This window comes from Lepisma saccharinum, unplaced genomic scaffold, assembly GCF_977018435.1.
Source record: "Lepisma saccharinum unplaced genomic scaffold, izLepSacc3.1 HAP1_SCAFFOLD_173, whole genome shotgun sequence".
NCBI classification, from domain to species: domain Eukaryota; kingdom Metazoa; phylum Arthropoda; class Insecta; order Zygentoma; family Lepismatidae; genus Lepisma; species Lepisma saccharinum.
In genome coordinates this window covers 40,828-185,006 of record NW_028142974.1, presented here as the reverse complement: position 1 = coordinate 185,006, position 144,179 = coordinate 40,828, and the positions used below count along the sequence as shown (strand labels likewise).

The following is a 144,179-nucleotide window of genomic DNA, read 5'->3' as shown; positions in this document are numbered from 1 at the left end:
ACACCGACTCGTCGGTTTGATGTCTGAACCGCTTGCACTACGATCTAGAGCGGTGTAGTATGTGGTGTATGATCACGTGGTGCGTGCTGACTAATCAAATGAACGTTTGAAGCAGCAGACACGCATTTGTTGAATCTTCTGAACTTGAACACCGCTATTCGCCTACTTGGTCGAACGTTATTTTCTTGCATCAGCCTGACACCGGCGTACACCTGCACCGAGTGTCAAAAAGTGTAGCGAACTAGATGCACCCTCCAACGGCATGACTCCCGACAAAAAGAATCCACCAATGCAACGTGCAATAGTATCACACGGTCACGTCGAATCGTCCATCAATATTTGGGTCTTAAAGGTAGACACAAAAGCCAAGTGAAAGTCTTAACACCAACGCTCATCGTACAACAGAGAGTAACATCCAAACATCTGTATGAGCGGGTGCCTAATGGCGTTATGTTATCACCAGGGAAAGGATTTTAAGGTGCAAAATTATGGTTGCGAAAGGGAAGAAAAGATTTTGAAAATGCAAAGATGCAAAGAAGGTTCTAATAAAATGCGCCTTTCTTCTGCGCCTTATGTATATACAATGCGGGCTGACAGCACAGAGAACTGTGGTTCTGCCGAATAAATTTTTTTGACGTTTTTCTTTTTTTCTCTCGCGCGAGTTTTGCTACATAATCTTGGAAACTATTTGGGCTGCAATGATTATATTATACCACATTATAGCTCTCCTTATGCTCTACAAAATAAGACTATAGACTTTATGTAGCTGCTCAAGAAGAGTGAAAACCATTTATTTTTCTGTCAAATTTTTTAACAGAATATGAAAGGAAAAAATGTAAAGTGCTCCCCTGTGCATAGCACCACGCCATGAAGCCGAATAGGGGGTGTGGGGGTAACGCCCCACACTTTCTTGATCCGGTCGTGAGTGGAGGTGATGTGATCAGCATCACGCCCCTGACTGCCTTTACCCCCCAAAGTACCCATGTTATTCGACGGTGGGTGGGCGCCGGGGCCTCTTCCATCGTTAGAAAAGTTCCCGGATTTGAACCGGCCGGGGATCGAACCCGGGACCTTTAGCATGGTAGTCAGACACGTTACCGACTGAGCCACCGCGGCTCAGTAAAGGGAAAAGGTGCTGAAGCATCAAAGAGGGGGTAAAATTTGCTAATCTCAAGAAAATGTGCAACAAAGTGTGTTCATTTTACTTGATTTCATGTCCTAAAATACATATCTCAAACTATCGGTATAAACACAGCTATATGTTCCCTGTTTATTACCAAGGATTATGCGTGCGCCTATTTCACCCGGACCAAGCAGGCTCGTGCAATTTACTACCGCCCTAACAATGCTAACAATGAAAAAGTATCACATAAAGTGGATTTACACGTGCAAGGAAAGTTTCAAAAAGGGTTTATGGTAGTGGCAGGTTTCTGTTCCAAAGGGAAGCTTCATTCTCGTAGGGTGTCATCTAGTGTGAAGGTTAATGCCGCCTACTACACACACTTTGTGTTACACCCCAACGTGCCTCTGCTTTGTATGGCAATGAGACTGTCAAAATTCGCATCCAGCAAGATAAGTTCTGCAATCAAGGGCGCCCGCTGGCAGCGGCCGGAGGGGGGGCACTTGCCTCCTGAGATTTCAGGAAAGAATTAATGTAATTAGAATGGTGAGATTGTAGAGATATTTTTCACAAAATATATTGTTTTCACTAATTTACAGGTCGTAAGTCGGAACAATTATTATGACTATTATTTTACAGTACCCTTCGGCACGTAAACACTTGGATCAGAAGTACAATGAACGATAGTAGATTAAGTGCTCTCTGACTATGTGCATTGTGACAAGTACTCAAAGACAAAGAACTGTTCATCAACAAAGTAATAGACGTTTATGGAAAGGAAGGAAGGCGAATCCTGTTTCTATCTAAATAGTAGACTCGAGTCTAAACTTGTATACAACGCCAAAGTATTTTCAATTCAATTTGAATTTTATGATTTTCAATGTAGTAGTTTGCAGCAGAAAGTAGTATTTCGGTCAGTTTGCAGCAAAACACATGGAAGTTCCGTACGCATATGAATGATGCTTCGGAAAAAGTAATCGCAGCAGAATACGAGAGTATGTCAAAAATATTGGCCATAACTTCCTTTTGGTTGGCCACACTGCCTTCAGAGCTCACGTGCTAAAAGGCTGTACTCTTGCGGATGCATGAACGAGGTTTGGTATTAATCGCTCCAATTTTCTTTCATTTGTTACATAGTACACATGTCTGCTCCGCGGGTAGTTTGCACCGAAAAAGAACTGAGATCTGTTCTTTTGGATTCTGGCTCAAAGTGATGGACTCAGGTCTAATATCCAGTGATTATTCTCACCAAAGAAGCTTCACATTCATCGTTGTAGCAGTCGAGTTGACAGTAAGCTCTCTTGACACCAATCTCGCACTGACTTTATGAAAGAGAAGCTTGTCGTAGATGATTTAGAGTGCAAAAACATGAACGATTTAATAATTATATTAAATATTTATTTCATTTTATTATAATATTTTTGAATGGAAGTCAAATGCAAAGAGTATGCCACCTCATCGATGGTCACTCGTCGATTCGCCAGAATCATCTCTCGAGCTTGTGAAATCTTTCCGTCAGTAGTGGAGGTGGGTGGGTATCCTGCTCCCGTTTCGTGCTTCACGTTTGTCCGGTCATTTTTAAACCTCTGTATCCAATCATACCCACTTCTGCACGGTAGAGTACTGTTCCCGCAATGTACTAAAAACCTGCGATGAATTTCAGCCCCTGTCACCTTCGGACCAGAGAAATAGGATCATTCTTCCCTGGTGCACACTGCCAACGGAGCAGCCATGTTTACTCTGTAACAAAAGAAAGAAAATGGAGCGATTTAGATCAACCCTTTGCCACGCAACAACAAGAGTAACCACCTTTCAGCACGAGAGAGCTGAAGCCAGTGTGGCCAACCTGAAGAAAGTTATGGCGATAATTTTTGACTTACCCTCGTACATTCTTTCATAGTAAAGGATTTTGCTTTACTTTTCGGTATATATCTTATTTCCATCGCATTTCTGTTCGTAGCGTCCTTCACACCACGTAACTTTTAATTATGAACTCTAAAATTACAATAAAATATTGATGTCATTAATTTCCTTAATTCTCTATTTCTTCCAGGAAAATAACCAAAGGATCAAGTTACTGCATCCATAAACCAGCACTAACAGATCCATTTAATATCTGTAACTGTATTGCATTGCACGCTTACACTCATTAGATGTACCAATTAACGCTGAAATATAAGTTCTGAGCATGAATAGATTCTGTTTCATTTGGGCATAACTATTACAGTACATAATATAAAGCACATAAACATTGTGTTCGTTGAATTGGCAAGGTGTGGTTAACGAGAATTGGAATCACCCACTACAGGCGTTAGGTTTGGACAGATTCTTACAATTAGATACTGAAATATTAAGAGGGTTCCCACATGAACTCCAAATGTATTTTCCTTAGATTTTCCACAATTTTCCAGAATCATCAATTTCTTCTAGAGTACTCAATACAGAGTATATTGCCATTTTAGATTTATATTATTGGTTTTTATCACGGTGGCAAATATTTTTTTTTAATATTTCATACTCGCTTGAGATGAACAAAAGACAGAAATTAGTTCATTGTTTATGACTGTCTACCAACGCGGGGACATTGTTTCGATTCCACGCCAGAAGAACTCAACTGATTTGTAGTTACGAATGTCGTCAAGTAAAGTTTGAATATAATTTTCGTTACCAAAGGAGTTTCCGTGAAAGTTGGTGGATTGAGAGCTGAAAATATGGAAATCAGAGGGCGCAAGATCGGGGATGTAAGGAGGATGTGGAATAACCTCCTAAACAGCTCTTGGATAGCAGCTTTGGCCACGTTAGCGGAGTGAGGGTGTCCATTATCGTGTTGGAGAAGCACTCGATGCAGCCTTCCTAACCTACTGGCTGATTTCAGTTGTCTTCACTTAAAGCATGCGGTATGCTGAACCTTACTCATGGAATGCAAATGTCGTACGATGATTGAATGGTCACATTTGCTAATTCCCGGGTCCGCTGAAGTGGATTGTCTTGGATTAAAGCATTTAAACGGTCTTCCTTAAATCCCGACGGTGTTCCTGAACGTTTAGAATCACTCCAGTCAAAATGGTTTCTTCTCTTTGAAATGACAGAACCATGTTCTTCCCCTGCTTTAACCTTTACCTGTTGACATTATCCGCGTACACGGTATTTCTGTTATCGACAGCCTCCGCTGCCTTTGCTCCTCAGACAGAAGAAGATATGTCGGAAGTGTTAGTTTTTATTGTTCTTTAGCCCAAAAATAACTCTGTCGTCCTTCAAACCTGCAAAATTCAGTTCGTATTCACAAGCATAACAATGCCACTCTAATTGCTGAACGTTAAACGATAAACAAACTCCAGAAACACCGATAAGAACTTATGCATCAACCCAATACAATGAAAGCCTCAACATTGTTTCATACCATACCACTTCACTTCAGGGAGTTGTAACGTAACGAAATGAAGCGGTATTTGCAATTACGGTTTCCGTTACGTTACAACCTGAAACAGAATAACTTTTTTCGTGAACAGAAACGTTACCTCAGGTATATAAACATTACGTTACAGGTGTGCATAACGGTACGGAACCATAACTGATTTGTAAAGCAGTAGGTCGTTATGTGACGCTTTAACGTTACATCCATTGCCGGCAACCAGTTACGTTACAGGGTAAGAAAGAGGTTCGTCACGTATTGACTAGTAACTTTAGTGTATGTGGAAAGTGATAGTAACATTACAATTAACCAGTAACTTAATTGAGGTCACGACTGTAAAAACGTTACACTCCTTTTTTCAAAGCAACAACGTTATTTATATCTGGTATCATACAGACGTTCCGATGTGCAATACCGTGTCCGATGCCGTGTTCCGGAGAGAATAACATAGGTCTCTCGTATAATTGTGCTCGTTGCTTTTGTAACGTTACAGTTATTTTCCTCCACAAAAGTCTGTTTCGAAAAAGTGATACACATATCCGTTACGAATAGCAAATACCGTTATCGAAGTCGTTTTCGAAGAAGCCTCATAATTATGATCGGCAGCATACTAACATTACAGTACTTTGACCCCTTGAAAGTCACTAAGTTATAATACGTATTTTCGTTTTGGATGTCAGTGAAAAAATTAAATTGCAAAACAAAACGTTTCAAAACATCCGTAAACAAGATTCGGCGTGACAAAAGTTCTTGTTATTGGAATTTACTTATTAACTATGTATTTATCACAAATATATTCTTTTCTGCATACTTAATCGCTTTATGTGAATTTGTTCTAATTTGATTATTTATGCAAGATGAATTTTAACATGTACGTTCACTTTATACGATAGCAAAGCAAACGTTTGTTGAGGGAAAACGTTTATATCTATCTATCTATCTATCTATCTATCTATCTATCTATCTATCTACCTCTCCCTCTCTCTCTCTCTCTCTGTTTACAAGTGTTATATCATTTGTTTTAAAAAAATACAGTTGTTTGGCGATGAGAATGATTCGTGCTTAGATTAAGTTGATGAAGGACGAAACATAAAGGACCAACCATGGTCGAGCCAAAAAATCATCCGTGCCACGCGTTCGTCCACCTAAGCGAGAGGCAAGCTTTCTCCTATCGGAAGACGAAAAATGATTGCTTGTTGCGCGACCTTGAGAAGGCGAACCGAACTGATAGCAGCAGCACCATGCAAAATCTGAATCCTGAAACTTGGTACACGTGACCGTCGATCACGAAGCATCCGAGTAGACAACGCCTTGGGGCGATATGAAAGGCACTTTTGGCAAGTAGAAAATACGTAGAAACGAAATGTTAGATGGAATTGTTGTACGAAACAAAGGAAACCGTGTTTGTGCAACTGGTCTGTAGCTAGACAGGGCCATTGGACTCTCAAGAAGGCAAGAATTGTATGGAAAGTGATTCTCAAAACTAAGCGAATAAAAGGACAATATATTTTATCATTTACAAGGGCCCTCATCCGCTTACAATTTTGAAAATTACTTTCAGTGATTCTTGTCTTCTTGGACAGGAGATGCATTAAACTTTTTGGTGTAGACACAGACAGAACGATCGCCTACCTACCACGATTGAAAGAAAGGCATAGACAGACAAGAAAGTAATTTTCAAGAACGCAAGAACGGCAGTCGATATGGACATTGAGCAACGTGTGACTGAGAAATACAATCGGAACAAAGGACAAGATTATTCAAGAAACAGTAATTTTATAAAACTTCCTATCATTAACTCAATCCCAGTTCATCCCTTTATCCTCTTTTGTTTGTAATACTTTTGTATTATTCATGTTTTATATCGCTTTTCTGCCACTTGTAGATAATCGCGACGATGAAGATGAATGATGATCATATTAAATCTATGAAGGGATGCTTACAAAAAAAAACAGCCATGCCCAGATGTCTACTCGAACTTGAAATGTTTCGTACCGAGTGTATGAGTGGATCACTAAACGACTTCGGCCTTCGAGGCTACGATTTCAGTTGCAACATGCAGTATAATTACGTTTCTACTACTCTGAATTGACCAAAGCATGTGGTATCTATCCTTCATTTTACTTAAAGAGCATCCTTGATACATGAGAAAGATGAAGAATATAACTATGGCGGGTTTTGTGGTTATGGCAGGCGCGTACCATGAACTTGTAAAAAAAAGAGGCGAAACGACCAAGATGAAGGATTAGAAGTTTTCTAGCGAAAATAAATTCGGAAGGAGCGTATAGCTCGTTGATGAGAGACTTACGTCTTCAAAGTGGATACGAAAACTTTGTAAGAATGACTGTAAGTGATTTTGCATTGTCATTAAATCTTGTTGGACCACAGATTATAGTCGCGTCGTTTGTTTCTACTCTAGTGCGCATGCCCAAGGAACTTGCTGCAGGCTGTTTCCATTGTCCGCGGCGCATGTTGTGCGTCTTGATCGTTTGGGGCAATTTTGTCCCCGGCACTTGCGCCGCGGCATGTTGCAGACAGTTTCCATATCAACAAATGCTTGGCACATGCAGCGTCGCATGCCGCGCGTCATGTTGCGCGGCAAATTTGTGGTAATAGAAACGAGGCTTTACATAGTTTTTTTTTACTGGTCAACTACAGTGCGGGGAAGGAACAATTGATGCTACTTCCTGGCTACATTTGTTACCAGTAGCTGCATTGCTCCCTGACTGAAGTACGAGAAAAATTGGTAACAAAAACAAAAATACAACATTTGACGAACGGCAGCTATTTATTTTCACCGTACCTAACCAAAGGGTACAGGGAAATTCAAAATGTTAAGTACATGTAAGCGTACCGTGGGTGACGCAATAAAACGTAATGAAAAGCAAAATGAGGTAGATTCCGTATCTCAGAAAATTCAACCAAGAGAAATAGGAGAACGAAATGAACGAGCTTCAGTATAAAAAATCAAGACCCTTTCCTCATCCCCACCCCCTTCCCAAACCAATGGCTCCGAAAGCAGCTGTGCAACTTGGAACTGGGATTGGGACTGCTGTACGGTTCAGTAGCGTTTCGTCCGAAAGCGAAATTTCTAGAAAAATGCTACAGTTCGTCTGCGACGGTTTAATGAGTTGCGTTTCGTCCGAGCCTGGCTGATGATGAGTCACACCTTGACTAACCACTGGCAGCGATGGAATTGGTGACTAGTATACCTCGGTTTACAACTTTTAAAACTACATTGCATAGACAGCGGAGTGCAGCACAGGGAGTGCAGACTCAGACAAATTGTCGAGAGAGAGGTCCCGGGTTCGATACCCGGTGGAGGCACAAGTGGTTCGGATCCTACTTTAAACTGTAGGTCCAATCCCGATTAGTCTTAATGTGCATAAAGTGTACTTAAAACAACAAATCAAATCAAAACAAATCGTCGAGAGGAAGTGAACTTGGATCTAGAAATTTTAGTCATGGCAGATGGCAACACTTTCTTACTATCTGACAACTATGAAGATTTGCAATTTCCAGAGGGAAAGAAATATTAATACAAGAAAAATATATTTTCTTGGATGGAGCATTTAAGAGTGTTAGCAAGAGTTTGCTTCATTAAACACTATTAGGATGGTAGCACTCGGACGAAACGCTACTTGGTCAGGTAACCGTAAGTTGCCTGTTTCTGGAATTCGGACGCGAAACGCTACGCCACGTGCTGTACACCTGGCGGTTCAGAAAGCGAAGATGAGCATGAGCGACGAATGCTGAAACTGATGAAGGGACACTCACAGAGAACACTCATGCGCAGGTCGGGATTCGAAACCGGGACCCCTGGCGTCGTAGGGCGCTGTGCTAACCACTCTGCCACGTAATATATTTTTATTTACTCATTTTTAGCTACTTCCTTTTAAACTAACTAACTAACTAACTCTCTAGCTTTCTTAAAACCGAAGGTTCATGGCTGCAGCAACACAGGCCTTCAATCTGTCCCTATCTTGAGCAAGATCTATATACTCTTTTCCATCCCTACCGATTTCCTTTAGGTCCATCTCAACGTTGTCCCTCCATCTTGGTCTTGGTCTTCCTATAGGTCTCTTACCATCAGGTTTCCAAACAAGAATCCTAAAAACTTCTCTTTCCTCTCCCATTCGTGTCATATGGCCTGCCCACCTAAGTCTTCTTGATTTAATTAGTCTAATAACATCTGGTCATGAATACAAATTATGTAGTTCTAAATTATGTAAGCTTCTCCACTTACCTGTCTCCTCATCCCTTTTAGGTTCAAATATTTTCCTAAGAACCTTATATTCAAATATTCTCAATTTATGTTCCTCTTTCAATGTAAGGGACCAAGTTTCACACCCATATAATACGAGCACTACATACAAAATTACTGTTTTGTATATTTTAACTTTTAGTTTCTTAGTTATTAAACTAGAAGATAAAAGTTTATGAAGAGAGAAGTAACATGTATTTCCTGAATTAAGCCTACTTTTTATTTCCTCTTTAATATAATTTTCATTTGTTAATATTACTCCTAAGTATTTGAATTTGGAAACTGGTTCAAACGAGTTGTTATCAATATTAGATTTTGATTATTACGTAACCCTTGGTTTCGACCTGTAAGCATATATTTAGTTTTCTCTTTGTTAACTTCCAAACCTATGTCTTTAGCAGTTTTGAAAAATATTTTAGCATTATTCTTAATTGTATTTATATCATCCCCTAATAAGTCTACATCATCTGCATATGCTAACAACTGAGTCACACCATTTAATTTTAGTCCTTCGTTAGTTTCTTTTACCTTCCTAACAGCATATTCTAAGGCAAAAGTAAAGAGCAATGGATATAATGCATCTCCTTGTTTTAACCCATCATGAATTGTAAATTTGTCAGACACATTAATACCTACACGAATTTTACTTTCTGTTTAACTGGTGCATAATTTTATCATATTAACAAGCTTCTTAGGTATTCCAAACTCGACTAATATATTATATAATTTATCTCTTTTGACCGAATCATATGCTTTTTTGAAATCAATGAATAGCTGATAGAGATTTTGATTATATTCCCACTTTTTCAAGTGACTTCCTTTTATCTATGCTAAAAAAAGAAATTTAAAAATTGAATATTAGTCTTTTTTTCAACATGTCCATTGAGAATGTAAATGATCTATCCATTTTTCATTTTGTCAGGAAACCTTTAAAGTTTGACATTATAGTTATTGGAACTTTGTCGCCATTGCACTGAAAGTTTACATCATTGCAAAGGTTGATATATCTATCTACCAGATAGAACACTGGAATTGAATGAGATTAGGTAGTTGTTCTGTAATGGAGATAACACAATTCCATTACAACTTTGTCATTCGTTAAAATAATCGATTACTTTGATTTCACTATTATTCAAAATGTATCTATCTGTTAAAAGCCAAAGTAAGAACCGAAGTGCACCATGCCAGCAATAGTACTACTTCTAAGCAGCTCCCACAAGTGACTGAGGTTAGAATGAAAGATTGGTTTGTTTTAAGTTCACTTGTATGCACAGATATGCTAATTGGGAGTGGACCTACAGATTAAAGTGGGAAATGAACCACTGTGCCTCCACCAGGAATCGAACCCGGCTAGAATGCAAGTGGTTTCTCATACTCAAATGACAATTGTAGTTGATTAAGGGAAATTGTAGGCTGCAATTGTTTCATCTCTTATCGTCTGATGTCTACATACAAGCAATTTTGGTATATTGAGTGTGTTTTTCGTTCATCTACGCAATAGGGCAGCAGCCACGAGAATGCAAACTCAAGACAGGCGCACAAATTTGGAAGTAGTAAATACTGTATAGATGAATGAACAGGGCAAAATTTAAATGAAGGCACAAGTATTGCTTTCGAAAATCTTAGCATGCTGTGGAGCAAATTGTGGTTTTGCATTAAAGGGAAGACACGCGAATACCACTACTCACTCGTGCATGCAGTGATCGAAGTGGTAGTTTTGTAGGTAGGGTGAAACGAGCCTTGGAAATCGGTCGGGAAGTTGTTTGTTATTGTTTCACATAATTTGTAGGTAGTCACACGTAGTCTGAGAAACAGAAAAGTCACATATACAAGAACCTTGCTTTCAGGCCACGGATAATAATCCTCATGGGTAAAAAAGTGTAGCTTTCCTGGCGAAGTGTTCTCGGCTTGCGAGCCAGCTTAAATCGGCGTTAGCGTCCAATGTTTCGAGCGCATACATTGCTCCCATCATAAGGTAGAGAGCATCCTGCTTAGAGCAATCAATGTATGTGCTCCAAACGTTGGACGCTGACGCCGATATAACCTGGCTCGCAAACCGAGAACACTGTTCGAATCTCCACAGGCATATAATAAAAATGTATCATACCCAAATGACACATCTCGTGTAATACCTAACGTGCCAAAATTTTGGGAAATAGGAGCTGATAGCGTGTGTGAGAACCAGAGGGACATATCTCCAATTTATCAAATTTATAGGAGAGGAAATAATGTATTCTTAGGAATATGACTCTTAAACGTGACTCCGCCTTACAGATAAGAATTAGAAGTGGAAAAATGTCGACTTACTCCAAATACTCTTTAGAGGATCTTTTCTAACAAAACTGAAAACAGCATTATTGTAGTTACGTTCCTCTGATTCCCGTAGGACGATAGGTGAAATATATTTCATGAGCGATGTTTGAAAGAAGTTGTGTTAAGATGTCAAACATGTAGCCCACAGTCATGCTGTATGAAGAAAGCATAGAGGATAAGCTCCAATCACACTTATTCTAGGCTCACAAGAAAGATAGCGGCTGAGTGACCATGCGTAATGAAAGGCAAAGAAAACAGTTAATCATTGGAAGAAACAATGAGTTTCATGTTTAAGATCATTCTATCATATGTGTAATTAATGCAGTTGCTTATAGAAATAATAGTGGTCCAAAATGCTTCAAAGTAATTTAAAATATGAGGCGTTGCGGATACGCAGGACGAACTCAAAAAAGTTCATTGTGAGGGAAATGCGTTTCAAGTTGCCAGACACAGTGCGAACTCCATAAAAAACTTTGAAAATCACGCATGAAACATTCCGATCTACTGTTACCAAGTTTTTGTGGAGCTAGAACTGTGCCTGACAACTTGAAACCCATTTCGCTCACAATATACGTTTGTTGAGTTTGCCCTTCGTATCCGCAATACCTCATATCGTCTCTAGGAAAAAACATTCAAACTAAAAACCACGATTTTCATACTAAATAGAAGGCATTTTCACCACATACTTGAAATTAGTTTGAGAAAATCTAAAATAAGAGGAATTCCTATCCCTGTTCTCGTGTTGATATTTCATGGCAAATAAGAGAATGTCGCGGTCTATTGACGCGCTATACATTGAAGAAACAATGCTTTCTAACGACCGCCATGTTAGGCAGATTTCAGTTGTATATTGGCATTTATCTTATTCGTATATTTTCAAGTTAAGAACTTGGATTAAAATTATTTATAGTTAATTGTTTTTATAATTCATGCATATATTACGTTTTTTTATATTTTATAATATTATTCGCGTATTTTTGCAACATTTATTCAGAATTTATAGGCTAATGATTATCCCAAATAATATATACAACGTTTTCATTGTCTTTGAAGCACAAGTTAAATACATTTCTTTTTAATATCGATTTTTGTTCAACAATGTACAAGATTGAAGTAATTTGTCTTCGTTATAAACTAAATCTTTATTTTATCATTCTTTTATGTACAAGGGCAACTATGATTTATTTGATAAAATCAGTTTAGTTATTTTTATATAGTTTAATATTGTAATATTATAGCAAAGTATTTCTCCCTCGTTTGCAATAAAATATCGTATTCCTATTGGCTGTTTATGTTAGGAGTGGGGGAACCACGCTTCGTGTTCTTGGCGATGTAAAAACTTCCACGTTGGCATTTTTAATTGTTGCCAACCTGAACTTTAGCTTACTATCGCTAATTAACATTGATGTGTTAGTAGTGGAAGTGTATCGGTTATAAGTACTCCTTGTAGGTATGCCTAGTATTTAGCCTCAGTTGTGACATATTTTGATGATTTTGATGATTTTTTTTTATGGATTTTACTACCTTCTACGATGTTCTAGCCCTATTTTTTGCTCAATCTTGTTTTGGGACTTTTTTTGTAAGGTGGTGGAGCTCTTCTTTGTAGGTATGCCATGATCTTACGTGATATAACTTAACCTATTCACTTTTTTTACAGCCTTTTACGGGTTAAAATAACCTACAAAGTGTAAAATGATTGTTTTAGCAAACCTTGTAGGTGGACTTAGTATTTAACCTCAGTTGTGACATATTTTGATGATTGTGATGATTTTTTTATGGATTTTATAGCATTTGACGATGTTCTAGCCCTATTTTTTGCTCAATCTTATTTTGGGACCTTTTTTGTAAGGTGGTGGGGGCCCTCAACGTAAACGCCTACGGGCCCTTAGCGTAAAGGCTACGCCCCTTTTTTCACGATGTATGTCGTGGCAATAGGTTCAATGCCCCCACTACTACTTTTGGAGGGTGGGAGGGGCTCCCAGTGGGAGGCAGGGCTCTTGTAACGCCACGGGTAATCCACATGTATGTATGTATGTAATGCGATTTGTGGGAAGGGGGGGGGGGGGAATTTTGAACTTACAGCTTAATTAATCTGCATGCATGCTTAATGTTTGACTTCTTTATTTCTAGTTCGACATGAGATACACATAATTTTACTTTTTGAAGTACAGTTAATATTTCTGATTAATTTTACTGTCTAAAAGTGTGATCTATCGTAAACTAAATTAACCTCACTCGCGTGACAGGTGAACTAAACTAACCTCACCCACACACACACAAATGCCTTGCAGAGTAAGGCAGCTATATCACTTGTAAGGGCCAACACACAAGATGTATTGCAATCTAAATTAACCTACGACATAAACCATGGACGCATATACCAAGCCTTCCAGATAGGGAATAAACAACTCACCTCTTGCAATTGTATAACGGGGAAAATTAACCTACAGCTAGCAACACTGTTTGAGCTGCTTTCGACGAACAGTGTTACCAAACTTACACTTTGCAAATAGGCTCTACAGCTAGAAGCTTGAAACACATACCCTAGCAGAGTATGCCAACTTACCTCATGTAAAAATATTACCTAGTACGGTTAAACTGTGACATACAACTAGCGATCGAAACGACCACCTGACACACATACGGAGAGAGTGAGACAGCTTATACGCAGTTTTTCCTACACATGCAATGGGTTTAAAATGTAACTTGCAACAACTATTTCACTCACCCCCTATCATATAATAAAATAACCACAGGTTTTTGATACTTGCTGCCAGAACATGGTGGTTTTAGACTGTAAATTCAGCCCGATTATTCTATTTGCGCAAGATGCCTGAATTTTGGAATATATAACTCTTGGCATACGGTATTTTGCGTGCTCCAGTAACCTTGCGTTCGATTCACGGAAGCTATGACGTGAATTTCCTGTTTCGAGAACATACGGGAACCTTTCACAATAGATAATATATTGCAAGAGCGAGTTGGTTGTGTATATAAATCTAGTCTTGGAAATGGACATGAATATAATGTCAAAAATTATTGCATAACTTTAAACATTGACATTTATTGCACTGCGCTTTCTAGCAACAGTAAATTTGGAATGCAAAAAGTTCAGTCCCCACATTCGAATATTGTTAGGTTAAACATCATAAAAAATTTCATGACGGACAAGAAGCGTTGTCATATGGACTGACGATTATTATTATTTTCTTAAAACAGACCTAGTAATAAGTTATAACCTGAGCTGTCTTGCAAGTCTCTCGAGTGAAGGAATATGATTCCACTATAAACTGTACACAAGATATGCAGTCCCTGGCATGAGATGGACGAGGCTTATGAACCTCGACCTATACAGTTGTACAATGGATGTTTTTTTTAAGCATAGCGGTGTGTTTCCGCTTATTTCAATGTCATCGAGCGTGCATGTAAAGAGGGGGGGGGGGTTATAACGGATAATTCATATGTCGATTTCAATACTTTTGCTAGTCACGATTCACCTGCTATCTAGAAGGACACTGGACGATGGCTAAAAGCGAGGGAAGGAGAGAAATGTTACCTTTTACACCTTTGATTGTGTGTGATGAAATAGTTTTAGATTATAATAGTAATAGAATTTTAGAAAACGGCTGTATCGTGATGCGAGACTGAAAGCAATTTCGAAAGCAGTCCCGAGCATCTTCGCGTTCAGCCAACAAGGAAAATGCACATGGAGGGCGCAACGGTATTGTCCATGGATGGTTTTTCTGAATAAACATACATATCAGTTTTTGCAGTCTCCAGATGAGACCGGAGCTTTTGATTTGGTTGGACAAGGGGGTTCAGATTAATGCATGGACATCAAAATAAAAGAAAGAATTTTACTCCACTGCTCACTTGTATTGAGGCGCCGTGTCTTCCAATAGCACACCTCGCGGGGGGCGTACCTGCATGTATGCAAAATATAGTTAATGTCTTGTTTCTCGAACCTGTGGTCTGTAGATTTACTTTTGTTGGCAACAGAAACAGAAAAAATGGCACCATGTTATTGTATACTGATATGGGTGTACTGTAATCATAACAATTTTCTAGTTAAAAATCTATGTCGAAAAGCAATGTTGGGGGACTTGTCTTTGTTGGGTCTTATTAACAACTTCACAGCTGTACCTGCACAACTCATCGACTACAAGGCAACAATGTTGGGAAATGTGTGCATGGCTCCGAGAATACAATTTAAAATCACTAATGTGACATGAACCCCCTTCACCTGTGTGTATTTGAATATGCGAAAATTAGACACTTTGAATAATCGAGGAGAACAATCACAAAAACAGCTTGCACCGGTATGGCGTGTTCAAACTTCAGACGATTTTTGTTAATGTACAAAAGCCAAGGGGCGAACGGAGATCACTACAAAAATTGTAAAAAAAAAAAAAAAGCGAAGCTATTTTGGCTAACGGCAACGATGAGGATGAATAATGGTTGTTTTTGATGAAATTGACGAAGTGGGGCACGTCTGCTTCGAAGTGCATTACACCAAAAACTACAATTGTCCCTTCCCCCCTTCCCTACACTATGCGGTTAATTTATACATGTGGTTGCTTGGATGCTTACAGAGGATGACAAGGCACATAAGGATGCCATAGCTCGTGCGATTTAGATATTTTCTTAAGCACAAGAGACTGAGGCATGGTTCGAATCTCTCGGTCTAGGTATGGATGCAGACAGACATGAAGTTCTGTGTGTGGACGTAAAAAAGTGTAAATATTTCATTATAATGTTTTGAGAATTGCTTTTCGATAATGTTCGATACTTAATTTAATCAATTGTTAGACAAAACACAAAATTTTGAAATAAGAATTACGGTTTTTCTCTTTTTTTTTAGGTACTTGAGAAACTATTGTAACACTCTTCGTAAAGCTGTATATACTATTTCCAACTTTTTGAGCCTGAAATTGTGGTGAAATCTCTTTTCTGTTCCTACAATAGTTAGCCTAGTTTTTAACAGTACATCTACAAATTCCATGCAAATGTACCAGTTATCAGTAGTTACATTTCCGTTCTATGTAGAGAAAGATTTTTCTTGTTTTTACATAACTCTAGCCCATCTGTTCTTTTATCGCTATAGAGATAAGTATTGTAAATGTAATGTGTTCTGATTATTAGTTCTAGTTATATTAGCACCAAGCGAATAGCAAGCTTGAGAATTGACATTAAATTCACTCAGAACTTGCAAAAATTGCTTTCAGGGTTGACAAATCTCATACAACTCAGAAGTACTGGAAATCTAGCTGATGACATGGTTACTCGAAATATGTCCTGTTCCGTCTGTGGCAAAAAGAGAACGAAAGTTTTTGTTGTTCTATTTAAAATTACACTGTAAATGAGGAGGCCAAGGAAGCTTTTCAGTATATATGTTAAATGTTCCTAGAGAGGGGTTGTACTTGACACAAGAATATAATTACCAGAGAATGATTGATTGAATTGCACCTTTAAGTTCGCTTTATACACGGAAAGACAAATCGGGATTGGACCTGTAAATCGAACCACCATGCGCCTCCAACAGGTATCAATCAAAACCTGGCACTTTTTTTATTACAAGATGACAACGCCATCGGCAAGACATAATTATCAGGTAATAACTGTAACCGACACAGTGAGAGGGGTCTTCATATTGTAAATCCGGGTCATCTGCTTGCTATTAAAAAAATATAAATGCCGAACCTTGCAGGACACCCGGGAAGCCTTGAACTTTTCTTGTTGAAACTAAGTGACACTGCTGTGAAGTAAGTCGCTCGGTGGTTTTTTAGTGTTCAGTCACCAAGCCCGTGGTAGCCATTCTAGGTAGTTGAGTCGATATTTCATTGGAAATAATGTGTTTTCAATTGTTGGAGGGAAAGCAAGCATCCAGTTTGTATGAAAAAGCTATTTCGTTCTCTCCTGTTGGGCCACCCAGCGAAAGAAAAACATACTTTTTCTTGTCACCAAGCGTACGTACATGAAGAATATACATGAGTTCATATATTTATTTCTTCTTCTCTTTTTTCTGAGGGCATATGCGAGTCTTATTCAAGAACTGGAATGATTGTGTCTTTCGAATCGAATTTAAGGAGGGGCAGAGAGAGGGAGTACCATGACAAATATCTACTGAAGTTTTAAGATGAGCCCCGCCATATTACTGCAGAGTTTTGTATGTCGTCTCCTACGTTAGTGTCTCGTACTTGTGTTTTCGGTTTCCAATGTGGACAGGTTAGAAACAAGTGATGTTATGATGATAGTCGTCGCCATTTCAGAGTGGCAAATGTTTAACATTAAGTGTTGAATTTTATTTTAGGCTAGGCATATTCAACGAATTCATTTGATTAAAATGCAACAATATTTTACATTTCAACGTTTTCGTTGTCGTCTAAACGTTTGAGAAAATCATTTTTGGTTAGAGAAGAGAGAGAGAGTGATTAAATAAATTCGAGGAGAACATCTTAATAGCGGGCAGTGTAACCACTATGTTATCGACGGGAACAAGGCAAGAACAACATTACCACTATGCTATCGGGATGAAGGACATTTTTTTACGTCCACACACAGAACTTCGTGTCTGTCTGCATCCATACCTAGACCGAGAGATTCGAACCATGCCTCAGTCTCTTGTGACTTACTTACTTAATTCTTTACACTCATCAAAATATGTGCTTAAGAAAATACCTAAATCGCACGAGCTATGGCATCCTTGGGTACCTTGTCATCCTCTGTAAGCATCCAAGCAACCACATGTGGTTCCTCGTGTGGGGAAGGGGGGAGCAATTGTAGTTTTTGGTGTAATGCACTTCGAAACAGACGTGCCCCATTTCGTCAATTTCATCAAAAACAACCATTATTCATCTTCATCGTTGCCATTAGCCAAAATAGCTTTTTTTTTACAAATTTCGTAGTGATCTCCGTTCGCCCCTTGGCTTTGGTAGATTAACAAAAATCGTCTGAAGTTTGAACACGCCATACCGGTGCAAGCTGTTTTTGTGATTGTTCTCCTCGATTATTCAAAGTGTCTAATTTTCGCATATTCAAATACATACAAGTGAAGGGGGTTCATGTCACATTAGTGATTTTAAATTGTATTCTCGGAGCCATGCACACATTTCCCAATATTGTTGCCTTGTAGTCGATGAGTTGTGCAGGTACAGCTGTGAAGTTGTTAATAAGACCCAACACAGACAAGTCCCCCAACATTGCTTTTCGACATAGATTTTAACTAGAAAATTGTTATGATTACAGTACACCCATATCAGTATACAATAACATGGTGCCATTTTTTCTGTTTCTGTTGCCAACAAAAGTAAATCTACAGACCACAGGTTCGAGAAACAAGACATTAACTATATTTTGCATACATGCAGGTACGCCCCCCGCGAGGTGTGCTATTGGAAGACACGGCGCCTCAATACAAGTGAGCAGTGGAGTAAAATTCTTTCTTTTATTTTGATGTCCATGCATTAATCTCAACCCCCTTGTCCAACCAAATTAAAAGCTCCGGTCTCATCTGGAGACAACAAAAACTGATATGTATGTTTATTCAGAAAAACCATCCATGGTCAATACCGTTGCGCCCTCCATGTGCATTTTCCTTGTTGGCTGAACGCGAAGATGCTCGGGACTGCTTTCGAAATTGCTTTCAGCCTCTCATCACGATACAGCCGTTTTCTAAAATTCTATTACTATTATAATCTAAAACTATTTCATCACACACAATCAAAGGGGTAAAAGGTAACATTTCTCTCCTTCCCTCGCTTTTAGCCATCGTCCAGTGTCCTTCTAGATAGCAGGTGAATCGTGACTAGCAAAAGTATTGAAATCGACATATGAATTATCCGTTATGACCCCCCACCCCCCTTCTTTACATGCACGCTCGATGACATTGAAATAAGCGTAAACACACCGCTATGCTTAAAAAAACACCCGTTGTACAACTGTATAGGTCGAGGTTCATAAGCCTCGTCCATCTCATGCCAGGGACTGCATATCTTGTGTACAGTTTATAGTGGCATCATATTCCTTCACTCGAGAGACTTGCAAGACAGCTCAGGTTATAACTTATTACTAGGTCTGTTTTAAGAAAATAATAATATTCGTCAGTCCATATGACAACGCTTCTTGTCCGTCATGAAATTTTTTATGCTGTTTAACCTAACAATATTCGAATGTGGGGACTGAACTTTTTGCATTCCAAATTTACCGTTGCTAGAAAGCGCAGTGCAATAAATGTCAATGTTTTAAGTTATGCAATAATTTTTGACATTATATTCATGTCCATTTCCAAGACTAGATTTATATACACAACCAACTCGCTCTTGCAATATATTATCTATTGTGAAAGGTTCCCGTATGTTCTTGAAACAGGAAATACACGTCATAGCTTCCGTGAATCGAACGCAAGGTTACTGTAGCACGCAAAATACCGTATGCCAAGAGTTATATATTCCAAAATGCAGGCATCTTGCGCAAATAGAATAATCGGGCTGAATTTACAGTCTAAAACCACCATGTTCTGGCAGCAAGTATCAAAAACCTGTGGTTATTTTATTATATGATAGGGGGTGAGTGAAATAGTTGTTGCAAGTTACATTTTAAACCCATTGCATGTGTAGGAAAAACTGCGTATAAGCTGTCTCACTCTCTCCGTATGTGTGTCAGGTGGTCCCCATACAGCACAACATGGTTTCAGATATGTTACGGATACGTAACTCTTGAAACATTGTAACATTGCAGCAACATTGCGAAACATTACTGTGATGTCTCAGGTATGTTTCAGCAATGTAAAAATGTCCGCGAATCTAACATAACATTCGTAATGTTACAGAAACATGTCAGTGCAACATTACAGAAACGTGTCAATGTAACATTGCAGAAACATGTCAGTGTAACATTACAGATACATTTCCGTACAGTTTTGTGATATTTCAGTTACATTACAGTGATATTATTTCACATTATTGTTATATTGAATGGAATCAGTACTGTATTCATAAATGGCATATTTGAGGGGGGTTTGGGGTTAAACCCCCTTCAAAAATTATTACAATATTTTCTTGTAAATAATTTCCTGAAAATAGAATTCACAGTATTTCTTTTAAAATCAAGTATTGTGATGCTGTGAAAGTGCCAGAGGTCTTGGGTTTGAAACCTCATTAGGCATGATGCTTAATATTTATTTTATCTCCCATCAATTGACCACATATCTCAATTAATCTAGTCAGGAGAAAAAGTGCATAAAATTGCCGATTATGCATTCGTTCATGTCAAAGCTAGAGTTAAAAAAAAAAACAACTGCAGACACCTCAAAAGAAAATATGAAACATTAAACTGGTAATTATCATTAATACCTTCAATTGTTTACAAAGGAATAGAGTTTTACATGCAATAACAAATCTCTTTGTGGTTTGCTGTGCCACGTCACAAGGAAGGTTGGATTGAGGGTGATGTTATCAGCATCATGCTCCAGTCACTTTTCGCCCACTTTACCAATTGATGATAGACTGGAAGCATGTAAACATTTTACTAAATACTAAAATTTACTTTGTGCATTGTGTCACTTTACGATGAAAAATCTGGTACAATAAGGTATATTCTATATATTAATTACAAAAGAATGAACAGATAATTTGAGCATATCATCCCAAGTAAAAATTCAAAATTAATGTAACAGTTAAACTGCAAACTTGCATGTTTGTAATTTATCACCACCTTGTACATAGCTATTGTGAATTATTTACACCATTTAGATTCTAATAATATTGGTTCTGTCACATTATGCATTATTCTGGAAACATCTGAGATACCTTATTGGATACTTTCTGGAGATCATGCAGAGTGACCTACCTGAATTGGCAGTCTATACATTTGATAAGAATATCCTACATACTTACATAATTGGAGAAATTGACAACAAAGTTGGCAACCGTTAAGTATGCTGTGCCACCCCAAGGTCTGCGGAGCCATGGATTATTATTATTAAAAGAATCAGTAAAAAATAAAAACTTGGAAAACTATCAGTTCACAAGAAAAAATAGCAAAATGGACACAAACTAAACTTGGGCAATTTTTGGGAACTAACAATATAAATAAGAATTGAACAATAACAGCAAATCAAAGTTTAAAAATTGATGAAATGTGTTTTGACATTCTCTATAATCTTGAAAATATGCAGTATCAGAGGTTGTGCTTGCCAGTCAGAATTACCAATGCTATTACTGTTTCTTGTGAGAAATTTCCATTGTCTTGTTGCTTCAAAGATGTTCTACGATTTCCTACATTACCATTTCTTCATGAAAACAATTTTACATAGATTTCCTAACTTATACCAAAACATTTCAAAATGAGAATGTGCAAGACATGATTTTTGAATGATTTATATTATATCTTTTATTGATTTTCAAAATGGTTGTGCTAGGCTAGGTTCGTCAGTTTCAGAATACACTGTGAGAAATATAAATAAGAACCTTGCAGTGAAGGGATCCCAAGTTCAATACCATGTGAAGGCACATTGCACAGTGGTTGGAATCCCACTTTAAATTGCACGTCTACTCCCGATTAGCCTATCTGCACATTAAGTGGACTTCAAACAACAATTCACACATGAAACAAATATAAAAGGATAAGTATTATCAAAGGAATATATATTTTTTTCACGAAAGAGTCTTTATTTTTTTGTCTAAATACATTTTTTTGTTCAGTTGAAATTTCTGCAGACCACAAGTTCTCACTCAGACAGCCTCAGTGGAACAACATTCAGTTTTACCTGTAAAGAGAATAATGTCATGTAACATCAATTCTGAATTAGCATTCTGTGGGCAGAAATATCATTTAAAGAAACAAAATTTTGCATAAGGTCATTCCACATCAGACATCAGTTCAACCAGACCACGGTACCCATAATCTCAAATTTTCATGAAACTCGGCACATTTAATAATACTTTCATGGTGGTGAGAAACCATAGTTTTTCTCTCTCTCTAAGTTGTTCAGTAATTCCTCTTTCTTCCATTCATAAAGCCTCCAAGTGTGAGCTGCACTGTCCTGGAAGAAAAATTCTAGCTCCCTTACAAATTATTCAAACTTCTTTGAAATTTCACAACATTACCAAAATAATAGAAAGAAAATATGACAACGTATCACATTCACATTTTAGTACACCAATAAATTAGTAAAATATTACCAGATTTTAGGCCAAAAACAATGTTTACTACAATTTCGATTTTTCTTAGGTTTGATATATCATCTAACTAGCCCAGAAATAAAATAGATGGTGATTCATTCCTCCTCTGCTTTTTTTTAATGACTACCAGATTTTATACTTTTCACGTTAACTCTTAAGAATCTAGATATCATTGAAGCACATTTTTTGGAGTATAAAATTTTAAATAGCGTTTTCATGGATGCCAGGAACGCAGGGCATGGAAGGAAAAGCCAAACTGGTGCCTTACTACTGGACCACCAGAACCACTTGGCAATTGGACAATATCTTCACTACTTGAGAAGCGGTTGGAAAACTATGAAGTGCTTTTTCTTCAAAATGGCTGGCTAGTGCATGCTAGTACCTTGGTATATCAGTAGCTATAATGTGCTCAAACACTACACAAAGTCTCATCCTAAACCGAGGGATCAAATCTACAAATTGTACTACAAGTTACATTCTTCGTTAATTTTATTCCATGTATTAAAAAGTTATAGTAGTATTCAACTACTTTTTAAGATGTGTCTTTGTCATAGTAAATGTAAATAAACTAATATTAGTAATTATAAAGGTAAGAACAAAACATTCATTTTTGACCACAGGATGTTTTCAGGTAGGGCCAAGCACTGATTCTTTTTTCAAAAGGGAGGGGGGAGGCATATTTTCTCCATAATAGTGTCACTCCCTGAAAGAAACACCGTCAATTCAAAGTTATCATATTTCTGCAATATCCTTTTAATAATTCTCTCAAATGACTGTGACTGAAATAAAATTATATGGGTGAAGTATGAAATTTTAAGGTGACACCTTCCTGGCATCCATGAAAACCTTATTTAAAATTGTATACTCCAAAAATTGATTCTGTGATATCTAGATTCTTAGAGATAATTTGAAAACTATAAAATGTGATATACATTTTTTTAAAAAATCAGAGAAGGAATGAAAACACCATCAATTTTATTTCTGTGTAAGTTAGATTATATATATGAAACTTTAATTTAAAAATATTTGAGTTGGTGTTGCAACTTTCCCTTTAAAAAAATCGAAATTCTAGTAAACCTTGTTTTTGGGCCAAAACCAGGTAATATTTTACTAATATAATGGAATATGAATGTCACATTTTTCTCTGAAATCTATATTGTTCGGTTAACGTTGTGAAATCTCAAAACACATTATATAATTTGAAGAGCAACAGAATTTTTTTCTTCTAGGACACTGCAGCTCACACTGGAAAGTTTGGGAACGGAATAAAAGAAAAGGAATAACTAAAAGTTGTATGACCATTTTAGAAAAAAAAACTTATTTGTACATGTTTCTAGATATCAGAAACAATGTTCAAAAATATTTATTGTCTTTAGTTCTCCTGGAACATCCTTTTTCCAACATTACAAAGGTGTTTTCTTTTCTCATGTAGCAAATTACGGAAACCTTAATATCTCAAAAATCAGTAAAGCTAGAGACCTGAAACAAAATTCATTCTGTAGTTAATGAATCATACTTTCTATGATATTCAAGTATGTTTTGCTCAAAATTGCATCCTAAGAACAAAAATTAAGGTGGTAATTTTGGTAACAAGACAGTGGCCATGGTGGCTCAGTTGGTAACGCTTCTGACTACCATGCTAAAGGTCCCGGGTTCGATCCCCGACCGGTTCAAATCCGGGAACTTTTCTAACGGTGGAAGCGACCCCGGCGCCCACCCAGAGTCGAATAACATGGGTACCGGGGGGAAACCCCGGGGGTAAAGGTGGTCAGGGGCGTGATGCTGATCACATCACCCCCACTCACGAGCGGGTCAAGAAACATGGCCGTTTATGGAATTTTGACAGTTTCGGTTTTAAATATCTCAGATGGGTACTTTTGAAAAATTCTGAAATTTGGCATGGAGGAAGCCCTGCATGAACCTAACTCACAGTAAAAATCTCAACTTTTAGACAACTTGTTTGGTAAATATGACATAACATATGCGATCTAATTTGTGACATTGGTGTGTAATGTTAAGCTACATGTATACCTAGAATAATGAATGAAGCATTTCCTTTTTCTTTTTTAAAGTTGGGCTTAAAAAATCAGAAAATATAGTAACATAGGATTTTAATAGTTGACTTACCAGAAATTAAAATTACAAGGTATGACAATTGAAGATCTGTGAAATCCGTCAACTTCTACATGAGGAAAAAAGTTACGGGCAATTGTTGGAAAAATGGCTGGCCCAGGAGAACTAAATACAATATTTTTTTGGGATATTGTTTTTAATATCTACAAACATGTACCAACATTTGTACTAAAAATGATTTTTTTTTTAAAAATGGTCATGCAACCAATTACTTGGTTGGTTTGACATGGAATGACCCATAATTGACATGAAACTATCCTTGAGTAAAATAAAAGCAAGCCATATATTTGAACTTCTGCAACCCATATCTGTTCTACAGGGCTACGAAGTATTTTTACATTTCAGTCTTAATAAATACATTGTGTGTTTGTTTGTTGCAGCCAACTGATAAGAGGACTTGATAGAAATATGAGCAAAAGCATACTTATGCCTCGCTAGGGCTTCTAACCAAAGGCCACTTTTTATTAACCAAAAAGACCATTGTTCATCACAGTTTAAGACAGAATATCGCACAAATTTCCATGGAGTGGTTAGCACATTGCACTGCAATGATAGGGGTTCCAGGTTAGAATCCCAGCCTGGCCATGGCTGAACTGCATCCATGAATAAAGAATTTCTAATAATAATAATAATCTTTACAATTAGCAAAAATGTGGCAGAAAAGTAAAGTAATATAAACCAAATCAATCAATCATCACCGGCGGTCGGTAGATAGGCCTTGGTCCTCACGGGCTGTTGCGCCACGGGTTATTACTATTTGGAAAAGAAGTTTGCATTTCATTGTCACTGGATGAAAAGAAAGAAAATAAGGTATAACTGAAGACGACCGGACCCATCTCAGATTTTCTTCATATTTGGCATACTTACTAATTGAGGCCTGCTAATGATGAATCTGAAGTTAAAATTTGTCGGAAACGTCCAGAAATTGCAAAATAATTGTGAATTATTGACGCTAGCCCCACAAACCATTGACGTGTGGTTAGGTTAGGCAAACATAGTTAAAATTTCATGTCGTGGTAGTATCAGGATCTAGAAATTGCAAAATAATTGCGATCCATTGACGTGTGGTTAGGTTAGTTTCGGTTAGGTTAGGCAAACATAGTTAAAATTTGGTGTCGTGGTAGTATCAGGAATATATATATTTTGCTTGTGAAACAAAAAATTTTGTAAAAATCGATGGTTACCAGCCCGAAAACTAATGCTTTATTTTAGCTTATTTTGCAATTTCTAGACGTTTCCGACAACTTTTAACTTTAGATTCGTGATTTGGAGGCCTCAATTAGAGAGTATGCCAAATATGAAGAAAATCTGAGAGTGGCCAGGTCATCTTCAATCGTTCCGAAAATAACTACTGTGTTTACACTTGGCAAATATGGGTGGGGGGAGAGTTTTGCTAAGATTTCTTGCTATCTTTGACTTTACATGAATATTGTGGCTAGTGGCAGATATAAAAAAGGTGCTGATGCCATCACTGTACATTATGGAGTATATAATGGGAGATTACACTTTGAAACAAGCACAATAATGAATCCAGCACATGTGTAATTTCTACATGTTAATTTGGATCATCAACATAATGTTTTTTATTACTCCTTGAGCTAAAAAAATACAAATTAGCCCATCACAGAACGTTATTACTTACTTGTTTTCTCTGTCTAGCCAAGTTTGTCCTGCACAAGCCACAACATCAGACACCTCTTGCTCTTTAGTATTTGGCTGGTGTTGGCAAACAGTGCCTAGAAGAAAAAAATCATAAATTGTATAAGGAATAATTCATTTGTATGCAAACTGAAATGCAAAATTTTCCATAATTTGAACCCGTTGACTAAGCAAGTAGAAAATATTGCATTTCACATAAACTACTTATAAAATTACAGAACAATAAAATAAAACATTCTAGAAGTCTGACAATACTTCCAGTGCCTGCATAAGATACCATACTGCTACACCAACACAAAATATAAAATGAGTGAAACATGCTGCTTATCCATTGCTGATTAACATGTATCTCTCATAACTAATAAAGAAGTAATAAAAAAGGTTCTAGCTGAATCACCTGGCAAAGCTAGTCACTCTATTATAATATACACTGTGTCCAGCCATGGCATGTGTCACTTTCAGAGGATTGCAGTCATTTAAACCAGTACCACATCTACTTTGTTTACAATTGCACTTCAATGTACATGGGCTATTTATTATTGAAGGGTTTAGCCACCAAATGAACGCTGAACTAGTAAGAATTGAGTTTCAGAAGTAATATAAAATTTGGCTGTAACTACTTTCACCAGGTTGTGAGAATAGCAGGAAGTACTGAAGACCAGAAATCACATGATAAGGTGTTGGAAGGGTAATGGTTCCGAATGTTTAATGATTTTTTTCAGTTTCATAGGAAGATTAAGTATTGCAAAATTGTAGAATTTATTGTTACAATAAATTTGAACCCTGGTGAAAGTAATTACCACTGTTTGGAATTCCAAAGTGCAACTCATTAGCAAATAAATAAAAACACGAAAAAAGTACCTTACGCAAGCATTTGTCGACAAGGCATTTTTCATTTGGAACACTTAGAGCTATAAATGGCCCACCCAACCTAACCACAAAAGCATTTAGAGGCATTTTTTGAAAACTAAAGAGCCCTAAACCTTACTTGCCTAACTTTATTAAGAAATCCCTTTGCATCATGCACACATGGCAGTAGTAGTCCGTAATCAAGATGGTAGTAAACAAATGGCTGATTGCAATTGAGAAGTACATGTAAATGAAACATTAATCTCAAAGCAAAAACACAGATAGTGATTGCTATCGTGTCATTCTATAGAATAAAGGGATCTGAACCAGTTAACTGATGGGGTGATGTAAACTACTCATCATTCATCCTCTTGATGAGACCACTCGTCATTGACATGACGAGTTATTGCTTGGCATGCGAAAGGTACAAATTACACTAAGGAATTAAACTACTGAAAAGACAATGGTAACTCGTTGGATTTTGTGAACCGTTGAACCTGTATCATGGCTGGGTGTAGGATAATTACCTGTCTAACTGAAGTCTCTGAGCTGAATGAAAATAGCGAAGTCCTCTGTAAGCTTCTCTCTAACTTGTTGACCAAAGCGTGCTTCCACTATCGACCTCCTGTCTTGCTGACCTCCTCTCTCTACCAACTCAATTCCCAAAGTCCAGTCCCTTCCCAGCTTGTCTCACCTCTATATCCCTGGCCATCGAGCTCTTCCTCGATGCCGAATCGCCGAATCGTGTTTTTTATAATTGCTACCATGCAAACCGCTGACACCATAACCAGAAGTGTTACCTGTTCCTGAATGCTCAGGAGGTTTGCATGGCACAACACAATGCATTGTAAACATGCCTAAGAGAGTAGTGTATTTGGTGGTAGGGAGAGGACAAGAAAGGAAGAGCTTGCTTCAGCAGATTTGTTTACACTTAAACCTAGCTCAACATGAGCATATGAGCTGTTTGCTCTAGTGTGGAACTCTGCCTAATCCAAGATTTTTGTAAAAATGCCTTCTCAGAAAGGAAGAGCTCCTCAGATTGATTTGCCTATACTTACAAAAGGCACTTCTGTGAGATTGTTATCCATAATCCTGTCAAAAATATGCCCCTCTTGATATTTTTTTTTTTACCCACACCTAAAACTAGGCCATCCTCACCTATATACACACCCACACCCACACCTACACATATTTACTTCCAATTTAAGTTCAATTGGACCTCATCCTCAATCCAATATTAAAACAATGCAATATGCAGAGCTCCTCTAGAATTGCTCTGTGACTCTCTCATTTCTTACATCATAAACATATGATTTTTCTCCTATGAGAATAACACTACATATGGTGTCATCAGGTAAAGCCTCATGGAATTCACAGATAATTTTAATATTTGTTCTGTTATTCACCACAACCTGTTTTCTTTTTGAAGAGTTAATTACAAACATGGGTCTCTGTGCTTTGAATTCATCTGGTGTGTAGTACATGTCAGTATTGCCTGTAGTGACTCTTTTGAAGGATGAAAATGCTTCATATAATTTAAGGAAATCGTCCTTGGACATGTCTAAATTATAATTTTCTCTAGGAAAAACCTCATTTCTGCCATTTTTAAGATATATGTTTTTGATGTTGCAGTTATCAAATTTACTTGAATTTTTTCCTGATTGTTGTGTCTTCCAGTCTGAAACAATACTACCACAAAATCAGGCATGTCAAATTGAATACTGGAGAATGAATTTGTAGCATCAAACTCATAATATGTACCAGATGCGGGCTTCTGTACGCATTGATATGTATAAAATTGCAGAGGAATCTGTGGATTTTTTATTATATCTGCTTTGTATTTAAGACCATAGCTGGCCTCATACTCAACAACAGGGATTCTTAGCTCCATAGTCTGAATAATGCATTTGCCTGCATCTGGTAGGGTATTAGGCAGAGCTTCCCCTGTAGAGTTTATTGTGCTGTACCTCATCAAGGCATTGTTATCATTTGCAGCTCTTCTAAATGTGATTCTTAACCCACCCTTCCACATAATATCTTTGAAATCTGAGAAAAATCCTGGCAACAGGCGCATGGGGAACAGCACTGTGTGGTTTTTAGATAATATCTTATCACCAGCCTCGAATCCTCCTATTTTGTAGTAAGAAGCCTCGGTTTTGGATAATTTTAATGTGGCCAAAGCTGTGGAGGTAATGCCGGGATAATCTATTCTGTTTATAACAACACCATGTTTTCTGACCTCAATTTCAGAGAATAGATGCGGCACAAAATTGTCTACAAGTCTTATATTTGAATTTGCCTGATAATTGGTACCATCGAGCTTTACAACATCAAATTTGATGTATAGATCTGCTCTGTGGGGGTGTATAAATCCATCCCCTACATCAAGATCAACCTCTATCTCTGTGTTGGGTTGATTTAAATTTGCAAATGTCCTCCTGTTTGGAGGGAATGATTGAAGCTCATAACTCTCAATATTTTCCATTGTATGTATTTTTATTTAAATGTTAATCTCTATGATTGCAGTTGTTGTGGCTCCAGCAAAATCAACTAATTCTTCTTTTTCATTAGTGACCATCAATTCAATATAATCTATTCTATTATGACACACAGGAAAATATAATGTTGGGGATGGATTGTAGATGATAGGCTCCATGAATTCAGAATTAGGTTTGAATGTTGCAATGATGCCTGTTTGTTTGTGAGTGCCTATGCCATTTGATTTGGTGATCATACCCTCAGCCACATTACAGTGAATATTTAGAGTCTCTATGGCTAAGAATTTAGGTATATTCATAGCAGTGTGTTTGATGCCTGCTTCAAGTTTTGTGTTGTTCTCAAAGCCTAACAGCTCTCCTATAGTAGCCAGATCCACTGTTTCTGCAGCAGATACAATTTCTACTCTGTGAGTGACAGAATTTTGACTTAACACTACACCTCTGGGTAATTGAGCATTTAGAGTGGATAGATTATATTGCCCTGGAGTGATGACAATTTTTTCATCCCCTACTGCAATTGTATTGTTGTGGTGTGTAATATTAGGGATCAAGTACATGCCATAAAATGCCCTGAGAGCTATTGTTTTGGGATACACTATGTCATCATGCAATTTGAGTTTCAATATTGAATTTTGGCTGGTGAGATGGAATACCCCCATGATGTTTCAGATACCACAAGGCTTTTTGAAAATCTTCAATTGATGGTTTATTTATTTGAGACATATATCTAAGAACATACAAACACAAATGTCCCCAATTAACATCTTGGAAGTTTTGAACACGGGCATTATTGTAATAAAGATTAGCTGAATTTAGATATTTTACTAAATTTTCAGGTGGAACACCTCCAAATGAATCAAACACAAATGCCTTATTTTTTACATATTTAAGATAACAAATCCAGTGAGTGCCCTGATTTTTGTACTTATCCAAATTAACAATGCCGCACTCTTTGTTGAGTGGTTGTTCTGGTAAAGAATCAGACATATACACACCTCTAAAATGTTTGATGCCCAATGGCTTGATTAAAGCTTCAATATCTTGGTTTGTAAGCGGCTCTTGTTTTTTTTAAACTTATTCATGGCTCTCTTAACACCTTTCCCTTGTTTCTCCATGGCCAGGTTATGGCGCCTCTGCTCATCTAATTCTGCCCTATTCTTCTTGGCATCTATTACTGTTTTTGCTATGGCGGCTGAACCCCCAGCCAAGCTCCCAACAGCCCCGAGAGCAGCTAAGATGGCAGGGATGGTAAATATGAATCCCCCCACATGTGATTTTTTTCTTGATTGCTGTAATTTTTTTAATTGGGGGGTACTAAGCAACAATTTCATACCATGCCCCTTTGCAATACAAGAATTTTTTTTCTTGCGCTGCTTTTTGGTCAAGAGACTGTCAATAGTTTTAAGAGATTTGAGACCTGCATAAGGTATTTGATACATAACACCCTTGGCCTTCATTGTAGGTTTATTATATACATATTCACAACCCCCACCCCAGTTTTTGTTTGGTGCTCATAGCTATGGTGGTTCCCAATGCTGCTATTTTTTCACTCAAAGAAGCATCTTTGCTTACAAATCTGCCAAATGCAGCCTCTTCTAATTTCTTGTCTGCAACATGTCGCCTATCAAGATCAGAATGTGTGTTGTATGCTATGTCATGGTCTCTACAAGCAGCATCTAGGGGATTAACACCAGGATCCCCTCTGTTTAATCTATGATCCAATTTTGTACCGGGACCACAATATTGATAGCCTGGAATATGTAGTTCAAATGGCAGCTTGTTTATAATGTCATTAACCAAGCCCCGACCCTCAGAAATATTCCAAAATTTAGGTGGTAGAGTATTAATTATTTTTATGAGATATCCAATCCCCTTAGTATCATTCACTATAAAATTAGACAATTTGGTGCTTATCATGTCCATAATTCCAACCTTTTCATTGTAAAAATTGTTGTTCCCAGCATTTTCCTCCCCAGCTATCACCAATAGCCTATCTACAAGTTTCCTGACATCATCAACCCACACAAATTCTTTGGGCAGGGTGTTGTATTGTTTGATTCCACTGCCAGTCTTGATCTGTGACCATATGGGCTTGATTAAATTATTGTATTTTGCTCCACTGCTCGACTTGACTCTTTTTTGTGTGGGATCATTGTTCTGGTATAGAGCATCTGATTTTATTAATATTTCCTTGTAATCCTCATAATCCTGTTCTGTATAGCTGCCAGGTCTCTTCCTAGTCATCAGTTCCCATAATCCAGGTGTTCCGGTGTACTTAACAAAAGCACCTTTTTCTCCAAGACGAGATTCTGAATATACAATTATATCATCTCCCATAAATGTTACTCTGAAATTGCCAATTCTATGAATAATGCTGCCATCAAGCTCTGTGTCAGCATATAAGCCAAACACCTCATCTTTGTTGTCTTTAGGTGTTGTTAAATATTTTTGAGCAAGAAGACCCAATTCAATAGGATCCTGACTAGCCTCAATTCTTCTAGGAGCAATAGGACTAGGTGTATGAATACTGGAAAGTGGGGTGAATGGATAATCTAATATGTTCCTAGCAGCTACAGGTACAAGCTCTGTGAGCAAATTTTGATTTTGCTCTGTAACAGTTTTGATATTCTTACCTAAATTATTAATAGCATCAATTACAGGCTGTTCTGTTTGTTTGTGTTTTTCATAAATTCCACGGTTCTCTGATTTCCATCCCTTAAATCTTTTTACAAGATAATCTCTTAACTTAAGATCATCAATGATTGGCCTTTTCATGTTTATTTATATACGTCTCTACGTCTAGAAAATTGTTGATTTTATTTCTGTATTTACCACTATTGGGTGTTCTTGTCATATCAATTGTGACAAACCCATAACTGTCCTGGTTCCAGCACCTGCTGCAAAACTTGGAAAAATCATTGTAGCTCAGGTCCCCACCTACATATTCATCATGTATGTGTTTGAGGTTGGTATGATCTTGATGAAACACACATATAAAATTGCTATTGTCCCGGATCAGCTGCTTGGGTATTTTAGAAAAAGTCTGTGCCAGGTAGAAGCAATCAATGTTTTTGTGCCGGCCCTGTGTAAAAAAGTTTCTAACCTTGTTTTGATTATCCAATATAATGTCATCAAACACAACAACAGAATTATCGAGACACTCATCAAGTGGCTTAACATCTGGTTCAAAAGTGGCAATATCCAGTCCATCATATAGCTTCATCAGCTGCTGATATTTTAATTGTTCCAAGCTCTTAGAGAAGATATACAAGTGCCTGTTTTTCCAGTCTAACCAGTTGGGTGCCAATAAAAAATTATCAACTAATAGTGTAGTTTTACCACAAGCCGATGGCCCAACAATAAGACATCTAATATTATCAGGCAGCAACTTGCCATTTCTCTTATTCTGCTGTTCAGGTTCTGGGAGCCTTTTTATAACATCCCAGGTGTTCATATTATTATTTTGTTTGCATCGATCCAGCTGTTTTCCGGATGACCCAGCCATTTGACAAGTAATTTGTTGCCTTTTCTGCGGATAATTTTTTCTATGAGATATGTGTCAGGCTGTTTAGTTTTGCTGAGCTCTTGTTCATAGAACCTGCCTTTGAGAATTTCTCCTCGGTGATCCTTTATTATATATGTGTTAAGGGTCCCGGGTTTAACTTGAACCACTGTAAATAATTCAGTACTCCAGTTTCTTGTAAAGCCTCTCTTGAATAAGTGCTTATATTTGCTGATTCTTACTTGATCCCCTACCCTGTATCTGGCCTTTCTTGTTGTTGGCCGGTATCTAGGATAATAAACAGTGCTGATCAATTTTTGCTCATCAGATGAGCTTATTACTTCAGAGGGTTTCATGTTGATTGTGGAATGGACAGAATTGTTATATTTATGTAGAAGTTCTGGAAGAATATTAATCCATTTATAATTACCCTGCAGTGTAAATTGTTTATACATAAGATTTTTTAAGGTTCTGTTGAATCTCTCTACAATTGAGGCTTTGAGATCACTGTAACTCGAATAATGTTTTATTGCCTGGCTTTTAATAAATTGTTGAAACACAGAATTATAGAATTCTTTGCCATTATCTGTTTGCAAATAGCGCGGTGATCTTCCACTCTGATTGATGATTGTTCTAAAAGCTTCTGTAACACATTTTCCAGTCTTGGATTTGAGTGGCACAGCCCAGGCAAATTTTGAAAATGTGTCTATTACAGTGAGTAGATACTTGTAGCCCTTGTTGATTTTGTCTAAGTTTTTCAACTGCCCACTTGACAACTCAATCAAGTCGCTTTGCCATAAATCATCTATGCCCTTTGTGACTACTGGGAGTCTCTTAAAATTATGTCTGGCCTGTCTGTGTAATTCATCAACAATAATTTGTCTAGACATAATATGTAAACAAGAATATTGCAACTATAGGGTGTTCAGCAGCTGAGACTGCAGGATTTTCTAAATATAATTTGTCCCCTATTTGTATTTTAAATTCCAGAGTGCCATCATCTTCAGTATAGGCTGTTTCTAATGTATTGGGGTCTGTAAAATCCTCCAATTCTACACTGGTGATTTTCACTTTGTTGTTAGCATTTGTTATTGATAAGGTGGGGTAGTGGTGTGCCTGTGGTTGAAGCCAATATTTGATCTTGATTGGTCTCAATGTCCCCCCAACAAAAAACTGATAATAAAATTGTGCAGGGGACAGCATATATATTTTGCCTCCTGGTGTAAATGGAGAATCATATTCTTTGTTGGGGATGCTGTACAATTCAAGAATTACTGAATGTTTTGGATTCTCGATTATGCCTGTTATTTCCTTTTCTGCTGTGAGCAATCTGCTTGTTACAGATTCAAGGTGCTCATTGATGGTCCTAACAATCTCATCGTGCCCAGGCTTGATTCTTATGTCAATAGCAAGTTTCTTGTATTGTTGTACAATTTCTTGTAGCTGCGTGGCAAAAACAGACAGAGCATTTGCTTGATTGGATTCCATGGTTCCTAGCTGTTGCTTGATATTAGCTACAATTTGCTGTAAATTTTCAACAATTGCCAATTTTGAATTCTGAGCAGTAAGATCATGGACCTGTCTTCTGATATCCTCAAACAGGGCATGCAGTTCATTAATATGTTGATTTGTTGGAAGAGTGGCCACTGCCTGAGTGAGATGTTTGATCTCTGCCTGGATATTCTTGATATCTTCTGATTTCAATATTCTATTCACTGCCCTCTTAATATTTTTAAGTTCCTGTGATGTAGGCAGATTTGATACTGTATTTTGCAAAGATTCAAGTGCCAATTTCACAGTGTTTAATTCAGAAGCATCGGCCACATTTTGCATTGCATTTTGGAGCAGGGTTATATCTGCCTGAGAGGGTGTGGATTGTTGTAAAATTTCAAGTTTTGTTTGGATATCATCTATCAAGTGATGAAAATGAGATAGCTCAGATTCAGTGTTGAGGTTTTCAAGCTTTGTGATTTGTTGCTGGACACTGACAAGTGTATCTACAATCCCAGGCAATCTGGATTCTAGTACATTTGCCAAATCACTTTGCACTGCTGCTATTGTACCTTCAAGATGGGTTATGGAACTTTGAATTTTTCCAAAATCTTCATATGTTTCAAGTTGCAGCTTAATATTTGCAACACTCCGAGTTATTGCATTCAAAGCATCAGAAGATGGCAAGTTGTTCATAAAATTTTCAAGTGTCTCAATTTTTTCTTTAACCTCGGCTATGGCATTGTTCAGAGGGTCCAGATTAGGTATTTGGAGTGACTGAATCTGTTCCTTTAGAGTGGAAATCACTAGATCAAAATCTTCTTGTGATTTTATGCTTTTGACAATTGTTTGGAGCTGTGTCTGGACATTATTTATCTGTTCTTCCAATTGTTGTTTCAATTGCTCAGAGTTGTTAGCTTGGGTCTTAAATTTGGCTTGAAGAGCTGCAACAGCTTCTTCCAAACTTTGAAAATTATCTAATGTCGCCAGATCAGTATATTTCTGAAGCAATAATTTGAGTTCAGAATCAATTTTAAGAAGAGGGTCCATGCATTGTGATTGTAAATTTGTAATTTCTAATTGAAGACTGGCATTGAGTGTTGTTTGTAAAGCTTGTAAATCACTTCTTAATTTCTTGACTCTGACATCAAGCATCAGAATCTCATCACTGTGATCTTCATGTCTTGTATGGCCAAAAATATCATTAGGCATTTTGTTTAGTAGTTATTTATTATAGAGTATCTGATTCTTAATTCTATAAAAAAGGGTATAAGCTTGTCATAAGATCCAGGGACCTCAATATATAAGCAGTCACCAGCAGAAACAGTATAAACAGTGCCAGAAACCATGTTTGAGTGCTTAATTCTGTAAATATTTCTCCCTACTGAAATTTTAACATCACCCTCAGGGGTTGTAATAAATTGCAATTGCCCACCTACAGGTAATTGGTAATGATTTAGATTGTTGTTAAATATGTACAATGTTTTGCCTGTTTCATCATCAATATCTGTAAGTATGCTGTTCAGATGAATAATTAACAAGCCACTCAGTTTAGACAGCATATCAGAAGAGGGTTGTGGTGTCGGCAGGTCCATAATACCCTGTTTTTTGAACCCAAATAAGTTCATAGGCATGTTTATTTATTTCAAATCATGCTCTGTGCTTGTGCATTGATTCCCATTTTTCAAATCACAATGCCCCCATGGTAAAGTATGTATTCCACATGATAAAATACTTCTCTTATCGTCATGTGGGTCCAGAGCCACTTTTCTTACAACATTTGAGGTCAATAAGTGATCCACACTCTGAATTCTGGATTCTGATGTTCTTATTAAATTCTGGGATTTGATGCAATTTTTATAATCTTCAAATTTAAGCTCTTTTTCCACAGCTACTTTGCCAATACCCTTGGCTTTTTTGACAACAGCATTACATGTTTTAAAACTGTACATCTTGGCACTTAACCCAGCAAATTCCACAATAACATCACCAAGTGTCTCATCTTTTAACTTGCCGGGCACCTTTTTGTTGTGGGGTTGAATATTCAAATGGCCTGGCAATTCACTGGTATCAAAGTATTGAAACAATTCAGGCTGTGACATATCTTGATAAACATCTTCTGTTTGAATATCAAGAATAAAACTATCCGTGTCCATGTACATCAGTTTTACATTATCACCATAAAAAGGTTTCAGCACATCATAATACAATGTTAACATATGTAATTTAGACAATTCCAATATTGCAGCCCCTACATAAATAGGTTTATCAAACTTAATTCTTGTTTTTTTCATGTTGAAAAGTGCCATATCTTCATCATAAATTCTTCTGTAATTGAAGTTGGGCTTTGCAACCAATTTTTTGCTCAGGCTGGGGTCAGTAATTATTTTAACATCTGTATGTTTTCTGACATTTTCAATAGTTTTGCCATATACAGAATTTACCATCAATTTAAACAAGGTCTTATCAAATTCGCTCTTTGCAGATGTTCGAAGCTCCGTGTTTGTATTAATGTATGGTTTCAACCATTCTGAGTGCCTGAACCTCAAAACTTTGCCAAGTTTGGTCACTTGAACACCATGTTTCATCAGGAACTGGAGGTTCTTGTAATATGTGACATAGCCCTGTTTTGACTCCAGTGTCATCATGAGCTTCTTCTGTTTAGAGCCAGGTGAGCACTGAACCTCGGGAATTGGGGGCAGATCAGAAAATTTGTTGTGCAAATAATCTGGAATTATCAGATCAACCTCTAAGAACAGGCCATGTTCTCTGTCATCATAGTTCTGAAGATCCTCAATATTGAAATCTTCGACCCATTCAAGCCCTGCATATGGCAGTTTTTGCATCATTGCGTGACCATAGAGGCTGTTTGCATCCACATACAATATATAATTTGATGGCCGTGCTGGATTATAATCAGGCATATATTTGTTATTTGCTCTGGCATATCTCTGAGAGCATTGCACCATGCCTCCTCTTATACCTTGCTCCACAAACAGATACATATCTTGATCTTAGATAAGATCCAATTGCATTTTAGTGTTCAAAAACATTGCAGACCATGCTAGGCCCGGGGCACTGTAAAAATACACTGGGTCCAATCCATAATTTTGCATGGAGGATTTTCTGAATGTCTGCATTATATCTGCTGAGATGGTCACATCAAGTTTCAAATAAGCCATGTGATAATCACCAAATGTCTTGCATTTGAAATTGTTCCACGCCAATTGGGCACGGTGATAATCTTCATCAGTGATTCCAGATCCTCTGATTTTGCTGTAAAACTCATGTTGTGGAGGCAGGGAACACTCATTAAATTTAGAAAAATCTGTAACATAATCATATGGGTATACACCCTTCCGCCTAATTGATTTCGGGTCCAGATTTGGAAACACTGCACGTGTGATTTTGAATCCATCATCAGGTAATTGAGAGGCCAGTGTATCCACGCTAGCAGGTAAAAATCTGTAAGAATCAAGAAATCTTATTTGAATAGAAAATCCATTAACTTTAATTATTTTGCTAATAGATATATATTTCTCATCATTTTCAGCTAAAATATTTAAATTCTGCTTCTCAAACCCCTCGTACCTGATCAGATGATGGAAATCATAATTGGATGCTCCATGGCAAAATATGGGGACAAATCTTGGTCTCTTGATCTGAATATTACAGCTATTACACAGGGCCTGTTTATATCGACCATCTGTATGAGAATGGTGATGTACCTTGATATTTGTATCTGAAAATTCAGAATCACATAGTGGGCATTTTTCTATATTGTTGAAATCTTCAATCTGTTTCTCTGTCAAGGGCAACATGGGCTTTGATTTTAATAAGATGTTAAATGCTATGTCACGGCACTCATTTTCTATTCTATGTGCAAATTTTTTAATGGCATCTGCTCCCATGTATGAATATTCTTTACTAACAACACCATCCTGTACAACCACATAACAAAAGCTGGAAGGTTCATGTAGCTGGTATGGTGTAATAGATGATTCTTCAGGATCTGGGCTACAAAATGCAAGAGATTTGAGATTTGATTAAAAATCACAGACAATATATGCTGGGTGTTCCAACAAGGCTTCAAACATTTTGAATTTGCAATTTTCACTTGGATTGGGCATCACCATATGAACAGGTTTATGATTGCCACAATATTTCAGATGCTCAATTAACTTGTTTTTGGCAATTTCTGCACTCTCTTTACGAACCCCATTCACTGTTTTTCTACCATCAAATACCCTTAAACATCTTCTGCATATTCTGAATATTCTATTGGATTTATCTAGTTGTGTTCTCACTAAAGCTAGAAGATTATGTATCAGAGTGTAATGATTTGTGCCATTCTCTTCAATTAAGAGCAGATCAATCGGAACAGTAGAATCATCATCAAGTATACTGATTCTGAGAGGTGCTATCAAGCAATTATCACGGCCAGTGGAACAAATATATACGTTAATAGATAATTGTTTGCCATTGATATGCCTGGCCCTTTTTTCAAATTTATCAATATTCTGAACAGACATTGGATATTCCAAACCCTCCATTGCATCGTCAAAATCATGTTCATGTTGTTTGTAATAAGTTATTCTCTCAGGATGCCTTGAAACTGGATACAAAGCAGCTAAAATACACCACAAAAAGCATTTCTGGTCGGTATTTTGTATATTAACCACGGCTCTTCTGTTTTTAATATTGATAGGTAATAGCAAATATGTAGAACCTTGTAATGGTCTGAATTCAGAAATATTAACATATAACTTGTGCGGAAAGCCGCATAGGCTCCATCCAGACTCTCTTGCCTCAAATTCAGAGTGTTTAATGTTCAATTGATCTATCAACCTGCTTATTATTCTGTCCGAATTTGCATTTGAATATACGGGTACAGTTTCTGTTATGTGGGGCTGTGTAAATTTTGTGCCATTTGACTTCTTATATTGTGTATACAATTTGAGGGACAGCTTATAAGAGCCATTTTGTGCATTTAGAATTGCCTGCAGATCAGGTTTTACACTGTTCAAGAAATTCTGAATACCACATCTTGGCTCTGATACGAACCGATAATCCCTAAGTTGGGCATTAAAACTGCTATGGATGGGTTCATAGCGTGGCTGCTTTGCAGGTCCGGCATTAAGAAGTGCTTCATGCTTCCTTTTGAGACCAGATGTGGATGGTTGTGGGGGCAATGTTGATGGCTGTGCAGAGCAAGTATTTTTATGTGTATATGTGAAGTATTGCATGTTATATTTTCTATTGCATTTGGGGCATATTTTTGTGGGAGCTCTGCATTTGTCTGGGTCACAAATCTTTTGGTGTCTGGCCCAATTAGAGCTAAATATATTTTTATTGCACTGATTGCAATATTTTTGATTCGGCATTTTTGTTGTTTGTTTATTATATACAATTTCCCGGGTTTCAATTCAAAACTTTATACTGGATCAGTTGGGTTCAGCACTGTGCTGTGTGTATGTGTGTATGTGTATATGTGTGTTAATATTTCTCGCTTTGGTATTTATATAAAATTTCCTGGGTTTTTAAATCAAATTTTTATGCCTATTATGACAGGTTGTAAGGCCAATAGCCCACAAGTGGAAAAAGAGAATAAATATTGATCTAAACTGACCTAGCGCAAATACCTGCACGAACATGCATATCTTGAATGGCAATGACCCAGCACTGAGTGTTATGTATTGATTTTTGTATAACAAGCTGTAACAGATATAGGCCTAACCCTAAATAACAACAAACAAGCTAGATGTAACAAATATCAGGCAACAATATATATTTAATTAAATCAAACAAGCCTGTAAGTATGAGGAGCAATATAAAAACACATCTGTTCTTCTCAACCACTCTCACAATACTGGCTAATGCAATACAAAATCTCTTTATATACCCTAAATTCACGGGAATTTCCCGGCTGATGTAATTTTGTTTGCACGCAAAGCTTCAATACTCAGAAATTGCATCAGCCGGGAAATTTCCGTGAATTTTGTTTTTTACAAGAATTTCCCGAGGGTTTTTTCACAGATAATTCCGAGGAGGCATATTTTTCACAGAAATTTCCCGGCTGATGCAATTTTGTTTGCAGGCAAAGCTTCAATACTCAGAAATTACATCAGCCGGGAAATTCCGAGGGGGCATATTTTTCTGCAATTTTGTTTGCACGCAAAGCTTTAATACTCAGAAATTTCACACATTAATCAATATGAAACATGTAAACATATGATGTAAAAAATAAGAGAGCCATGGAGCAATTCTAGAAGAATTGCATTGTTTTAATATACAATTTGAACCCAGTATCCAATTGAACTTAAATTGGAAGTAAATATGTGTAGGTGTGGGTGTGGGTGTGTATATAGGTGAGGATGGCCTAGTTTTAGGTGTGGGTAAAAAAAAAAATATCAAGAGGGGCATATTTTTGACAGGATTATGGACAACAATCTCACAGAAGTGCCTTTTGTAAGTATAGGCAAATCAATCTAAGAAGCTCTTCCTTTCTGAGAAGGCATTTTTACAAAAATCTTGGATTAGGCAGAGTTCCACACTAGAGCAAACAGCTCATATGCTCATGTTGAGCTAGGTTTAAGTGTAAACAAATCTGCTGAAGCAAGCTCTTCCTTTCTTGTCCTCTCCCTACCACCAAATACACTACTTAAGAGGCTTGAGACAGCTGAGAAAAACAAGTGAATGCCCTGGTCAACATGAAGCGTTCAGAGAGACTTAATAAAATAAACATACAATCCTAGGGATTGATACGCTATAACTCTGAAGTACATGTGTAAACAGACATTGAACCATGAAAAAAATGCCTGTGTACCATAATGAAATTGTAATTAAACAATTGGAACTAGGACCAAACCATTTATGAATGTAATATTATCTTCATCACGTGATACACTAGTCCATACATGATACATTTTTCCAACTGCATGGTGTGGAGGTAAAAAAGTAATGATCGCCTGCATGTAAACAGACACCAATGTAATATTTATACCCACCAATAACTAAAGAATGTGTGTGACAGTGTAACAGGCCAGGTCGGTCAGAGATTATTCGCATGCACAGATTAAAACCTGGTGAAACAACTCTAAGCTAGCTTCACTAGTCACTCTGTCAAAATTTTACTTTGGTGGATGCTGTATATTCCATATTTAGATCAAATTCTGATTACATAAGTTTGCAATAATGCGACAATTATATTTTGAAGCAATGTAATCACAGAGTTGGGAAAAGTATTTCTTGTGTGCATCGCTGATTTAAGGTAAATTATCGCAATCCAAACACAAAAATTAGTTAGCAAATAAATTTAAAAAAAAATATTGTTTCTGTTACTTGTTCTTTCACCCACTTCAAGCTGTGGTAATTGTAATGCAGCAACATTTCATTGCGTCCTGTAAAATTAGAATCTGAATTATAGGAGCACCATGTAAATCATGCTGTGATCTTCAGTAGTAGCCTGTTCGCTAAGACTCGAGCTACAATCCACACAGCTAAAAAAAAATTGCACGTGACAATGCTGCAGCCTTCGATTTACGTATCGAAATCGCAGAATGAATTTGTAGAAACGTATTTCTTATTAGATAAAAACTACTAACGTAACAACTTGTGTAGTTCAAAATATTCTACGCTTCTTCACTATGCACAGGGAGGTGAGAAACTTTTTTTAAGAGGGCAAGTTTTGTACAAAATTAGGAAGGTGGTAATTATAATGTAACCGAAAAATTATATATTTTCAGCAACAAGTACTTTCCGTCTCTTCCATTCAATCTATTTTCGGTATACTATAAATGTGCACTGCTTATAGGTAAGCACTTTATTCCCTGTTATTTTAGTTTCATGAGGTGCGAGAAGTTCCATGCTTCTTCACATCATGTATTTTCAATTAAACAAACAAGACGAAATACTTCTTTAAACACTGGTTTGATAACGCCTGCCTTGTTTCCATTCACGTTCTCACACACGTTACACAAGACAGATTAAATATATATCGTGCATAAGTATAACACAATTAAACACACTTTGGTATTAATAATATTCAACTTACCACTCAATAAACAACATTATTCTTCATAAGATGTGCACGACTCCCGATCAGGATTGAACGTAAACACAACATGGCCAACTCGGAAAATTTCCCGGATGGCCGATGATAACTGAATCCAACGTTGCAATGTCTCCGAGACGTTCCAGAAACTAGACAATGAAACTATAACATTGCAATGTTTCAGAAACAAAACTGGGACTTCATGTGATGCTTTCTGTAACGTCAACGCGAAACCAGAATGTTAGAAACGTATATGAAAGATTGCAATATTTCTGAAATATGTCTGAAACTTGGTGTGCTGTATGGGTCGTGTCGATCGCTAGTTGTATGTCACAGCTTAACCGTACTAGGTAATATTTTTACATGAGGTAAGTTGGCATACTCTGCCAGGGTATATGTTTCAAGCTTCTAGATGTAGAGCCTATTTGCAAAGTGTAGGTTTGGTAACACTGTTCGTCGAAAGCAGCTCAAACAGTGTTGGTAGCTGTAGTTTAATTTTCCCCGTTATACAATTGCAAGAGGTGAGTTGCTTATTCCCTATCTGGAAGGCTTGGTATATGCGTCCATGGTTTATGTCGAAGGTTAATTTAGTTTGCAATACATCTTGTGTGTTGGCCCTTACAAGTGATATAGCGGCCTTACTCTGTAAGGCATAGTGTTTGTGTGTGGGTGAGGTTAGTTTAGTTCACCTGTCACGCTATGCATCACTTTCTGCCTTTGAGTCACCTGTAAGGCTATATGCGGGTGGGCGAGTGAGGTTAATTTAGTTTACGATAGATCACACTTTTAGACAGTAAAATTAATCAGAAATATTAACTGTACTTCAAAAAGTAAAATTATGTGTATCTCATGTCGAACTAGAAATAAAGAAGTCAAACATTAAGCATGCATGCAGATTAATTAAGCTGTAAGTTCAAAATTGCCCCCCCCCCTCTTCCCACAAATCGCATTACATACATACATACATGTGGATTACCCGTGGCGTTACAAGAGCCCTGCCTCCCACTGCGAGCCCCTCCCACCCTACAAAAGTAGTAGTGGGTGCATTGAACCTATTGCCACGACATACATCGTGAAAAAAGGGGCGTAGCCGTTTACGCTGAGGGCCCGTAGGCGTTTACGTTGAGGGCCCCCACCACCTTACAAAAAAGGTCCCAAAATAAGATTGAGCAAAAAATAGGGCTAGAACATCGTCAAATGCTACATAATCCATAAAAAAATCATCAAAATCATCAAAATATGTCACAACTGAGCAGTGGCGTATGCTGGTTTTAACTAGTGGGTAATCTCAGACACTTGATTCATCCACCCACTCCTGAAGTCTCCCTGCAAAATTTACCTCAACATTCATACAGGATTTACGAATGTATGTGTGAAAAATGTTACCTTATTGTTGCGACCACTGTCGAATAATTGTTGTGATTGCACTTGCAGTTAATCTACGTTTAGAATTTCAAACAATAAAACAAGATAATATAATAAATCTATAAGAAATAAACCTGTAACAAAGAATATGAAAGGAATTCGGTAGTGAAATAAAAACCCTCAATATTAATTGAAGTGTAAAATTCAAGTTACCCCAGTACCCAGTTACTCGTGCATTCCTGATTTTTGTTTTTATACACGGAAGTTTGAGTTCAAGACTTGTGGTACAAGAGATTCTACTGGCCTACCTACATTAACTATTTGCAATTTCTCCGGAAAAGATCCCGTTCCAAATATTTTCACACGAAAATATTATATTATATCCATCGCCTTTAACTTTAAACACAGCACTAGCACGAATACTAAACCACTAACAGCTAAACAAATATTAAATTCTCGAATCGCTACAACACGCATTCAATTCCCTGCGCCAATCTTCTATTGTGGTTCCTTTACTGCTTTACACAGACTTCATATTCCCTGCGATGCGCGAGGTTCTATAAGTTGGAATCATTGCGTTTTTTGTTTATATATTTTACATTCAAACATCTTTTATCATTATGATCATTATTAATCTAGAGAGGGGGGAGAAGCAACTTAAATTACCTAATATATGTGTACGTATATATATAATTTATTTCTGATAGCTTTCCCTTTTAAAAATTATTCATTTCTGTGAAAGAAATACTCACTGGTTTTGAAGGCTACAAAGAAAGTAATCACGCATTTAAAAATACAAAAATGAATAAAAGTAAGCATATAAATAGTTTAATTACTTCATTAATCGATTTATTAAATTGTTATTTGACGTCGCTTTTCTGCCACTTTTGGCTAATCACTACGAGTGATGATATGAAATTGATGAAGGGAAATTTACAAAGAGCACCCATGCCCAGCCCGGTATTCGAACCCTGGAGCTCTGACGTCGTAGGGAGCTGTGGCAACCACTCCGCCACAGAGGTCGGTGTAATTTCTTGAATTTCTAGTTAAAATTTTAATTTATTTAATTACCGTCATCTTCAATATTAAAGCTTTTTTTTTCCTATGACAATATCTGTTGAAATAGCAGATATCAGGAAGACAGAAGCAAATGTAAAATGAGAATTAACATAGAATTGGTTCGCAAATGTTGTTCACATTTCTCTGTTTCTCGCGCACTTTCAGATGTATTTTCTCTACTTTCCTTTTCAGTACGTAATTTGCGAACCCAGAATTCTGTTTCCTGAGAAATTTCCCTTTCGTAAACAACACAGCTCCTACGATACAAAGGCCACCGGGGAAGAATGGCAGAAGAGGGAACGGCAAAGGCTCTGGGGTGGAGAGTGCGACCGATGGACTCTCTCCAGAAGCAGCTTACCCTTGCCACGGAATAACCGCGCCTGAGAAGCAGTGTTTCCTTCCCCTCCCGTCAAGGGATTTAAAGGGAGCCGGTGGAATCTCACCCTGACGTCACCAGATTCCACCAGCTGGAGAAAGTGGCTGAAAGCCTCTCGGACATTCAGCGGCAAACGTTTGAAAAACATTCGCGCGCTGGAAGTAAAGAAATATGCGAATCAAAGATTGGTTCGGAAGAATATTGCGAAGAAATAAAAAACAACTTTTTTAAAAAATTATAGTCGGGTCATCTCCGATTACCTAGGTGACCCAGAGTATACTCCGCTGCAACTGAGGTTAAATACTAAGTCCACCTACAAGGGTTGCGTAGAAACAATCATTTTACACTTTGTAGGTTATTTTAACCCGTAAAAGGCTGTAAAAAAAGTGAATAGGTTAAGTTATATCACGTAAGATCATGGCATACCTACAAAGAAGAGCTCCACCACCTTACAAAAAAAGTCCCAAAACAAGATTGAGCAAAAAATAGGGCTAGAACATCGTCGAAGGCAGTAAAATCCATTAAAAAAATCATCAAAATCATCAAAATATGTCACAACTGAGGCTAAATACTAGGCATACCTACAAGGAGTACTTAGAACCATACACTTCCACTACTTGTGTTATATAAATTATCAGTTTTTGTTGTGTTATTTTACGTTATGAGTTTGTATTGTAAGTTAGAACAATCTGTTATGCTGCGCCTCGCGCTTGAGGTCGCAGTTGAGGTCTTGCTATTAACTGTGAAGACGGTGCGCGGACCCTCGTGTTAAATAAATTGCTTATACTGCCTGCGATCGTGCATGACCCAATAAATTATAACTTTTAACTTGTGCGAATCAGTATGTACGCGCGCGATTTTCGACATTTTAATTATAAATTATTTGGAATTTTATTTACTGTCACATGTCGCAATTCGGTGGTTTCCTTCCTGGAGGAAGGGTGGATCGTCTTAATCCCGATCTCTGGGTGAGAACTGGTGCTCCCAACTGACCAGCCGGAGCAAGGAGCGGTGTGTTGATAATTCGAATCTCCGTACCCTGGAGTTACGAGTGGTGGCACGTTGCAGCTTTATACTCCGAAGTCGATACCAAAGGTTGATGGACGTCTGCAGGATTTTCTTCCAGGGAGGGGCAAGCAAGGTAGTTTTTTTTTCCAGGGGGGTGGGGGGCAAACAAGGTGCATGTTCCCCCATAACAGTGTTGTCTCCTCAAAAACCATTGCTTTAATTTGAAGTTATCATGTTCATGCAATAATTAACATATATTATTATAGCTAAAATGCAATTGCGCGATATATATAATTTTTGGTTGACTTTCCTTTTCCAGGTGGGTCGTGCCCTTGCCTCTCTTTCGGACATTCATGCAAAGGTTCTATTTTTATTTCGCGTCTACCACTTTCGGTTAATCGCGATGATAAAGGATGTAATAGGTTATGGAAGTGGTATAAAGACAATGACCCATCCATATTTCCTAGTCCAGGCTCTAATCCGACATTAGATTTCGCAGTGTATTACGCTAACCAATTTGCCACGGGACCGGCTTCTTCGTGTTTGTCTTCTCATCAAATTATTAGTTAGTTATTAAAACGATATAGGTAGCATAGCTATATAAAATAATAAACAGAAAAAAAATCCACTTGACGTCTTGTAGTACTATCATCAACCTACAATTTCATGCTCACAAATCCACACAGGAAACATCTCGTGGCATTAGTTTTACGGAATGGCCTTGGGGGAATAAATATCGCCCACTTCCTGCTTCAGCTCGAAACAATTCAGGTGCCTTATCGAAGCTGCTTTTGAGCATGCAGGGTTTCTAACATACTTCGCCGTAATTAAGTTGTTGTATCTTGTTTAATATGATGTATTGTAGAGCCAACCGCAGATTAAATAGGAGGAAAAAGATTTTTTCCGACGGAAAATAACTTGGCAATGCTGCGAACACCGAGGCATTCTTGATAAGACGCTTGAGGAAGGTCGAGAAAACTTTCCTGAAAAAGCGCAACCCCAGTATCGAAGGTCATGCTACACGTGGATTGGCAACTTTCGGGAGCATGCTGTCTGTCTACACAATTCTACCCAAATACCTGTTTGAAATGAATCTTCTGCTCGCATTTTATTTTTCAAATGTAGTTCTGACATTGTAGTCATTTTGCAATTATTTTTATTTGTTCTTATTTACTTTGCTTTTATGTCACTTTTATAATTAATCGAAACTATGAAGATGGATGATAAATAGATGAAATTGACGAAGAGACACCTAAAAGAGATATTTACAGACCAGGACTCGAACCCGGAACCTAAAGCGGATAGGTTGGGGGGAGGGGAAGAACGTCAATAACTCCCGGCCACGAACTGGCTTATAATTTTTGTAATTTCTCAGGAGTATTTTTTGTTCTGTTCATGCATAATGCCTGCTTTCGGAAACTTAATTTATAAGTGACACACTTCGTTCGTTGGGAACAAGCCACGTATTGTTTGAGAGGAGGGACACATCTCGTTCATATACTAGATACACTCATGGACTATACTTGAAATGGCCTCCCCGATGGCGCAGTGGTTGCGTCGTCGCATAGTAATCAAGGGGTCCCGGGTTCGATACGCGGTGGAGGCACAAGTGGTTCGGATTCCACTTCAAACTGTAGATCCAGTCCCGATTAGCCTTACTGTGCATAAAGTGGACTCAAAACAACAAATCAATCAATCATATACTTGAAATGTGACGTGCTAAACACTACTTTCGGAGATCAGATGGACATGGCAATTTTGATATACAGGGTGCCTCAATAAGTCACTTAACACCCCCGGTAAAATGCCACTTCGGCATGGAACGTGAAAATGGCGATAACCAATCGTTGAATGGCCAAGGGGGAACCACATTGACGTCACCCGCATGGTCGGCAGCCATCTTGATGTCCGCCATCTTGAATTCAACTTCAGAAATTTAAAAGGGAAGGGGGTCGCGCGACATATCAAAATGGGCTAGCATTTCACCAGGAAAACAACTGTGACATTTGTTTTCACCTAACTTTAATTGTTGCAGAGTTAACAATACCACAAAGTTATGGCTCAATAAGTCACTTAACACCCCCAGTACAAGGCCACTGCAGCATGGAACGTGAACATGGCGATGACCAATCGTTATCAGGCCAAGGGGGAACCACATTGACGTCACCCGCATGGTCAGCAGCCATCTTGATGTCCGCCATCTTGAAATCAATGTCAGAAATTTAAATGGGAAGGGGGTCGTGCGACATATCAAAATGGGCTAGAATTTCACCAGGAAAACAACTGTGACATTTATTTTCACCTAACGTTAAATGTTGCAGAGTTAACAATACCACAAAGTTATGGCTCAATAAGTCACTTAACACCCCCAGTACAAGGCCACTGCAGCATGGAACGTGAACATGGCGATGACCAATCGTTATCAGGCCAAGGGGGAACCACATTGACGTCACCCGCATGGTCGGCAGCCATCTTGATGTCCGCCATCTTGAATTCAACTTCAGAAATTTAAATGGGAAGCGGGTCGTGCGACATATCAAAATGGGCTAGAATTTCACAAGGAAAACAACTGTGACATTTGTTTTCACCTAACGTTAAATTTAAGGGCGATTTACGCATGGGAGAGTGACACGTCCTTTCCTTTTTGCTTAAATGTTTATTGTTCAAATAATCGTTAGTATGTGATTATGGGGTATTTATTGTTAGACCAATCACTGAAAATGTCCGGATATTGACTTACCGGTATGTACATATCTTGTAGTATTGGTTGACATGGGAATTACGATTGTGTTTTGTCTTTACATAAAAGTTTAAAAGAGTGATGATATGAATTGATCGTGTCAAGAGTAGCACATTTCCTTTTTCCCTGATCTGAACGAAAATGCCACTAACACGTGAGGAACGGATTGCCATCATATTGATGTCAGGGGAGAGAAGTACGCGTGACATTGCCGCAGACTTCAATAACCGCAATCCTGCAAGACAACCGGTGTCACATGTGGCCGTCAGCCAGTTTCTGGCAAAGTTCCAAGATACTGGATCTGTGGATGACAAGCCGCGACATGGACGTCCGAAAACAGCCACGGATGAGGGTACTGCTGTAGCGGTGTTGGCATCATTTGCAAAGTCCCCAACCCGTAGCACACGGAGACTGGCGCTTTAAAGCGGTGTCAGCAGGGGTTCAATTCAAAGGATTGTACGTGACCACCACTGGCATCCGTATAAGATACAGCTGCAGCAGCACCTTAGTGAGGACGATCCAGACAGGCGTTTGCAGTTTTGTGAGTTGGCTATAGCACAACTGCAACGTGACCCTGCCGTCGGTAGCAAGATTCTGTTCAGTGATGAGCCTAATTTTTATGTGTCGGGAGAGGTGAATAAGCAAAATCTGCTGTACTGGTCACCCGAAAATCCACATTGGACAGATCCCAGCAAGGTGACGGGAGGCGGGAAGCTAATGGTGTGGTGTGGTACTTGGGGTTCCCGACTTGTTGGTCCATTTTTCATAGAGGGCAACTTAAATGCAGAGGAATACTTGCTTCTGCTACGGAAGCAGATCTTACCATCCTTACTGTCCGAGGATGGGAGCTATCCTGAATGGTTCCAGCAAGATGGTGCTCCACCGCACTATGGGATGATAGTCCGTCAGTACCTGGATCAACAATTCCCTCACCACTGGATTGGTCGCCGAGGGACTATGGAATGGCCTGCACGCTCACCTGACCTGACACCATTAGACTTTTACCTCTGGGGACACCTGAAAGCCATGGTGTATGCTACGAAAATCAGGGATCTGGCCCACTTGCGCACACGCATTGTGGATGCCTGTACTGCAATAACTCCTGAGCTTCTTCAGAATGTGGTAAGGTCATGGGAGAGACGATTACACGTGTGTGTTGCGCAAGAGGGACGTCATATTGAGCATGTGTTATAACTTTGTGGTATTGTTAACTCTGCAACAATTAAAGTTAGGTGAAAACAAATGTCACAGTTGTTTTCCTGGTGAAATGCTAGCCCATTTTGATATGTCGCACGACCCGCTTCCCATTTAAATTTCTGAAGTTGAATTCAAGATGGCGGACATCAAGATGGCTGCCGACCATGCGGGTGACGTCAATGTGGTTCCCCCTTGGCCAGGCAACGATTGGTTGGTCATCGCCATTTTCACGTTCCATGCTGCAGTGGCCTTGTACTGGGGGTGTTAAGTGACTTATTGAGCCATAACTTTGTGGTATTGTTAACTCTGCAACAATTAAAGTTAGGTGAAAACAAATGTCACAGTTGTTTTCCTGGTGAAATGCTAGCCCATTTTGATATGTCGCACGACTCCCTTCCCATTTAAATTTCTGAAGTTGAATTCAAGATGGCGGACATCAAGATGGCTGCCGACCATGCGGGTGACGTCAATGTGGTTCCCCCTTGGCCAGGCAACGATTGGTTATCGCTATTTTCACGTCCCATGCCGCAGTGGCCTTGTACTGGGGGTGTTAAATGACCTATTGAGCCACCCTGTACAAGTTGCATTTTTTCTACTTAGATTGTTTATGTCCAAATTTTATCCTAATAGATAATCTCGTAACAACGCAAAATGTTTAAATTGACTCGAATTCACAATGACTCATATACAGTGTGTTTAAAAATGAACGGTGCGGCTTCAAAAATTAATAATAAATCTATTTATTACCTTACACGGGCAAAACTTACACCGTAATCAGCAGCAACTGTCCAAGTTTATATAACTTTATTTAAATTGGTATAAAGATAGAAATCGAGAGGGGGCAATTGTCCCTCTGTGCCCCCTTGCAGGTGCTCCTGGCCGTCTGGAAGAAATAGTGCACGAAAGACGTGAAAACTAAATCCATATTGAGTATCCTTTTGTCTTGCTACTCTTAGATTCTGCAACCTTTCTTTCTATAGTCCAATGTTTGCCTTCCTTACCTTCTAGAATTGATTTCTGTACAAGTTTAAGGGCTAATCTCCCCTACCCCCTGTGGTTGTGCCACTGAACCTTCTTCCGCCGTTGTTCCTTTGTGAACTTTCATCGGCTTCAAAATACTTCATTTACTTCAAGAGCACAATATCGTTTAATAACCGGCGATATGATTCCTCTACCCTAAATTTCTGGATTAAAGTATAATAATATAGGGGCATGGGAAATCTGGAAGAAGGGCGAGGATGGCCACCTCTCCCCTTTAGAAAACGAATGTCAGCTAAAAGTATATATTTCACACGTATAATTTGATGTCATAGTAATTTAAATTAATTATTATAATGGAGATGCATGAATGCGATAATTTAGAATCCAAGTGGTGTTTCTTGAGGGGCAACACTATTATCGGGTTAATATGCATATGCATATGGCATATTTCCCTGCGTTTAAAATATCGACAGATGTCCATGATTAGGGGGGGGGCATTCCCCCTCCCCTTTGCACCCCGTACGCAAGCCTATTGCTACTCATTTCTACACTAGTTGAAAGCTTTATTCAATTTCGAGCCAAAAATGTAATTTAATATCAAATCAGGGTTGTTAAACGTCCACGAACCCATAAATTCTAGTGGGTTCTATTGGGTTCCGCAACAAGACCGGAACCTTTTTTATCGCACAGTTTAAATTCGGTCCAAGTTGCGTATTCTTTCATTTCAATATGGAACTTATACCGTCTTTAAATTGATCCGGAAAGAAGGTCCCTGTGCCGTATTTCAATTGATCAGGAGAAAAGGTCCCTGGAACGAATTGAAATACTTAAAAAGGCTCTTTAAAGTCCAGAACCATTTATGCTTGCTAATATTCCCTGCTGAACTGGAATTGAATTGATTTAAAATTCCTGACCCTTTAACAACCCTGGTTGAAATTCATTTTTTTACAAACAACCATATTTTTAACGGCTATTTCACATTAATCCCATACGATATACTGAGTTATTTTTCGCAATGTTCCAATGAAAGGTAAGAGATTTTGGCTATCCCTTTTTCTTCCTTGATGTTAAATAGATTATATTCGTCACGCGCCTATAACGTTACTAGCTAACATTTGTGAATTGTTCTTTCCTTGTAACGTTAACATCTACCATACTGAATTTATTTACGTTCCTTATGCAGATGGTATGTACCCAATTGCATTTTGTTCCGTTCCTCTACAGTGGTTTACATTTTGCTACATTCCTATGTAACGTTAAATAACCATATTGCCTTTCACTTCATTCCGTTACGGAGGATTGCATTCATTACGTTCCTATGTACCGTTATTTACTACCATGTTGCATTTCGTTACGTTTTTGTAACGCTAGTATATACCATATTGCATTTCGTTACTACGTGCCTTGTAACGGTAGTATATACCATATTGCATATTACGTTATGTTCCAATGTGCTCATTTCGTTACGTTCCTTTATAACGTTAATATCTACCATAATACATTTTGTTCCTTGTAACGTCAATCTATAACATATTGCATTTCGTTACGTTACATGGGTACCAGCAGTTGAACCATACTCTTCCTCCTACAAAATGGAACGTACCGTGTAACGCAAATTGGGTACGTTACGACTCCCTGCTTCACTTCTGTATTATACACTATCGGTTTTGCAATGTACGTTCTATGATATATTTATAAATTGAGACTAATTTAGCGGTATTTCCGAAATCTTGTTGTTATTTTTGTGAAAAACCTTTATACTAAACATAAACTAAATACGTATGTCCACAGTTCCCTTTCAAAGGCAAAGCAAAGGTTCATACATTTCTGAAGCTTTTATGGCGACGAATGATAAGAAAATTTTCTCTGGCTATCGACCAGGTGAGTTCTGAAAAGGTTTCCAAGCTTTCCAGAGCTGACGTCACTCTCATCTTCAGGGTAGAAGTGAAGTGGTGAAAGTGACGTTAGCTCTTGAAAGCTTGGAATCCTTCCCAGAATTGGTTTAAAACTTCTACAAGCAGGAAGAACCAAGTTCTAAGTTTGTGCTGTGAGGTGGGCAGGGACAGAGACAGGCTATATTCTATCCTGGTAATCAGGGATGCTCATCCCCCCAAGGCCCATGACGCACCCCCCCCCCCCCAAATGTAGAACATCCCCAGCGTTTATGCCGAATTAATCACTCAAATTATTTTTGTTACACAAAATTTGCGGAAAATATAATACTAGAGCAGCAACAAAAAAAAATGTCTGGGGGGGCAAGTACCAGGATAAACGTACCAATAATAATAATAATAATAAAAATAATAATGGCTTTATTATTATTATTATTACTATTACCAATAGTAAATTATGCAAACAGGGGGTAGAAGTCTGTTCTAAAGCATTTGTTTGGAACAAACTATTTGAAATATTTTTTTCAAAACCGTCAATTTCACATTAGTTAATAATGGAAATCAAGCACACAAATTGTATTTTTGAATGGCAGATAATGAATGATAAATGCATTCCGAAGATACATATGTAACTTTAATGTACAACATATGTTTTACACATATGGAACATGGAGCGACATAAAATTGAAAATACATATGCAACAAGCTAACACTAAATTGTGTATGTATTCAAAGTTTATTCAATACAAATATACAACACATATTGATTAAATACATTACACTACAGAAAACAAGGAAAATGCGAGTGAAGCGAGCAAGAAAATTTTTAGACCCAATTTTGGCAATTGAAAACAATATTGATTTAATACGGCGCAAAAAATTTCACTGGACGCCATGGCATTTTCTCTTTTACAACTTTTTTTTAGATCATTTGGTGCCCATGGCCGACTCCCGCCGTCCTTAGCTACAACTCTGTACTTGACGAAAACGAGAAAAGCAGATAATGCGAGCGAAGCATGCAAGAAAAGTTTACAAAATTTATTTTTATTTGCATAAAATTTGAAATCGAAGGGGGTAATTGCTCCTCTGTGCCCCTGCAGGTGTCCTAGGCCGTCAATGTTTGCCCCCCCTTGTTACCCTAGAATTGACTTCCGCTGAAAGTTTGGGGGGGGCAATGACCCTCTGTCCCTGTTTTTGCGCCAATGTATACTACAGACATATTTAATCAATATATGTTTACTTTAGATACTTTAGGCTGACTGCCTTTGTTAGTCTACCTTATTCTGCACAGTTTGTCTGCTCGTCGAACCTTGTATTAATGCCAATTAAACGCCCCCTCCATGCAAACCAATTCTAGAGACATAAGAGGTGGTGTTTTATTTTAACCCTATCGCCGCGATCACCCACAGGTAGGTAGAAAAACTGTACATAATAATCAAAACTCAAAATCAATAACAAGTCAATCAAACGATACGATCCCCCCCAGTTTTGTGAATTGGTATAAAATTGTGTCCCCCAAAAAATTTCCCTAACGCAGGCGCGTCATGAACACTCCCTCCCCCCTTTGGGCACCCCTGCAGGGAATATGTGGAGCAAATCCGCGCATAACGGCAGAGAAGGGGATAATTCCAGTGGGCGGAGCGAACCAGTACAAAGGCTGTTAACTGCAGTCGCCTTTTCCTCACACCTGTTCATTGGTCAAATCCTGTACTACTTGCGCAGTTACTTGCTTTCGTTCGCTCGCTCCAGAGATTATCGGGACAGAGTATGCATATAAGGTTGACCCGTCAGGAATATTAATTGTAGATCATTGCCTGACGTCACGTACAAACCATTGGTTTTGTGTAGAGTATTTAGGATATAATTGTAATAGTTTGTTGCAGTCATTTTCTCACATACGTGTTAACTGACATTGCACTATCTGCGAAAATTATTAATTACAGAAAGAGTCAGCTTGTAAAATGAATTTGTGCAAATTAATGAGATTTTGCAACCGACATGCCACGAAAATTCCTGAACATAAAATGTGCTTTCATTCATAATGTACTGAAAACTCACATATGCTCATATTTTGACGAGAATGTTTGGTTTTCTTTTCAAAACATTTCCACATAAATGATATTGGTGAACGCAGTTTCCCATATTTCAGCCACATTTGGTATATATACTTAATACTTGACATGCAATAATTAAAGTTTTTACATGAATTGCAGATCAAAATCTTTGGATGAGAATCGTTGATCATCGAGAATTATTTTCAGACACGTAAATACAGTTCAATCTAAAAAATAACTCTCAATTTGCTATTTCTCTGAGGATGTGACACAATAATTTTGATTATTCCCCATGCGAATATTTAATTGCTTACTTTCGAAAGCAGTGGACTAGGCAAGAAGAACACAGTTTCTAGAGGTGATAAAATTATTACAAGCGAACAAAAATCAGCACGACTAAATGTAAAATAATTTCCTAAACTCTGAACTCCTAGATACTATTCTCACCTACATTGTACGTGCCAGTGATGACACTATCTCAAGCGGAGGAATATGCCAGTGGTTTAGACTTAGTACAAAACCTGGATGAAGATTATAGTTCTATTTCAAAAATCATAATCCCTTACATACAAATGTTGAAAGTTTTGGACTGATTATTGTGAGACTTTTGGGAGTATCAGATGTAAGACTCTTAACTGGTAGAAATACGTATACGAGAATTGGCTAATGGATAATTAAAAGGGAGTTACTGTTCCCTGTTGTTACTTTTGTGTAATACGTACATCTGGAATTACAATCAAATTCTTAGCTTTCGCAATTTTAATTTCATTAATTATATAATTTGCAGCATAATGGAAAGCAAGCAAGATACCTCACGACACCAGGGAAACAAGAAACAACGGAGAACAAATAAACAAAACATATACTTTTCCGAAATTGGTAACTTCGTGTGTGACACATGTGTTGGCATCTCAGATCACCTTCACCTTCCACATATGTCACTTTGCTCTCCTCCACAGTGAATATACACTTTGCTTGCGGCACTGTAAAGGACATAGAAGGGAGGGAACACCTTCTGACCAATAATACAGAAGCATAACACACACGAGTACATTATAATTGAACTCTATGCCTTACGTCTTCCTAGTAAATAAATGTTGATTTTGTCGTAATATATAGCTTTATTTTCGAGTTATCTTATGTTTGAAACTTAACACAACATATCAGTACTCACCGTCTGCCTCGTACAGAGAAGGCACGGCGATGGTATGATCCGCAACCTACAAACAGAATGAAAATAAGTTGCCATATTATATTATGTATCTAGGCATGAAATATTGAATATATAAGTGATGATCACATAACATATTGCGAAATTAAGACGACATTATATATATATATATATATATATATAATTTTTAGTTTTAGCCGATCTCGATTAGTCATTACATCCTACCCGATTGCGACGTTATATATAGAGTTATTGACTGAAAAATATACTAAATAATTAATACAATACTAGTCAATGAAAAACAAATTAAATAAAGTTAGCCCCGAAATGTCATCAGCAAACATCCAATTCCTTCCTTCCCGGTCCACTTTCAACACTTTTTTTAAAGCAAATAATAATATTATTAATAAGAAAAAAGGATGCAATAAAGCATTTACTCCCTCACACGAAATTTTCATTACTTAAATGTCAGCCCCGATTTTGTATAAACAAATAAGGGAAATAAATATGGTGGGTTAGTTTTCAAAATTTCAGTGGAAGCTGTGCACGTAGCCTACATTAGAAACAAATGTAAGACCTTGCGCTCGGGATGTTTAAAATAATCGAAGTTGTGAGCGGTTCTGAGAAGAAATAAACAAAATTATTTTCGCATTTACAGTCGCAATCTCAGTATCTGCTCCTGGTGCATTCATTTCTCCTACACTAATCGCAATAAGGACAACCTATGAAAATCGAAATGAGTGCAGGGTAGTTACGCACATGGACATTTAAGCGCAATTTCTGCAATGTTTAGGAAGGGAAAGCTATAAAATAAATAATACCACGCACACGGAAATTTACACATAATTTCTGCATTGTTGGGGGGATGATAAAGCTAGAAAATGCATAGTTCCCCGCACACTGAAATCTACGCACATTTTTTGCAATGCAGGGGGAAGGAAAAAGCTAGATAATACATAGATCAACGTACACGGAAATTGACGCACAATTTCTATAGTGCTGGGGGAGGAATAGCTAGACAATGCATAGTTCCACGCACACGGAAATTTACGCACAATTTCTGCAATGCTGGGAGACGGGAGAGCTAGGCAATACACAGTTCCACCCACACGGATATTTTGCGTGCAGCCGTAGGGACTAATGAATGAAGGACTTTATGTTCGGATGTGTGTTGTGTTAGCTTACCTGCCACTCGACAAATTTGACGACGGTTAGCTGTGCATTCAAGAAGAAGATCCTGGGAATAGAAAACTTACACGGTTTCTTGTTTATGCTATATGTAGCTTGATAATAGCACTATTACTATAGGGATATGGAACTGCCACGACAAGCAGCATAGGACCAACACCATTGTGTATTGATTGATTGATTGATTTGGTGTCTTAAATCAGATTTGTGCACAGTAAGGCTAATCTGAACTGGACCTACAGTTTAAAGTCTGATCCGAACCACTGCGCCTCCACCGGGTATTGAATCCGGGATCTGTTGATTACAAGGCAACTACGCTTCCACTGTACTACCGGGCAGACTAAAATATTGTTGAAATCACGGTTTTTTGGTACGACAGAACAGTATTAAACGTGAAAGGTAAGAAACAAAAAATTGAGCAATATTAAACTTGATCATTGTATTGTGCTGCAAGTCTGTAAAAGAGAGACCTTTTTTGAATTTCTAGTCTAGGTTTTCTTGTATAAAATAATCTTGTGTTGCGTGTTGTACGCATAGGTACTCGAAAGTGGAATTCCTCAAGAAGTGTGTTGCAGCGGATTTTGCCATTCACAATTTTGTATAAATAACTGAAATTATTCTGAAAACGTCGCTGATAAGCAGTTTGTAAGTTTAGAAAAGGCAAGAGATGCGTAGATGAAAACTTGCGTAATGAGGGAATCCTGTGAGGACTATAGCTAGGAAGAAGTGAATGACTGAATCGATTCTGGAGAGGTGAGTGGGACATGACATGGACCAGACGCGAGAGCAGTATTCTGTTATTGGGGAAATGAATGATTTGAAGTACAAGGTGACTGCTGAGATGTCACTAATTTCAGTGAAAACAGTCGAAAACAATGCCTAGGTCTTTGTGATAGAATATTGCTTTGATGTTATAGCCAAAGATGGAGTAAGATGACTTTAACAGGTTCTTCTTGAGAGAGATAGTGAGAGTAGTACACTTTTCAAGATGTAATGTAAGGTCCCATGTCAGGCACCAGGAAGTAAATGTTGTTATGTCATTCTGAAGAAGATGAGTATCTTCGGAAGTGGAGATTTCTCTGAAAATTTTACAGTCATCTGCGAAAAGAAGGTAGTTTCTAGAGGGAGCTGTGAGATGGTCGGCAAGTTCATCGACGAATAATATGATCAAGAGAGGTCCTAGAACGCTACCCTGTGGAACTCCAGAGAGGACAGGAAGAAAGTTAGAAACAGTTCCTGGAAGAACGACACGTTGTTGGCAATCGCTAAGGTAATCTGCGAGAAGGGTTAGAAATTTGCCATGAATGTTGAATCTATTGCATAATTTGTGAATCAGAAGGCGATGACTAACAGTATGAAAGGCTTTGGCCAGATCAAAGTATATTACATCTAATTATGAATTATTTGAAATGCATTTCATAGCATTTGAAAGTAAAACAGACAAGTTTGTAAGACAGGTGCTACTAGGAAGAAAACCATGTTGCTTAGAGCTAAAGTACGGAGAAACAAAATTGTACAGGCTGTCTTTGATTACTTTTTCACAGATGATGAACAGAGGAGAGAGTAAGGAGATTAGTCTGTAAGGAGAAACAATATTTTTGTTACTATTCTTGTGAATCGGTGTGATGTTAGCTTGTTTCCAAGCGTGAGTAAAGATGCCTTCCGAAAAACATCTGTTCAAGCGAATGGAGACGGGATTGCACAGTTTTCCTGAGGAACATGTTGTTGATATCGTCCGGTCCTAGGGCAAGGTGAGCTGAAAGAGACGACAATAGATTCACCTCATCGGGTGTAGTGACAAGCGTTGTTAGAGAGGAGGAACAGATTGGTCTTAAGTTTTGCGCGGAACTGTTGAGAACCCAATCGAAAGAGCCTCCTTGAAATATGTCCGAGAGGTTTACAAAAGATTCTAACCAAGTCCAAACTGGTATTGTTGAGTGCTGCGTTAAGCCATTTTCCATGGAGGGTGGTTGGCAACAAACCATTGTGAGATGTACTTGATACTCAGCCCGGTTTTGAAATGTATACCCTGTCTCAGCTAACTGTGGAGCAAGGCCGCGCATAGAGTGAGATAAGCGAAGGAGTTGCCAAAACAAAGCAGTACAAGCTGATGTGAAGGCAGTCGCTTTCCCCCACTCCACGCAATTCCATTCCTCTTACGTGTTCATTGGTTGAGCCGTCCCTCGTCACTACTTGCGCAGAGACTTGTCTTCGTTTGCCTGCTTCACAGTTAGCTGCGACAGATAATAGGACACCTACCACATCGCACAAATAAAATACAGAAAATTATTTGTTTAGAGTATAAAGAAACTCCTAATCGTGCCTATTTGAGATGAATGCCATGTGTGAGTCCTAGGATAGATTTCTCGTCTGGTTGATGCGATGGTAAGGCTCCAAAATTCTCTATCTCTGTCATTGTGGAAGCGACGTGATCAGGCGAATGTCGGGTCGCCTTTACTTCCCAGCTTATCTCTCAAGAACCCATTGATTGGAAGCTCTGGGGCTCCAGAGCCTCTTTCGCAGAGACATTGAGAGAAGATTCCATTCCTTACTGCAAAGTTAGTTCTAGCGTTGTTCACATATTCTGTTCCTGAAGCTTTGCCTTCCTTCCATCACGTAATACGTGTATCGCCTTGATCAAATAGATCCTGTGTCCTTCTCAAACAGCAGAGGAAATTTGATGCAATAACATTTATCGTACTTTTAGCTAGAATTGATGTAGACACGAAATGTGTATTTCCACGGTTCTTGCGTATGACATATATCTGTGCCGACAACGCTTCCGCTTATAATCGTTTAAAAGATTCATATCGATTCTGTCAGCAAGCTTTAGGATGTGAAACCTTTATCGTTTCCTCACATAATATCGGTTTAAACAGTCAACAACGATCTGCGTTTCATCCATCGCGGTTATTTCAGGATATAAACTATTGTCATTTCCTGATGTAATCATTTTGAAGGTCTAGCTGTGGTCGTAGTTTCATCCAACGTGGTTTCGTGATGTAATCAATCCATTATGGTTTCCTGTCAAATGATCTGAATATATACCAGCGTGCTGGCTTGGTACGCATCAGACATTCTGCAGGGACCAAGATGCTGCTGCAAGTAATCTCTATTCTGTTCGTAGCATCGTTTCACAGCCTACAATGCAGAGGATCGGTTGAGGATCAAGTAAGTAGTTCATATCTTTGTCTCAGCACTCGTATTCTCTTGCACTACTTGTCCAGAAGTCTATGCTTGGTAAACGGCGACGGTGCGAGCAGAAACTCTATGTCTATGTCATCTCTTTCTCTCTATCTCACACACTCTTGCAGACATTTATGACTCTGTCATGCTCTATGGGTGGCACATGCAATCCTTGTCCAACTCTGCTGTTCTTGTCTTGAATATACAGTGACAACACTACATTATATGTATGCAAAGAACAGTGGTGAAATATCTATATCTTTGCTTGTAGCATTAAGCAATAAACTTTATTCCAACAAGGTATCCCCGATGGCGTATTGATAATGTCGTCACCTTATAATCAAGAGGTACCAGGTTCGATAAGCGGTGGAGGCACATTACACAGTGATTCAGGTCCCACTTTAAACTGTAGATTCAATCCCGATTAGCCTATGTAGGTATACAGTGGACTTAAAACAACAATTCAAACAAGTAAACGAACATCGTGCCCACAAATTATTGGTCGGTTTTGTAAGACTATAATTTCACCAATAATGTACAGGAATACATGACGTGAAAGAGGGACGTCTGAAGTTTTGGACTGGTCTACGCATATGTGTGATCCATGTGTGACACGGCAGATGTCCGGGCAGTACTCGCATTTTAACCTTCTCAAGCATGTTTTTTGTGACGTCCCCAATGGCGGTTTCTCGGTCACCAGACCTCACAGCGAGCGACTTCTTCCTGTGGGGTTTCATCAAAGACAATGTCTACGTTCCTCAACTTCCAAAGACACTGTCCGAATTTCAAAGGTGGATAAACACCGCCATCGGTTTTGAGCCCTACAACGTTAGAAGATATTTCAATATAATGTTTTATCAAACGTCAATGAAATTAGTATTTTTCCTCTTCATTTTAACACGTTAACTGCCGTGCGGGTCCCATGGGCCCGACATCAAGATTTCTTATGAGGCCGTGTTGGTCCCATGGGACCGACATTGTAACGTCTATTGATTGATTGATTTAGTTTATTTTACTTCGCGTTTTGTGCCTCTTGGCTAATTTGCGAAGATGGGGATGAGTGATGAAATGATGAAATTGATGAATGGACATTCACAAACAACCAAGCCCGACCGGGATTCGAACCCGGGACCCTTGGCGTCGCAGCGCGATGTGCTAACGTCTAATTCGAATCATTCTGACAGGCCAACGGTCCTTCGAGTAACATATTTCATATTGGAAAGGCCTAGAATCCAACGGTACATGGATTTTTGGCAACTTATAAGTAGCAAAGCCATTTTTTAAAAATATTTATTATAATTATTGATAAGAAGCATGTTTATTCCTTAGGACGTCTATTGGGTAAGTAACCTGAATTCTCTCATTATATAAATACAGCATTTCAATATATTTATTTATTTTTAATTTATTTGTTGTATTTGTATATATAATTAGACAGTGGTATTGGTGCGTCAACACTGAGGCTATTTGCACCTATGTAACTCCATGGCGAGGCGTCCCTATAAGAATGGGTACAATATTTGCATTTGTTGCCTGTACGCTCTTTTCACCAATTATGTGGAATATACGTTTCATTTATGTTTTTAATATTTTATTTATATTTTTGTATTATTTGATATTTTTTATAATATGCACCAACTTACGAGATAATCTTTAGCATACATTTTAAATATGTATTCATACAATGGCATATATTTTGGGAACATAGGAAGAATATAATACAGCACATACAGTACGTAATATTCATATTTTTGTAAACGAAGTGAGTTATATTACTGCATTGCAAATGTTTTCACAAAAGTTTTGAAAACTTTCAGTCAACAGTTGAAAACTGTTATCACTCCACGTGAACTTTATTGAAGCAATAATAAACATATGTGGTTTACCTTCACACCCTTCGCAAAAAGTAACAACGCTCTTCACTTTATTCGCTGCTGTTTTTCGGCCTCCTTTTTCAGAGACCAATTTGTTTAGAATACTTCTAACTAAGCAGGTCAAATATAAAGCTCAAAATAGAGAATGCATTTTCGCAAAATTGATTGTTGCTTTTCAATCGCCGGTGAAGCACAGAATGAATGCTTCCCTGTTGGCACCGCGTTGGTCCCATGGGACCGACACACTATAATTTGGATTTATCGATATAATAAAAACCAAAACCGAAATTTTATAACATGAAGTTATTTTACAACAAAACCACTACCCAATGGCATTAACGGCGCTGTCAGTGAATATTGAAAATTTCTTCCGAATAGTTAACGTGAAACGTTCTTGCAATTGACGCGTTGTATTATTTTACTATTAATATTAACTTAATAATACTCAACGGTGAACGATGAGACTCGGTGAAGTACACAGACTCCTCTCAGGTACAGGGATAGTGTTAGGCAAAGACAATATTCACAGCACAGAAAAATAAAACCACATTACTGCAGTATGTATAAACTGAAAGGGGTTTATTCTTTATTTATTGCAATTATAATGCAAATGTACTTGAGACGAAGGCGAGGATTTCTCTTTATCGATGAATTGACTCAACTAAAATGCATAAACTCAATGCGTGGCTATCGGCAAGCCTATGATCACATAGACCTAACTTGCGCCCCGAACTACCACACCAAGAGATATGCAATGATAACTCAGCCAATATTTGCTCTTTAGCCTTTTATTTCCAAATTATTCCTTAGGCTAGCTTTATTATTAAACGTAGAATGGTTGCAGTATTGTGCATATCATCAATGCATGGCTATCGGCGTACCTATGATCACATAGGCCTAGCTTGCGCCCCGAACTACCATACCAAGATGTATGCCCAACATCGAGGAGTTCTTTTTAAGTTTAAAAGCTTCGTCGATCCGTGGCGAAAAAATGTGATATTTCTCAGCCCTGGCCCAAAACCATGGTAACGGTTGAAGTTTTTGCGTGCTATGACGTGTAACCGGCCAAGTGAATGCATCACTTCAATGTGATTTCACGTGAAATGACAAAACGACAGTGTTGCAGTATGCAGATATTAAACACCAGAACAAGAACAATGTCTAGATGAGGTTGTGTACTACAGGCTGTGGAAAAGGAGATGCGATAACCACTAACGCCGTCAAACGGTTGGGCGCAAACTTTACGTCACATACCATGAAGAAGTAATAGGATCTGAGCTGATTATGTCCTTTGCAGTACACTTAGTGTTGCTCACTGGACGGGACATGTCCCGTCTCGTCTCGTGTCTCGTCTCGAAAACGAGACGAGACACGAGACGGGACAAGCCTTTTGAAATTCGAGACGGGACGAGACGGAATGCCTTTCTCGTCTCGTTTTCGAGACGAGACACGAGACGGGACGGGACGGCTTTTGAAAAGTCTCGTCTCGTCTCGAATGTCTCGAAAAAATAAAAGCAAAATATTTAATCAGTTGCAAATACTTGTTTGCTTGGAAAAAGGTATTTCAATTAGAAACGTTGATAAGCGTGTGTTAAGTCAAAATTAGACTATTCTAGAGAGAGGAATGAATGAATGAATACCTAAACTTATTTTCTATACTCTTTCGAAACACAGGGTTACTCCCCATTTTTATTTTTCAATTCATTCCAGGTTAATAATTTTATGTTAGGATAGTACTCCAGATACTAATACAATTCTGAATAACACCAAGTAAAAGGGCAGGTAGAGAAGGTGGAAGGAGGGGCCAAAAGATCGTGGAGTATCTGAGTCCGAGATTTATCTTCTAAACATAGTCTCAGCTCTATAGGTTGGAAAGATAAACGGACCGACGGATAGGGTTTATTATTATTATTTAATTTTTACATCAAAGGGTGTACAAAAGTGAATGTTATTAGGAAGTAGGAAAAACATTGTGGGAAACATGGCAGTACAAATTGATAAGGAGTTGTTGGGAAAGTTATTAAGGAGTCCAAGATATTAGCAAGACTAAGAGAAAGAGATAATTAGGGACAAATAATCTTGCATTATCCCACTCCGAACAGCTGAGAGCTAAAGAGGAGGAGAAAATACGGTATTATGGAAAGAAGTAATTTGGTGATTTAATGTTTAATTTAGTGTTTACAGGGAACCATGACAAGATTTTACCACGTGATTATTTGCACGGGTTGCGAAATTTTTAGAATATTATGGAAATTTCAGATATGTCTTTGTTGAGAAAATTCTTGTTGTTTAACTCAGGCATTCTACAGGTTTTTGGATTCGATTTTTTTACGTCCGTTTGAAGATTATTTCCAATGCTTTTTTTTATTTTTTTATTTCTTATTTAAGGAGAATACTATTCCTTGGATTGTAATAACGAAATACTGAGCCTGATATAGAATAGATTTGAAATGAAGGAAGTGCACTAAGTTCTGTATAATCGTCGTAGAAGGAAACGTTGTTCTATGGGGACTCCCCGATGGTACAGTGGTAGCGTCGTCACCTTGTAATCAAGGGGTGTCGGGTTCGATACCCGGTGAAGGAACATAGTGATTTGAATCCCACTTTAAAGTGTGGGTCCAGTCCCGATTAGCCTTTCTGTAAATCAGATGAAGGAATGTTGTAGCTGTTCTTTTTATTCTGTGAATTTAGCCTTCAAGTTTATGAGCAAAATACATGTAGTATCTACTGTCTACATTTTCAATCGTTACTAAACAAATTTCACAAAGTAGTTTCATCAAACTTCAGAGGGAAGCTGACACCAATGTCAGGGTGGCGGGAGCCTGTTTACGGCCAGGGTGTATTCCGAGACTATTTTTCGCCGTTCCTCACTGACAGAGGTTTCGCTTTGAACAATGGACACCGTTGCTTGAGGGGGTAAACACCAAACATAGGGGCGAGGTTGACCTGCAGTAGCGGGTAAGTGCCATAAATCCAGGCCTAAAGTAGGAATGAAGGTTGATGCAAGAGAGAGGCAATAAAAATTAAGTAATTTGCTTTGCTTGCTGACAGGAAGTTTTGCAGGAAAAGCTGAAAAGGAAAACGGCAGACTTTGAATGAAAGAGGGACAGTGAACACAAGTGCTTTGTATTATTCGCCGACACACAAGCTTCCATTTCGAAGGTGAGGCTATCATCAGCGAAGTTATTAGAGGGTTGGAAGCAGTGACGAAGCCAGAGGAAGCAGGTGTACGCCCCATGTCAGACACTTCGCCACCCACCCCCCTCGGGCCCTCCAACTGAGGTTAATTAAATATCGAATAATAAGAGAGTTCATTTATAAGAGTATGACGATTTTCACCTTTTCAAAGTGGTGTATTCTATATGATATCACTTTCCTGCTTATAATACCAACTTGATTAACACATATTAATTTGTTTCGTCCAAGATTCGAGCGCCGAACTGGGCATAGGTGATTTCTCATTCATTTATGTCCTGTAATAGCCGAGATTAACCTAAGTTTTAACCAGTCTTAAGAAATGGGAAAAAGTGTTGAATGTGGATGGTTTTAAAACATCACGAATATTTTCAGGACCAGAAGACATCATCTATAGTACGGTCAAATTATTCTAATCGTGGTAGTTAGAGACAACGCTAATTATTAAAAGACATTCAAAGTTGATTCAAGATTTGGTTGGTTGGTTGATTTGATGTTTTAAGTCCACTTCATGCACAGAAAAGCCAATCGGGATTGGACTAATAGTTTAAAGTGCCTCCACTGGGTATCGAACCCAGGACCAAAGGTGATCGAAGAAAACCCGACACTACGTGTCAGTTGTTGTGGATTCATCGCGGTTTCTTACTATTCACGGACTTGAATTTCAAGATGATGAGTCTGAGAAAACCGTAACAAAGGGAATTTTTTCGATACTCTTGAAGCTAATGAGGGGATATTATTTGGAAATGTATTGAACGTGAACCTTAAAATGCAAATTACACTTAAAATTCGATTCAAAACATATCGCGGGCAGGTAAAAGAATGCTTATTAGGATTTGCCACTCTTCAATCATTGGATGCAGGTTCGCTCTTTCACGTACGTATCAAAATCGGAGAACTTCTTCCCACGAACTCCATAGGTGCCTGTAATTGTGTAGCACAGACATACGTTGGAGTGGTAGAGTAAGAGTAAGTAATGCCAGGGTCAGAATATGTCTTGAATTATGAGATAACTGTAACCTTCGTCTGATTTTTTTATCCTGTGATAACATTTCCCTGAAAGGTGAAACACAAATTTTGCCCAAAACTCTTCAGCATTACGAAGATTGTTGTCCTTAAAATCTTTGAAAAGGCTTGCTCGAAACAGGATGCTGGATGCAAACTGCCTCATTTGGCTGTTCTTGCCATTGAGAAGAAATGTCAAATCCTGGACGTACCAAAGGTGGGCAATGTGTTCTCCAAAGCACATAGAGCAGAATTCTCCTACAGGAGAAGTGCCTTACATTGTTTCTAAGATTCATTTCTTCCAACGTCACGTTTATTTTGCAAGAAAATTAAACTCTTCGAAGCATTTTTTCGTCATTTATATTATTATCTTATAACTAAAATATTTATATCAGTAGTTTCATCTCAAGAAAGACGATGAATTATAAAATTATGAATGTCTTCCAATACTGAAATAGGCCACTAGAGACAACGCAACTTATCAATAAAAAAGAATTAATGTCTGTATTAAAACGAATCATGTGGAGATAAACTCGTAATCAAGAAGTAAATTTAGGCAGTAAACGTCCACTCTAAATAAAATACAAACACAAAACACCATACATGATATAATAATAATAATAATAATAATAATAATAATTATTATTATTATTATTATTATAATAATAATTATTATTATTATAAGTATTATTATATATGTATATATATGTGTAGTGTTTTCGGGCGTTTTAATGTGACTGCCCCCTTACAATATTTTGTTGCCAGCCTTCTGCCCCCCCCAGTCACATTTCCCTGGCGCCGTCACTGGTTGGAAGTAAATTTATTAGGACGAGGAAAGTAACATTAGCTGTTGACAGTGTTGTACCAAAGGACGTGATGTATGCTACTGTTTGTATAAATTATAGGAAATTTAAGCAAAAAAATATAATTGTTGAGACTTGAGAGTTGTTTCCTTCATTTGATCGTGGGAAGAGGTTTTCTGAGACAGAGTGGGATTATTTTACACATACATGAGAAAGGGTGGTTGTTTAAAGATAGAGACGTATTTTGCACATTTTTTAAAAGTTCAGATAAAACAAGAATTTAGCCTTACTCTTATGAAAAGAAATAACGCAGTACAGGGAAAGAATAACTCTTCACATTTCTCGTAGCTGGTGGGATGCAACCCACATGCACAAGAGTATTGCAGGAAGTCTATGAACGAGGATGAAGAGGGATATGTGAAATTTGACTTAGCTGCGGGTGAATTAGTGGGTTCTAATATTCTTAAGGTTGATATTGGGTTTTAAGTCCACTTGATTCACAAATAGGCTAAATGGCGAACCGAACTACAGTTTAAAGTGCGATCCGATCCACTTTGTGCCTCCATTGGGTATCGAACGCGGGGACCCTTGATTACAAGACCTCGACGTTATTACTACGTAATCGGGGAGGCACCCAATTTACACAAATATGTTGATTCCAATAACACGTTATATGTATAATCTGATAATGATGCACTTTTGGTGCAAATAAACATATTTTTTTCAACTATAGCATGTCTAAAAGAATCATAGAAGTTGGGATTTTTATAACTTCAGGAGGCACGGCTCTGTAAATGTGCGATATAAAATATATGCAGGTTTGTCTTCCATACGTGGTGGTTTTGTCACGTTTCTTCGCTTCGTACAACATACACTTTTGCAGGAACGGCTTCTTGCATCCTCCTGGGGCCTTGCTCTAGCTAAACAAAAATATATTTCTTTAGCATAATCGAGGGTTACTTTTTTATGCCGAACAAGGATTTTATTGCGATCATACGGCTTTGAATGACAGTATCAATGAAGATTTATGTACACTACTACTTATAATAATGAGAATAAAATATTAATCAGGAATTTTATTTTTCGTCAAGTGGACTTAACATCCTTTTTTGTTATTTAGCAAATATTCAATTCATCACCTTTTTTGACATTAAACTTCTTGCCAGGACAGTTGTTTTTATGCAAATTTAGGCGATCTTAACTACACGTAAGCTAGATATTAGCTAATATTCGTGCTGTTATATTACTATTCTTCTACAATCTTTGTAACATTTCATGTAATAACAATAATAGAATTGATTAATTTACATATTCAAGTGAATAGACCTATGAATTATATTAATGTATTAATTTAAACATTTGCTTAATTGTTGTCGTTAATGTTATTATTATCATTTTTTCTGAAACACTTGGCTCGGACACCCTCCCCCGACATATATTTCTAGATGCGTGTCTGCCGAAGGATAAATTAGATCAAGCGGTGGTGGTATCTGACTTAGAGGCTAAAGAGAAAACAAAGAAGTATGTGCGTCATAAGTTGAGCATAAGAAACAGCACAATATCACAAAGAAACACTTTTTGAAACTTATGTCATAGAAGATGTTTAAGAATATTAAAAACAATAAATGCTTTCTTTTTGTAATATACTAAGTATTGAAATTTTAAATAGTCTTTTGTGTTCGTACTACACATTTAAAAACTTTTTTGTTGCTCCCGAGTGCCAAGCTTAGAATTTAAAGAAGAAATGTACATTTTCATAGTGCACGGAAGTTCGACATTCAGAAAGAAAGAAGGTCTAGTGGAAAACATTTCAAAACTACCAAAAGGTATAGCAGTAATGAAAAGAGCACTCTTGTATGGAAGCCAGAAAAACCACAAGGTAGATTTCATAAGATACCTAGCAATCAGTAACCAACAAACTTCATTTTTAATATTAATGTCCTCATGATTAACGAACCTTATTTTATTCTCACCACATAATAGGTAAAATATTTGGAGCTTTATTCCACTTTCCGGAAAAATATTTCGTGTTTCTGCTACTTTTGACTTTTGTTGGCATGATAACCCGGATCACTTTTACGAGACGAGACGAGACAAAACGAGACGGGACGAGACGAGACGGGACAGAACCCTTCGAGACGGGACACGAGACGGGACAAACGAATATTTTCGAGACCAGACACGAGACGAGACAGCATTTTCACGAGACGGGACGGGACAGACCAAAGTCTCGTCTCGTCTCGTCTCGTGGGCAACACTAAGTACACTCAGAATTAGTTCACTTCATCAAATGATTTACTAAATCTCATCAATTTACATTGTCGAATTCATTATTTGAGTTTTTTGGTTTAGGTTCAACATCTTCACCGAAGAGAAAATTATGCTCATTTCTTTGTTTTCCTTGACCCTGTACATCCAGGGTCAAGGAAGTCAGTAATAAGGTGTGTTATATACAGTGTACGTACAATTATAGATTGAATTGTATCTTCTCCAAATATGATGTATAAAGAAACAAACTGCCGGAGAACTAAGTGAGGTGAGTGTACAATTTTATATTACTATTATAGTGGAACCACAAGCAAAGAAACCTGCGCAGACTCGCGACTCCTGTGCACCGTACTCCAGTGTGGAGGGGAGGGGGAGAGTGGAGCATGCTCTCTTATAGTCCGAGTTGAACGGAAGAGGAGGAAGGTTATTTTTCTTGTGGTCGCTCTTGTAAGTAAGGTGAACTGTGATTGGCCATTCATCTATTTTATCACTTCTTCATCATCTCAATTGAATTAAATGGCCGGAAGAGCAAAGTAAATTTATCAAATATAAATACAAACACGTACCGTTTAATAAATAACCAAAATGGAATGAAAAGTTAGCAGTTTGTATTTTTATTGCTTTATGTAAATATGTAGGGAAAAAGCGAGAGAGAATTGTACACCAATGGCAAAGAAATGGTAGGCGAAGTATTTACCAGGATTATACTCCCTACATTCCTGCTCATAATAAGGAGTCGAAGGCATCTTGCTTAAGGACCTTTCTTCGATGTAAACCTAAAAGTTGACTTTTCAGATTACGTACATAATCTTCTGGGCAGAAATGCGTACTGCTGATTCTAGCATTAGCATGATTCACGTTAGCGTTTCTACACGAATCCAAAGCTCGGTGACCGAAGAATCCTTTTGAAAAACGTATATAACGTATATATAATGTTCAACGTACTTGGAATATTTATATTGTGCTGAACTAAAATAAATAATAATAACAAGTGGTGTGCGGTATCTCGAAAAGTCGGGACCGGGATCGGAAAGAAAAATTCCGTCCCTATCCCGACTTCAGCAAATGACTTCCCTAAATTTCTGGATCCCGAGCAGTCGGGAAATACCGAATGGTCATTTTGAAACGTTATTAATTCTTGATGTTTTCTACATTGCAAGTGTCTGAAACTTATCGGAAATTGTTAGTTTTCATTCCAGAAATGCAAAGAAAATCACTTAAGGTGAAAATGAGAATTTGAGATTTCCCGACTAGTCGAGAAATTGCGAATATTTCCCGTACTGAATGTCGGGATTTAAAAAAAAAATCCGTTCCGATCAATAATATTCTGTCCCGCATAACAATAAGTACCTATCTATATTTATTTTCAATTTGTCTGAAGCCACAAAATGTAAATGTGTGGAAATGCTCATTTGTGTACTTGATTTCGTGTGTTCAGTTTCAGGCATGGTTTCCTATCTGCATAGTGCAACACTAGCGCATAGATTTGCAATTCATTTCATGGATAAATTCACCTCTTACCGTCGTTTCGTCATCACGAGCAAACAACGGATTGGCCCAACCTATACTTCTAATAACCTTGATATTTCTTACGCGATATCCTCGCTTTTATACTATTTTCGAGAACACAGATTAAAGTACAGATGAATCATTCACTATCTACAAAAGGATACTATCAACAAAAAAGACATCTATACATCTTTAGAAATACAAATTCGTATAGTGCACTCTCGCAAACATGAAGATAACATTAAACTACTCATAACAGAGCATAAAATACAATAAACATTAAATAAAATACATTACAAACAGGGTGCAATATTATATATAATAACACAACATTTACGTGTCCTTTCATAATAGTATAATATATCAGTGAGATATTTTAAGGTTGTGACGTCACATAAAAATATGGATCATATCAAACGTGCCAAACTGATTAACATGCCATAGCACGGCATTCATGTGCGTAGTTCGTATAAAGAACTAAGCCATATAATTTTGATATGCACTGTAAAATAATGCTACTTTCTTCATTTATTCAACCACAATATAGCAATCCACTTCCATATTTTTAAAAGATTGTCTTCCACAGATTTAGCATCATCTTGCACATTTCAATCAAGGTTCTGTCTAATCCCAATACATTTTCTTGCAACTCATTCAATAACAGACTGGATGTTATTAAAAATTTCTTCAAAACCGGAAATAGCTTCAGCTTTCAGTATTGAAGTTCTGGTATCTCAGACATTTTTTTCATTTGCATGATCTTCAACGTAAAGCCAAAAACAATAAATTCAAAACAACAATAAAACGTATTAGTGGGAAATATAAGAAACAAAACTTATGCAAGTTAAAAGTAAACAAGACGTAACACTATGATGCCAGAGTTTGAATTCTGTTGTGTTCCTTAGGTTTAAGCAATCCAAACTTATATATTCTTACATATTACAAATATACTAGCACCATTTTACCCACCCATGCATCACCAAATAACCTGTACAGTTTCACAGAATTATCAAAGAGAAGATAGACAAAAGCTAAGTACATAATGAATATACGTAAAAAATCCGACATGGTTTAGACTGGCATATTACTCAAACAAACAAGAACTGACACAGATGGGTATGGCAAATTAGGAACACAAAGATTAACTAAAATAGATGTGTTTGCCCAGAATAGGGCAGTTCGTGTTTGATAACTTGACTTCCTCTACCACTGGCGCAGCATTCATAAAAAGATCGCCATAGCTGGGAAAGATTCAAAAAATGGGACTCGCTTCTAGTCACATACCAAATTGCAAAACTGGATTAGGACAGCTTTTGTAAACCTTCTCTTCACCAAAAATGACAGGCTGGAACACTGACGAATTGATCGATTGATTGATTTGCTTTATTGTATTCGCTCTTTGTACCACTTGTGGCTAATTTGGGAAGATGAGGTTGAGGGATGACATGATGAAATTGATGAATGGTCACTCACAAACATCCAACATCCAAGTCCAGGCAGGGAATCGAACCCGGGACCGCTGGCGTCGTAGCGTGATGTGCTAATCACTCCGCCACGGGGCTGGCGAAACACTGACGAAGTCATAACCGTGTGCATATGCAACGACTGTTGTGAAAAATTATCTGATGAATCAATGACAAATTGCTCACTTGCCTCTCACTGGAAAACCTTTCGACTGGCAGGTCACCTACTTACCTAATAATTTTTGCATTTTCTTGTAAAAATTATAATCCACAGTGAGTGCACAGATAATCAATAAAGTAGTGATAAATATTGCAAGGAAGAATTGTCTCAATGCATACATTTATATTGAAACGTTAAATGTGTTTTTTCTTTTAAGAAAATAAGTTTCACATAATTGTAATCCAATATATATATAGCCCGAATCCCACCACTCACTCACTCACTGACATAAATGTTCTCCATGAAGGAAGCCCCGGAGGCGAAAAACGCCCGATTACGACCCCCCATGAAATCGTCCCAAAAGACCGAGAAAATTCAAAAATCGCTCAATCGGCCCTTCCTTAAGGGTGAAAATGCCCTTTTTTCACGTCCTTAGCAACAGTTGCCACGGGCATTTTTTGCAGCACACATTGTTTTCTTCAATTCTTAATTGTCGAGATACATTATATTTCTCACAGACCTACAACACACAGATGAATCAACTCCTGGCTTTGAAAAGGTGCCTGAAACAAGGGTGACATCTACATAATAAGGAGTTTCAGCCCAGATACAATTACGTTATACTCAATGCGTAAATATCTACATCGTGCTTGTTTTAATTAAATGTTTAGGGGGTATAATGACATGCAATTCCTTAGAGCTTGCCGTGCCTGTTGTTGTCCATGGAAACGGATGTTACTAGGGAACTTAAAGAAAGTTTATTTTCACCCCGGAAGCTACTGTAAGTGAATTATGCTAGACTTTTCGAATTTCAAAATACGAGCATCAGCATTTATTACAGAGGCAAGTTAGGTATTTGAGGGGAATGACGGAAAAGAGTTATTATCCAATTACGTTCAAAAATGTGAAAATAATAAAATACGTAAATATTGCATTTTCAATTTAGTCGCTATTCAATTCCTTTATGCAAAACATCCAACTACTTATCTTGAAACGGTTATTACTTACTCAGTTCATTATTAAGAAAATAGACAATAATAGTTTGAATATTTGTACCTTATTAGAGCCCATACACACATAAAGTTACTTTCTAAACTTTTCAAATTAGCGAACTTGTACACATGTTCCCCATCATCCAATACAACATGCAGACATTTTCAAAGTCATTAAGATCATTGAGGAACCCCATCTAAAACATGATTGAGATCACAACGTGGCCGAAGGTCATGCATGCGAGCGTACAAGACGTGGCCAAAGGCCACGTCGAAAGTACGCGAGTCCAATATATATATAGCCCCAATCCCACCACTGACTCACTGACTCACTGACATAAATGTTCTCCATGAAGGAAGCCCCGGAGGCTAAAAATGCCCGATTACGACCCCCCATGAAATCATCCCAAAAGACCGAGAAAATTAAGAAATCGCTCACTTTGCCCTTCCTTAAGGGTGAAAATGCCCTTCTTTCACGACCTTAGCAACCGTTGCCACGGACATTTTTTGCAGCACACATTGTTTCCTTCAATTCTTAATTGTCGAGATACATTATATTTCTCACAGATCTACAACACACAGATGAATCAACTCCTGGCTTTGAAAAGGTGGCTCAAACAAGGGTGACATCTACATAATAAGGCGTTTCAGCCCAGATACAATTACGTATATATTGTTATATACTCAATGCGAAATTATTATCTGCATCGTGGTTGTTTTAACTAAATGGTTAGAGGTATAATAACAAACACTTATTTAGAGAGTTTGCCGTGCTTGTTGATGTCCATGTAAACGGACGTTTCTAGGGAACTTAAAGAAAGTTTATTTTCACCCCGAAAACTAGAAAACATGAGCATCAGAATTTATTAACAGAAGAGAGGTAGGAATTTGATGGGAATGACGGAAAACAGTTACGTTCAAAAATGTGAAAATAACAAAGTGCGTAAATGTGGCATTTTCAATTTAGTCGCTTTTCAATTCGTTTAAGCAAAACATCCAACTACTTATCTTGAAACGGTTATTTCTTACTCAGATTATTAATAAGAAAATAGACAATAATAGTTTGAATATTTATACCTTATTAAAGCCCATACACATATAAAGTTACTTTCTAAACTTTTCAAACTTATACATATGTACCCCATCATCCAATTCAACATGCAGACATTTTCAAAGTCATTAAGATCTATGAAGAACCCCATCCATAACATGATTGCGCCCACAAAGTGGCCGCAGGTCATGCATGCGAGCGTACAAGACGTGGCCGAAGGCCACGTCGAAAGTACGCCAGTCCAATATATATATAGCCCCAATCCCACTGACTCACTGACACAAATGTTCTCCATGAAGGAAGCCCCGGAGGCGAAAAATGCCCAATTACGACCCCCATGAAATCGTCCCAAAAGGCCGAGAAAAATAAAAAATCGCTCAATCGGCCCTTCCTTAAGGGTGAAAATGCCCTTTTTTCACGTCCTTAGCAACCGTTGCCACGGGCATTTCTTTTGCACCACACATTGTTTCCTTCAATTCTTATTTGTCGAGATACATTATATTTCTCACAGATCTACAACACACAGATGACTCAACTCCTGGCTTTGAAAAGGTGGATCAAACAAGGGTGACATCTACATAATAAGGAGTTTCAGCCCAGATACAATTACGTATATATTGGTAAAATCAATGCGAAATTATTATCTACATCGTGGTTGTTTTAACTAAATGTTTAGAGGTATAATAACATACACTTATTCAGAGAGTTTTCCGTGCTTGTTGTTCACCATGGAAACGGACGTTTCTAGGGAACTTAAAGAAAGTTCTACTGTAAGTGAATTATACTAGACATTTCGTATTTCAAAATATGAGCGTCAGAATTTATTACAGACGCAAGGTAGGAATTTGGGGGGAATGGCGGAAAACAGTTATTATCCAATTACGTTCAAAAATGTGGAAATGACAAAAGACGTAAATATTACATTTTCAATTTAGTGTTATTGAATTCGTTTATGCGAATTAATTATCTTGAAACGGTTATTACTTACTCAGTTTATTATTAAGAAATTAGACAATACTCTTTCGAATATTTGTACCTTATTAGAGCTCGTACACACATAAAGTAACTTTCGAAACTTTTCAAATTAGCGAACTTATACACTTGTTCCCCTTTATCCAATACAACATGCAGACATTTTACCCCATCTATAATATGATTACCCCCACAACGTGGCCGAAGGTCGCATGGGCGAGTAAATTGTATAACAGTAAATAACCTCTTATTATATGTTGACTAAAATACAAGACTAAATGTGTTTTTCATGTAATACATTTTGGTTTAGAAAAAAGTTGATGTTGTAATGTTAATATAAATTTTTATTTAAGATGTGGTTGGTTTAGAAAAAAGTTGATGTTGTAATGTTAATATGAATTTTTATTTAAGATGTGGAAAAGATTTTGCAAAGGAAAGCATTCTCAAATTTCTAGTTTCAGAGACAGAGTGGCTGGTTTGGTATGACAGTACATATTATTAATGTATAGATCTAACATAACCTTCTTCCAGTTATTTTCTATGTTATCCATACATGTAATTGCTAATCGCTAATAGAAGCATTTTTTTTCCTATACGTTTCATTCATTATCGTGAAAATATCTTTTATAACTTCCCATGGTGCTGCGGCTTCTCTTTTCATATAAAGCTGTGTTTACTTCCAAAATACATTTTACAACCTCAACAATAATTGGCTGTATCGTGCTAATACCACTGAATTAAGCAAGACAAATATGTAACAGTTAAAAGCAGTGTGGAGGCCACAATACTAGCATGTCATACTTTCTCATGGTGTAATATTCTAATTGTCATTTAGTATTTTTCTTGCATTTATTACAACATACTTTATTAAAAATAATAATTTGGGTAGTATGATTCAAACCAAATTGTAACATTTTTCGTAATTTTCTGGCATTTTCACCACACATGCCTTCTGCGTCCAATCATTATTTAATTTTCTTTCAAAGATGTATTGTCACAATTATTTTCCTCACTTTTGATTAGGAGAACATTATTTTCATGTTGCATTATTAACAACAAAACTATACCTGCATATAACTGACACTGTACACACCACACCCGAAAGCAACTGTTATGTATTACTGTTTTGTGGTAACGTCTGAAACAGTTGTTTCAAAGATTGAATAATTCAATACACTTCATTTTAAGGTGTTTCCGCAAAAAAATATATAGCAAGAGTGCAAGGGCCGATGAGATGCAGTCCTTCACAAAAAAGTTGAATTTATTGAAATTTGTAAAATGGATTGGGGAAGATATTGGATGTAAATTTATTCTGGGAAATTCTGAATCTATATAAGTGCAAAAAGTTACTCTTCTGGGAACAATTATTTTAAATATAAATTATGGTTTAATTGTGTAACCTGCATGCGTGTAACTTATCTGGAATTAACCAATTGTAAGCTACTGTCTGCATTTATATTAATGCACTTTTAGAGTTAACATATATACAGCGTGAGTCAAAAGTCCCAGGACACCCTTTTAATCTGAAAACGACTTGACGAACTTGACAAAAAAATGTGCGGAACAACATAAAACAGACATATTTAAGCAATATATGTTTACTTTCGATACTCTAGGCTCACTTTCATATTTGCTGACATAAAACGTACAAACCTGTTCAGGATCACTGCCATTGTTAGCGTACTGAACCTTATATCTAGCACTTTGTCTGCTTGACTAACCTTATGTTAATGCAAACAGTACGTCCCCCCATTGAAACCAATTCTAAAGTTATAAGAGGTGGCAGTGGTGGCGAATGGGTTCCAAAACTAGGGGGGCAAGGTGCCAAACACTATTACCGGAAAATTGCATGTATAGTTTATGTTGCAATTTATTGCGATTTCGAATTTCGCATAGAGTAAAGTTGAATGGCACTTCCACCACTCTATATAAGGATTTTATTGTGTGTAAAAATGAACACAAATAATTTTAAAAACTATCTGCCGAGAGAATTCAATTTCCTATATAGTGAAAGATGATGGAAAATCACGGAAGTTATAACATATTTTCAACATATACATGTTCGTTTTAGGATGTAGTGAGGTATTAATTAGTTTCATGGATCCAATCATTTCAGATATTAAAATTAGTGTGATTCGGGATGATAATAATTAGCGTGAAGGATGCGGAGGAGGTCCACCAAAAGTTCCAAATATCCATGGACCTACCAGGGGTGGTTTTCTATCTCTCATCAAAAGTAATTATAACGATTTGAAGAAGCAAAAATGTCTTGCACTTGAACAGGTACATACATATTTTTGTGGTTGCATCTTTTCCTTCATACGTGTATATATATTGGTGAGGTTGTACTCAATACACACACACACACACACACATAGCATTCTTAAACCCGAAGATCAATCCAATCTCTTCCATCCTTACCGTTACAGATTTCCTTCAGGTCCATCTCAACGTTATGCCTCCATATTCGTCTTGGCCTTGCTTCAGGTCTCTTACCATCAGGTGTACCAACGATAATCCTGTAATCTCTTATTTCCGTTCCCAATTGTCTCACATGGAATGACCATCTAAGTCTTCTATAATACGTATATATCTGTGTGTGTGTGTGTGTGTGTGTGTGTGTGTGTGTGTGTGTGTGTGTGTGTGTGTGTGTGTGTGTGTGATGGTGTGTGTGTGTGTGTGTCTTCATACACATACATGTACATGTATTTTACTTCGTTCATTTTTCTTCGCTTTTCTGCTGTTTTTGGCTAATCGTGAAGATGGAGATGAGTGATGTGATGTAATTAAGGAAGCGACATTCACAAAGAAGATCCAGCATTGGAATCAGAGACTTCTGGCGTAAATTGGATAAGGATCAGGAATTCATTTTAGTGCAAACATAAACATAAATAATGCCAAGAGTGTCTAAAATATTATTTTCTCATTTTGTTTAATAGACCAGAAGATCCTTGGTAAGTTGTACCTCCTTTCTAAACGTTAAGCGTTCTTTTAAGATGTACAAGTTAATATTTATCAGTTTACTCCATAGACTAATTTTATAATTTAAATTATTGTGATGCGGAATTGAATTAACTAGGAAGACACTGGTAATTCACTAGAAATAGACTCAAGTATCAATGTCAATAGAGGTGTCTTCAGAAAATAATAATCACCGTTTGTAGCATTTTTTTTCTGATATAAACTTCTTGAAGTAAACAAGAACAATTTCATACAAGAATAGAGTCGCTGAAGAAACGTCTTGACATTTTATATCCAGGTCACGACCCTGAAATGTTTACCAATATTTCTTCATGATGAATGCTGTACGAGATCGGAGTAAACTATTAATAGACTTAAATGTCAAGAGTTTACATGATATAAAAATTTACATCATCTTAAGATTAAGTAAGAGGAAGGAGTTGAGATATTGTGAGTAATTCTTACACGAGGAGAGGTCCAAAATATATGCTACGTTCCAGCGATATCATTACGTGAACTAATCTTTATTCAATTATCATCCGGTTGTGTTTTATATTTGTTCAATGTTTCAAATATGATATTTTATGATGAATGTGCCGTAATCATTGAGTAAGGAAATGCATAAACTTATTTTATGTCATGAAACCTGTCAATCCAATAGCAGGCTCCCACCTGGCTCTCAAATGCTATAACAAAGTTGGTCAGTGAAATAGCTGACACATGAAGTACACATTTGTCTGTTGCTATGGAAACGGTGTTGCAAATGTATGCAAACTGTTGAAGGAAATCTGCCTCAATCTGTACTCTATCGCAAGAATTCCGCTCATAAGGAGCAGAAAGCGGGAAGCAGTACAAGCTGCTGCAAAGCCTGGGAAGTGCAGTCCCTCTTCCCCTTCCAAGCATCTCTCGTTCGCTCACTCCAGACATTAACGGGACAGAGTATATCTGGATACTTCACCTGTGCAACAGCAGAGAGCTGTTTCCCCTCTCTTTTGCAGAAGGATGCCGAAGTGGTCCAGTAGAGGGATTTCCATGGAGCGTTAAATTGGAAGTTCCGCGTTGGACATTAATTTACGCTGGTTCCCTGTGTATTGCAATGTATGAAACCAACTTTTCGGAATGACCCAGTGTGCGGTAGTGAACTTGAAGCACATCCGGTATATCTGGGCTATTTCCAGTTTCATACATTGGAAATGAGAGGAAAACAGCTCTCCAATGGAAGTCTGATAAAGTTTTCGGACAGAAAGATGTCAATTTGCTTCAAGAGTACGCTTATATTTGCATCTCCATTCCGTCTAGCAAGTTAACTACATGAGAGCTCGTACAGTCAACATAGGCGCTTGCATACCATCTGATTAGGGGGTGTAAAATCCTTGCTGAAAGTTCAGTCGGGAAGAAAAACCTCCTTCTCTGTCACTGTTTTAGCTTTATTGCATCGATGCGCGCGCGTAAATATGTATATACCGGGTGGTCCAAAAGTCCCGGAACGGTCGCGTATCGTCAGAAATACACATCGAATCGGAAAACCAAAAAATGCATGTTTAATAAGTGAGAGAAAGCCATTAAATGATATCACACTTGATTCCCCACCCACGCCAACTGGGGGTGTGGCGGTTGCAACTGTGAAATTTGAAATGGAAACCCCATTTTGTATTATAGAATCGGAAAGAGTACATCATTCAGAGCCCAACGAGCTATCAACCATCCTCCTAGCTCAATTGGGAACGGAGATATGGCGATTTTAAATTTTCGCAAAAAAAATTCGGAATCTTCATGTGATCGTAGACCCCCCCCCCCCCTTTCCATATACTCTATTGAAAGACCTTGACGTGCAGATTCCGAAACTGCAATTGCTTTCACTCTAGCTCTATTAGACACAGAGATAAGTCCCTTTGATTTTTTTTTTTTTATTAAATTTCCACGTTTTTCTTTGTTTCTTTTTTTTTTCGAAAATTTAAAATCGCATATCTCCGTTCCTAATTGAGCTAGGAGGATGGTTGATCGCTCGTTGGACTCGAAATGAAGTCCTCTTTCCGATTCTGCAATACAAAATGCAGTTTTCATTTAAAATTTTACAGTTGCCCCGCCCCGCCCCGCCCTCAGGGGGCAGAAGAGGGGAATCAAGTGTGATATCATTGAATAGCTTTATTTCACTTATTAAACATGTATTTTTTCGTATCGATTTGCATTTCTCACGATATGTGACCGTTCCGGGACTTTTGGACCACCAACGCTTGGGTGCTGGTAGGTATCATAAAAACAAGTAACTTTTCCCTATAAAGTTTACCTCGAAAGCGCTTAGTTTCTGCGCTATAAGCGCTTAAAATCTATCCTGTACGTATGCAACCCAACACAGCAAACGCTTGCTCTGACATAACTACCAGGGGCGCGTGGTGGGTTTGCCACTAGCGTTCCTCGTTAAGAGAGACGACTTGAAAAGAACAACCTGAAAGTCTTGCCTGAGCAAAATCCAAAACATTAATGATACTTGCGATGTTGTAAGAAGCATTGACAGTATTTATAAACTGACCAAGACAAATAATGGGCAGACTGAAATTCAAGATTACGTACTCATTCTAAAATATCTCCATAATTGATCGATTGATTTGGTTTATTTTAATTTGCTTTTCTGCCACCTTTGGCTAATCGCGAAGATGAGGATGATAGCTATGATGAAATAACAAAATTACACCATTGTCTAGGCCAGGATTTAAACTCGAGACACTTGGCGATCTTTGCTAACAACATCACTACGGAGTGTTTCGTGTATAATGCAATATCAATATATATATATAGGGGGTGGACAAAAACATGAAAACACCTCGTGAAATGCACATCTAAATTCACATGTTCATTATTTCAACATTTGTATGTGGCTCTGCCGTATTTGCCCAATACCACTACCTGTCCAACCTTCGCACTACGTTGCAATATTCATTTGGTGTGAAGACAGTGTTCTGTGCAGTTGGCAGTGGATCATGTCAGAGCTAACAGAATTCGATCGTGGGCAAATTGTTCGAAGCACGTATGGTGGGTGGTTCCGTAACCAGGTAGACGAAGTGTTTGGTGTTTCGGAAGGCACGATATCTAAGATTATGACCACATTCAGGACGACTGGAAAAAACGCATCCGATAAACACCAGCGTTGACGGAAATGTATTTTGAGTGATAGAGACTCCAGAACATTGCGTAGGATTGCGACTAAAATTAAGAAGACTACAGCTGCAAAAGTGACTGATGAACTGAATGTCATGCTCACAAACACTGTCAGCATGAAAACTGTACGAAGGAAGCTCCACAAGCAGGGTATTTCTGGACGAGCTGCAATTCCTAAGCCACTCATCAGTGATCTTAATGCCACTAAGAGGAGACAGTGGTGCCAAAGTCATAAAACCTGGTCTTTGGGGAAGTGGAAGAATGTCATTTAGTCAGATGAGTCCTGCTTCACACTCTTTCCGACTTGTGACCGAGTTTATGTCTGGAGAACGCCGGCTCAAGCTTACCATTCCGATTGTTTGCTGCCAAGAGTGAAACATGGCGGGAGTTCGATCAGGGTATGGACAGCCATATTGTGGTATTCTGTGGGGCCCATCGTTACCCTGCAAGGTTACGTCACTGCCAAGGTCTATGTGACCATTTTGAGCGACCAGGTCCATCCTATGGTACAAACTTTGTTCTCCAACGGTGATGCCATTTACCAAGACGACAAAGCTCATGTTCACACAACTCACATCGTCCAGGACTGGTTTTCTGAGAACGAGGATGAAGTGTCACCTCTACCATGGCCACCACAATCGCCAGATATCAATATTATTGAGTCTTTGTGGTCTGTGTTGGAGAGAAATCTGCGATATCCACCTCCATCATCCTTAACGGAACTGGAACTTGCCAATGTTTTGCAGGAAGAATGGTTCAACATTCCCTTGAAAACCATACAGGATCTCTATTTGTCCATTCCGAGAAGACTGCAGGCAGTTCAGCAAGCCAAAGGTTCTTCTACACCATATATTAGTCACGGAAATGTGTCTTTGTTGGGTGTTTCCATATTTATTTCCTTCTAATGTTTGTGGCAATGTCCCTCTGCCTCCTGTGGTCGTGCACTCCCATCCCTTGTAGTTGCTTTGCACTTTCATCGCCTTGAAAATACTTCAATTTATTTAAGTGTTTAATATAGTTTATTAACGGTGATAAGACATAATTTCTAGGTGAAAGTATAATAATATAGGGGCATGGACGTCTGGAAAGGGGGGACGGGACAAGGGTCGCTAAACTTCACTCTTAAAAAGCGAATGTCAACCTAAAAGTATATATTAATGCTTTAATTTCAAATCAAATGCTGTATCAAATGCTGTTTTTTGAGGGGGCAACAATATTATCGGGGTAATATACCCCATGGAAAAATACCTTGCTTGTCCCTCATTGGAAAAAAAAAATTGCGGACGTCTATGATTAGGGGGTGTGCCCCGTGCGCACGCCTATGACCGTCAACGAAGTTAGTACTTATTGATTGAATTGATTTATTTTAGTTCGCTTTTTGTGCCACTATCTGCTAATTTGCGAAGATTGGGATGAGTGATGACATAATGTAATTGATGAATGGATACTCACAAACATCCATGCCCAGGACGAGATTCGAACCCGGGGCTCCTGACGTCGTAGCACTTTTTTAAGGAATCTAGTAATACGGTGTGTTTTATACACTTGTGGGTTTAATTGTATCTTCTGCAAATATGCTGTATAAAGAAACAATGTCGGAGTACTAAGTGAAGCGAGTGTATGTTAAGTGTAATGGCTCTGTTTCGAAAATGGTAACACAGGGGTTGATAAACCTCTTTTGTAATCAGGAACGTGTAGGGTGACATACAGGCTGAATCGAAACTAGATCTCGCACTTGGCTACTCGATGTAATACCTGCTGTATCGCAGACAGAAAGTAACAAAAAAAAATTTTTTCTTCTTCTATCAGAGACTACAACCTACAGGGAATGCACAAAACTATGTGGTAAGTATGTCTATCATCATTAGATTGTTAATTAATACGCTATGCCATCTACAATTAACAGCCCCCTTGTGTTACAATAGGCCTGTCTGGTTCGCTGCACTTTTGACTCTGCACTCACGTGTCTAGTTGGTTATAAAGTGCAGTACCGCATATTTCTTGATTTGGTGTCACGTATGTCAAAGGTCATCACGAAATTAATGCCTCCTCTGATGTAAAAGGTAAACATTGAAGGAGCAACAATTGGAAAGTTTGTGTGAAAATAGATACACATGTTGGGTACCTACTAAGGGTATTCAAAATACTGTTCTTTGCTTTCCATACATTTCTGCCAATGTTCAACCTAATGCTGAAATCCGATTTGTAAAAAAGTCGTATGCAGGGGTGCCCATCCGCCTCCCCACCCTCCACAAAAGCCAATGGCGCAATCCTGCTCAAAATCATGTTATGCGTCCCCGCCAAATCATATCATATGTCTCCCCACCAAAATTCATATCATTCTTGCCCTCAAACCACATAGTAATCCCCACAGAGTAATTAATTATGAGTAGTATAAAATTCCCTATTACTGGAACAAAAAAGTATGACCCCCTCAGACTGGTTTTGGCTACACTTAAAACTATGTCAAGATGCCTATATAAGCTTATTGCCTACAGTGTGCTACTCTGTCGAATCCAAGAATTTAGTAAAAAAGCCCTCGGGGATTGCCCGTTAAAAGTATGACCCCCCTCAGATTGATTTGGCTACACGTACAAAAAGCTGCATCTGTCAGACTGTTGTCCATAGGATCGTAAAAAATATGCCCCTCTTGGCACTGTTTTGGCCACACTTAAAAGTAGGCCAAGATGCTCGAATGAGCTTATTGCCTTTAGTGTAATACTCTGTCAAGTGTAATTTTATTAGCTACCAAGCACACTGCTGAACCCAACTGACATTTTTATTAAGTATATAGTTTTTGATTTGCGCCCCGAAAATTTTTATATAAAAATACCAAAACCAAAAATAGTAATACACTAAGTATACACACTAAGTATACATATTAAGTATACACACTAAGTATACACACTAAGTATACAAAGCACACTGCTGAAGCCAACTGATATTTTTTATTAAGTATATAGTTTTTGATTTGAGCCCCAAGAAATTATATATAAATACCAAAAAGAAAACGCCAAATCAAAAATATCGTAATCAATGCGATAAGAATATATCTAGCCCCAATTGGGCTAAGAACCAACGTAATTGTGATCCTGAGAAACACAAAATGCCCACTAAAATATGTCCAAAATGCCATAGAAAATTTTGCAAGGCATACTTTAATAGGCATATAGGCGCTTCTTCTGCACAGGCATAAACAGTGCTCCCACAGCCATCTACCTCTGGTCTAAAAAGAAAGCTTGTTACATACGATAATACTAGACTGGCAAAGCGACCAGGCAATGGACCCATTCAGAGTAGTTTTGACGGTCAACTAAGGGATTACCGTTTCGTATCAGAGCCAAGATGTGATATTAAGAATTTTTTGAACAGTAAAAATCCTGATACGCTAGCTATTCTAAATGCACAAAATGGCTCTTATAAGCTATATCTTACATTGTATACTGAATATAAGAAACCAAACAGTACAAAATTTACACATCCGCACATAACAGAAACTGTAACTGTATACTCAAATACAAACTTAGACGAAATACTAAGCAGGTTGATAGAGCAATTGCTTATCAAACATTCTGAGTTTGCTGCTAAAGAATCAGAATGGAGTCTTCGTGGATCCCCACACAGGCTCTACGTTAATATTTCTGAATTCAGACCTCTACAAGGTTCTACATATCTGCCTTTACTGACAATATCAAAAACAAAAAAGCTGTTGTCAACGTAGCTAATAACGACCAGAAATGCTTTTCGTGGTGTATTTTGGCTGCTTTGTTTCCAGTTTTAGATAATCCACAGCGAATAAATTTTTATAAACAGCACGAACATGATTTTGATGATGCTATGGATGGCTTAGAATATCCAATGGCTGTCGAGAATATCGATAAATTTGAAAAAAGGGCCAAAGATAGCAATGGTATGCCTTGATCTATTAATGTATTTATTTGTTCTGCTAGTCGTGGCGATTGCTTGATAGAACCTCTTAGAATCAGCAACCTTCATGATGACTCTGGTGTCCCGATTGATCGTTAACGATTTTCTAGGCTTAGAGACGTATATAAACAACCATGAAACGACCAATCGTTGACGAGTAGTATATGTATACCACATGATAAAATGCTTCTCTTATCGTCATGTGGGTCCAGACCAACCGTTCTTACAATATTTGTATTCAACAAGTAATCCACACTCTGGATTCTACATTCTGATGTTCTGATTGTACTACATGATTTGAGACAATCTTCGTAATCTTCAAATTTGAGCTCTTTGTCTACAGTTACTCTACCAATGCCCTTGGCTTTTTTGGTGACAACACCACTGGATGTTTCAAACCTGTACATCTTGTCTCTTAACAACAACAAATCCTACAATAACATCGCCAAGTGTCTCGTCTTTTAATTTACCATACACCTTTCTGTTGTGGGGTTGAATATTCAGATGGCCAGGCAATTCGCTAGTATCGAAATATTCAAGCAATGCAGGCTGTGCTATATATTTATATATATAATATGTCTGAATATCAAGGATAAAGCTATCCGTGTCCATATACATCAGTTTTACCCAATCACCATAAAAAGGCTTAAGCACATCGTAATAAAGCACCAGCATATGTAATTTGGCCAATTCTAATAATACAGCCCCTACATAAATAGGCTTATCAAATTTGATATTAGCTTTTTTCATGTTGAAGAGTTCCAGATTGTCATCATAAATTCTTCTGTAGTTGAATTTAGGCTTTGTTAACAATTTTTTGCTTTGGCTGGGGTCGGTAACCAACTTGACATCTGTATGTTTTCTGACATTTTCTATGGTTTTACCATACACCGAAATGACCATCAATTTGAACAAGGTCTTATCAAATTGGAGTACCGCAAGTGTTCGAAGCTCGGTGTTTGTATCAATGTATGGCTTCAACCACCTTGATTGCCTGAACCTTAAGACTTTGCCAACCTTGGTTACTTTAACACCGTGACGCATCAGGATCTGGAGGTTCTTGTATTATATGCCAAAACCCTGTTTTGGCTCCAGAGTCATCATCAGCTTCTTCTGTTTAGAGTCAGGTGGACACTTGACCTCAGGTATTGGCGGCAGATCAGAAAACCGGGTGTGTAAATTATCAGGAATTGCCAGATCCACCTCTAAGAACACGCCATAGTCACTGTCATCAAAGTCTTGAAGATCCTTAATATTAAAATCTTCAACCCACTCAAGCCCTGCATATGGCAGTTTATCCATCATCGCATAACCATACAGGCTGTTGGCATCCAAATAAAATATATAGTTCGATGGTCGTGCAGGATCATAATCGGGGACATACTTGTTGTTGGCTTTGCTATATCTTTGAGAACATTGTACCATGCCACTTCTATACATTGTTCGATGAACAGATACATGTCCTGGTCCTGGATCAGATCCAATTTTATTTTAGTGTTCAGAAACATCGCAGACCATGCTAGGCCTGGAGCACTGTAAAAATAGATCGGGTCAAGGTAATAATCTTGTATTGAGGTTGCTCTAAATGACTCAATGGCATCGGCTAAGAGCCTCACCTCGAATGCCAAATAGTATTTATGATAATCAACAAGATTCTGACAATTTAAGTTGGTCCACATGAACTGGGCATGGCGATAATCGTCATCGGTGATTCCTGATGCTCTGAGTTTGCAGTAGAACGCTTCTTGCGGTGGCAAAGCTCTCTCGTCAAATTTATAGAAAATTCGGTAACATAATCATATGGATATATACCCTTATGCCTAATGAATTTCAGGTCCAAATTTGGAAATGTGTCAGATGTAATTTAGAATTGGGCATCAGATAATTGACTGGCCAGAGTAGCAAGGCTAGCCGACAAAAATCTATATGAATCTAGAAATATTAGGTATGTGGGCCTGCAATTAACACTGATTATTTTGCTAATAGCTATATACTTTTCGTCATTTTCTGCTAAAATATTTATGTCTTGCTTCTTAAACACGTCGTATCTGATCAGATGATGAAAATCATAATTAGATGCAACGTGGCAAAATATCGGGACAAATTTTGGTCTCTGGATCTTAATATTACAGCTACTACACAAAGCCTTTTATATCGACCGTCCGTATGGCAATGATGACACACCTTGATATTTGTATCCGAAAATTCAGAATTGCATACCGGGCATTTTTCTGTACTGTTGAAATCTTCGATTTGATTCTCTGTTAAAGGTAGCATAGGTTCTGATTTTAACAAAATATTGAAGGCTATGCTATGGCACACATTTTCTATTTTATGATGCACAAATTTTTTAACAGCATCTGGTCCCCTGTATAAGTATGATTTACTAATAACACCATCCTGTAAAACCACATAACAAAAACTAGAAGGTTCGTGTGGCTGATACGCTGTACTTAGGCTGCAGAAAGCAAGCGGCTTGAAGTTTGATTCCAAATCACAGACTATGTATGCTGGGTGCCGCAACAACGCTTCGAATTTTTTTGAATTTGGCATTTTCGCTTGGTTTAGGAATAGCCATATGAACAGGTTTATGGTTGCCACAGTATTTTAAATGTTCAGCCAAATTGTTTTTATCAATTTCGGTATTATTTTCATAAACACCATATACTTTTTTCGACCATCAAATACAGTAAAACATCTTCGACACACCTTGCATATTGTATTGGTTTTGCCTAGTTGTTTTCTAACTAAAGCAGGAAGATTGCGTATCAGAGTGTAATGGTATGTGCCGTCTCTATCAATTAAGAGCAGATCGAACGGGACAGCAGAGTCATCATCAAGGTTGCTGATTCTAAGATGGTCTTTCAAGCAATCACCATAACTAGCAGAACAAATAAATACATTAATAGATAAATGCATACCATTGCTATCTTTGGGCCCTTTTTCGAATTTATTGATTTTCTTGAATCGATATTTATCGATATTCTGGACAAACATTGGATATTCGAAGCCATCCATAGCATCATCAAAATCATGTTCATGCTGTTTATAATAACTTATTCGCTGTGGATTATCTAAAACTGGAAACAAAGCAGCCAAAATACTCCACAAAAAGCATTTCTGGTCGGTATTATATACGTTGACAACAGCTTCTTTGTTTTTGATATTGTCAGGTAAAGGCAGATATGTAGAACCTTGTAGAGGTCTGAATTCAGAAATATTAACGTAGAGCCTGAGTGGGGATCCACGAAGACTCCATCCTGATTCTTTAGCAGCAAACTCAGAATGTTTGATATGAAATTGGTCTATCAACCTGCTTAGTATTTCGTCCAAGTTTGATTGAGTATACAGGTACAGTTTCTGTTATGTGCAGGTGTGTAAATTTTGTACGGTTTGGTTTCTTATATTAAGTATACAATGTAAGAGATAGCTTATAAGAGCGATTTTGTGCATTTAGAATAGCTAGCGCAGCAGGATTTTTACTGTTCAAAAAATTCTTAATATCACATCTTGGCTCTGATACGAAACGGTAATCCCTTAGTTGACCGTCAAAACTACTCTGAATGGGTCCATTGCCTGGTCGCTTTGCCAGTCTAGTATTATCGTATGTAACAAGCTTTCTTTTTAGACCAGATGTAGATGGCTGTGGGGGCACTGATGATGCCTGTGCTGAACAAGCGCCTATATGCCTATAGAAGTATTCCTTGCAAAATTTTCTATGGCATTTTGGACATATTTTAGTGAGCATTTTGCGTTTCTCAGGATCACAATTACGTTGGTTCTTAGCCCAATTGGGGCTAGATATATTCTTATCGCATTGATTACAATATTTTTGATTTGGTATTTTTTGTTTTGGTATTTATATATAATTTCTTGGGGCTCAAATCAAAAACTATATACTTAATAAAAAAATATCAGTTGGCTTCAGCAGTGTGCTTTGTATACTTAGTGTGTATAATTAGTGTGTACACTTAGTATGTATACTTAGTGTGTTACTATTTTTGGTTTTTGTATTTATATATAATTTTTTGGGGCTCAAATCAAAAACTATTTACTTAATAAAAATATCAGTTGGGTTCAGCAGTGTGCTTTGTAGTTAATAAGATTACACTTGACAGAGTATTACACTAAAGGCAATAAGCTCATACGAGCATCTTGGCCTAGTTTTAAATGTGGCCAAAACAGTGCCAAGAGGGGCATATTTTTTACGATCCTATGAACAACAATCTGACAGATGCAGGTTTTTGTACGTGTAGCCAAATCAGTCTGAGGGGGGTTCTACTTTTTCGGGAAATCCCCTAGTTCTTTTACCTAAATTCTTGGATTCGACAGAGTAGCACACTGTAGACAATAAGCTTATATAAGCATCTTGACATAGTTTTAAGTGTAGCGAAAACCAGTCTGAGTGGGGTCATACTTTGTTCCAGTACTTTGTACTTTGTACTTTGTACTTTTCTGTTCCAGTAATAGGACATTTTATAGTACTATTACGACAGCGTGTCTACCGAAAGTAACTTTCCTCTCATCTTTACACTTGATCTGCCCCTCCTCCTTAAACAGAGGTTCATTGTTCATCATAATCCCCACAAAATATTTTTGTTGAATACATAATAAGTTATGTTTATTTCAATGAAATACCATCTTAAACTCTCCATATCTTTTTATTGTTCGATTTTCGAAAAAAATAGTTAGCACATTGATTGGTTAAATGTAGTAAATTAAATTATCTAAATATGCACATAAATAGTGTGTGTGAGTGGGTTTATAAAACTCACAATTTGAGTATTTCACACAAGTTGTTCCACAACTTAAGAAAAAGATAGAAAATTCAATCTTGGCAAACCAAATAACATGCTCCAGCCACATGACAGATTCTGTTTCGCGAGACTTCACAGAAACCTAGCTAGAAATTCTTAAGCTGAGGGCAATAACATAATACGGTTTTTCTTTTAACGAACTCATACCCCCCCCCCCCGCCCACGTTTTCTTGGGGTAAATATATTTTAGTAACATAACAATAATTAAGTGGATTTTTTATCTTCAGTGCAAATGTAACTTGTTAAAGTAAAATTTTCCTGTCACATGAGGTTAGAAATGCGGATTAGATATATTTTTGTTCTAAATGATACATTCGCTTTAAATTAAGCAGTATACTAACCAAAGCATTATATCTTAAGAAGTGATGTTATTAATTAACATCAAGAATATCGCTTATGTCTTGTAATGCAGATATAGTATAAAACTTCACATTCACTTCAGTAATGCGCCAAACAAGCATTGAAGCAACACAAAAGTGCGAGCGAAGCGAGCAAGAAAATTTGTACATCCATTTCTTTGCAGGCTTTCAAGAATATTAATTTAATGGGGTTTCAATACATTCTTACGATCCCGAGATATTTAGTCTTTTCCAGCTTCTCTTGGCACGTTCCGGGTCGAAAACATGTGGATATCATATCGCTGATCTGTATTTAATGTTCGAACTCTCTCTCCACTACAGAAATTTCTTGATAATCTAAAATTTAACACTTTATCAAGAGCTTCCTATGTCCCCCTTTAAATTTAATACTAAATCCTTCCACAAAAATTTCCATGCCAATTTCAGACTTACTGTTGATATTGCCTCCTCCAAAAAAGGAATTCCCATTCTCCACACCAGAATTTTCGCAACAGTATAAGAAAATAGTAATACCCAAGAATTGGATACCCCCTCAATTTAATGCTCAATCTCCCTCTAACTAAAATACCCGCGATAATCTAAGATCTAGAGTAGGATACTGTCCCCCCAACGTTTAATTCAGAATCCCCCTAGAACCCACGTGTAAAATAAGGCCTAATATTTTGGAGGTGGATATTTCTCCCACCCCCTCTCTTCGAGAATACCCTTAAATACTTTATTTTTTCATCTAATGGATTAAATTTGGTGCATTTAAGGTGTAAAGTTTTTTGCATATATTTTGGAAAAATATATAAATGTTGAATTTTATATTATTTGAAGAGGAAAAAAATCCCCCCCTGGTCGGATGTTGTATTTTGACCCATGCCTTCACATCGAATTTAATGTCTTCCACGTCCTGGAAATGCTTCTGTCCACGAAGGTTGTTTTTGAGAGGGGCAACGAAATGTAGGCCATATGGATCTAAATCAAAACTGCAAGGGGTTTGGGGTATTACTGACCACCGCATTTTGACAATGGCCTGTAACAACCCTCTATTTGCAAGAACTGAATTACAGCTCTTTGTTCTTCTCTGTAATGCATGTTGTTTATTGAGTTATCTGCAAATAAAAAAAACTGTGTGCATTAATATATCATATTACATGTGTGTGAAGTTTAATTGTAATCCGATAACAATATGAGGAGTTATTAAGGTGAAGGCATTAATTTATCGTCGACACCGTTTGCACTACATTATGGAACGGTGTATAGTGTAGTGTATTGTCACGTGGTACGGTTTAACCAGTCAAATGAATATATAAAGTAGCAAACGGGTATTTGTCGTATCCTCTGAACTCGAATACTGTATTTCATGCGTACAGCGTATATTTGGTTGAACACAATTTCTTTGTTCCAATCTCACTTGGGATGTGTACCCGCACTACATATGGTGTCAAAAATGGATTATGGATTACAATATAGCATATTGCAGAATCTGTATTGTAACTAAATCTTTTGTTAACATTGTTTCTGGTGTGCTTTCATTTTAATATCAATGTATACAACTGGTCACAACAAAAAAGGTAAAAAAGGTAAAGTACTCCCCTGTGCTTAGCACCACGCCATGAAGGCGTATAGGTTGTGCGAGGGTAACGCCCCACACTTTCCTGATTCGGTCGTGAGTGGGGGTGATGTGCTCAGCACCACGCCCCTGGCCGCCTTTACCCCCAGGTATTCCACCAGGGACCCATATTATTCGACACTGGGTGGGCGCCTGGGCCGCTTCCAACGTTAGAAAAGTTCCCGGATTTGAACCGGCCGGGAATCGAACCCGGGACCTTTAGCATGGTAGTCAGACGCATTACCAACTGAGCCATCACGGCCACTGGTCACAACAAACAATAATAATTTTTGCGTTTATTTTTCTGTTTAGGTGAATCCAGAAACAGGCTGGAGTCCGATATTTCATCAACTAGACATATAAACATCAATTGACACAAATCATATGAGTAACAGATATTGTCTAATTCTATCTAGATATGACTTGTGTGGTTCTATATATTGCATAGTTGTTTATAGGGTAGTAATACGCTGGGATTGGTGATTTTAAGTTAGTCATTTCTGTGACTATCCCTTCCTCTGTGACAATAATCGGTGTCTCAGAACTACGAAGACTAAATTTGGTAGACAGCTACATATGTTTTTAAGACACAATTAAAACATTTCTTATTGGACACAAATAGTTAGTACCTTAGTGCAAGCTTATACACTTTAGTGAAAAATTGAATACCGTTAAGTGGAGAAAATCACTGAGGACCCTAATTCACATTAATATTTCAAATCCCTAACTACTGTAATACAGTCAGGAATATAAAAGTGTGTGTGTGTGTTGTTGTTGTATGCTCGTGAGTATAGGTTAGACTTCTATTCCCATATGCATTTCTCTCTTTTTCTTCTTTTTTTGTAATTTCTCTTTGTAATTTTTTCATTGTTTCAAATATTTAACTTTTTATGTATTGGTTTAATATTGTTTTCTAATTTTCATATGTTAAATTTCGCTGTAAAATGGTTAAGTCGTAGAAAAGGCTACAAAATCTTAACTTCGCCATGATAAATAAGACGCAATAAAATAAATAAATAAATAAATTCGGAGCAATAAATTAAGTCGTGAAAGACAGCAATTGATCAAAAGTGACTTGTCTACATTTCGGAAATTAACAAATACAAAGATCTACTATTTTTCGAAAATGAGGATTAAGGAACATACGTGTGACATAATTTATGTCGCATAAATTACATACACCTGTCTGTCTGTCTTGGATAGTGAAATAATAGATAGTTAACAATTAATCAATTTTTAATGCTGCCATATATTCCAAACTATGAAGCTTAAAACTTGGTGAGTTCAGAGAACAATGAAGTGAAATCACACACGATTCACCTATTCATGTATCTTGTCTAGTTAGTTCACAATAGAAGCTTCTTGATACAGTCTGAGTACTCAAAACATAATACAAAATGAGGAACTACTTGTTTGTTTCTCATTAGTTAGTCTCCATAGAGACTAACTAGCTCAAATTTGTCCATATTTATTATTTGAGAGTAAAAGTTGAATCATTTTGTACCTTTTTACGGGTTTTCATGTATGCATATTTTTACATATGCTTTCACCTAGACAGAGACTTCAGGTATTATTGGTATAAAAATTAGCATCCATGCTAGGTGTTATGGAAAGGACAAATTATTAATATAAATGACTGAGGGAACGACGAAAATGAAATAACTATACTAAACTTGTCATCCTACGACGATTCATTTCTAATAGTCCTTCATTCTTGTTTATACAAACGCATATACACGTGCGCGTATATATATGTTAAATGATGAACTAGAAATGAGTATATTTTTTCTCAGAATGGTGGTAGAGGTGTATCATTTTAAAAAATAATTCTGAAAATGTATGCTTCGACTATGGAATATACCCCTACCATCCCTCTGAGAAAGAATGATTCTGTTCACTGCATTCATTGTAACACTGAAAATCTAGGAAATATAATGCAACTGGAAAGTTGATTGTTGAGGACGAATAGCGTAAATATTTCTAAACATTCTGTCAAGGAAAAGCATGTCAATGTGTATAGTTTTGAAATACAGAAACTTGCAACGTCACCCGGTTATACACCAGCCATCACAAAGTTAGTCCGCTACTCCTTTAGTCGGGAACATGAGAATCTGCAAATCATCAGGGCTTGATGGGTAGAAATGAAACACAACACTGTTTTCAAAGTTAAAACGCAGTTTTATGTATATTTCATAATCACTTACCAGTAAAACACTAGAACATTCAATACTAACGTTGGGCAATTCCCTCACATATAGCGAAAGTCAAAGGACATAATTAATTGCTTACTTTCAACTTATCGGCAAGAAAAAAACTCGAAAACCCAAAATCTATACTTGAATTCTCTTTGTATCCCAGTTCTTATTGATTCTTCATCTTCACCTGTTTTCCAAACTCAAGTCTGTCGTCAGGTGAGAAACATTCAGGTGGGTTCTTTCCTCTGCTGAGATGTTAAAGTGACGTCAACACGAACAGATTTTGACGTATTTATAAATATATATAAAAGTTCCAACTACAACTGTATCAATCTAACTATAATTGTCTGTGACAGCTTGCACATTATTTGAAGTAACAAACATTTTAAAAATCTTAACTTCTTACAAATATAAAACCTTAAACTTTCATGTTCGTTACAATTGCCCCTCATCCGGGGAAATTTTTGATGAAATTGTAATTTACAAGTTCTGAAAAAAAAATTGAGTACATAAAGAACATTGAAATATAGTTTATCTTGACAATTGAATGACTCAATTTTGGCTTCTCTTCATTTGACAACAGCTCAGAAGGGGCGTAGTTTACAGTGTCCAGAACAGAATGTAATCCAGGATAGTTAATCAGCCAATAAGCAGTGAAATAAGGCAATGATTGGTTCCATGATGGTTTAATAGAACAGTAGGCTTCCATATATCTAGTTTCTTCTCCAGAAAGACTTTGTAGAAAACGGTATAGGGTTAGATAAGCGGTGAACTAAATCACTACTTTCCTATAGCACTTCAAACTCAACACTCTTCTTGCTTCTGTGCTTCTAGAATAATGCCTTCAAATTCCACAGCAGCACTATATTCCTGCTTATAGGAATCAATCCAAATATTTACTATATGGACATTCTGTGAGATGTCTACGGATTTATACATTCCGATTATATCCTCATCCTGGACCTTTCGGATGTACCGCACTAAATATATATCTGGAAAATCCTCCTACATTTGATCAGGAGTGGTAATAAACAACATATCAACTGCATTTTTCTTAATACTTATTTCTGCCTGGTGCAGTTTTTAGAAAAAGCATACGAAAGAGGAAGTCAGAACCAAAACCTTCTTAAATGAATACTTTGGTGCTAAAATTCGGACCACCGATTTCCAGTTCTACTTGTCTACAAACTAACACTCTCTTCTTGAATCTTACGGAAAATATACCAGTTTTACATTCGGAATTTTTTTTTCACTTGACTGCCTGAAGATACATTTTCGGTCAGCAAAAATAACCTACATATTATTCTTGTATTTTTCGTCCCTTCGAGTTTATTTGCCTTAACGAATAGGAGGCACTTAGAAAAAGGTCGACGTTTGTTTGACATGATTGAGATCGCTGGTTGTGCAGAAACCCTCTAGTAGTCTCCACTGCTTTTTCCTGCTCTGAGGCAACGTCATGTGTTGGTGAGAAAGCACCACAATTATCGCCTCTAAGTTGTGGAGAGTACTGTCTAGGCGGACAAGGGCTACGTCGTTCTTCGTAACGCCATCGGCCTGGAGAGTTTTGCCTTTGTTCTGGAAGAGACCTGTAGGAGTTTCTCTGTCTTTCGTTCTGATCTCGGTTGAAACCTCTCCTGCCTAACCCTCTGTTGAATCTTCGAGGACGTGAGAAATTTCCTTCACGACTCTCTGAATCCGTCTTGATATTCCGGATCTTAAAACTTTTATTCCCTGCAGCATCTTTATTCTTGGAGTCGTCTCTATGCTTCCAGGCATCAGGGTCATCATAAATATCAAAGTCTTTTAAAAAGTGCGTCAACTCATCCACCGTTCGCGGAACATGTTCCAGGCAAAGGTTCCGAATGCGATACGGCAACTGTCCAATGATCAAAGGCTGTAGGAGTTTCTCTGTCTTTCGTTCTGATCTTGGTTGAAACCTCTCCTGCCTAATCCTCTGTTGAATCTTCGAGGACGTGAGAAATTTCCTTCACGACTCTTTACACTTTCGTCTACCTTTTCAGTGACTTTAATACTAAGGTTTTCTCTCTCTCCTCTGAATGCTCTCTACCTGTTCAAGTTTGTGTTGAGAGAATAGAGCCTGTAACTTTGACATTAGTTTTATATCTTCCTGTAACCTCATTTCTTCCTTGTTTTCAATAAATGCACGGAAAATATCTAAGTCTTCTTTTCTCTTTCTCTCTTCCTCCTCTTACTCTTTCCTTCTCTTTTCTTCTTCTTCCTCTTTCTCTTTTCTTCTTACTCTTCTTTTCCTTCTTTCTCCTTTCCTCTTCCTCCTCTTTCTCTTTTCTTCTCTTTTCTTATTCTTTCTCTTTCCTTCTCTTTTCTTCTTTATCGTCTTTCTCTTTCCTTCTCTTTTCTTCTATAGACTCAACTATCAGTTTAAACTCCATCATCTCCTTTTTTTGAACTTTCTCTATCTGGGCCATCTCTTTCTTACGCTGTTTCTCCTCCTCCTTTTCTTTCTGGTTTCGTTCTGCTTTATCTTTCATCAACCAATCAAATAGCCATTGATCTGTTGAGGGTTTGGTAGGAACGCTGGTTTCTGGTTCTGTTTCTGGTGCTGACACGCATGATGTGCATCGCATCTCTTTATTTGATACCGACGTTAATTCCTGCCCATCACAACTACTATGAAACCTCTGCAAACATTGGCAACTTTGGAAGAATTCCCCGTCATTGGTAAGATCATCACAGCATCCAAACTTGGTTTCTGCATCCATTGTCGTTCTGCCTCTGCTTCGCAGATTCCTTTCTGTTGCGTCTTACTCCATTCTACTACACCGTCTATGGCTCTTCCCAGTTAATACCTTCACTTCACTATCACACTTTTACCTTCGTGAATTCCAAGGACTATCACTATCACCTTCGTGAATTCTATGGACGAACACTTTCAGTATGCACTAAATCGGGCATCACGTTTGAATTGATAGGATAATTTGCACTCGAGCTCCCACGATTGTACCAAAATAATTATGCTCTCAGCCCCACGTTGGTGTGCCAAAATAACTATCCAACGTCCCCCGGTTGTACACCAGTCATCACAAAGTTAGTCCGCTACTCCTTAAGTCGGGAACATGAGAATCTGCAAATCATCAGGGCTTGATGGGTAGAAAAGAAACACAACACTGTTTTCAAAGTTAAAATGCAGTTTTATAATCGCGTATATTTCATAATCACTTACCAGTAAAACACTAGAACATTCAATACTAACGTTGGGCAATTCCCTTACATATAGCGAAAGTCAAAGATCATAATTAATTGCTTACTTTCAACTTATCGGCAAGAAAAATACTCGAAAACCCAAAATCTATACTTGAATTCTCTCCGTTTCCCAGTTCTTATTGATTCTTCACCTTCACCTGTTTTCCAAACTCAGTCTGTCGTCAGGTGAGAAACATTCAGGTGGGTTCACTCCTCTGCTAACATGAGAAAGTGACGTCAACACGAACAGATTTTGACGTATTTATAAACATATATAAAAGTTCCAACTACAACTGTATCAATCTAACTATAATTGTCTGTGACAGTTTGCACATTATTTGAAGTAACAAACATTTTAAAAATCTTAACTTCATACAAATATAAAATCTTAAACTCTCAGGTTCGTTTCAAACTTAATGTGAATATCTCGAAGTGTTTTGATATTGATAGGCACTCAATATTATGGTTGTCTAACTTTTTGAAACACGGTGTATATTCTCAAATTAAATTTCAATTTTTCAATTCTCCCTCTAGTTCCGCTACCTAAGTGCAGTAAGTAAAATTTCCGTCATAGATTTGATATTTTTATGTTATAATTTATTGTGAATTTTCCCACTTTTTTCTATAAGAGTTTAATTGATAGAAGACACTTATTGAAGATTCCTTGGTACATATAAGGAAGAAATGGCTACGCGAATGTGTAAGCAAACTGATCAGGAAGAGGTTGATGTCAAGTTACATACGAGTAGGTACTTATGTACGTAATAAACATCTGAAATTTAGAGGAATCACCTTAACAAGAATTCTTGATTATCCTATACAGTATAAACATTATAGATAAGGTATGTGATTATGATCTACTACCGGCTGAATTAACATACATTAGCACAAGGTTACGACGACGTTAAAGAAGTTAATTAGAAAATGAATTGAATTCCAATGCTTTATTATAATTCACTTTAAACTCATGATTTACGAAATATTTAAATATTTATGCATTGTTTATAAATTTAAACCATTTTAATAATTTTGTATTACAAATCAATTAATTAATTAAATTAATTATTCTGAAAAGATTGGTTATTTCAAGTGGTTTACTTAATTAGAGGTATCGAGTATAAATCCTTCTTCCAGATAGGCTCAAACTTAGAAAAATTAATACGTTGCTTTCAAAACTCTTATTTCGTAAAGATCTATTATAAAATTTGAATGTCCTTAGGTACAATTTCAATGCAGAAGTGAATATACGGGTGTATCCGAAGTCCCTTATCACCCCTTGTAAAATCCGCAGTGATGTATTTTCATGGAATTTGATATGGCCGATACAAAATAGCCCTAGGGGGACACCTTTTGGAGTATGTCACGTGGACGACCGCCATCATGGTTTCGTCATCTTGAATTCAACTTTTTAATTAAAATGATAGGTGGGTCATCTGATACATGACCATAGGCTAGAATTTCGTCAGGATGTCAAATCTGAAATCAGATTTTATGTAACTGCATTTGGTCAAAAGTTATTGGCAACTGAAAATGACGTTTACCTGGTACAGAATGTGCTCCACATGTTGTCCGTGCTGGTCAATGCACGTGTGCAGGCGCTTCTACCAATGTCTGTGGACAGCGAGCAAGGTATCTGGTGAAATTTGCTCAAAGGTAGTCATGATACGTTTTTCCAGCTGAGGAAGATCACGAATTTTCACATCATACACCAAAGCCTTAACGTGTCCCTAAACATAGAAATCCATTGGAGTTAGGTCTGTTGATCGGGCAGGCCATTCAGCTGGCCCACGTCGTCCAACCCATGCCCCAGGAAATTGTTCATCCAGGTACTGACGCACCTGGACGCCATAATTGAGAGGCGTACCATCTTGTTGAAAAAAACCTGGGAAATGTACCATCTTTCGACATCAGAGCCGGCAGTATCTGTTCCTGTAGCATCCCCAGGTATCATTCCACATTTAAATTTCCTTGAATGAAAAAAGGACCGATTATCCGTGTTCCCCAAATGCCTGCCCACACCATAATTTTGCCTGCAGCGGTCATTTTGAAGGAATCTGTCCATGCGGGGTTGTCAGTCGACCAATAGCGCATGTTTTGCCTATTCACCTCCCCATTTACATAGAAGTTCATCGGAATGGAGTATCTGCATAGCGACGTTTGGATTTAGCTGTAATTGCGCGATAGCAGTAGTGGAAACGTATTGGTTCTATGCCACCGTTGTAGGTATGGCTAGTATTTAACCTCAGTTGTGACATATTTTGATGATTTTGATGATTTTTTTATGGATTTTATTGCGTTCGACGATGTTCTAGCCCTATTTTTTGCTCAATCTTATTTTTGGAACCTCACCTTTGTAGGTATGCCATGATCTTACGTAATATAACTTAACCTATTCACTTTTTTACAGCCTTTTACGATTTAAAATAACCTACAAAGTGTAAAAATGCTTGTTTCTATGTTATCCTTGTAGGTGGGCCTAGTATTTAACCTCAGTTGTGACATATTTTGATGATTTTGATGTATTTGTTGTTGATTTTATAGCATTTGATGATGTTCTAGCCCTATTTTTTGCTCAATCTTATTTTGGGACCTTATGTTTGTAGGTGTGGCCCTCAATGTAAATGCCTACGATGTATTTCGGGTCCTTATTTTTTTTTGTAGGTGCGGGCACTCAGCGTAAACGGCTACGATGTATTTTTTTATGATGTGTGAGCCCCCCCTTTCACAATGTATGTCGTGGCAATAGGTTCAATGCCTCCACTACTTTTGGAGGGTCCACAGTGGGTGGGCTCGCAGTGTTGCCTACTTACTCCACAAAAATTTCACCATATGATATTTCACAGGCGAAGCTAACCTACAAATAGAAGTTTCCACAGTGGGGGGCTCGCAGTTATAGAACTCGTCGAGCAATAGCAGATAAAGCAAGAATTTGTTTCCTACAGCCCATAGTTAATGAATTACAAAACATCTTACAAATTACATCTTGAAATTTTAATCTAAAAATAACTCGGAAACAGCAAGCACTAATCATCCTCTGTCTAATAGGTAGTAGAGTACTTCTAATTTTTTATCGAATGCTATTAAAATTTTCGAATTAGGGTCAAAACTAAGACAGCAAATCACATTTCTTAAAAAATAAAAAAAAAATGAATATATTTCCGAAACTTGAGGGGATGGATTTAATTTTGTTTGCTAGTCGAGAAGTTTTCGTCAAATTCTATGAAACAAACCTATAATTATTATCGTAGCTCAATTAGGAGCCAAGAAAATTAATGTCTTAGAAAACGTCTTAAGATATTTGTCTTAAGAAAATTTTCTTGACAGACCGGAAGTCGACTTTCTTAAAAATTAAGATATTTGTCTTAAGACATATTTATAAGACGTTGAGTATCTTGACTCCTATGGGAGCTAGAACCATGTAACTTTGGTCTATGTATATACTAGTGCTTTTCCAAAATGTTCGCCCACCTTACAACCTTCACAGATAAAAAAAGTAAAGTTTCCCCTGTGCACATGTATAAAATTTAAACTCCAACCCACCAACATTCCCATTATCATACTGATTTTTTACCTTCCCAAAGCTTTTTTTAGCACTCCATTCGCACACCTCCACTGTAGACCTCATGGTAAGTGAATTGGGCAATAAAATTCAATTGCAATAATAGAGCCATCTATGTGCAAATGTTGGAACTTGATGAATGCTTGAGGGGGACTAGTTATTTTTTTCAGTACGTCAACATTTTTAACTCTTTTTGCCAGTGAATGGGTTAGGTGACTTGCAACAACGAAGGCCTTCTAGCAATACGAACTTAGCTTATGACGGCGTAATTCGCTAAAATATCTTTAAATTTGCATATTTCTCATACCGCCGTATCTTTTTCTATTACACCTCTTCAAGAAAATTGCCAATTAGTGAAAATAAATTGAGCAACAACAGCAAAAGAGGTGCTAATAGGGGTCAAGCATACAGTGATATGGGAATATACAAATTGTCGGTTTCTTCGATTCAGACAGATGGATCGAATTGAAACTGGGATATTTTGCATTTTTTTTATATGATAGCTAAAAGAAACAGACATTTTGATTGGCTAATAATTTATACGTGGTGTTTTCTGATAGGTTTAAGTAAGCAAGATTTCTATTGGCTCTATAAATCTATATAAGTCAGAGCACAGTGCTGACTTCTCACCTTTGCTGGATCGGCAGAGGAACCCACATCGCGGGGGATAGAACCTGAACGGGCTGCACCAAAGTATAGGAGACTAGAAGCATATAATTTGGCTGAAAAACCCAAGTAAAGTCATAGAGTTTTCATAGGGAATAGTATTATCAGGTTGAATTTTAAGTTGGTGATATCCCAATAAATTTTATATAATTTTTTTTAAAAAATTCTATAAATAACTTTTAACCCATAGCGCGACAGGCCATGGAGGGCCAGGGCTTACCTACCGAATGCTGGTCTCCCTCCAACACTGTTCCTCCGTCACCTGTTATAGCGTGGAGGGGTGACGGGTGATCAGCCCGATGAACCCTCAGCCGTTGTTGTAGGTCTTCTTGACCGGGTTACGCTCACTCATTCGGAGCTTCCCAATTTCCTCACGATGGTGTGTTGCCACAGGCCCTATACGTAGGCTGAATAAAATCCGACCAGAGCCGGATTCGAACCTACGCCGTCCCGCAGCGAACGATCTCAAGACGAGTGAACGCCTTAACCCGCTTTTTTTTTTTTTTATTTTTTATTTTTTTATTTGAAACTATTACATATTATTGTGCATGTTATACATTTTAAGTCATTACAAAGTTAACATTACATTTAGGAAATTTGCATATAACATATCTCTTTTACATCGAGGGATCATTAGGTATTCCTGGTGCAGGTGATTGATAAATTGGGTGTGAAAATCTTGTTGCCTATATATGGATACAAAAAGGGCATATTGGCCTAAGAGCCATTGTACACTGTGGCGTTTTGTTCTTGGATAATATGCAAAGGAAGGATACAAAAGAATATCTACTGAAATGTTACGTTCTGATGTACGACAAATTGTACTCACAAGTTTTTTGATATATAACCATGATTTTTGGATTATTTGACATTCACTAAGCTTATGCACTAAATTATCTTGTACATTACATGTAGCACATATTGGAGTATTTACTAATTTTATATCATAAAGTTTAACTCCAGTAATGAATATTTGGTGTACAATTATATACCACGCTGATCTGACTCTTAACGTCAGGTGGCGTGCCTGTATATTATTCCATACTTCCCGCCAATTGACTCTTGGATTCCGATCTACAATTTTACACTGGTTTTGTGATAGTGAACACAGTCTTCTATATATTTTTGACGTCTCTTGCGTTGGAAGGATAGGAGATTGTATTAACGCGTAACTGATATCCACTATTGTATTCTTAAAATACCATAATCTGTCTGGAAGTCTTGTAACATCAATGGGGGCCTCCAATTTAATGTTGTCCAAAGCGTGTCTCAGAACTTTACTAGTGAGGCTGTTTGGGTGTTGGATCAGTGTCGTTACATCAGCTTGAATACGTAGAGCCTGACTTTTATATTCCACGTTTACAAGGTTCATTCCCCCTTCTGCATAGGGTAAACAAAGCGTTGCGTGATTTACACGCAAGATTTGACCGTTCCAGACAAACCAGTTCACAGCACTCTTGAGCTTAAAAATATCCAGTTGCCGCAACGGGAGGATTTTTGCTACATACCACACCTTGGAGAGAGCGTACACCTGTACAAACGTCACTCTTGACTGTATACTAAGTATTCGAAATTTATTCATTTGTAGAACTGCTTTAACACCATTTATCACTCTGTCAAAATTTAACTGGATCATTCGTTGAAGGGAGCGCGCGAAAATTATACCAAGTATTTTTATCGATGGAACAACATGAAATTCTCCGCTCTGAGGGTAAGTTATATCCGGGTTTAAATGCATAAGAGTTGATTTTTTCTGATTTACTGTGAGCCCTGAAAGGGGACCAAATTCCTGTAATACTTTAGACGTTGCAGCAATATCAGACTGCGTATTTATTAATATATTGACATCATCAGCATAGGCCAACACCTTTGTGTTTATAGATTGTATGGTGATGCCTTGTACTTGCTTTTCTAATGCAGAAAGGAGGGGTCTCAATGAGATACAGAAAGCTATCATCGATAATGGGTCACCTTGTCTTACTCCCTTGTGAATAGGAAGTTCTCTTGTCATAAATCCATTTATTTGTATTTTGGATGTTGCGTTACTATAAAGGCTTTTAAATGCTGACAAAAAATGTCCACGTATACCGTACTTTTGAAGCACATTAAATATGTAATCATGGTGTACCGAGTCAAATGCTCGTTCAAAATCTATTGCTAATATAGCATTATCATGGTTATTGCTATTGACTCTATAACAGGTAAGCACTTCACGAAGCGTTTGTAAGACATTTGTAATTTTCTTGTTCATACCAAAAACATATTGTGTATCTCCAACTAGTTTTTCTACATATGGCATAAGTCTGCCTAGCATACAGCGAGAGAATATTTTATAATCAGTACATAAGAGGGTAATGGGTCTATAATGACCAACTTCAGTGGGTTTCACACACTTTGGTATTAAAACTATAATCCCAGTATTTGAGGATTTTCCCATTTTATACCTTCGAAACACTGCATTTATCCATTCAGTTAGTGTTTTTCCCATCAACGTCCAAAATGTTTGGTAGAGTTTGTTTGGTATCCCATCCATACCAGGTGCAGAAAACGGCTGCCCTGACTTAACCGCACGGAATACTTCTTCGCTTGTGTAGTCGTTATTTAATTGCTCACGTTCCTCATCGTCAAGGACCTCGGACAAGGATTCCAAGTTATACGTCAAATCTACATTATGTGTTTTTGGTTGGGAAAATTGATTCTCAAAATACTTGTAAAATCTGTTACGTATTTCCGGGGCTGTTTTTATTTTAATTTCAGAATTATCGTTTATTTCGCTAATAAATTGTCTTTTCGCATTGTGTCTTTCTTGCAGCACATGGCTTATAGATGCAACCTCTTCTTTATCAAAGTGGGGGAGTCTGCTGCGAATTTTTACACCTTGTCTTCTTTCAGCTGTCATCCTCAGCAGTACAGCTTGTACACGTTTTACCTCTGTTTGCACTTGTTTCCCTTCAGTGGCTTCATGAATAAGTTCACGCAGCACACGATAATAAAAATTATATTTATTATTCCAGTCACTAGAACGTTTCTTACAATAACTAAGACAAAACCGTTTTATGCCCGGTTTAAGAATTTCATCCCACCAGCGAATTATATCACTTTGTCTGGTACGGTGTGCTTCCCATACATTCCATTGGTCCTGAAAGGCTTGTTGGAAATTTGCATCTGTAAGGATAGAAGCATTTAATTTCCAGTAGCCATACCCTCTCGGTACTATTGGTATATCCACATTTATCGCCATGATTACGGCACTATGGTCTGAAAAACAGGTGGGTGTTATACTAAGTGACTTGATTTGTTGGCGTAAATGTGGTGTTACATAAAATCGATCTAAACGGGAAGCACAATTATTACGAATGTACGTGTACCCTTTCTGTCCAAAATATTTGTCATTCCATACATCTGTAAAATTAAACCCAGTTACTAATTTTTGCAAAGAATTGGAGGTATTAAAGCCAGGTCTTTGGTCCTGTGGATGCAGGACACAATTGAAATCGCCCGCGCAAATTATATGTTCTCTTGTACCCTGCATTTCAGTAGCGACGTCCGTCGCAAAAAACGCATCCCTCTGTTTCCTAAATTGTGTCCCTGAAGGTGCATATAAATTATATACCCAAACATTAGCAATTTTTGCTGAGATAATTCTACCATTGGGATGGCACATCACATTTGTAATCGGTACGGTGTTACGTACTAACAGGGCTGTTCCCGTCGCTTGAAAGGTCGCATTATTATAGACTAATATGTTTGGGGGGAGGTTAAATGCCGTTATTCCACATTCTTGAAGAAGTGCTATATCTAAAGATGTTTGTAGGAAAAAATCTCCTAGCGCCTCCTGTTTAGTAAAAGATCGCATTTTGTTAATATTGATCGTAGCTAAACGGAGAGTAGTCATCATATATACAATTAACAGAAATTTAAGAACTAGGGTTACCCAACACTGTGAATTATACATTTTGCCCAGAGGACACTAATATTCGTACACTGTTTTTCCACTCACTTCCATACACACGAAACGTAAACCTTGCATATGTGCACGGTACCTCGTGCAAACACGTGACCAAGCATCATATGCCGTTAATCATTTTACACATGCTATTTCTGACTTTCATTTTTACTTGCACCCACACATTCACTAGACACACTAGGGGAAACACTGAATTTGGATCCGATCACAGGTTGTAAATCAACACTCGGGGCCAAATTTGTCACACTTTGGGATCTGGTTATACGCACTGGGGAGGGGGCTATTGCCTGCTGCTTCACGTTCTTCTTGTGGTGGGGGTTAGGTGCCACATTTTGTTGTACTTTTTTCTTCTTCAACTGCTTCTGTTCCTGGAGTCTCTTCATGTTTGATTTTCTTTTGGCATTGTCCTTAGTTCCTGTTGTGGTTTCACCAAGCTGAACCTTGTTTTGTTGATCTTCCAGTGTATGGGATCCTCCTGCTTCGTACGTGTCAGTCTCCATTTGAAGATTACTCGTAGTGTCAGACTCGCGCATTGCTTGATCAGTTGTTTCCAGATTGTCAGACACCAACACGTTATCCCGTACGTCACTGTGGAGGTTGTCTAAAGATGCCACCTCTTCCGCCCACGATGTGCTGTGGATAGACGCAGGTAGAGGTGTTTCCTTCGTAGGGTCCATTTTGTGTTCTAAAACCTCAGCTTTTTTCGGCTCTATTTGCAGATTTTTATCGCGTTCATTGTTCACATTTTTTTCTTGCAACTGCATTGGAATTGGCAACACTGTAAATTGTGTGTCAGCCTTTATCTCCGTCTCGTGCGCTGAACGTTGGATAGGTGGTCCATGTACCCTTGCTGCATATGACTGCTTAGGCTGGATTTCTACAGGAGTAGCACATGCTCCAGTATTATCTTGCATCACTCGCTCACCCATAGCACCACGTCGGTGTGGACAAAACCGTGCTGTGTGTTGAGTGTCTTCACATATTTTACAGGTAGGTTTCTGTCCATAATATGTTACCCAATATTGCATGCCCTGTATTGATACATAGGACGGGATTGGCTTATTCAGAACCATTCTCACCAACTTAATGCCTGTACGAGTTTTATAAATATGCTCATCCGAATATCGCTCGTCCACCGGAGGGGTCTTAATTTCACCATACTGCGCAAGCACTGTACGGATATGGCTATCGGTTATTTCCATTGGTATAACATGTAGTCTCACTAGTGTAGTTGTCCTATCAGCCCAATCTAATCTAATTTCATGTTCATCATCCTCATCACAATACACTAACTTCCCTTCAAATTTATTCATTAACTGTTCGCCTAATAGACGCGTCACTAGCTTAATATATACGCACTTACGGTATTGGTCCAGTTCAATACTTAATACCTGGTCTTCAGTCAAGGCAAGAGTATCCCGTATCCAACGATGAAGCATCAGCGATGATGGGCACTTCTTCACACTTGAAAACCATAACTTTAGCGTATTTACACGACGGATTTCCATTTTCCTTCAATTTAACAACTTTACGTGACTTGAAAATTTACGCGTTTCGCGTCGTCTAGCACGCCAGAGTCCCGATGACTCACCGGTTCACGAGCAGAGGCACGGCGATGTTGCTCGCACGGGCACTTCCGCGGAACTGATCTTGACTCCTATGGGAGCTAGAACCATGTAACTTTGGTCTATGTATATACTAGTGCTTTTCCAAAATGTTCGCCCACCTTACAACCTTCACAGATAAAAAAAGTAAAGTTTCCCCTGTGCACATGTATAAAATTTAAACTCCAACCCACCAACATTCCCATTATCATACTGATTTTTTACCTTCCCAAAGCTTTTTTTAGCACTCCATTCGCACACCTCCACTGTAGACCTCATGGTAAGTGAATTGGGCAATAAAATTCAATTGCAATAATAGAGCCATCTATGTGCAAATGTTGGAACTTGATGAATGCTTGAGGGGGACTAGTTATTTTTTTCAGTACGTCAACATTTTTAACTCTTTTTGCCAGTGAATGGGTTAGGTGACTTGCAACAACGAAGGCCTTCTAGCAATACGAACTTAGCTTATGACGGCGTAATTCGCTAAAATATCTTTAAATTTGCATATTTCTCATACCGCCGTATCTTTTTCTATTACACCTCTTCAAGAAAATTGCCAATTAGTGAAAATAAATTGAGCAACAACAGCAAAAGAGGTGCTAATAGGGGTCAAGCATACAGTGATATGGGAATATACAAATTGTCGGTTTCTTCGATTCAGACAGATGGATCGAATTGAAACTGGGATATTTTGCATTTTTTTTATATGATAGCTAAAAGAAACAGACATTTTGATTGGCTAATAATTTATACGTGGTGTTTTCTGATAGGTTTAAGTAAGCAAGATTTCTATTGGCTCTATAAATCTATATAAGTCAGAGCACAGTGCTGACTTCTCACCTTTGCTGGATCGGCAGAGGAACCCACATCGCGGGGGATAGAACCTGAACGGGCTGCACCAAAGTATAGGAGACTAGAAGCATATAATTTGGCTGAAAAACCCAAGTAAAGTCATAGAGTTTTCATAGGGAATAGTATTATCAGGTTGAATTTTAAGTTGGTGATATCCCAATAAATTTTATATAATTTTTTTTAAAAAAATTCTATAAATAACTTTTAACCCATAGCGCGACAGGCCATGGAGGGCCAGGGCTTACCTACCGAATGCTGGTCTCCCTCCAACACTGTTCCTCCGTCACCTGTTATAGCGTGGAGGGGTGACGGGTGATCAGCCCGATGAACCCTCAGCCGTTGTTGTAGGTCTTCTTGACCGGGTTACGCTCACTCATTCGGAGCTTCCCAATTTCCTCACGATGGTGTGTTGCCACAGGCCCTATACGTAGGCTGAATAAAATCCGACCAGAGCCGGATTCGAACCTACGCCGTCCCGCAGCGAACGATCTCAAGACGAGTGAACGCCTTAACCCGCTTTTTTTTTTTTTTTATTTTTTATTTTTTTATTTGAAACTATTACATATTATTGTGCATGTTATACATTTTAAGTCATTACAAAGTTAACATTACATTTAGGAAATTTGCATATAACATATCTCTTTTACATCGAGGGATCATTAGGTATTCCTGGTGCAGGTGATTGATAAATTGGGTGTGAAAATCTTGTTGCCTATATATGGATACAAAAAGGGCATATTGGCCTAAGAGCCATTGTACACTGTGGCGTTTTGTTCTTGGATAATATGCAAAGGAAGGATACAAAAGAATATCTACTGAAATGTTACGTTCTGATGTACGACAAATTGTACTCACAAGTTTTTTGATATATAACCATGATTTTTGGATTATTTGACATTCACTAAGCTTATGCACTAAATTATCTTGTACATTACATGTAGCACATATTGGAGTATTTACTAATTTTATATCATAAAGTTTAACTCCAGTAATGAATATTTGGTGTACAATTATATACCACGCTGATCTGACTCTTAACGTCAGGTGGCGTGCCTGTATATTATTCCATACTTCCCGCCAATTGACTCTTGGATTCCGATCTACAATTTTACACTGGTTTTGTGATAGTGAACACAGTCTTCTATATATTTTTGACGTCTCTTGCGTTGGAAGGATAGGAGATTGTATTAACGCGTAACTGATATCCACTATTGTATTCTTAAAATACCATAATCTGTCTGGAAGTCTTGTAACATCAATGGGGGCCTCCAATTTAATGTTGTCCAAAGCGTGTCTCAGAACTTTACTAGTGAGGCTGTTTGGGTGTTGGATCAGTGTCGTTACATCAGCTTGAATACGTAGAGCCTGACTTTTATATTCCACGTTTACAAGGTTCATTCCCCCTTCTGCATAGGGTAAACAAAGCGTTGCGTGATTTACACGCAAGATTTGACCGTTCCAGACAAACCAGTTCACAGCACTCTTGAGCTTAAAAATATCCAGTTGCCGCAACGGGAGGATTTTTGCTACATACCACACCTTGGAGAGAGCGTACACCTGTACAAACGTCACTCTTGACTGTATACTAAGTATTCGAAATTTATTCATTTGTAGAACTGCTTTAACACCATTTATCACTCTGTCAAAATTTAACTGGATCATTCGTTGAAGGGAGCGCGCGAAAATTATACCAAGTATTTTTATCGATGGAACAACATGAAATTCTCCGCTCTGAGGGTAAGTTATATCCGGGTTTAAATGCATAAGAGTTGATTTTTTCTGATTTACTGTGAGCCCTGAAAGGGGACCAAATTCCTGTAATACTTTAGACGTTGCAGCAATATCAGACTGCGTATTTATTAATATATTGACATCATCAGCATAGGCCAACACCTTTGTGTTTATAGATTGTATGGTGATGCCTTGTACTTGCTTTTCTAATGCAGAAAGGAGGGGTCTCAATGAGATACAGAAAGCTATCATCGATAATGGGTCACCTTGTCTTACTCCCTTGTGAATAGGAAGTTCTCTTGTCATAAATCCATTTATTTGTATTTTGGATGTTGCGTTACTATAAAGGCTTTTAAATGCTGACAAAAAATGTCCACGTATACCGTACTTTTGAAGCACATTAAATATGTAATCATGGTGTACCGAGTCAAATGCTCGTTCAAAATCTATTGCTAATATAGCATTATCATGGTTATTGCTATTGACTCTATAACAGGTAAGCACTTCACGAAGCGTTTGTAAGACATTTGTAATTTTCTTGTTCATACCAAAAACATATTGTGTATCTCCAACTAGTTTTTCTACATATGGCATAAGTCTGCCTAGCATACAGCGAGAGAATATTTTATAATCAGTACATAAGAGGGTAATGGGTCTATAATGACCAACTTCAGTGGGTTTCACACACTTTGGTATTAAAACTATAATCCCAGTATTTGAGGATTTTCCCATTTTATACCTTCGAAACACTGCATTTATCCATTCAGTTAGTGTTTTTCCCATCAACGTCCAAAATGTTTGGTAGAGTTTGTTTGGTATCCCATCCATACCAGGTGCAGAAAACGGCTGCCCTGACTTAACCGCACGGAATACTTCTTCGCTTGTGTAGTCGTTATTTAATTGCTCACGTTCCTCATCGTCAAGGACCTCGGACAAGGATTCCAAGTTATACGTCAAATCTACATTATGTGTTTTTGGTTGGGAAAATTGATTCTCAAAATACTTGTAAAATCTGTTACGTATTTCCGGGGCTGTTTTTATTTTAATTTCAGAATTATCGTTTATTTCGCTAATAAATTGTCTTTTCGCATTGTGTCTTTCTTGCAGCACATGGCTTATAGATGCAACCTCTTCTTTATCAAAGTGGGGGAGTCTGCTGCGAATTTTTACACCTTGTCTTCTTTCAGCTGTCATCCTCAGCAGTACAGCTTGTACACGTTTTACCTCTGTTTGCACTTGTTTCCCTTCAGTGGCTTCATGAATAAGTTCACGCAGCACACGATAATAAAAATTATATTTATTATTCCAGTCACTAGAACGTTTCTTACAATAACTAAGACAAAACCGTTTTATGCCCGGTTTAAGAATTTCATCCCACCAGCGAATTATATCACTTTGTCTGGTACGGTGTGCTTCCCATACATTCCATTGGTCCTGAAAGGCTTGTTGGAAATTTGCATCTGTAAGGATAGAAGCATTTAATTTCCAGTAGCCATACCCTCTCGGTACTATTGGTATATCCACATTTATCGCCATGATTACGGCACTATGGTCTGAAAAACAGGTGGGTGTTATACTAAGTGACTTGATTTGTTGGCGTAAATGTGGTGTTACATAAAATCGATCTAAACGGGAAGCACAATTATTACGAATGTACGTGTACCCTTTCTGTCCAAAATATTTGTCATTCCATACATCTGTAAAATTAAACCCAGTTACTAATTTTTGCAAAGAATTGGAGGTATTAAAGCCAGGTCTTTGGTCCTGTGGATGCAGGACACAATTGAAATCGCCCGCGCAAATTATATGTTCTCTTGTACCCTGCATTTCAGTAGCGACGTCCGTCGCAAAAAACGCATCCCTCTGTTTCCTAAATTGTGTCCCTGAAGGTGCATATAAATTATATACCCAAACATTAGCAATTTTTGCTGAGATAATTCTACCATTGGGATGGCACATCACATTTGTAATCGGTACGGTGTTACGTACTAACAGGGCTGTTCCCGTCGCTTGAAAGGTCGCATTATTATAGACTAATATGTTTGGGGGGAGGTTAAATGCCGTTATTCCACATTCTTGAAGAAGTGCTATATCTAAAGATGTTTGTAGGAAAAAATCTCCTAGCGCCTCCTGTTTAGTAAAAGATCGCATTTTGTTAATATTGATCGTAGCTAAACGGAGAGTAGTCATCATATATACAATTAACAGAAATTTAAGAACTAGGGTTACCCAACACTGTGAATTATACATTTTGCCCAGAGGACACTAATATTCGTACACTGTTTTTCCACTCACTTCCATACACACGAAACGTAAACCTTGCATATGTGCACGGTACCTCGTGCAAACACGTGACCAAGCATCATATGCCGTTAATCATTTTACACATGCTATTTCTGACTTTCATTTTTACTTGCACCCACACATTCACTAGACACACTAGGGGAAACACTGAATTTGGATCCGATCACAGGTTGTAAATCAACACTCGGGGCCAAATTTGTCACACTTTGGGATCTGGTTATACGCACTGGGGAGGGGGCTATTGCCTGCTGCTTCACGTTCTTCTTGTGGTGGGGGTTAGGTGCCACATTTTGTTGTACTTTTTTCTTCTTCAACTGCTTCTGTTCCTGGAGTCTCTTCATGTTTGATTTTCTTTTGGCATTGTCCTTAGTTCCTGTTGTGGTTTCACCAAGCTGAACCTTGTTTTGTTGATCTTCCAGTGTATGGGATCCTCCTGCTTCGTACGTGTCAGTCTCCATTTGAAGATTACTCGTAGTGTCAGACTCGCGCATTGCTTGATCAGTTGTTTCCAGATTGTCAGACACCAACACGTTATCCCGTACGTCACTGTGGAGGTTGTCTAAAGATGCCACCTCTTCCGCCCACGATGTGCTGTGGATAGACGCAGGTAGAGGTGTTTCCTTCGTAGGGTCCATTTTGTGTTCTAAAACCTCAGCTTTTTTCGGCTCTATTTGCAGATTTTTATCGCGTTCATTGTTCACATTTTTTTCTTGCAACTGCATTGGAATTGGCAACACTGTAAATTGTGTGTCAGCCTTTATCTCCGTCTCGTGCGCTGAACGTTGGATAGGTGGTCCATGTACCCTTGCTGCATATGACTGCTTAGGCTGGATTTCTACAGGAGTAGCACATGCTCCAGTATTATCTTGCATCACTCGCTCACCCATAGCACCACGTCGGTGTGGACAAAACCGTGCTGTGTGTTGAGTGTCTTCACATATTTTACAGGTAGGTTTCTGTCCATAATATGTTACCCAATATTGCATGCCCTGTATTGATACATAGGACGGGATTGGCTTATTCAGAACCATTCTCACCAACTTAATGCCTGTACGAGTTTTATAAATATGCTCATCCGAATATCGCTCGTCCACCGGAGGGGTCTTAATTTCACCATACTGCGCAAGCACTGTACGGATATGGCTATCGGTTATTTCCATTGGTATAACATGTAGTCTCACTAGTGTAGTTGTCCTATCAGCCCAATCTAATCTAATTTCATGTTCATCATCCTCATCACAATACACTAACTTCCCTTCAAATTTATTCATTAACTGTTCGCCTAATAGACGCGTCACTAGCTTAATATATACGCACTTACGGTATTGGTCCAGTTCAATACTTAATACCTGGTCTTCAGTCAAGGCAAGAGTATCCCGTATCCAACGATGAAGCATCAGCGATGATGGGCACTTCTTCACACTTGAAAACCATAACTTTAGCGTATTTACACGACGGATTTCCATTTTCCTTCAATTTAACAACTTTACGTGACTTGAAAATTTACGCGTTTCGCGTCGTCTAGCACGCCAGAGTCCCGATGACTCACCGGTTCACGAGCAGAGGCACGGCGATGTTGCTCGCACGGGCACTTCCGCGGAACTGATCTTGACTCCTATGGGAGCTAGAACCATGTAACTTTGGTCTATGTATATACTAGTGCTTTTCCAAAATGTTCGCCCACCTTACAACCTTCACAGATAAAAAAAGTAAAGTTTCCCCTGTGCACATGTATAAAATTTAAACTCCAACCCACCAACATTCCCATTATCATACTGATTTTTTACCTTCCCAAAGCTTTTTTTAGCACTCCATTCGCACACCTCCACTGTAGACCTCATGGTAAGTGAATTGGGCAATAAAATTCAATTGCAATAATAGAGCCATCTATGTGCAAATGTTGGAACTTGATGAATGCTTGAGGGGGACTAGTTATTTTTTTCAGTACGTCAACATTTTTAACTCTTTTTGCCAGTGAATGGGTTAGGTGACTTGCAACAACGAAGGCCTTCTAGCAATACGAACTTAGCTTATGACGGCGTAATTCGCTAAAATATCTTTAAATTTGCATATTTCTCATACCGCCGTATCTTTTTCTATTACACCTCTTCAAGAAAATTGCCAATTAGTGAAAATAAATTGAGCAACAACAGCAAAAGAGGTGCTAATAGGGGTCAAGCATACAGTGATATGGGAATATACAAATTGTCGGTTTCTTCGATTCAGACAGATGGATCGAATTGAAACTGGGATATTTTGCATTTTTTTTATATGATAGCTAAAAGAAACAGACATTTTGATTGGCTAATAATTTATACGTGGTGTTTTCTGATAGGTTTAAGTAAGCAAGATTTCTATTGGCTCTATAAATCTATATAAGTCAGAGCACAGTGCTGACTTCTCACCTTTGCTGGATCGGCAGAGGAACCCACATCGCGGGGGATAGAACCTGAACGGGCTGCACCAAAGTATAGGAGACTAGAAGCATATAATTTGGCTGAAAAACCCAAGTAAAGTCATAGAGTTTTCATAGGGAATAGTATTATCAGGTTGAATTTTAAGTTGGTGATATCCCAATAAATTTTATATAATTTTTTTTAAAAAAATTCTATAAATAACTTTTAACCCATAGCGCGACAGGCCATGGAGGGCCAGGGCTTACCTACCGAATGCTGGTCTCCCTCCAACACTGTTCCTCCGTCACCTGTTATAGCGTGGAGGGGTGACGGGTGATCAGCCCGATGAACCCTCAGCCGTTGTTGTAGGTCTTCTTGACCGGGTTACGCTCACTCATTCGGAGCTTCCCAATTTCCTCACGATGGTGTGTTGCCACCGGCCCTATACGTAGGCTGAATAAAATCCGACCAGAGCCGGATTCGAACCTACGCCGTCCCGCAGCGAACGATCTCAAGACGAGTGAACGCCTTAACCCGCTCGACTACGGAGGAGGACTTTTTAAATAAATAACATATCTGAAATTTCTATCGTTCGTTTGCTCATATTTTAAAGCATATAAAAAAATGTAATCACCTACCTGTTTTACTCGTAAGAATAAGATCGAATGTGTCACTTGTGGGAAACTAATTTCAAAAAATAATTTATCGATACATAAGACAAGGTGTAACGGAGCAAATCGCTTGTTACCTTCTAAAGCCTATGCTCAATGTGGAAAAGAAATTAGCATTCCACATCTAAGTAGACATTTGAAAATTTGCAAACCATCGACCGGAGAAGGAACATTGAAAAGAAAAAATGATTATTCTGAAGCTGAAGTTTCTGCTCCAAAACAAATTAAATCAAATAATAAATATAAACCAGTTAGGTCTGCATTTAATGGTCGACTTTAGGATTTATCATTTACGTCGGAAGCAGGCCGTGACATTCCTAGTTTCTTGCGTGAAGCGAAAACTTTTGTACTGAATACTTTGAAAAGTTATCTTGAAAATAATTCCATAAAAGTATACGTTGATTTATGTTCCGAATATGAGAAAGTCGATGGTACAACAAAAGTTTTTTATCATTGTACCAAAAACCAGGCTCTTTATTTGGCAGATGTTGAAAATTTGGACGAGTTTTACTCTAATCTGTCAAATGAGTTGATTATGAAACATGATACTTTCGAGGCTAAGGGGTCGAGATGGTCTTTATGTGGTAGTCCTCAAACATTAACCGTTTACGTGAACAAATTCATGCCTCTTTCTGCATCGAGTTACGTTCCTCTACCACCGAACATTCAAAGCAGGAGAGCAGTGTTAAATATTCAAAATATTGACTCAAAATGCTTTCTTTGGTGCATCTTGACAGCTCTGTATCCTGTTCATTGGAAAAAATCATCCAGAGCGAGTTTATCATTAAAAGCAGTACGAGACAGAGTTTGAAAATATAATGTCTAGCATTGAATACCCCGTGGCATTGTCAGACATATCAAAGTTCGAGTCGCGCGCACGAGATTCTGAAGGAAAACGCATTGCTATTGATGTATATTCTTATACGTCAGAAAAACATCCCATCAGGATAAATGATATCAACGATAATAATGCTCATATAATTAATCTTTTTTTAATTTCAAACAACAATATTCACCATTACTGCCTTATTCGTTCACTATCACAACTAATCAGAAGTCAAGCAACGAAGTATGCAAATCACATCGAGGTTTGTCCAAGGTGTTTGACCACGTTTAATGATCGAAGAGAATTCAATCACCAAATATATACCGCACGGCAAATTGCTATTGAAAAACGTGTCGAACATGAAATATATTGCGGTGACAACAAACCAGCTCGAATGTTGATGCCCAAAAAGAACGAAGTCGAAGAATTCAAAATGTAAAAGGCTTTGTTTGATCATCCAGCTATTATCGTCGCAGATTTTGAATCATTTCTGAAGCCACTGTCCACCTGCAAACCAAATTCAGAAATTTCCTCCACAAAGCCATACCAGCTTCATGAACCAAGTAGTTTTAGTTACATTGTCATACGACAAGATGAAATAAATAAACCATATGTATACCGTGGACCGAATGTTATCGAACACTTTTTTGAAAAGATTGAAGAGGAGGTTGAGAAAATTGGCAGCTTCGTGCAAATATTAAAACCGATGAATTTGTTGACATCAGAGGAACAACAAATATTTGATGGAACTGTCGAGTGTGCAATCAATACTTCACAAACGAGAATCGTAAAGTGTTTCACCACTCGCACACAGACGGTCGTTTTATCAGCGGAATATGTAATGCTTGCAACCTCAAAATTCAAAAACCCAAATTTGTCCCCATATTTTTTCATAATTGATCGAATTACGATTTTCATTTCTTAATTTGGAAACTTGGATATGACACACAAAGAAATATATTCTTGCTCAAAATGAAGATCGATACATTTCTATAAGTAAGAAAGTTAAGATTTCAGGGACAAAAAAAAAAAACATAGAGATTTGATTTCTTGACTCGTTCAGATTTCTCTCTATCAAGTAAACTCTGTGACGAACAATTCAAAATTACGAAAGCTAGTTTTCCCAACATAGATATAAAACTGATTAGAAGTAAAGGGATTTATCCGTATGAATATGTAAACAATGAATCTAAATTTAATGATGACACTTTACCTCGTCAAAAATAATTCTTCAGTCAACAGATAATAGCAGAAATTACGGACAAAGAATACGAACATGCACAACTGATGTGGGATAAACTAGAATGTAAAACATTTGGAGATTATCACAATGCATTCTTGAAATTAGACGTAACAATCCTTGCGGATGTTTTTCAAGCATTCAGGAAAACGTCAATGTCTATTTACAAGTTGAACCCTGCACATTTCTTCAGCCTCGCGGGATTAGCGTGGTCTGCAGTGTTGTTGCAAAGAAAAATTAAGTTAGAATTATTAACAAGAAGTCAGACCCTAGGCAGTACCTTTTCGGACAAGCTAGTCGAGCTGGGTCCGTTGGCGAGGGATTACCTAAGCACCGGGAAATTCGAAAAAGACGAGGTATTCGGATTGTACCCGACCATGGAACATAACGAGGGTGTGGTTTGAAAATTGGAAACTCAAAAGTCACGTTCGAGAAGAACTGCTGGACCAGGTAACCTGGCACGGTGGGACTGTGGGAACTTATCACTAAGAAGCAACCTAAAGATTATACAGACGACGATTATCAAAGTTACACAGGAAATTTGATCATGACGGACGCACTGTAGCAAAACAACGATGCAACATAGAATCGCGTCAAATCTAGCAGTGGAGAAAAGTACAGGAACCTCATCAAGCCAATATGGACCCAGCTCAAGACTGGCAGCGGTGTCAAACTCTACAACACCTTGCCCAAGGATTTTGTTTTTGTAGACAACGTAAGAAAGCTTGTAGATCGATTGCTGGTTATCGCAGGCGAAGAAAATGCAGGCAATCGCAACTTACACAACTTGAAGGTGTTCTTCATGGACATGATTAGCACTAAGCTTGCCAACTTCATTGTCAACGACAACAAAGGTATAGGTTACCTTATCAAAATCATCAACACCCTGCCTCCCAAATTCTGGAATGTAGCCGAGGGTCGAGGTTTGGTGAACGATATTATCAACAAGCTACCCTTCGAGATGCACCATCCAGGTTATCAGTACTGCGGTCCGGGTACGAAACTCGAACAGCGACTGGAAAGAGGAGACAAGGGAGTGAACCCACTGGACGCAGCATGCAAGGACCACGACATTGCCTACAATGCTCACACCGATCTTGACGCACGTCATGATGCGGACAGAAAGTTGGAGCATGCGGCTTTCGGGAGAATCGTCAGCAGAGATGCCTCGCTAGGTGAACGGGTTGCCGCATTGGGTACGACCAATGCCATTAACGCAAAACAAAAATGAGAGTGGGGATTCTAACTAAATAACCCTTGTGAAAAAAACAACTTGTATAACCAACCTATCATCACTTCATTGCATTAGGCAAAGCAGAGATTTTTTCTTACCCTCTCACGATATAAAAATAACATACTATCATCATGAAGTCGTAATGAACCTCAAAGTACGTGGGATCTTACGAGTACCTAGACTGTTAACAAATTAATCAATGGGTGATGTATATTACTCATCATTCATTCTCTGATGAGAGCGCTTGTCATTGGCATGACGAGTTAACGCTTGGCAATGCGAAAGGTACAAAATCACACTAAGGAACTAAACTACAGAAAAGACAATGGTCACTCGTTGGGTTTTGTGAACCGTTGAACCTGAATCATGGCTGGGTGTTAGGATAATTACCTGTCTATCTGAAGTATTCAGCTGACTAGAATAAGCGAAGTCCTCTGTTAGCTTCTCCACTATGCCGACCAGAGCGTCGTTCTACTTCTGACCTACTGCTCTGCTGACCACCTCTTCTCTCTCAACTCAATCCCAAAAGTCAGTCCCCTCTCAGCTTGTCTCACCTCTATATCACTAGGCCATCGAGCTCTTCGTCTATGCCGAATCGTGTTATTAATTGCCCCCATGCAAACCGCTGACTCCATAAACAGAAGGAACTACCTGTTTTCCTGAATGCTCAGGAGGTTTGCATAGCGCAAGACTGTGCATTATAAACATGCCTCAGAGGCTTGAGACAACTGAGAAAAACAAGTGAATGACGCTTTGGTTGACGAATTGGAGAAGCTAACCGAGGACTTCGCATATTCTATTCAGCTTAATACTTCAGATAGACAGGTAATTATCCTAACACCCAGCCATGTTTCAGGTTCAACGGTTCACAAAACCCAACGAGTGACCATTGTCTTTTCTGTAGTTAAGTTCCTTAGTGTGATTTTGTACCTTTCGCATTGCCAAGCGTAAACTCGTCGTGCCAACGACGAGTGCTCTCATCCGAGGATGAATGATGAGTAATTTACATCACCCATTGATTAATTGGTTAACAGTCTTGGTACTCGTAAGATCCCACGAAATTTACGGTTCGTTACGTGGTGGAGGTGCTTCGGGTCTTTTCATTTTTTTTTCTGAAATGAAAAGAGTTTGTTAACCAGTTTAGAATTCAATCCCACCCCTAAGCTCGTTACGTGGTGGATTCGCTGGGGCTTCTCATGCATTTTTTTGGAAATGCGATGCGAAAATAGCTCCTTACGTGGTGGATTTGCTGGGGCTTCTCATGCATTTTTTCCGAAATGCGATGAGAAAATAGCTAGTTACGTGATAGAGATTCTTAGGGCTTTCACCCAATTTTTTTGTTGGAAATGAGATGGAAAATTGTTAACCAGTTTTTAATTAATCCCACCCCAAAATTTTGCTAACTTGTTTAGTTTTTTCATTATGTCCTTGCCAGTAGTTGTATTTGACCTATAACCAGGACCGGAAAGTATGAACCCCCCTCAGGCAGATTTGCCTATACTTAAAACTAGCTCAACATGCCCATATGAGCTTTTTGCTCAAGTGTGGAACTCTGTCTAATCCAAGATTTTTGTAAAAATGCCCTCAAAAATTTCCTGAGAAAGTATGACCCCCCTCAGATTGATGAGGCTATACTTATAAAAGGCACTTCTGTGAGATTGTTGTCCATAAATATGTTAAAAATATGCCCCTCTTGATATTTTTTTTGGCCACACTTAAAACTAAGCCAAGATGCTCATAAGAGCCACCCACACCCACACCCACCCATACATATTTACTTCCGGTCTACTTCCGGTCCACTTCCGGTTTACTTCCGGTCCACTTCCTGTCCACTTCCAGTCCACTTCCGGTTCACTTCCGGTCCACTTCCGGTCCACTTCCGGTCCACTTCCGGTTTGCCTACTTCCGGTCCACTTCCGGTCCACTTGTGGCCTATTTCTGGTTTATTTATATTGCATCATGCTGTGCAACAAATTATTATCCAATAAATTATTAGATACGTGTTGTTTTCTGATTGGTTGCTTATGACATAATGTGATTATGTGTTATATTCTGATTGGTTTAAATAAGCAGTGTTTCTATTGGCTCTGTAAATCTATATAAGCCAGGGCACAGTGCAGATTCTTCACCATTGCTGGATCGGCAGTGGAACCCACAAGTGGGGAGCAGAACCTGAACAGGCTCCACCAAAGTATAGGAGACTTGAAGCATATAATTTGGCGGAATAACCCAAGTAAGGTCATAGAAACAATATACACTGATACAATAAAAGCCAATTTTTAGCAGGGGGGCCAAAGTGGTTCCTAAATACAAAATAATTAATATCTCAAGAACTAATTGACATAGAGCTATGCAGTTTTTTTGTCTGCACTGAACCCAACTGATATTTTTTATTAAGCATAGAATTTTGATCATAGAAACAATATACACTGATACAATAAAAGCCAATTTTTGGCAGGGGGGCCAAAGTGGTTCCTAAATACAAAATAATTAATATCTCAAGAACTAATTGACATAGAGCTATGCAGTTTTTTTGTCTGCACTGAACCCAACTGATATTTTTTATTAAGCATAGAATTTTGATCATAGAAACAATATACACTGATACAATAAAAGCCAATTTTTGGCAGGGGGGCCAAAGTCGTTCCTAAATACAAAATCTCAAGAACTAATTGACATAGAGCTATGCAGTTTATTTGTCTGCACTGAACCCAACTGATATTTTTTATTAAGCATAGAATTTTGATCATAGAAACAATATACACTGATACAATAAAAGCCAATTTTTGGCAGGGGGGCCAAAGTGGTTCCTAAATACAAAATAATTAATATCTCAAGAACTAATTGACATAGAGCTATGCAGTTTTTTTTGTCTGCACTGAACCCAACTGATATTTTTTATTAAGCATAGAATTTTGATTTGAACCCCAAGACATTTTATATAATAAACCAACAACAAAAATACCAAAGCCAAAAATATTAACACACATACACACACATATATAAACACACAAATCACACTGCTGAACCCAACTGATATTTTTTATTAAGCATAGAATTTTGATTTGAATCCCAAGAAATTGTATATAATAAACAACAACAAAAATGCCGAATCAAAAATATTGTAATCAATGCAATAAGAATATATCCAGCCCCAATTGGGCTAAGCACCAAAAGATTTGTAATCCAGACAAATGCAGAACACCCACAAAAATATGCCCTAAATGCCATAGAAAATATAGCATGCAATACTTCACATATACACATAAAGGTACTTGCTCTGTACAGTCATCAACATTGCCCTCACAACCATCTACATCTGGTCTGAAAAGAAAGCATGAAGCACCTGTTAATGCTGGACCTGCAAAGCAGCCACGCTATGAACCCATCCATAGCAGTTTTAATAGCCAATTAAGAGATTATCGGTTTGTATCAGAGCAAAAATGTGGTATTAAGAATTTTTTGAGCAGTGTAAATCCTGATGTGCAGGCAATTCTAAATGCACAAAATGGCTCTTATAAGCTGTCCCTCAAATTGTTTACACAATATAAGAAGCCAAATGGCACAAAATTTACACAGCCCCACATAAGAGAAACTGTACCTGTATATTCAAATGCAAATTCAGACAAAATAATAAGCAGTTTGATAGATCAATTAAATATTAAACACTCTGAATTTGCAGCAAAAGAGTCTGGATGGAGCCTATGCGGATCTCCACACAAGTTATATGTTAATATTTCTGAATTCAGCCCATTACAAGGTTCTACATATTTGCCATTACCGGCCAATATTAAAAACAAAACAGCTGTGGTTAATATAAAAAATAATGATGAGAAATGCTTTTTGTGGTGTATTTTAGCTGCTTTGTATCCAGTTTCAAGGAATCCTGAGAGAATAACTTATTATAAACAATATGAACACAATTTTGATGATGCAGTGGAGGGTTTAGAATATCCAATGTCTGTTCAGAATATTGATAAATTTGAAAAAAAGGCCAGGCATATCAATGGCAAACAATTATCTATTAATGTATTTATTTGTTCCACTGGCCGTGGCAATTGCTTGATAGAACCTCTCAGAATCAGTACAATTGATGATGATTCTGCTGTTCCGATTGATCTGCTCTTAATTGAAGGGGATGGTACATATCATTACACTCTGATACATAATCTTGAAGCTTTAGTGAGAACACAACTAGACAAATCCAATACAATATTCAAGTTGTGTAGAAGATGTTTAAGTGTATTTGGTGGTAAAAAAATAATAAAAGGGGTTTGTAAAGTGAATGCAGAAATTGCCAAAAACAAGTTAATTGAGCATCTAAAATACTGTAAAAATCATAAACCTGTTCATATGGTGATGCCAATGCCAAGTGAAAATGCAAAATTCAATAAGTTTGAAGCCTTGTTGGAACACCCAGCATATATTGTCTGTGATTTTGAATCAAATCTCAAACCTCTTGCATTCTGCAATCCAGATCCTGAAGAATCTTCAATTACACCATACCAGCTACATGAACCTTCCAGCTTTTATTATGTGATTGTACAGAATGGTGTTGTTAGTAAAGAATATTCATACATGGGAGCAGATGCCATCAAAAAATTTGCACATAAAATAGAAAATGAGTGCCGTGACATAGCATCTAATGTCTTATTAAAATCAAAACCCATGTTGCCTTTAACAGAGAAACAGATTGAAGATTTCAACAATGCAGAAAAGTGCCCGGTATGTGATTCTGAATTTTCAGATACAAATATCAAGGTGAAACACCATTCTCATACAGATGGTAAATTCAAAATGGCCCTGTGTAATAGCTGTAATATTAAGATCCAGAGACCAAAATTTGTCCCTATAATTTGCCATGGAGCATTCAATTATGATTTTCATCATCTGATCAGATATGAGGGGTTTGACAAGCAGAATTTAAATATTTTAGCTGAAAATGATGAAATAATATTGCTATTAGCAAAATAATTAAAGTTAATGGTGTTCCTATTCACATAAGATTTCTTGATTCTTACAGAATTTTATCGGCTAGCCTGGCTACACTGGCCACTCAATTATCTGATGATCAATTCATAATTACATGTGCTTTGTTTCCAAATCAGGACCTGAAATTAATTGGTCGGAAGGGGGTATATCCATATGATTATGTTACAGATTTTTCTAAATTTGATGAGTGTGCTCTGCCACCACAAGAAGAGTTTTACAGCAAAATCAGAGGATCTGGAATCACTGATGATGATTATCACCATGCCCAATTGATGTGGAACAATTTAAAATGCCAGACATTTGGTGATTATCACATGGCATATTTAAAACTTGATGTGACCCTCTTAGCTGATATATTGCAGGCATTCAGAAAATCTTCCATGCAAAATTATGAACTGGACCCAATATATTTTTACAGTGCCCCGGGCCTAGCATGGTCTGCAATGTTTTTGAACACTAAAAAGCAATTGGATCTGATCCAAGATCAAGATATGTATCTGTTTATGGAGCAATGTATAAGAGGAGGGATGGTGCAATGCTCTCAGAGATATGCCAGAGCAAATAACAAATATATTCATGATTATGATCCAGCACGGTCATCAAATTATATACTGTATGTGGATGCAAACAGCCTCTATGGTTATGCCATGATGGATAAACTGCCACATGCAGGGCTTGAATAGGTTGAAGATTTTAATATTGAGGATCTTCAGGACTTTGATGACAGTAACTATGCCCTCTTCTTAGAGGTTGATCTGACAATTCCAGATGATTTACATAGCAAATTTTCTGATCTGCCCCCAATTCCTGAGGTTGAGTGCTCACCTGGCTCTAAACAGAAGAAATTGATGATGACACTGGAGCCAAAACAGGGTTATGTCATATATTACAAAAACCTCCAGTTCCTGATGCATCATGGTGTTCAAGTGACCAAAATTGGCAAAGTTTTGAGGTTCAGGCACTCAAAATGGTTGAAACCATATATTAATAAAAACACAGAGCTTCGAACATCTGCAGAAAGACAATTTGATAAGGCCTAGTTAAAATTGATGGTCAATTCTGTATATGGCAAAACAATTGAAAATGTCAGAAAACATACCGATGTTAAAATAATTACTGACCCCAGCCTGAGTAAAAAATTGGTTACAAAGCCTAATTTCAATTATAGAAGAATTTATGATGAAAATATGGCACTTTTCAACATGAAAAAAACAAAAATTAAGTTTGATAAACCTATTTATGTAGGGGCTGTAATATTGGAATTGGCGAAATCACATATGTTAAAATTGTATTATGATGTGTTGAAACCTTTTTATAAGGATCATGTAAAATTGATGTACATGGACACTGATAGTCTTGTTCTTGATATTAAAACAGAAGATGTTTATAAAGATATGTCACAGCCTGAATTGCTTGAATATTTTGATACCAGTGAACATACAAAGATTCAACCCCACAACAAAAAGGTGCCTGGCAAGTTAAAAGATGAGACACTTGGTGATGTTATTGTGGTATTTGCTGGGTTAAGAGCCAAGATGTATAGTTTTGAGACATGTAGTGGTGTTGTTGCCAAAAAAGCCAAGGGCATTGGCAGAGTAACTGTTGAAAAAGAGCTCCAATTTGAAGATTATAAAAATTGTCTCAAATCCCAGAGTTTAATCAAAACATCAGAATCCAGAATCCAGAGTGTGGATCACTTATTGACTAGCAATATTGTAAGAAAAGTGGCTCTGGACCCACATGATGATAAGAGATGCACTTTGTCATGTGGCATACATACTCTACCATGGGGTCATTGTGATTTGAAAAATGGCAAACAATGCACAAGCACAGAGCATGATTTGAAATAAATAAACATGCCTATGAACTTATTTGGGTTCAAAAAACAAGGTATTATGGACCTGCCAACACCACTAGCCTCTTCTGATATAATATCTAAAGTAAGTGCTTTGTTAATTATTCATCTGAACAGCATACTTACAGATATTGATGATGAAACAGGCAAAATATTGTACATATTTAACAATAATTTAAATTATTACCAATTACCTGTAGGTGGGCAATTGCAATTTATTACAACTCCTGAGGGTGATGTCAAAATTTCAGTAGGGAGAAATATTTACAGAATTAAGCACTCAAACATGATTTCTGGCACTGTTTATACTGTTTCTGCTGGTGACTGCTTATATATTGAGGTCCCGGGATCATATGACAAGCTTATACCCTTTTTTTATAGAATTAAGAATCAGATATTCAATAATAAATAACTACTAAAACAAAAATGCCTAATGATATTTTTGGCCATACAAGACATGAAGATCACAGTGATGAGATTCTGATGCTTGATGTCAGAGTCAAGAAATTAAGAAGTGATTTACAAGCTTTACAAACTACACTCAATGCCAGCCTTCAATTAGAAATTACAAATTTGCAATCACAATGCATGGACCCTCTTCTTAAAATTGATTCTGAACTCAAATTGCTGCTTCAAAAATATACTGACTTGGCCACATTGGATAATTTTCAAAGTTTAGAAGAAGCTGTAGCAGCTCTTCAAGCCAAATTTAAGACCCAGGCTAACAACTCTGAGCAATTGAAAAAGCAATTAGAGGAGCAGATTAATAATGTCCAGGCACAGCTCCAAACAATTGTCAAAAGCATAAAATCACAAGAAGATTTTGATCTAGTGATTTCCACTCTAAAGGAACAGATTCAGTCACTCCAAATACCTAATCTGGATCCTCTGAACAATGCCATAGCCGAGGTTAAAGAAAAAATTGAGACACTTGAAAATTTAATGAACAATTTGCCATCTTCTGATGCTTTGAATGTAATAACTCGGAGTGTAGCAAATATTAAGCTGCAACTTGAAACATATGAAGATTTTGGAAAAATTCAAAGTTCCATAACCCATCTTGAAGGTACAATAGCAGCAGTGCAAAGTGATTTGGCAAATGTACTAGAATCCCGATTGCCCGGTATTGTAGATACCTTTGTCAGTGTCCAGCAACAAATCACAAAGCTTGAAAACCTCAACACTGAATCTGAACTATCTCATTTTCATTACTTGATAGATGATATCCAAACAAAACTTCAAATTTTACAACAATCCACACCCTCTCAGGCAGATATAGCCCTGCTCCAAAATGCTATGCAAAATGTGGCTCATGCTTCTGAATTAAATGATGTGAAATTGGCACTTGAATCTTTGCAAAATACAGTATCAAATTTGCCCATATCACAGGAACTTAAAAATATTAAGAGAGCAGTGAATCGCATATTGAAATCAGAAGATATCAAGAATATCCAGGCAGAGATCAAACATCTCACTCAGACAGTGGCCACTCTACCAACAAATCAACATATTAATGAACTGCATGCCCTGTTTGAGGATATCAGAAGACAGGTCCATGATCTTACTGCTGAAAATTCAAAATTGGCAATTGTTGAAAATTTGCAACAAATTGTAGCTAATATCAAGCAACAGCTAGGGACCATGGAATCCAATCAAGCAAATGCTCTGTCTGTTTTTGCCACCCAGCTACAAGAAATTGTGCAAAAATACAAGAAACTTGTTGTGGACATAAAAATCAAGCCGGGTCATGATGATGTTGTTAGGACCATCAATGAGCATCTTGAATCTGTAACAAGCAGATTGCTCACAGCAGAAAAAGAAATAACAGGCATAATTGAAAATCCTAAACATACAGTAATTCTTGAATTGTACAGCATCCCCAACAAAGATTATGATTCTCCATTTACACCAGGTGGCAAAATATATATGCTGTCCCCTACACAATTTTATTACCAATTTTTTGTTGGGGGCACATTGAGACCAATCAAGATCAAATATTGGCTTCAACCACAGGCACACCACTACCCCACCTTATCAATAACAAATGCTGATAATAAGCAAAAAATCGCCAGTGTAGAATTGGAGGATTTTACAGATCCCAATACATTAGAAACAGCCTATACTGAAGATGATGGCTCTCTGGAATTTAAAATACAAATAGGGGATAAATTATATTTAGAAAATCCTGCAGTCTCAGCTGCTGAACACCCCATAGTTGCAATATTCTTGTTTACATATTATGTCTAGACAAATTATTGTTGATGAATTACACTGACAGGCCAGATATAATTTTAAGAGACTGCCAGTAGTCACAAAAAGCATAGATGATTTATGGCAGAGCGACTTGATTGAAATGGCAAGTGGACAGTTGAAAAACTTAGACAAAATCAACAAGGGCTACAAGTATCTACTCACTGTAATAGATACATTTTCAAAATTTGCCTGGGCTGTGCCACTCAAATCCAAGACTGGAAAATGTGTTACAGAAGCCATCAGAACAATCATCAATCAGAGTGGAAGATCCCCGCGCTATTTGCAAACAGATAATGGCAAAGAATTTTATAATTCAGTGTTTCAACAATTTATTAAAAGCCAGGCAATACAACATTATTCGAGTTACAGTGACCTCAAGGCCTCAATTGTAGAGAGATTCAACAGAACCTAAAAAAATCTTATGTATAAACAATTTACACTTCAAGGTAATTATAAATGGATTAATATTCTTCCAGAACTTCTACATAAATATAACAACTCGGTCCATTCCACAATCAACATGAAACCCTCTGAAGTAACTTCATCTGATGAGCAAAAATTGATCAGCACTGTTTATTATCCTAGATACCAGCCAACAACAAGAAAGGCCAAATACAAGTTGGGGGATCAAGTAAGAATCAGCAAATATAAGCACTTATTCAAAAGAGGCTTTACAAGAAACTGGGGCACTGAATTATTTACAGTGGTTCAAATTAAACCTGGGACCCTTAACACATATATAATAAAGGATCACCGAGGAGAAATTCTCAAAGGCAGGTTCTATGAACAAGAGCTCAGCAAAACTAAACAGCCTGACACATATCTCATAGAAAAAATTATTCGCAGAAAAGGCAACAAGTTACTTGTCAAATGGCTAGGACTTACAGAACACAGCTGGATCGATGCAAACAAAATAATAATATGAGCACCTGGGATGTTATAAAAAGGCTGCCAGAACCTGAACAGCAGAATAAGAGAAATGGCAACTTGCTGCCTGATAATATTAGGTGTCTTATTGTTGGGCCATCTGCTTGTGGTAAAACTACACTAATGGTTGATAATTTTTTATTGGCACCCAACTGGCTAGACTGGAAAAACAGGCACTTGTATATCTTCTCTAAGAGCTTGGAACAATTAAAATATCAGCAGCTGATGAAGCTATATGATGGATTGGATATTGCCACTTTTGAACCAGATGTTAAGCCACTCCATGAATGTCTCGATAATTCTGTTGTTGTGTTTGATGACATTATACTGGATAATCAAAACAAGGTTAGGAATTTCTTTACACAGGGCCGACACAAAAACATTGATTGTTTCTACCTGGCACAGACTTTTTCAAAAATACCCAAGCAACTGATCCGAGACAACAGCAATTTTATATGTGTGTTTCATCAGGATCATACCAACCTCAAACACATACATGATGAATATTGAGCTACAATAATTTTTCCAAGATTTGCAGTAAGTGCTGGAACCAGGACAGTTATGGGTTTGTCACAATTGATATGACAAGAACACCTAATAGTGGCAAATACAGAAATAAAATCAACAATTTTCTAGACATTGAAACATAAATAAATAACCATGAAAAGGCCAATAATTGATGATCTTAAATTAAGAGATTATCTTGTAAAAAGATTTAAGGGATGGAAATCAGAGAACCGTGGAATTTATGAAAAACACAAACAAACAGAACAGCCCATAATTGATGCTATTGGTGAATTAGGTAAAAATATCAAAACTGTTACAGAGCAAAATCAAAATTTGATCACAGAGCTTGTACCTGTAGCTGCAAGAAACATATTAGATTATCCATTCACCCCACTTTCCAGTATTCATACACCTAGTCCTATTGCTCCTAGAAGAATTGAAGCTACTCAGGATCCTATTGAATTGGGTCTTCTTGCTCAAAAATATTTAACCACACCTAAAGACAATAAAGATGAGGTGTTTGGCTTATATGCTGACACAGAGCTTGATGGTAGCATCATACATAGAATTGGCAATTTCAGAGTAACATTTATGGGGGATGATATAATTGTATATTCAGAATCTCGTCTCGGAGAAAAAGGTGCTTTTGTTAAATATGCCGGAACACCTGGATTGTGGGAACTGATGACTAGGAAAAGGCCTGGCAGCTATACAGATCAAGATTATGAATATTACAAAGAAATATTAATAAAATCAGATGCTCTATACCAGAACAATGATCCCACACAAAAAAGAGTCAAGTCTAGCAGTGGAGCAAAATACAATAATTTAATCAAGCCCATATGGTCACAAATCAAGACTGGCAGTGGAATCAAACAATACAACACCCTGCCCAAAGAATTTGTATGGGTTGATGATGTCAGGAAACTTGTAGATAGGTTATTTGTGATAGCTGGGGAGGAAAATGCTGGCAACCATAATTTTTACAATGAAAAGGTTGGAATTATGGACATGATAAGCACAAAATTGTCTAATTTTATAGTGAATGACACTAAGGGGATTGGATATCTTATAAAAATTATTAATACTCTACCACCTAAATTTTGGAATATTTCTGAGGGTCGGGGGCTTGTTAATGACATTATAAACAAGCTGCCATTTGAACTACACATTCCAGGCTATCAGTATTGTGGTCCAGGCACAAAATTGGAGCATAGATTAAATAGAGGTGATCCTGGTGTTAATCCCCTAGATGCTGCTTGTAGAGACCATGACATAGCATACAACACACATTCTGATCTTGACAAGAGACATGTTGCAGACAAGAAATTAGAAGAGGCTGCATTTGGTAGATTTGTAAGCAAAGATGCTTCTTTAAGTGAAAAAATAGCAGCATTGGGAACCACCATAGCTATGAGCACCAAACAAAAACTGGGGTGGGGGTTGTGAATATGTATATAATAAACCTACAATGAAGGCCGAGGGTGTTATGTATCAAATACCTTATGCAGGTCTCAAATCTCTTAAAACTATTGACAGTCTTTTGACTAAAAAGCAGCGCAAGAAAAAAAGCTATTGTATTGCCAAGGGTCATGGTATGAAATTGTTGCTTAGTACCCCCCAATTAAAAAAAATACAGCAATCAAGAAAAAAATCACATGTGGGGGGATTTATATTTACCATCCCTGCCATCTTAGCTGCTCTCGGGGCTGTGGGGAGCTTGGCCGGGGGATCAGCCGCCATAGCAAAAACAGTAATAGATGCCAAGAAGAATAGGGCAGAATTAGATGAATTGAAGCGCCATAACCTGGCCATTGAGAAACAAGGCAAAGGTGTTAAGAGAGCCATGAATAAGTTTAAAAAAAAACAAGAGCCGCTTACAAACCAAGATATTGAAGCTTTAATCAAGCCACTGGGCATCAAACATTTTAGAGGTGTGTACATGTCTGATTCTTTACCAGAACAACCACTCAACAAAGAGTGTGGCATTGTTAATTTGGATAAGTACAAAAATCAGGGCACTCACTGGATCTGTTATCTTAAATATTTAAAAAATGAGGCATTTGTGTTTGATTCATTTGGAGGTGTTCCACCTGAAAATTTAATAAAATATCTAAATTCAGCTAATCTTTATTACAATAATGCCCGTGTTCAAAACTTCAAAGATGTTAATTGCGGACATTTGTGTTTATCTGTTCTTAGATATATGTCTCAAATAAATAAACCATCAATTGAAAATTTTCAAAAAGCCTTGTGGTATTTAAAACATCATGGGGGTATTCCATCTCACCAACCAAAATTCAATATTGAAACTCAAATTGCATGATGACATAGTGTATCCCAAAACAATAGCTCTCAGGGCATTTTATGGCATGTACTTAATCACTAATATTACACACCACAACAATACAATTGCAGTAGGGGATGAAAAAATTGTCATCACTCCAGGGCAATATAATCTGTCCACTCTAAATGCTCAATTACCCAGAGGTGTAGTGTTAAGTCAAAATTCTGTCACTCACAGAGTAGAGATTGTATCTGCTACAGAAACAGTGGATCTGGGTACTATAGGAGAGCTGTTAGGCTTTGAGAACAACACAAAACTTGAACCAGGCATCAAACACACTGCTATGAATATACCCAAATTCTTAGCCATAGAGACTCTGGATATTCACTGTAATGTGGCTGAGGGTATGATCACCAAATCAAATGGCATAGGCACTCACAAACAAACCGGCATTATTGCAACATTTAAACCAAATTCTGAATTCATGGAGCCCATCATCTACAATCCATCCCCAACATTATATTTTCCTGTGTGTCATAATAGAATAGATAATATTGAATTGATGGTCACTAATGAAAAAGAAGAATTAGTTGATTTTGCTGGAGCCACAACAACTGCAATCATAGAGATTAACATTTAAATAAAAATACATACAAGAAGAAAATGGAAAATATTGAGAGTTATGAGCTACAATCATTCCCTCCAAACAGGAGGACATTTGCAAATTTAAATCAACCCAACACAGAGATTGAGGTTGATCTTGATGTAGGGGATGGCTTTATACACCCCCACAGAGCAGATTTATACATCAAATTTGATCTTGTAAAGCTCGATGGTACCGATTATCCGGCAAATTCAAATATAAGATTGGTGGACAATTTTGTGCCGCATCTTTTCTCTGAAATTGAGATCAGAAAGCATGGTGTTGTTATAAACAGATTATATTATCCCGGCATTACCTCCACAGCTTTGGCTACATTAAAATTATCCAAAACCGATGCTTCATACTACAAAATAGGTGGATTTGAGGCTGGTGATAAAATTATATCTAAGAACCACACAGTGCTGTTCCCGATGCGCCTGTTGCCAGGATTCTTCTCAGATTACAAAGAAATTATGTGGAAGGGTGGTTTAAGAATCACATTTAGAAGAGCTGCCAATGATAACAATGCTTTGATGAGGTACAGCACATTAAACTCTACAGGGGAAGCTCTGCCCAATACCCTACCTGATGCAGGCAAATGCATTATTCAGACTATGGAGTTAAGAATCCCTGTTGTTGAATATGAGGCCAGCTATGCTCATAAATACAAAGCAGATATAATAAAAAATCCACAGATTCCTCTACAATTTTATACATATCAATGTGTACAGAAGCCCGCAACTGGTACTTATTATGAGTTTGATGCTACAAATTCATTCTCCAGTATACAATATGACATGCCTGATTTTGTAGTGGTACTGTTTCAGACTGGAAGGCACAACAATCAGGAAAAAAATTCAAGTAAATTTGATAACTGCAACATCAAGAACATACATCTTAAAAATGGCAGAAATGGGGTATTTCCTAGAGAAAATTACAATTTAGACATGTCCACGGATGATTTCCTCAAATTATATGAGGCATTTTCGGCATTCAAAAGGGTCACTACTGGCAATACTGACATGTATTACACACCAGATGAATTCAAAGCACAGAGACCCATGTTTGTCATCAACACTTCAAAAAGGAAACAAGTTGTGGTGAATGACAGAACAAATATTAAAATTATCTGTGAATTCCATGAGGCATTACCTGATGACACCATATGTATTGTTATTCTCATAGGAGAAAAATCATATGTTTATGATGTAAGAAATGAGAGGGTCACAGAGCAATTCTAGAGGGTCTCTGCATATTACATTGTTTTAATATTAGATAAACAAATTGAAGCTGGTATCCAATTGAACTTAAACCGGAAGTAAATATGTATGGGTGGGTGTGGGTGTGGGTGGCTCTTATGAGCATCTTGGCTTAGTTTTAAGTGTGGCCAAAAAAAATATCAAGAGGGGCATATTTTTAACAAATTTATGGACAACAATCTCACAGAAGTGCCTTTTATAAGTATAGCCTCATCAATCTGAGGGGGGTCATACTTTCTCAGGAAATTTTTGAGGGCATTTTTACAAAAATCTTGGATTAGACAGAGTTCCACACTTGAGCAAAAAGCTCATATGGGCATGTTGAGCTAGTTTTAAGTATAGGCAAATCTGCCTGAGGGGGGTTCATCATTTCTCGGGTTTATCCTATATACTTTCCTACTACTCTTGCCATAATTTATTATGAAAATCCATAGTTATTAAAGTTTTTTTTAACATTTATGGGGGAAGAATTTATATGCCATGATAGATGTTTAGTCTAATATGAGGATGAATTTGATGAAATTTATCGACCTCAAGTCAGGGTCGGTAATCAGCAAAATGTAAGAATGCGGAGGAACCTGCGCCCTAGTACCGTCGCGGTTACCCGCGTCGGCTGGCGCTTGGGTATCAGGAGCGTCCGGCATTCCGCGTGGCGGAAGGTTTGATGTCGGATTTTAGGGAGGCCCATTTCATCTAAAAATGTGGCCGGCCCAGATACGTCCGTGGACGATTACCCATCAATCTCCTGGTAGCTCTGTGGTTCACTCACGAACCCGGTACCATGGCAACGACAGAATTCCCACCTGAGAAATTTTTATCATTCCCAGAATTTTAAATAAGGTAGGAGAATAAGGTATTTAGATTCGATGATTTCTTGCATTGACAGTGATTTTAGAAGGTAAGAGGTAGGAAATTTTTTTATATGATTTTGGATACGAAAATTATCACAACGTTTGTTATGAGGATGCAGTAAGCTACAGTAAACAGTAAACGAATTTTACCCTTAATATTTTAATTAATTAAAAACGTGGATTAAAAGTGGATTTTAAAGTGAATATGAACGAGGAAAATAAATTAGAGTTTATTGACTGACTCAGTGGCACTATGTGCATTTTAACGAGTCATAGCAGAGAGTATGGTTGTTCTGAGTCAATTTTTTGTTATTGTTATTACTATTAATTGAAATTCCTTAAAAGTTTAATTTAAATTTGGTTTAAAACTGACCGTAACTTGTAAATTATTTAGAATGCTTGAACTATAACTGCTAAGACTATTGCAACGAGGATATTACATTTTTATAAATATATAGTTTTGGGAACGAATAAGGCCCCGAGGACCACTCATTTATATTCTTAATGACCGAAGTCTCCTAGCACCTTATGAAGGGAGGTTTGATTAAGGAGATAGTCAAGTTTATACGAGATAGTCACTTGCCTTATGTTATCTTAAATTATGAATACATTGCCTGAAAATTTTAATTCATGTTAATATGTAAAGAAACGAAACGCTAATTATATTCCTCGTCACGCTGTACAAATGGGTGTGCCGTGATTTAGGATATAAACCGCCCGATTAATTAAAAGTTCTAGTTGAGAAGTAATAGATGTATAAATAGGCTGCAGTGACGAGAGATGTCCGTACACAGGTAAGCAGTAGTGACGAGAAAGTGTCCGTACACATATATACATATATATTTATATACTTTAAGCAAAGTTAGGCACAGCCAACTTATTTTGAATAACTAGAAGAGAATTAGGAGAGCATCACACGGCGTGGACGCATCTCACATATTAACAAGATTGTTTTTGTTAGTATATATTTATATATTTTTTTCTCTGTCCGAAACATTGTTTTGTTTGACAGTTGAATATTTATCCTTAGCACGTTGTAGCTTCGAATGTTAAAAACTTTAAAAGGTAGATTGTTTTAAATTTTAAAATATAAATATTGCAATTTTTGCTCCAAGTTACGGCATTTATTAAAGTGAAATAGGTCTAATATTTTAAATCCACTTGCGTAACATAATAATAATTTATAATAAATATGGCACTAATAATATTAAAGGTTAAAAGCAGACTTATTACTTAATAATGTGCTTTAGGCCCAAAAGTTTTTTGCAGTATTTAATAATACTAGCTCAGCGAGTACATCACTAGAATTTTATAGTTACTCTTCAGAAGAAGGTATATAATTATGTTAGCAAAGTTTATTTTAAGCGCCAGTTAATTAGAATATTTATATTATATGAATATGTAGACGTCGACGTCAAGATTTTTTGCGCCCCTATAACAAGTATTTTCCTTCGGATTTGGATCTAGACCAAAATCCTGGAATTCCATTCTGCAATCGCAGAATGATAATGATTAAACGACAAAGGTTTTAGTTTCTAACTTTGCCACAATAATATGCTAAGCATATTTTAGAATGAGTTGAGACAATTAAAGATTCTTCACGTTTTAGTGATGTTAGTATTTTAATGCATTTAAAGATCGCATAAATAATAATAATTAATTTATTTCAGGTAGTCAGGAGTAAATCAGTCTCAATTTTTTTCATTACCTTGTACCTCAGTACGGTTCGACTGATTTTAAGTATTTAAAAATAAAGATAACACCTGAAATTAAATAAGATAAGTTTGCAGTAAAATTTAAAAGAAGATAAGTTAAACAATGCTAATAAATTTAGAGAATAAATAAATTATATCAAATAAATAAATTACGCAGATAAATTGAGCCTAGAATTAGAAATAATTAAGTTGAGTTAAAATACCTATTAATTTAAACTAGACAGGCTTAAAGTACGTGTTAGTTTAGAAGAAATGTTTGTTTTGATTGCCTAAGCAACATGAAAATCATTGCGATTTTAGTTATTTTAAACGGATTTCTTCCACACGTAAAAGCTTTTAATTTTATTTATCTGTTGAAAAAGTCCTTTGACTATCCTCATAATATTATTACAAGTTTATTATTAACAACATTTAATATTAGTATTTTTATAATTTTCATAATTTGTTACTGTCAATGTCAACGCAAGAAATCTATTACTTATGACCATGAGTGTACCAACGAATTAGCGTCAAGTCAACTTAATAATGATTCACCGTCCATTGACCAGATTTACGACGATGTTGCATCAATGGTTGAAGTGGTACCATTGAAAACAATACACCCGCCAATACCACCGCTATTGCCCGAATCTGTTATTATTCAACCTAGTGTACAACAAGGAGTTCAAGATTTATCCCGAAATATTTTAGTCACTAAAGATGACATTTTAGATTTGCCGAAGAATATTTTATCTGTTAAAGATAGAGTTCAGAAGTTTGCCGTAAGCAAGGGTCCAAGTTTTGTTCAAAACATCCGCAAAATTGAAAGTGAATTGATTATTTCACCCTGTGTCCAGCCTATTGAAAAAGTTAAAGATTTATTTGTAAATCAGTCAACAGCAAAAGTCGAATTCTAAGGTTTCCGAACATGTCATATCTTTCACTGATCATATTTTTTACGATTATACGTTTGCCTAAAATTTTATTATATTCATTACGTTTTAAATTTTAAGTTATAATACATTATTAAGATTTTATAGTATTTTATGCAAGGTTTATTAGTCATTTGTTTTGCTAGCACCTTCCCAAGTTTTGTTATTGTATGATCACGGAAGTGTTCGAGTTTAATAAACACGCTGTCGCAAGCGCCACGATTTTTTCTCTCTTTCCATCCCGCCTATGACGTCATTTCAAAGTCCTTGACTTAATTTCGATTCTCGCAGCTCTTACTAAACCTTGTTTGTAGTAATTTAAAGTTTTGTCAACATTAACTCGTCACCCTGCGCGTCAGCCAATCATAGCCCTTCATTTTTCCTCCTCCGCATGTTGGATTGTCACCTTTGCCCGTTGCTTAAAACAACGATTCTTTCGTCCGCTATTCCGACGGCACCCGAACGGAACCCGAAGTCGCCGATGACGGCAGGGTTGAGAAATTTCAGTTACGTCCAGCGATCACAAAATGCAACTTTGCACAACTTAGAATATCTGATGTCAGCAAATTCCTTTCTCCGCGTTTACGCCATCCAGAGCTCGCTAGAAGCTCAGAAAGATTTAATATTGAATTACAATGAAAACCTTTCGACTCTCATATTTTTTTTTGAACCAGTGGCGTTCGCTCATTAAACTTTTCATTGGACCAGTTTAGTTAAGGATAGCCATCAGAATTTGATTTTCACGATAGAATTTCACGTCAACAATGTTAGGGATATTTTGTGTTACATAGATAAATTTTGCCATAAAACGTCGCATTTATGCACTTCAGATTAATCACGACCAATAATTTTACAAAGGAACAGCAAGACGAATTTTTTTTCTCGCAAAATTTTCCCGTTTTTTATGAAGATATTTATAGTAAGTAATTTTTTTGGGAAATCGTCGTACATTTGATTAAAATCAGGATAAAGTCAAACGAAATTTTGATAGAAATCAGGAAAATTTTATAAAAGGGCAATTTTAGCACTTTATGCACACAGAGTAATTTGTCAGCAACATGCCCGGGCTAAGCCTCGGTGATTAGCACAGGCATGTGCAGTAAAAGTCGCCACGGCACCGTTAGCCTTTCCAAGTTTTAAGAGTGTGGTTTACCACAAATGTTATAATTTGAGAATTATTATTATTATTATCAATATTTATTATTAGGAAATTTAGCTCACTTACCCTATTTGCACTTTATTCGACGATGCAGAAATAAATTCATTACTTCTTACTGATTAACTTCGTGTTAATTTTAGTACAGTAGGGAATAAATAGTAATTTATATTTATATTTTAATATATTGCATAACTATTCTCGATCAATTTTTTTTGGACAAACCTAAGGGATTGACACACCATTCTTAAGTTTTGAGTGGTTAAAATTTATTTTGTTTAAAGAAGATTTGGAACTGAGAAAGTTTTTATTATCCTTATTGTGTTTAAAATTTGAATTTCACTCTTTTAATTCCCTGATGCTATATTTGTTACCACCTGGAGTTTCAACGGAGAGTCAGAAGTTGCAGTTACTGAATTTTTTTGTTTTACATTGCATATTTGAACCACGGCAAATTGCACCGGCTTATCATTTATTAGGAGGCCATTAGAGGCTTTCCAAAGCAACCTCTTAGGACACTAATAGCTTGCTTTGCGCAACTCGAATTATATATATATTTTTTAAGGGTTCACAACATAATATTTTTTTAAAATTTAAACAGAATTCAGAACATGCTTGCAACACTTACCTTTGTTTAATAATTCTATATTTTGTAATTTTGAAGTGAAATCTATTACTGAAAATAAATTATTTCAGTTTAGCAGAACACGTAATGGTATCTTTATATCATGCTCAGGTCAATTTATTGTCATTCAGAATTTGAATAATAATTTGAACACCCATAGATCAATTCAGATTAACGAAGGGCAATCTATATTTTTTAACTATCAGGATTTTTCTCAGATTATTGTGGATCAACAAATTTTACGTAAAAGAATTTTAGCTTTTGAACAGGTAAAAATGAAGGAAGTTTAATTACCACTTAATATTCCCAAGAATTTATCTGATTTCACTATTCCCCAATGGACTCCGCTTGAACTTGCCTTAAAGCAACTTAATCAATCTATTAGTAAGGGCATTTCATTTCAGGAATTAGTTTTAAACCCTTTGCCCATGTCTATATTAGTATTTATTATTTGGAATTTATTACTAACTACAGGACTGGTGTATTATTTTTATAAGCACGGTCAACTTGCAGGACAAGTTCATTCAGAGAAGCACAGTAATAATTAATAATTTAAGGCAACACATCAATCATGGACATTAATATTTTAATTACGGTTGTATATTTTATTTAAATTTTCCTTATTTATTTTCAAAGAGTTATTGCAATTATTTAATCAATTTATTTTAATTTTATTTTATCTTGATGAGGCAATTTAATTTAATTTAATTTTAAGAAAAGGCAATGGAATAAGGTTGGTCTTGTGTGTTTACCAGAATTATATATACCTATCCCACGCAGTTTCCTTTTCTTATTATAATTTTCCTTTTATTTAACCTAACCTGTCTATATGAAACGACGTGGACGAGCAACGCCTACACCAATCATGGGCATTTTTTATGAAGGACGTTCGGACATACAGTCAATTACCATACGGGGGACTCATCACCATGCTACAAGGATGCATGCAGACATTTTCTACTATAAGAGTACTACATTTTTACTAGGAAGGCTGTGTTCAACCAGGAATTTTCCAGTTTAGTGTCACAGACTATCAACGACACCTAGTGAAGGAACCAGATAAAATTTCCCTCCACACTGTTTCCTGTTGGGACAATTTTTTCCCCACCTCCCAAGTTGTACCGGTAATTTATTACACATTTTACATTGCCCAAATTAAGTCAAGACGATAAGCGATACAAAGAAGAAGAGAAATAGAGAGAACATATATTCTACAAGCAGCAGTTTCGGTCACAACAATAATTACATAATTGTTGTTCAAATTGTGCTACAGTGTTTTCCCACACATACACATGCAAGCTTATATCATGTGTATCCATGTGAATATTTAGCGTGCATTATGGGAAACAACACTTTTCCATAGCCCTTCTTCACATGTTCAGTTCCGTACCATGCATGATAACCAGTTTTTACATGCATTATAGTTTACATTATACAACAAGGAGGCGACAAGCGCCAGTTGTGTCAATTGACCAGCGCTAGCAACAATTAGTGTGTACATTTTTTTTAAGAAGAAATTTTTACAATGGATAACCAACCATACATGCAAGCAATAACAAGCATAATTACAGCACTTTCGAACATTTCAAGAAGTATGCTTTAGTGCCAATGTTTTGTGTAATGTTTCTTCCAAGCAGTTAATTTTGTTTCACCAAGATGGAGCATAGTAAGCGAGACATTTTGACACCGAACATTTTCTGATACTTACAATCAGAGCAGACAGTTAGTGGATACTTGCAAGATTTTTTGTGTGCAGTTACACACCAGTATGTACAAGGCTATATAAATACAAAGCTATATATACACTACAGTGTACATAACAACATAAGCAAGGAAATCGAACATTATATTTAGGTTTTTTGCCTGCGACAGTTATTCAGTGTTAATGATATATAGGACTAACCAGGATAGCCATTGAAAATTCATATTTTTAACGAGGTTTATTTTGCTTGCAGAGAATGGCAGATTTGAGATGAACAGTGCATACCAATATTTTTCTTTCATCTTGTTATAAGTGAAGTGGCTATACATTTAGGAAACATATTACATTTTGGTTTACTCAGGGTTTTACAATGAGACGTGTCTACCCTACGAACTCAATGCTACGGATTACGTCCATTTCTTCATATATGTTTTACAAGCCTATTTACGATTTCACTCACATATGGGACAATCTACGTTTTGTGTACTTACTTATAAACTTTGTTTCCTTTTAAATATGTATTTGAAGGGTACCCATTGGGTTTACTTCCACAGAAACATTTTTACTCTAGCTTTCCTTGCGAGAAATGCGGCCATTTCAGGTGTTGTTTACATGGGAAGCCAAGATTTGCACAGGCTAATGTTCACGCGTTTGCGACGTTTAGAAAACGAGCAATTCTTCATCAAAACAACTTACGCACGCACAATTGCGTTACATCGCGAGTTATATCACTTAATGACATACATTTTTGTAATTACTAGTCATATAATCATACATAATATTGTTTTTATATCATATCGACGTTCGTACTTGTTTTTTTTTATTGTAATGTTTTAGGGAATGGAATTTTTTTTTGGGTTAGGAAATCAAAAGAAAGCTATGTTTTTTTTATATATATATTTTGTATGTTTGTTTTTCTAAGAAAATACATGGAATTGGCGAACCTGGGTCATGTCAAGCTTTGCGATTTGACTTCTATATTTTCAAAGCACTTCCCAACACACTACCCGATCCTGCCAAGTGCATCATCCAGTCCATGGAGCTGCGCATGCCCGTAGTGGAATACGAAACTATCTACGCTCTCAAGTACAAAGCAGACATTTTGATGAATTCCCAAGTACCCATCCAATTTTACGGTTACCAGTGCGTGCAGAAACCTGCTTCCGGCAACCATTTTGAATTTGACATGACCACACAGTTTAACAGCATCCGGTACGATATGCCAGAGTTTGTGGTCGTGCTCTTCCAGACAGGGGAGGACAACAATGAATAAAAAGATTCGAGCCAGTTCGACAACTGCAAGATCAAGAACATCTACCTCAAAAATGGCAGGAACGAGATGTTCCCGCGTGAGAACTACAACCTGAACATTGCAAACAATAACTACCTGAAACTGAACGAGGCATACACAGCTTACAAGAGAGTGACCTCCGGCAATGTGGACGTATACTACAACCCCAATGAATTCATAGCTCGTAGACCCATGTTCGTGATTAACACATCGAAGAGAAAGCAGGTGGATGTTAACGATCGTACCAACATCAAAATTGTGTGCGAGTTCCATGACGCCTTGCCTGCCAATACTCTATGCAGCGTTATTCTTATTACAGAGAAAACTTTTGTGTATGATGTCAAGAATGAAAGAGTGACTTAACAGTTTTAGATACGAGAAAAACAATTGCATAATTCTATAAAAAATACATTGACCTTAGATCCAAACATTCTTCACACATGAAAAAAATCACTATACTATAGAAATTTATGGCAATACTGAGTAGTGCCAACTCCTATTTGTAGGTTAGCTTCGCCTGTGAAATATCGTATGGTGAAATTTTTGTGGAGTAATTTGGCAACACTGCGAGCCACCCACTGTGGACCCTCTAAAAGTAGTGGGGGCATTGAACCTATTGACACGACATACATCGTGCAATGTGGGGGGGCTCATACATCATAAAAAATACATCGTAGCCGTTTACGCTGGGGGCCGCCACCTACAAAAAAAAATAAGGCACCCAAATACATCGTAGGCGTTTACGTTGAGGGACCCACCTACAAACATAAGGTCCCAAAATAAGATTGAGCAAAAATAGGGCTAGAACATCGTCAAATGCTATAAAATCAACAACAAATACATCAAAATCATCAAAAATAAGTCACAACTGAGGTTAAATACTAGGCCCACCTACAAGGATAACATAGAAACAACCAGTTTTACACTTTGTAGGTTATTTTAAACCGTAAAAGGCTGTAAAAAAGTGAATAAGTTAAGTTATATCACGTAAGATCATGACATACCTACAAAGGTGAGGTTCCAAAAATAAGATTGAGCAAAAAATAGGGCTAGAACATCGTCGAACGCAATAAAATCCATAAAAAATCATCAAGATCATCAAAATATGTCACAACTGAGGTTAAATACTAGCCATACCTACAAGGGTGGCGGAGAACCAATACGTTTCCACTAATGATAGCCCACTCGCAAAACTGAACGCGGCGATCTGGGTCGTCCTTTGAGAGGTGTTGCTGCATTTGCCTCTTATACGGATGCCACTTGTGCCTCTGCAGCGCCCCGTACACTGAACTGTGACTTACATTACATTGCATTGCTGTACGACGTGTGCTTTGCTGCTGTGACGTCGAGAAAGAGGCCAGCACTGCCATATCATGTGCTTCATCCGTGACTGTCTGCGGTCGTCCACTACGCGGTCTTTCGAAGACCGTGCCCGTCTCCTCCAATTTGGTTAATAACTGTGCCACTGCAACATGGGACACAGGGTGAAGTTCTGGATGACGAAGGTTGAAATCGGCAGCCACTGCACGAGAATTTCTCCCACCCTACAGTTTGACGTTCTGGATGCTTTCTTCAGTTGTTAACGGCATGGTTCAGCACCTGCAACAAAGAGGTGAACATCACTTATCACCAAATGAAGTAACATGAAATCTGATTTCAGATTTGACATCCTGACGAAATTCTAGCCAATAGCCATGTATCACATGACAGACATATCAATTTAAATAAAAAAGTTGAATTTATGATGGCGGAACCATGGTGGCAGCTGTCCGCGAGACATACTTCAAAAGGTTTCCCCCTAGGGCTATTTTATATCGCCCATATCAAATTCCATGAAAATACATCACTGCGGATTTTACAACGGGTGGTAAGGGACTTCTGATACATCATGTAGATTCTTTTCGCTAGGAAAAAGTTGGCCCTTTGATATGAAAA

General features: G+C 37.5%; 1 long non-coding RNA gene across 1 annotated transcript; it reads left to right on the top strand.

Moving 5' to 3' along the window:
• Positions 1–62,022: 62,022 nt before the first annotated feature.
• On the top strand, positions 62,023–98,769 carry LOC145982452 (uncharacterized). Its single transcript, XR_014441056.1, has 5 exons — positions 62,023–62,032; positions 76,445–76,463; positions 78,923–78,937; positions 83,910–83,945; positions 98,752–98,769. It is a non-coding gene; the product is annotated as an uncharacterized LOC145982452 (long non-coding RNA).
• The last annotated feature ends 45,410 nt before the right edge of the window (positions 98,770–144,179 follow it).